This window comes from Parasteatoda tepidariorum, chromosome 8, assembly GCF_982258835.1.
Source record: "Parasteatoda tepidariorum strain Cologne lab strain chromosome 8, Ptep-v5.0, whole genome shotgun sequence".
Taxonomy (NCBI): Eukaryota; Metazoa; Arthropoda; class Arachnida; order Araneae; family Theridiidae; genus Parasteatoda; species Parasteatoda tepidariorum.
This window is the reverse complement of record NC_141762.1, coordinates 78,596,696-78,721,721: the sequence shown is the minus strand read 5'-3', so window position 1 is coordinate 78,721,721 and position 125,026 is coordinate 78,596,696. Positions and strand designations below refer to the sequence as shown.

The following is a 125,026-nucleotide window of genomic DNA, read 5'->3' as shown; positions in this document are numbered from 1 at the left end:
TAAATTCGTGAAAAAAGCGCTTTCGACAAAATACTAAAATAGAGATCTATCGACAAAAACTACTCATTTCTGCCTAGCTTAAGGTTATTTCAGTTCCGTTTTTAAAAGTGCTATATGTTGAGCCATCTCAGCTAGATTTGGCATGTGACATTTTTAGCGGCAATCATTGGTCGATTTTCTAGCGTTGCCATTCGAGGAGTTGTAGTGAGGCTTTTTTTTTGTCGCCGTGTAAGAGAAATATATATATAGATTAGAAGAACAATTTCGTTCCAAAACGACCCATTTAAACTTACCATTTGCATGCCTAATATAAAGACGTTTAATTGATTTCATATTAGAATTTATTAGAAAATTTTCTCTGATTTTTTTCAAAACCTAAAATGTTAGGGAAAATTAAAAAAATTTGTAATAGATGAATAGATTACTTTCATAGCAGTTTAGTCCAAATTCTTTACTGTATAGTGATGTAGCTTCTTTGTAGAATTTAAGTATAATTTTTGGCCGTTTGAGATCTGAATTTTGTTATGAAGGAATATTTATCCCAATAAGATAAACAAATTCATTTGAAAAAAATTTATTTATTATTTAGAGAATATAGGTCCATGAAAGGGATCAAGAGAATCATTCTCTTAACATCAAAAATTTCTGATGTTAAGAGGATGATAAAAATTAAAAGGTTGAGATCGATTTCTTGGAGATCGGATTTCTTCTTTGGCGATCTTGGCGGAACGATTTCTTGGAGCTCGGACTGAGAGGCCAAGGCCAAGCCAAGAAATTGAAATTAAAATTAAAGTTAATTGCTCCCAACGAACAGTTAGAAGCATGGGAAGAGATCCGTGGTTAGCGAATTATCAAAAGATAACATAATCAAAAATAAAGTCAACACACCATAATCAATATTAAATTTGAAAATAATTTGGCGAAAGAGAATCGCCAAAAAGACTGTGAGAATTAGTATAACCATGAAACTGAAACATTTTGTGGTACGAAAATAGAGAATAAATAGTTGTAAGTAGATTTTGTTTCCGATTTAGTCTCGATAGTGAATCAGTGAGTTTAACATTTGTATTACAATAAAAAGTTAGTCGCTACATCGATTGTTAAGAACAGAATAAAATATTTATATTAGCTTTTTATAAAACGTAATAAAAATTAAATAATTGGTTTCATTTAATTAAAATTCGAATAAGAATGATTAAAGAAAATAATTTCAGGAAATTAAAGAAATTTTAAAAGCTAGGAAATATGTAATGCAAATGTGGCACCACAATTACTTTCTGGTATCGTTTGGGAAAACTAAAAATAATATATTTATAAAAAAATTGACTTGTGATCCAACTCATCAGCTGAGTCACTTACCATGGATTTTATTGGAGAGGATAATTCCTCTCCTTGAATAACTTTGGCTCTAATGATCAGATTTTCACTTAGTAAGTGCTTATCTTAATAATTCAAAGGGCTTATCTTAATAATTCATCAACTATGCTAATTATTCAGTTCATACTATTAAGTTATGAAATCAGACGAAAAAGTACTTTCTCAGAATAGACATACTTTTTTAAATTCTTGGATATCAAAAGGGGGGGGAGTAATCGCAATCTCGAAAATTTGGTTTTCCAATAGTTTACTCAAAAGGGAGGTCAAAAGTTTGAGCTTCTTAATGTTAGTTTCACTCTTTGTGTGCTTGTCATATCAGCGAATCAAAAACTTCCTACACACTATTATAATACTCGTATTTTCGAAGACAATATCTTGAAAAGAATTAGTTTTAATAATTATTTATTATTTTATTTCATGATAATTAAAACATATTTGAGCTGTAAATTTTTAAAACATTTAAAATTATGTAATTTTAAATGACTAAGAACAAAATTGGCAGAAATCGGTAAAATAGTTTCTGAGTTATAAAATTTCGAAAATTTCACATTTTTAAATTTTCATTTCCTAAAATTCGACTAATTATGACAAAATTTTATAATTTTCATTTAAAAATCACTAAAGAAAAAAATTTTGGGAAGGCTTTCATGATATTTTAGAAGTTTATTTTATATTAAGAAAGATTTTATTTTAAATCGGCTTTTTCATATATTAAAAAATAAAATACTTATCCATTGGGCAAAATGATGAATGAAGCTGTTCGATTAGCATATACCATTAATTATTCCAACAGAAATATAAGGTTACTTTTAATTTTTTTAAAAAATAATAAAAATTTTAAAAAACATTAAAAAAAAGAACCACAACTTTTTTTTAGTTTTGCGCGAAAAAGTAGGAAATGAAATATTCATTGCAATTTATAAAAATCGAATTGATATAGTCTTATTTAATTTATTCATTTTTTATAAATGTTATCCTAAAATATGTTGCTGATGCAAAAGTGCGCTTCATTTATCTATTTTTTTCCTCTATTTCTCATCTTTTGTAAATTTGGTACTAACAGTAAAATCAGGTGCCAGGTCAGATACATTTGCATTGCAGATAACTAAAGAAAATAGCTTATATAAATCTGTACATCCACTCCGTTATTAAAAGAGAAGATAGAAACTAACGATAAAGGATTTCAGTATTGGAAAAGCAATCGAATCAGGTAAATTAATAATATTAAGTTACATTACAAAAAAGATGATAAGAAGTTATATCGCAACAATTATTACTTTCTTGGAATTTGGTGGAAATTTTAATTGAGTATTACTCAGAATTGGAAGCTTTTGGGAAAGTCCGGAGTTGGAGTCGGATTCGAACATATTAACTAACAACTCCACTCCTATAATTAACACTACGAAATCATGCACTGAAAGACATATGCCAACACTAATTAGTGAAGCTAAAATTTCTCCACTCTTTTTATTTATTGCCCGTACCGATTACATAATTCAATTAAGCAAAACACGTTTTCATACCCATCAAAATAAAAATTAACTGTTATCAGTATCATTTGGCATGATACTTTGCTCGAGGCCATCTCATTGCAGCCAAAATTTATTACAAGCTATTTTCTGCAGTACTTATCTGTTTCGGTGAACTGCGAAAACATAGTATCACAATACAGTAATACATGCATTAAATTCGTATTTTTCATACGAATTAAAAACCACACTGATTACCAAAATTAATTAAGCATTATCGGCATCAATAATGCTAATTTGTGTATGGTTCCCTTTAATGAATCTGTACCTTTTCTTGATCACTTTTAATTCTTAGTACATATTTATTTTTATTTATTTCATTTACCGTTGATTTAAAATTATTTAACTTTATGAAAACACGTTTTGAAAGCATATTTATAAACAAAATAAACAAGTGGTTTAAGATAACTTTAGGAATACCAATTCACTCACATAGCACCGATCCAAGTGATATTTGTGTTGATGACCGAGATTGTAAAAAATAATTAAACATTTAAGAACGTACATTAAAATCTAAAATAGTTTGATTTCCTTTATAACAATGAATAATGTAAAACCAATGTGAAAAAATCATTTTTAAATATCTCTCCTGCACAGACTATTTTAAATTTTTAAACGATTTCTAGAATAGGGGGCTAAAATTTGCTCTTTATAGTCGATGTCCACATTTTAGAAAAATGGTCCTAGAGCTATAGAGGCTGTCTTGAAAAATGGTCCTAGAGCTATAGAGGCTTTAAAATAACATTCCAACATCGCAGACAGGCAAAAATATTGAGTAAACACTAACAAAAATTGGACGGGTAGTAGTTAAAACATTTTGACCAACAACTTTAGTACTAAAAGCTACACTGAACGCTTTGTTCTAAAAGTCATCTTCTAGAGAAGACAAAATTGCAGAAAGAGAGAATCGATCGATAGAAGAAATGTGTCAACTTCAGAAAGTCAACTAATGGGATAAAGTTCTGGTAATCCTAGGGGAGTGTTTGGCACAAGGGGTCGTTTTTATAATTCTTTTTGGTCATGCAATTGCCTCATGTTAACATCAAAATACATATAACTCGGCATTTACATTTTCCCACTACAGAAGTTTTACAGATGAATTATGTCAAAAATATGTGCATTATGAGTACTAATATGGCCTGGATTTTGATGATGCGTTCATTTTTTTTCTCTCATTAAAGGCAATATTTAAAAATTTCAGGATATCTTTAAAGTTTTTGAATATTTTTTAATATAATCTAGAGTTGTTTCTTTAACATTTTAGGATTTTTTTAGGTATTGTGTCATTTTTTATACAAATTTTTTTTTCAATATTTTATGCCTTCTATATTAGAACTTTCAGTAACTCTTGAAATCTTCTTCCTTTAAGAAACCTTTTTCTCCTTTTCGACATTTGCTTTAAACTTCAATAAAAATAAATTCAATAAAGATATGATTTTCAAATTGAAATTTTTATTTAATTATAATGGAATCTTTTTTTTTATTTATTTAAAAAAAAATTTTATGTTATTATGGGCATTTAATACTATATTTAACAGCATTTCGTGGAATTTTTTAGGTCATCTGAAACCATGTGACAACAGATTTTGTTTGCAATGAAAATTTAAACTTAAAAATTGCCATTAGATTCATAAAAAAGCGTTAAATTGTTTGATCAAAACAAGAAAAACAATTCTAAATGTTAGAGGTAGTCTCCCATAAAAAAATATATATATATTTATTTTAAATCTTAATATTTTTCTACATAAATAATTTTTTGTAGACAACCGAAATATTAATAACTTATTTTTAATTGCTTGAATATAAATATCATTATTACTGGTTAAAAAAAAATCCTAACTCTCAGAATCCCGGTGATCCTTCCATGGAACCCTAAGGTTCCACAAAAACAACTTTCGGGAACACATTATATCACTTTAATGGTAACGTCGAATGATTATAACATTAAAAGTTAATATGTTCAAAATAACCGGTCATAAAGAATTTGATAGCATGCCATGCTTATTTTCTATTTTTTTTTTTTCATTGAGAGTGTTTTAAAAATAATTAATGTGAAAGTGTTTTTTTGTTTCACACAAAATATATTATATCGGAAATCACTTTTTCTGGATACTTAGCTTCGGACCCGGAAGTTCAAGCTCTCCACAACATTTATGGTGGTAGTAAAACAACATTAAAATATAAGTGTTTTTTTTTTTTTTTTCAGAGAGTGTGATATTCAAGAAGGGTAAAACATTATTTATGAAATATTATTTTAAGGGCTAATTATTAATAAAATTAATCCACACATTATTGAATATCATGAAACTTACATCGACAAACATTTTACAAATATTTAACGAAGCAATCAATTTTTATGTTAAAAAAGGCAAGGAAAAATGGCATGACCATTCGTCTATTACTATTTGCGGAATAAATATTTTTAAAAATAAAACTAGGCAATGTAATCTAGGCATTCTGCAAAATAATAACACAAAAATAATCCTTCAAAATAAAAGCGCAAAACATTGTTTTTTATTTTCTTAATAAAATATCACAACAAAATTTTACATTACAAGCAGAAAAAATTAAAAATTTCTTTTACATTTTTGTTCTGAAAAATATTTTTTATTAACTACATTTATTCATAATTCATAACTTAATCTGACAAATTAATCTCAAGAATTTTTTACAAAATTTAAATTTATGTGTTTTGTAAATAATAAATATATTTTTAATTTTTTTTTCTTCTTCAATAATTGTGAAAGGGCAAGGATTTAGAAATAAAAATTAACTTAAAAACTAAGAGAGTTGAACTAGTTTTGCCAGTTTAACGCTATTTATTTTAAAGAGATACTATTAATGGCGCATTGGTAATTTTTATTTTTGTAAAAAAATTGCATAAACTGATTCGATTGTTTCAAAATTTTCTCTTATTTTTTAGGCATATACCAGCTTAGCTGGATCCATGTATCCCATGAAAAATATTCAGAAATCGACCAATAAAACTAAAAATTAAAATAATAATTGTAGAAGTGTGCTCTCTCGCTCTCGTGTCAGCTAAAAATATTATGCTTTATTTTGAAATAAGCATACAAAATAATTTTTTTAAACTGGAATCGCTGTTTTAGAAATATTAAAAAATTTACTGAATGTAATAGCATCCTTACCTTATATCTTCTGTTGAATAATAATGCTTAAAGCATGAAGTACTTTATGTAAAACCAGGAGGCCCCATCCCACCAACCCCTGATATTACTTTCGTATTTTCTTTCGGATTGCCTCGCGATTCAAGTTTACTTCACTTGCAGACTGAATATTGATATATTTCTTTATAACTTTGCTCTAGAAACAGCTCTAAATTATTATGTTAGCTGTGTAAACTGTTGTTGTTCTCTTATGCCACTCGACAATATTAACAAGCCTATTTTAAAGAAGAGGTGTGAGCTTCTTCTTGTTTTCCAGTAGCGCCATCTATGGCGAAGAACTCGACTTCTGCTACACACACATACGTCACAGCCCGTTTTACATGGAGGGCACATTCACTCACCATCCATCCGCAGATCGTAAATTTCACCTGAACCAGAGCACGATCAATCTCCGATCCAGTTGCCCCTGAGGAATTGATTTGTTATAGTAACTTGGAGGACTTTGTCACCCCAACATATTTAACGCGCACCACTCACCATTTTGTACATAGGGAATCTTCGGCACAGGGATCGATCTTGCGACCCCTTGGACATGCTCCCAACACCCTACTAACCAAGCCATCCCATTCCAGCTGCGTAAACCAATATGCATACTTGCAACTCGAGAAGAAGCGGAGTGATTATCCCTTCATGTGATTTAAATCAGATTTTTTAATTGGATACTTGTAAGCGATATCACGTTTGTGTGTCAAACCTGATTGGTTTCTGAATCAACAAATGCTACGATTTATTTACGATGGCGTCACTTGCAGGTATCCACCTAAAATAAAAATATAAAACAGTGTGTTTATGTAAATTGCTCGCTTTTAACCTATTACAGCCTTTCGTTGGTGACATAAAAAAAAGCTTTCTGCAATACGCATTAGATATTATAAAATGATTTAAAAGAGCTCGAAATATAGCTTGTGATTTATACAGTCAAATTTAGTAATGAATTATCAAATTAATTCATTAACGGATGAGTATGTTAAATTAATAACCACATGCATTTATTTCTTTTTAAATTTACTTAAAATTATAGATATACGTACCATATTAACGGGATAAAAGATATATATTTCAATAATAGAAAATGTTTTTTCTCTGCAAAAAAAAGTGAATTTTGAAGCTTTGATACTGTACCACAGCCAGAGAGTTGAAAGCCCAATCATTTGGATCGCATGATAAATGAAAATTAATTTTCGAATTCGCAACTGTGCTGGTTGCTTTAATTTATTTAGATTTATTTTAAATGTTGCTGGCAGAAGGTAACATATGCCCTTTATTAAAATCATGCAATTCTCTAAGAAATTAGAACATCATTGACCTCAGTCAAATTTCGGGAGGCTTTCATGATTTCCCTCTTCAAATAACGTAAATAGGTGATATTTTTCCTCTGTAAATCCTTCGCCAAGGAAAGAATGTTCTGATATTTGACTCTGTTTCGCTGTCTTACAAAACATGAACAAAACTACAACGTCAAAAAAGGTTCACATCAGTTAAATAAATCGAATTTTCAGCGAAATCGATAAAATAAAATTCCTTCTATTACAGTAGGCAACTCGTTTCCAAACAAAATCAAAAATGACATTATAAGATGAACCCAATATTTTGCATATTTATTTTCACATTATTTTAACTCAATAATTTGAAAATTAAGATAAGCACGCAAAAATTTTAAGATTTATGTAACTATTATAGAAATTTTTCAGTCCTGAAAAATAAAATATAAAAAGATTGAAGTTCAACAAATGATGTTCTTGATTTATTTTACAGCGTCGGTTACACGAAGGCAATTTGCTAACTTATATAACCTTCAATGTTAGAAGCAAGATAACTCAACCTTCACACGGATCATTTTTAAGGATAAGAGAGGATCAAAAAGTAGCTTTTTATCCAATTTAAAACATTTTTATATTGAATAGAAATAGGCAATTATAAAGTTCGACGACGAAGATTTTTTCTCAATGGTGACCGCACCCATAATTGAAAAATTTCCAACACCAAAGAAATAAAGAAAACTTAATGGTTTTACAATTTGGTAAAGAAAGATTAATGATGCAAATAGAATTTGCGACCATTTTGTCTTCTTTTAATTTAAGGCTACAATCAGTAGGTATTTGAAAAAAGCAAATTAATATTTTTTCTAGAGCATTATTACGTAAATAAAGTATAAGGTAAGAATATAAAAAGTAAAACATGCAAACAGCAACTGTGATTCAATTTCCATGGACTCATAAAAATAACACTAAAATTTAAAAACTTAACAAATTTTATTTAAATAAAAAAAATAACTACCGCTATGATTGAGTTCTAGTGCCTAAAGATACGATAACGAAATGAAAAGTTATTTAGGATGTCATGTTTCTGTGCACTGTACTTACCAAATTTAAGAGGATGGTACTTTTAAATATTTTATTAGCATATAAAACGTCTACAAAATTTACTGCTATAGACATGCGTTGTTCTGATCGATTATTTTTATTACGTTAATAAGGTGTAGATATGATGGGTTTGAGTATAGCTATTTCCATCTTCTTATAGCTATTGCAATTAGTTAAAACAAAAAAATAAATAAATAATTCAATAAGCAAAGAAGTTAGTAGTTGCACCTGTTGCAAAATTAAATTTAGTATAGCTGCAGATAAATTATAAGTATCAGTTTCAAACTATTGGCTATTGTATAAACGCAGTAAAGCAGCACATTCATATAGATACTTTTAATTTTTTTAAAAACTAATTTAGGGTAAATTTTTATAAGTTTCTGGTTACTCTTCTTAAATTAAGGAACATTCAAATTTAACATTTTTATCATAATAGTACATATTTCATTAATATTAGCTAAAAAAGGGGGATACTCACTAATATTATAAAAAATAATACCTTTAACAAAGGAGAAAAAAAATAACTATTTGAATTGGTAATTTTTTATAATTGGGAAAACAAGTACTACTACTTATATTTTTATTCTTTTTACATGCTTATCTTGTAAACAATAAATTAAATGGTCTTCTAAATCATTGGCATGCGGTAACTCAAGTATTTCATGTTCCTTTAATGCTTCAACCTATTCACTCAAATGTGGACTAATTCCTGTGAATAGAACTCCACCATCCTATTGGAACCAAATATTTCCTTACATTTTGAAGTATAGGAATAGCCCCAAAAAATATTCTTTATTCTACTGAACATGTTCAGAAATGGTTCGTCACTACATAAAAAAGTGACCACTTTCATCAAAATATCTTATTTAAAACACAAATTATAGCTTACGTGCATCTTCTTCCTTCAGCAAATCATCAATACTTTTTGCCTAACATCAATCGTTTTTATTGATTCACTTAAAAATTCAGTTTTCATACCTGAACCTACATGATCAGAATAGGTTTATACAGTAAATATTATAATTTTAAATACTTCTTAGCATCAAGCTATATTATTATCCAAGGTTTTATTATAAGTGAATAAACTGTTTTGAATCTTTATGATTTTTATAAGATGTTCCATAAACCAGTTTCGGATTTTTCGAAATAACCATAACTTTAGATATTTCTAATTTAATTTAAGGAGATTCTGTTAACATTATAAAGCAATTTATGGTGATCAAAAATGGAAAAATGAACAACACAATATAATATACACTGTTTATTGTTCCTTAAAACAAAGCAATATACAAGTTAAAACAAAAGATGCAGACTATGTCATAGAGGTTGTACTCATGTACTGTAATACTTAGTAATAATATTTACAAAGAAAAAAAACCGTTTTTTGAATAAAGTTACAAAAGTCCTAGATTATAGTGTGACTTTCAGGAGAACTCCTCCAGACATCAGTATCGCGTTGTGGCGGGCACTAAGGTTACAAGGAATAATCACTTCAAATAGGGGTGTGGGGTAAATAGTTTCGTCTTGATCTTGACATAGGTGAGTAAACCAATTGACACTTTCATTGCACCCCATCAGAAAAGTGCTCACCCTTGTTATTATAGCAGCAGACAGCACCAGACTTTGAGTCTGGAGGAGTTCTCCTCAAAGCCGCAAAATAAATAGCCTGTTTTAGTAAAAAAATTTCTTAGCTATTCATGAAATTGATGTTCTCTTTCATCAATACTCGTCTATGCTAAAAATTGCAAATTATAATGTCGTGTTTTATACAAGAGGAAAGTATTTTAAATCAGATTTTAAAAAATTATCGTAGACATAATTTTGAAGAAACAAAAATATTTTATTTAATGTTTATTTAAAAAAACAAGTCTGACACAAGTAGTCAATCTTTCTTGTGTTGATTATATGTACAGTAAAATAACCAAATTTATATTAGGGAATTATATTTCACATCTAACTAAACATCACTAGAACAAGCATTTTCAGATGCATGACTTAAACTATGAGTCTCTAAATTCCTCCGTTTCCAAAATCCCTTACTACATATTTCACAAGAAAAGGGTTTTTTACCCTGATGAACAAGAGCATGAATTGTTAAAGCACTGTTTTTTAAAAAACTCTTATTACAAATGGTACAAGTATAAGGCTTTATACCAGTATGGATGCGAGCATGCATATTCAAAGAAGATCTCCTTGCAAAAGTTTTATTGCATATGATACAAGAAAAAGGTTTTTCTCCAGTATGAACAAGATAGTGAGATTTCAAATGAGAGTTTGACAAAAAATTCTTATTACATATGCTACAAGTATGAGCTTTTTCAATATGATGCCTAGAGCTGTGATTAGTCAGACTAACTTTCCAATTAAAACTCTTATTACATATATTACAAGTGTAAGGCTTAACATCTTTGTGTATAGAAACATGATAATCCAAAAGAGATTTTTTTGAATAGCTCTTATCACATAAGTTGCATGAAAAAGATTTTTTATCAACGTGAAGACGTTTGTGAGCAGTTAAAAAACCTTTTAATTTAAAAGTTTTATGACATATGTCACAAACGTGAGGGTTTTCACTAGAATGAGTAAGCACATGACGATTTAGACTATTTTTACGGTAAAATTGTTTATCACACAGGTCACACGAAAAAGGCTTTTCACCTGCGTGAACATTAAGATGGGCAGTTAGACCATTCTTCCAATTAAATGTTTTATTACATACATTACAAGAAAAAGGTTTTTGATCATTGTGAGTAATTCTATGAGAATTTAGATTCCCTTTTGTTGAGAAACTTTTTTTACATATGATACAAGGATAAAGTTTTTCTTTTGTTTGATCAATATTGTTATTAGTCATAGGAGGTTCAAGAGAAACAGTTTTATCACACATAGCACACAGAAATCAACAATAGCAATAAGAAATTATCAATATTAAATAACATACAGTTTTTAATACAAATTATAAAAATAATATTTATATGGAACTAGACAATGGTCTTCAGCATTTCTTTTCATTAAAATAAATGCTAGAATAATGGGGCCAGAAAAAATACACTGAACAGCCTTCAAAAATAATATAAAGATGTTATTACTGTGTTTTGAGTTTTAAAGTAATAACTCTAATCATAAATTATATGTGCAATATCATTAGATACAGTATAATATTTAATGCCTGTTAAAATTTACTTGAATGTCAGTCTCTGATAAACTTAGATATTTCTTGTAGTATGTATTGCTAGGTAATTGCAAAAATATAAAGGTACTTCACATAGACCAAAATGTTAATAAATATGGCAACATAGTTTTATCTATATATATGGCAACACAGTTTTAAGTCCATTCTGTTAAAGTGTTTGAAACAAACCTAAAGAATAAAAAAAAACATAAAAATGAGTCAATTACATACTTATAAATAAATAGCATAAAATAAATTATGAGTATGATAATGAAACTAACTCTAATTTTCCCCAATATATAACTCCAATAAAAAAAAAAGAATCTCAATAATCAACCAAGTAATAGTCTATTTGGCCATTCTCTTTATTATTTTTAAATATTATTTTGCACAGCTGCAAACAAAAACATGAAATACCACATTTTTTGCAAAATTTATTATGGAGAAAATTTTTTGACAATTCAAGGTTTTGAGATAAAGTTATGTTTCTCCCAGTTTCTTTTTTCCTGGCGAATTTTGGTTTTTTAGACTTTTACTGATGCGTACTAACCCTAATTAAGCACCACTGGCTTTAATAACAGTTCAGCCATTTTTTAAGCCCCCTAAGCAGATAAGCACCTATTTTTATCCGAAAGAGAAAGGACAGTAGAAAGGGATACATAAAAAAAAAATGCCTTGCAAATTGCAAACATAATTATATTTTTAGGAAAATAAAAAAATTTTATACAAAAAAAAATCTTTTGTTAGAAATATGAGAATTGAAATTTACTTATTTACAAGGGTAAGAAGGACAAAGGGAGAGAGAGTTGCCTGTGGCGGTATTGTGATCCATCGCAGAATAACCGTCAAGTCTTGGCAACTTCTGGACAATGGCTCGCGAGAAACTTTAAAAAAGAAAAAAAAACTTTACAGAAAGAGACCAACTCGAAAGATATAACTGGAACCACCTGCAGGCAAACATCTACATGTTTTTTCTTTTTTTTTAAATTGCAAGTTTAAAATTTATTTGGCACCTTGGCGATTGTAGTTGGCGTGACAGATCGCGATACGGAAATATCCCTGGACAAAGATCAAGATAAATATACTTGAATCATAATTGAATAACCTGTTTTCTGAAGATCTTCTCAACCCCAATTGTTAAAAACATACGTTAAAAACTTGAAATTTTACCTAACTAAATTTAACAAACAACACGGCAAACTCAGAATAAAAATATAAATTGAGTTTTTGAGTTATTTACTTGAACTGTTGCAAGAAAATGCTTGTTTTGAAATTAAGTAAAGGATTTTGAAAAATTCTTATCTATAATTTTCAGTCCAAACAGAATAAAGTGAAACAATTCGGTGAAAAGTGTCTGCTTGAAGCTAAAATCATATCATAATTCTTAATGTTCTAAGGGAAATGAAGGGAATACAAATCATAAAAAACCATAATCAAGACAACAACAAATAGTTAAAATAACATATTTTACTCCCTGAAAGAAATATAAAAACATCATAAGTGTAAACAAAAAAGAGCATTTACCATGGAAATAAGAAGATCATAATAGAAAATGCACTTTTTCTTTAACACAACGGCAAACCAAAGCGAAAATTAATAATTTCAAACAAAAAAAACTCGGATGCATAACTTTAAATTTATGTGATTAATTGTCAATTTCAACGAAACGCTTTTGCATTCTTATTTCTGTTTATGAAGAGTAAAGTTTTTGCTATAAACAATATAAAAATACAAAACTTTACTTCTACTTCAATAACATTAAGCACCTAAATTATATTTAAACAGAACAGAAATAAACAGTTTGAAGCTTTAAAAAACTATCTGGGCACTTATTTTCGTTTTCTGGACCTCCTGTGGATTTTACAAAATCGCGTTTAATAAAAGCGATTTTTTAATTTTGAAAATACTATTTTAATAGAAAAGGAAAATTCAATTAATTTTCTTGTTTTTGTTTAAACAGTCTTGAAGAAGTATGCTGATATCCATATTGGTGATGTGAAAAGTTAGGCAGAGTATTTGAAGTTAGTAAACATCAGGGCAGTATTGAATTTAACTGTGGCAAAAAGGGTTTGTAGTTCGTAAGATAATGACTGGTAATTTTTGGTGCCCTCAGGACAGTGGTTTGTGAAAAACTAAAGAAAGAATTGTGAAAGCGACCAACTCCAAGGGTATAATTTATAACCTCAATATTTCTTTTTTTAATTTTTGCAATTTCAAAATCCCTTTGGCGCCTTGGTGAGCGTGAACAAGTATCGATTCGTAGTGCAATGGGGATATTTCCGTATTGTGATATGTCATGGCAACTATAATCGCCAAGACACCAAATTGATTTTAAACTAGAAGAAATTTATTTAAATAAAAACGTGTGGAGGTTTGCCCATGGATGGCTACAATTTATACCCTTCGAGTTGGTCCCTTTCTGTCATGTTTTTCTTTAGTTTCTCGCATACTCCTACCAGGAAGTTGTCATGACATAGCAATTATTCTGCCACAGATCACAATACCGAAATATCCCCGGCGCACCAGATTACGATGCGGAAATATCCCCTCATGTTCACAAAAAGCAATGTTAAAAGGTGCTCTGTGTCCAATAGTAGAATTACCTACAATGCTAGTTTCCTCAGTTTTTTTGCAGTTTTAACATGTACAATACATCTCTATAGGCCTCAAAAATTTCCTGAGTATTTTCCAATCTTTTTATTTTAAAGCAATCAGCTACAATCACCAAGGTGTTAAATGGATTTTAAAGTTGCAATTTTTTTTAAAAAAAAGGAAGTTTTGAATCACTTGAGGGTAACTACAACTTATTACCTTCCTGTTGGTTTCTTTCTGTGATGTTTTTGTTTAGTTTCGTGTGGGCTGCTACCTGTAAGTTACCAAGACTTGGCAGTTATTCTACTGCAGATCACGATACAGAAATCTTTTGAAATATGATGAGAAACTTGCAACTAACTTAATTGTAGATTTAAGTTAGTTGCTAAATTACGATAAAATAGCTGTTTCTGTGTCTATTTAATTTTTATCATTATGCTATTTTTGACAATAACTATCAAAGAGCCACAATGGCTCAGGGATCGAGAACTCGCCTTCCAATGAGATGAACCAGGTTCAAATCCCATCAACTGGTTGATACGAATTTAAGGTGACCATTTTTTTTTTTTTTTTAAACCTGAAACCAGGACAACATGAATTTTGACCAGCCGCACCCAAATTTTATAAATTTTTATCAAAAATTCACCCAACGGCCAACCTGTATACCTAAGTAAATAAAAAACTTTTAGATATCAAAAAATTTTGCATTTATTTAAACACAAGAAATGTGAAAACTAAAATATAATTTTACAATATAAAAATAAAACATATTAAACATAACATAACATGATAAGCCATACCTAATATAATAACATAATAAAGCATAAGGAGTTATTTAAATTAGTTTTTTTTTTATATATATTTTACTGAGGAATGAATTGCTTTTAACAAATATTTGTTTTCCTGTATATTTTCATAGAATTCCATACAGGTTGCATTTAAATTATTTTTGACAATCAACAAGGATTTCAAAGTTTCCACTTTCAATTGGGTTTTCTCACTAGTCCAGATGTTTAATAAAGAAAAAACCCGTTCGGTCGGTGCATTAGTTCCTGGCATACAGAGGCAATACTCTACCAATTTGCCAATATTATTGGACACATCATTTTCTTTAAAGGCTTTAAAAATTTCAATCCACCTATCTGATACCGAAACGCAATTTTGTTTCAAATGCCCAAGTTTCTCATCTGTCGTGTAGAGCTGAATGAAACAGATTTCATCAAAAAGCTCATCTTCAATTAAATTTATTTCCGGATAATGTTGAATTAAATAGTCACTGCATACTTGAACCATTTGATGCGTAGGTTTCATGTTTAATGTAATCCAATTAAACTTCTCGATTCCGTCAAAATGGCATTCCCATTCTTCCAGATACTGAAAACATGTGCTGTAAAATTCCACCACTTTTTCTTTGAAAATATTTGATTTAACTAAGCCGTCTTTTTCTAGCCCTTTTAAATTTTGTCGAACTTGCAGGGGCAGAAGCACACTTGCTATCCTGTCAGCAATTTTGGTTTTAAGGTCCTTATAAATGATATTTGTTTCCAACATAGAAATATCCTGTCCTTCTATTTTCAAAATTGTGTTATGAAACGTGGATGACACATTATGGAGAAAGGAAAGCCAAGATTCGGTTTCAGGATTCTCAAAATAATTTTTAATAATTGTCGGAGTTTTTTCATTAGACGCAAAATACGATTTTAATGCAGAAAATATTTCCAACACGCGCTCAATAGCTGGTCGTAACACTAACCACCGCATAGCACTGTAACTCAAAAGTTTTTTATATTCTATGTCTACAAAATTCTTTTAATTCACTGACGTGCACAGTATAGATGTAAAAGTAAGAGTAAATCTTGGTAATTAAAGTTTGTATATCAATTGGAAGGCAATCCGCCGGGGTTTGTATAGAATTGTTTAAAATATGCACTGAGCAACCAATTCCCACATGCTCCCGCCCGTCCAAAGTAGCTTTTAGCTTGGTAAAAATATTTTTCCCGGCTCCTCTTCGCATGCCTCCAAAGTTAGTGTTAGTGTTGTCGGCACAAAACCCTAATATTTTGCTTTCTAAATTATGTTTTTTTAAGACTTCTACAATATATTCGGTAACTATGTCAGACGTTTCTCCTGGCAAATCCTTTACTTCAATAATTTTTACCTGTATTCCATTCTTGTATGAAAAATATCTGACAAGTAAAGGAATAAGTTTAATTTCTTTGTGATTTGAGGTGTCTGAATACACTGATATAAAACTTAGTTTCTCAGATCTTCAGCCAATATTTGATTTGCATAAGGGACAAGTACATCAGTGATTATAGCTTCGCATTTGCTCCTAGAGCATGTGAATTTAGCATCGAAGCATGCCTTAATAAGTTTACAGGTACAGTCCATTGATCGAAAAGATTGATTATGCATAACTGTATGATATGCCCACAAACCTTCAACTGCAGCTATTTTCTTCTCGGCAGTTTCAAATTCTTTTTTCTTAAAATATGACGTCATACTCGAACTTTGCTGCTGACACTGCTCGCTTGTGTTTAACTGTTTTTATGTGGTTTTCAATGGCGCTTTTTCCACTATTTGCAATAGAAAACGTACTTCTACATTTTTTACAATATACTTCACTAGGATCTATATTTTTACTTTCTTTAATAAATGTATATTTTAATTTTAAATCATCATTAAATACGCACTTTCGTCGTTTTTCCGCCATGATAATAATAAGGTAAGTACATCACAGTTAGTACATCAGACCACCACTGGCTTGTATGACGTCGTGGGGGTTCTGCTCATGCGACACCTGACGATATCACATGGAATTATCAGGGTTGCCAGTTCTAATTTTATTATTCTTATTTTATTACTTTTTTTGTTTTAATGTTTTCTAATCTAAAACCAGTACTTTCCGTGTACTGGTTTTGTTTAATGACTAACCAGGACTTATGCCCTGAAAACCAGTACTGTACTAGTAAAATCAGTACGAATGGTCACCTTATACGAATTCCACATCCGGCTTTCACCGACCACAGTGCTGACATGAAATATCCTCAGTTTTAAACGGAGTTCCTTTTCGTCAGGCTAACGCTGGGAGGTTCTCATGGTTTTCCTCACCATGTAACTCAAATGTGGGCTAGTCCTATCTAAAAATCCTCCACAGAGGCAAATTTCTCCCAGTACTCGATCCAGGAGTTCCCTTGTCTGCCGGATTGGGCTCAAAATTACAAGGCTACGTAGTTGAACATTAGTAGTCATAAACCCAAAAATTGGGTCAGCTGTTCAACTACGGTTATAAAAAAATAAATAAAATAACTATCAAACATACAACTAGCATAAAATTAAGGTAATTTAGATAAATAAGTGTACCAGTTCAATGGAACACGAACCGACAGTACATAATAAGGGAGTCCATATACATGCAGCACAAGTACAATGCATAGGATCACATATCTAGCCATGGGTTGCTGAAAGATTCTCATTCCATATAATTTATCTATCTACCCTTGAAATTTGAACCAGATCTTTACTTATAAAAATAAAGAAACAGAAAATTTTTTTATATGCATATATCGGGGTCTGTTCAGGCCAAATTTACAACCGTTTAGCGGTAGCTTCACAAATTCATCTTTAAGACAAACGGTAGTTTCACAAAATACTTTTTCTTAAAATTTTATGTTTGTATCCCATAAAAAACGATAAATCCATGTTTTTACCATATTTTTATGTTGATTTTTTAATATTTTTAATTTTTGCAAACTATGTCTAAATTTTTACAAAATAAGTACTTCTCAGAAAAACCTAGACAGACCCTTAATATATAATTACAGATATTAAGCTTTAAAAATTCTGAAATATATTAGAATTCAAGAAACTTCTTCCATGCTTATTTGTTCTTCAATAATTGGGCAATATATGCCCCACTGTCAGTTATTCTTTTTGTTAATTCTTTTTGTGTTCATTTTTAAAATTTTTTGTTTTTTACCTAGAAACTCCTTGACAAAATGTGCATGTTTTTTTTTTTTTTCAAATAGTTAACTATAAAATTCTGAACTAATTTCTGAAATCTAAATTAAGCAAGTCTCTTCCAAATGTTACATTGATTCGTTGTCTACAATAAGTCTTCTAAAGTCGTTTTATTTTCTCTCTCTTTTTTAGATTGTTATCAAAAAGTCTACTGTGAAACTATGAAAGTTGATCAAGAATAATCAAGTTTACATGACTTTACAACTAGTTACATCAACTTATTACTTTTCTCTTAACTATAATTATGAACCTAATCAAACTAATAATTTTAATTTAACTATGAAAAAAAAAATTTTGAATTATAGGAAATTGTTTAGTTAGATATATTAGAAATATATGTTCTGATATAATATAATATTAATATATTACTTTTATTAATATGTGTTACTAAAAAATAACCTAGCTATGCAAGCTAATAAAATTTTATATTCTTGTAGCATGTGCAATAAGAGCTACAAACGAAAATATGATTTGCAAAATCACAGTGTTGTGCACACTAATGACAAGCCTTACGTTTGTAATGTATGCAATCAGAGTTTTGCTCTTAAACAGAATTTAGTTAAGCATTGTCGCATTCATTCAGACAGAAAAACTTTTTTCTGTGAGATATGTAATAGAGGGTATTTAGAAAAACGCAACTTAGCTCTCCATAGTTTAACTCACGCAGAAGAGAAACCCTATCCGTGTAATATGTGTTCAAAAAGTTTTATTCAAAAAAGAGCTTTAATTAAGCACAGCTATGTGCATTCTGGTGTAAAGCCATATTCTTGTAGCATTTGTAATAAAGGTTTTTCACTTAAAAGTTCTTTAACTAATCACAATATTCTTCATACTGGTGAAAAACCTTATACCTGTAACATATGTGGTAAAAGTTTTTCAAGAAAATCTTTGTTGATTGAGCATTCTGTTTTGCATTCTAGTGAAAATCCTAATCGTTGTAGCATTTGTAATAAAAGTTTTTCTTCTAAATACAGATTAAACTCTCACTATATAATTCATACAGGTGAAAAACCTTACTCATGTTACAAATGCAATAAGAGTTTTAATGATAGATCTACTTTGAATCGTCACAGTATTATACATACTGGTGAAAAGCCTTATTCTTGTGACATTTGTAGTAAGAGATTTGCGCAAAAATCTTCTTTGAATATTCACTCTTTTATTCACGTTGGTATTAAACAGTTTTCTTGTCCCCTATGTAGTAAGAGTTTTCTAAGAAAAAATGACCTAACTCTCCATGCTAGAGTTCATACTGGTAAAAAGCGTTTCTGTTGTAATGTATGTAATAAGGGTTTTTCTAAAAGACAATATTTAACCAATCATATTCTTATTCATGCTAGTGAAAATTCCAAATCAGACATGATAAATAATCCTTGAAATTGATATCCATCTCCACAGTTTTTAAATTACAGAAAGGACTTGTATTCAAACTGTATTCATTGTACTAGTATTCAAACTGGTGATAAAAGTTTATTCTCTCAGTGTCCCACCCCCCAACTCCCCACTAAAATGTTATCACTGTCTTGTGCTGATATTATACCCAAGAAAGTTTAATTATTACTACCCAAGACCAGTTAGTCAAGCAAACTTTAATCATTTGATTATAGTTATTGGGATACACCAGTCATGTTTAAAGCATGAAATAGTTGACAAACACAGCTAGAATTATAACATTCATAGAATGATTTTTTACAATCTGGACTTAATTGTATTCTTTAACGCTCTTCCTTTTATTTGCAAAAACTCTTAATTTTCTTTTTTATACAGGTGAAAATCTTACCACAATCTTAGTATAGAAACACGATACTTATTCTGTCAAAAAATGATGTATTATAAATACTATACAACAATGTTCTGCTAAAAGCAGATGTCAGATTATCCCAATTAAAAATATTTGCAGGAGAATAGCTTATGTTGTCCTCATACTGTTCAATATTGTTGCTGCAAATGGTAGCTTATATAAGGCTTTCCTAATAAACAATGTCATCTTTTCACAAACTTTGTCACTATAATTTTTAAGTTATGAAAATAAATTTTCTATTTTCTTCTCCGGAACGCAGCAAGACATGAATTTTTATCTCTCCATTTTTCTTTAATAATTGTTCAAATGGTCAATCATTATTTGGAACATTCTGACTGTGACAATAGAAACTTATTTCGTTATGTTATTTTGCTGATTAGGAGTTTTCCCCTAAATGAACAATCTTATTTGTTGTACAAAAAATTACAAATAATATTCAGGAATTGTATATTATTTAAAGATATTGTTAAATAACAAATGATATTGAGGAAATTGATAATGTTAAATCTTTTTACTTAGTAAGTTTCTTTATGTGTATATTTGTCAGAGCCAGTTTTAAAAATATGTATGTATATTGTATATTCAGTCAAGGAAAAACATATGTATAGATCTGTAGTTGAGACACTTATAATAAAGTGTTATTTATATATATATTTTAAAAAAGTGTGGTTTTATTGTAATTTTTTGTTAATGTAACCGATTTTTCTTCTATTTATCTTGAGTACACTAGTGATTTAATTTTTAAATCAACTAAGTATTATAAAAAGTATTAGTAAGTATAAACTAAGTATTATTTTTCAATGATACACTATCTATGAAAGTGTGTACTTAATCTTTCTGATGAACTTAACAGGAAAGTTAATGCTAAAGCATAGTGAAAACATAAATTCAAATTCTTATCTATATTTTACTTTCAATTATATAAGGGTTGCAATTGATTTAGTGAACAAATACATACTTATTTATTAAGTAACTACAACACAAAAATTTACATAATTTCTAACCTGTATCACATAGAGAGAAAGATCGAATTACACCTCTACTGAAAACAACTGCAATTTTTGAAAACATTTATTCAAAAAAAGAATAGTGATACACGAATACTTGAACACATTATTATCTGAATCGTACTCAAACCCAATGACATAAATAGTCATTTTAAATCAAAACGCAACAGGAAAAAAAAAGTCTAAAATATTTAAATTTAAGAATTTGCAGTGCGATCTTTTTGAAAAATTTTGAGCTAAAACCTGGAGTTTTGGGGTAAAATTATGTACTTTCACATTTGCAGCTAAAATAGTTTTTTAAATCTTAACTATTTTCCAGTTATAAATTTTAAAAAACCACCAGTTTAATTTTTTATGAATAAGGGTTGGCTTTTTCACAAACTGATTCACTTTTTAAATAGTTAGAACATTAGTATAACGAGGTGGAAAGCTTTCAGTTGTAGTGGTGGTAGCTGCATCCAGTAATATGATGCCTTATGTTTGATTTGGTTAAATACATACTAGAGCTGTACTAAAAATTAAATAAAAAATTTTAATGCATCTAATTTCCCCATGTGTATAGATATAACTTTATTTTATTATAGATATTTTTTATTTTGGGGCTATAAAATTTCCAAAACTGCTACTTTTGGAGCTGCTATTCGCTATTTTATAATCTCTAGTTCAGACACACACAATAATGACACTTGGCTTATTTCCAAATTAGTGTGTGGATGGGGATTAGGTTATAAACTAGTTTTTATCTTAATTTTGAAACTAATTAAAATTATTTAAGTTTAGAAGTTGAAGGAAACTCATAAGTGCATTAAACATAGTGTTCCAAGTAAGCATTGTGGAAAATGTATTGTATATTTTTGGCATTTAAAAAGCAAAAAATACTATGGAAAGTGAAACCATCGTAATACACTTACATAAAGCTTCACTATATAGCTATAGGTGTTAGATATTGACATTATTAGTGAATTGAAGAGGAGAGGAGATAAGAGTTTTGACATAGAACGATTGTTCTTTCTAAGTTGCGATGAGGTATTTGAACATTATAATCATGAATTTATATTTCATGTAACAAGAATCGTTCAGTAAATTAAACAAAAAGCGTAATAGTTTTGGTATTACTTTTCAATACCGCCTTAAAAATGGAAAATATCACTTGAAGCAAATACAAGCAATAATTTAAGAAATGAATAATATTATTCTATAGCGGTGTGCAGCGAGAATGTTCTTGGAAAACAAGAATATATTATCATAAGGCTGAAATTTAGAGAATAATCAAAAATATTACTTTTCCTTATACATAAAATTTTTTTAAAAAAATCATGCTTGTACTTTAAATTATTGAATTAGGGCTATTTTATCTTGTATTCGCAAATGTAATAATTTTTTTTCAATTTGATCATATTTATTAATTTGATTACATTTAGGCTTATTCATAAATAAATTAGGACAGTAATTCATGTACTATAAATATTTTAATAGCAATTGACAAAAAATGTTTCTCTTTCATTTTAAATATTGCAAAGCATATTTAATCTGAACAAAATCTAAAAGAAATATATATTAGTAATTTTAAATAATTTGATCAAAATTAGTGCAGTGAAACCTCTTGGGAGCGACCACTCTCAGTTCTACCTTAAAATGGTCATTAATGGAGGTTGGTTTTTCTTAGGGGTTACCTTTATTGACTAATTTTAATCAGTGTCGTTTTCTTGGTGCGGAAATGCCACTTGTGTTGGCATCATGAAAAACGAAGCAATGAATAAAATTTAGCGTCAATAAAAATCACCCCTACTGATATAATTATTTGTAAAAACAAATTTCCCAATTATGAATGAGAAAACTATTTTAAATAAATAAACAATTATGTTTTTTGTTTTAAATCTGCATTTAAACTTATATCATAAAAATTAGTTAACTTTAAAAAATGAGTGGTTTGTTTGTTTGAGATGCTTATTTTTTTTCTAAAATAGCTTTTTTTTTCTGACTGCAACGTGAGGTTGTCAATCTCTTTAAGAGATAGACTAGAAGAGCTCTCTAAATAAGAGCCCCACACAAATATTTTGAACACATTTTAATCTTATTTGTTTTGTTAAAATGTTTTGTGTATCCTTATTTGACCTTTTCTACACTTGGTGCATAAGTTTGTCCGGTCCCTTGGAGAAGCTTGGATGGTCTCTTCGAAAGATTTTCTTCAACACAAAGTCTATGTAAAAATTTCATGCCTCTCAAAAGTGGCCGTAAATAGAAGAGATCTCTACAAAGAGGTATTCTTTCCTTGAGGTTTCTCTGTAGTTTATATTTACACTTATTCTTCGTGAATTAGATAATCTTCCAGAGCAATTTTACATCTCAATTAATTCATTAGTAGCAATATTATCAGTTTCAAAAGAGTCATGTTCTTAGAACCATTCACAAAATTTGAATTTAATATGAGGGCAAGATCCACTTCTGAAGAACCAACTCTTATGCTCTTAATGTGGTAGACAAATGTTATGTGACAAAAAATCCCAATCCTCCAAAAAGCGTGGTAAGTTGCAATTGCTCTGTTAAAAAACATTTCAGATATGATCCATTAGATTCTTACCTGGAAATCTAGCTGGCCACTTCATCCTCTGAATATCATTAGTTTCCAGGTATTTCTCACTTGCCCAGTGTGGGATTCTTGTTTTTGTCCATAAAAATGAAACCAACTGCACCTCTGAACAAGATTTCAGCCCTTTGCCTTATAGAAGTCAAGGTGCCTTCGTGAAAGATGTGCAAATCTGTGGGAGTGACATCTCAACAGACATCATAACACCTTGATCTCTATAGTGGCCCTTTTCCAATATGTATTTGATGGTATCAGGTGTTTGGTTCTCTCCATAAATCAACAGAATCAATACGTACTTGAATCTCACCAGTGAAAAGAACCTGGTCCAGACCAACTGAGTCTTTGTCCAATGTTCATATTACCTGAAACAGTACAGACAAACTCTCTTTTTATCTCGAATGCCATGAAGGCACCCAAGTTTAAAATGTTAAGAGTTCTAAGTAAAATTTTCCAGACATAAAGTCGATTCCCAGTTCATTTTTAATATGCATCCACACAAGACTCGGCTGGTCTGAGAATATATCTCAAGGCCAAAGAATTTCAGAGAATAAACTGGCTTGCCAGATCCCCAGACATGATGCACATTGGAGCTACTCTAGCAGAGTAATTGTATTTCTTACTCCTTTCCCTCATGGCAAAAATAACAGACTTAATGGACGAATTTATTTGTTTCAAACATTTGTCAACTTTCAAAACAGCAGAGTGTAATGAGTATTGTATTGCTGTAAGTTTATTACCTTATAATCCTCCAAAAATATTATTTTGCTGCATTATATTTTGGAAATTAAATTTTGAGGAGTTAGAATTATTACTTTTTGTTAATGTTTTAGGCACACTTCAATAAATTTTCATGTGAATTTCACTGGATTCGAATCACAATTTCTGGTCTGGAGTTAACCCAAAAAAATGTGTTTATTTATCAACTTTTTGACTTGAGTGTATGCAAGAATGAATATAGGATTCTGCAGCAAGTATGTAAGTATGGTTTTTGTAGTTTTTATGATATAAAGTGATTTCTAGCCAAAAAATGCTTAGGAAAGGTCTCAAAAATGTTAATACAGTATACAATAAATCCTATAAAACAATTTCATGCAAATATTTTGTGGAAAAATTTGTTTACTTAGTTTAAATTTTTTCTAATTATCAAATTAAATTTTAAAGATATGGTGCCATTTTTTTAAAACATTCTGGGTTAAATTAGTATTAAACAATATATTTTAAAACTCCAGTGCCATCTTAATGTCCCACTCAGATAAGAGGAATAAAAAATCTCAGAGAGAGATTATGAAACTAATCCTGACTTAGGTGTCTGATTAAATATGCCCATTTGGTGGGAATCATACCAATGAATTTCCATAACAAGATTTGTTGACTTAGAATAAATTTAAATTTGTACAAGGGAAAAGAAGGCCTTAAAAAAGAAAACTTTTAAAACGACTATTGTTGAATTCAATATGCATCTTATTAATTTACTTGATATCTTATTAATTTAATTTATAGAGTCATGATAAAAAAGGAAAATATTTTTTATTGTTTTAATGCTTGGCATTTAAGACTTTTTTCCTTCTTCAAATAAGTTGAATATCACTTCTCACTGGAAAAATATTTGCTACTTGTTATTTTTGAGACATGGTATTTTCATTCAATAACTTAATTTGAGCATTGAAATATGATAGCATTTTTTTTCTATTTGAAAATTGCACTAGAAATGAAACTTTTATTAAAGAATTAAAATTTCCATTAAAGTAGAATTATTAATTTTGTATTAAAAAACTATATCTAAAATTTTATGTTCTCAACAAAATATTTAAAATGTTAAAGAAAAATTGAAGTAAAATGTATTTGATAAAATAATCACACAATATCCATTGAATTTTTGACTAAAATTTGCAATAAAGAACACATTTTACTTGTTTTAGATGTTTCAAAATTGTAAAATGTATGTTACACTAATGTATAATTAGAGATATTAGAAAAAAATAAAATTTTACAGAAATTACCATAAACATTATTTATTGTAAAACAGTGCAGGATATTATTAAAATATAAGTACAAAAATATTAAACAAATTACAAACAAATAAAGACATTTAAAATTAATTTTACAAAAAAAATACATTTTTTTAATGACTTAAAATTTAAATATGACATGCATATTAGTAGTTCTGTTACAATAATCCATAAAATTTGTAGAAGTTTGAATCTAGTTGAATAAGCAAAGAACTCATATAACTGCGACCAATGATACAAATATCAGTAGAAAAAAAGTTAAGAAGATAAATCACAGTCAATTGTATTTTTAATTAAGAAAACTCAGACTGATATGCGATTCCAAGAAATAACACAGTATTGAAACACAATCTGAAAATATTAAGTTTGTGAATGCCACATTTTACAAACAAACAACAAAAAACATTTTACAGGAAAAAAAATTTAACAAGATTTAAAAATTACTAAGTTTTCTGTTAGATACCTGATTAGGTATGTAATCAGATAGAAATTGACTCGAATAGAATTGACAGATAGAATTCAATGTTGATATATTGAAATAATATTTCTTTATATTTCCATTGTTACTTTATATAATTAGCTTGGTCACTATGAGTTGATCAATTTTTTAATAAACTGTTGCTATAAATGATACCTTACCATATTTATACTTTCATATTCAACTGCGCATCTTATTTAATATAAGGAAACTGAACTTTGTGAGCCTATTTAATTGCTATTTAAATTTATTTTAATGAAACAAAGAAAAGATACTAATGGTAAAAATATTATAGGATTTAAACTTGAATATATAATGTTATTTTTTTTTCATTAATCTTAAAGAGATGATAAAGATGACGAAACTATTGGTACTTTTTGTAAATGCAATTAAAAATCAAAAATGCAAAGAGCAATATCTACAATTGGTTTCTTGTTTGAACTTAAGCAAAAGATCAGATTTATAAGAATTTTCGCATTATATAAATTTAAGTAGCTTCTAACACAGGGACTTAAATTTAAAAGAAAAATGCAGAACAGCTCCAAAGTAATAATTTTAAGAAAAACTTCAAATAAGTAGTAGTAGCTTCAAATAAGTAGTAGTTATCCTGTGGGGATTCAAATGCATTCTCCATTGATATTATATAGACCATTTTGATATAATGCTCTTCTCCTTAAGCTTTATTTATCTGAAAGTGCAGTACTGAATTTCTTTGAAGGCAGTCTCAAATAGCTAAAACTTGTGATTGGATTTGCACCAACAAAAACTGCATTGCTTAAATTATATATTCTGAGAGGACAATCAGAAATTGTTAACTGACATATCCTAAATTGCTAAAGTCAAAAGAACAAATTTCCATCTCCATGTTTTTGAACTTTAGTGGATACAGTTATGATCTTTTACTAAGTATGTGTGTTTTAGCTAGTGGTTAGAACATGCATATGAAAATTATGTTGTTTTTTTCTGTTTAATTTGCCTTTGTTCATTTTTTTAACAAATTTAGTTTCCACTTAAGTTTACTTCGTAATTTAAAGATCTTTCTTTTTGGATTAGATTTAGTTAGAATTTTAAGTCTTTGCACATGTGACATGTAAAGCTCTCCCCTTTCTGATGTTCTATTATGATGCAATCCTTTGTACTTGTACAACAGCCTGAATAAGACTAGTACATACTTTTAAGTGACTCAGTACATACTTTTTTTTTGAAAATCCCTTATTGCATAAACTACAATAATGAGGTTTTTCGCCAGTATGAACAAGACTGTGCTTAGTTAAACTATTCTTAACAGTAAAACTTTTATTACATACTTCACAAGAATAAGGTTTTTCTCCAGAATGAATATAAGAATGACGAGTTAAAATACATTTTTTTGAAAAACTCTTATTGCATATGTTACAAGAATACAACTTTTCACCAGTATGAACAACTATGTGACGTGTCAAATTACTTTTATAAGTAAAACTCTTATTACAAATACTACATGAATATGGTTTTTCACCAGTGTGAACAATATAGTGAGAATTTAAACTAGATGTTGATGAAAAACTCTTATTACATATATCACAAGAATAGGGTTTACTATTATTAGAATGAAGAAGACTGTGCTTAACTAGACTGTCCTTTCGTATAAAACTTTTATCACATATATCACAAACAAAAGGTTTCTCACCAGTATGAAGAGCAATATGGTTTGTTAAAGATAGTTTAGTTCTAAAATTTTTATTACAAACACTACAAGCAAAAGGCCTTTTATCAGTATGAAAGAAAGTGTGACGATTTAAATGAGCCTTTTGAGCAAAGCGCTTATTACATATGTTGCAAACATAAGGTTTCTCATCACTATGAATAAATCTGTGTTTATATAGACCACTCTTCTGATAAAAACTTTTATTACACACACTACAAGAATAAGGTTTTATACCAGTATGAATAATACTATGATTAAATAAAGTATTCTTGCGTGAAAAACTTTTGTTACATACATGGCAAGAGAAATACTTTTTGTCACTATGAACAATACTGCAATCAACTAAGGAACATTCGTTTTCTAATTTTTTATCACACATGATTCAAGGAATCATTTATTTATTTCAAAAAAGAATTGAGAATAAATTTAAAATAATGATATTCAAAAATTAGAAGATGCGTGTTTTTGTCAAAACCCTTCTATTACAAAAAGGATAATCTTAATATTAACATTTTTAAACTTTTTTTCTTGTTTCAGTTCACACTAGTTTGCATATGAGTTTTAATTACTTACTAAGTGCAATAGTTTATATAAACAAAAATAGCAAATCAAAGTTAAACTTATATTTCATTGCTTAACATTTTTCAACACAAATAAAAAATTGATTCTTACATTTTTCAGAAATAACAATTTGAACATAAAAGAAAAGTAAGTCTTTTTACTATTCAGTGCTTTCAAATTCAAGTTACTAACTGCAAGTAATTGAGCAACATTATAGGTTAATTTATAGAGTCATAATCAGCTTGGTTTTATCCTCTCAAAGTACTTGAGCAGAGCAGTATTACTCTTGATTTTTATCTAAAAAAGATTAAAAATTAATTAATATAATCAAAGTTATTTAGTTTGCAATATTATAAGAGATGAGAGCATTTGATTAATTAATATAAATAAACACTCCCAGTATGTGTTAAAACACACTGAGCTAAAAATCTTAATGTAATTTTTAAAATTCAGTTTATTTGAAATAGAAAAAGATTACTTTGACTGGACGACTTTTCAAACGTGTAACTAAAAAAAATTTGCAAAATCAATTGCAAGCAAAGGTAAATTCTGATAATATTGTATTTAAAAAAAGTTTTAAAAATTCTGTGATTTTTTTTTTTTTTTTTTTTTTGCAAAAAAAAACATACGTTACCTTATTTATGCAAAAAATAATACACCAAACTTTTACTTTGTTCCTAGTTTGCGTTTTAAACAGTTCATGATAATTATAAAATTTTCAAAATTCCATTTCGAAAGCGCTGTAACGATACCTGCACATGATATCCTATAAATGCAACAATATATTTACAATAAACTGTAAGACTATGAAAATCATTTAAAAATATTAATTAGGAAAAAATAATGATTAAAAATATTTTAATTTGCAATTCTTTTATAAAAAAAATTTTTAATCAAGTGATTTTATTAATAAAAAATCAGAAGTTACATAACAAAAGGAAACCAACTCTTAGTTTTCCCCTGGCAAACCACAATACACTTTCTCAAGTTAAAATCTTTTGATGCCTTCACAAAGGTAATTGGTGCAAACAATAATATATGTGGCCTGAGGAGAAACAGGAAACACCAGTACCAATAAGAAAATATCTTCAATTTATGATGGAATCAATGCACCTAAAAGTGATTAGCTACTCAAATGCATGGTTCCTAGATTGCATGTGCTAATAACATCCTATTTAAAATATCAGGATCTGTTATAATGAATGTCAAACATGTAATTGACGAGAATAAGTAAATTTAAATCTGAATGGAGGGCATCAAGTAAAGATTATTCCATAGTGTGATACGAAAATCTTGTAGTAATATAACATTAAAATCTCAAGACTATAAAAAACATGAGCGCATCTGTAGAACAAATGCCACATAACCATTATTATGGGAGGATTATCACATTTTTAAAAAAAATTTATTTAGAGCGTTGATTCAAAACTTCGACATTTCATACGATCACAGCGATGGCTCGGAGGATAAAGTGTTCGCCTTCCAATCCAGGACTTCCCTTGTCTTCTGGATTGAGTTCCCATCCCATAAAATTGGGTCGGCTGTTCAACGACGGTTATAAAATAAAAACTTCGACATCTATTGGTTTTAGGGAGATATTCGTGCAGTCTAGATTTTAGAGGTCCTACACTACATCAAAAATAATTATTTATGTACAATTATTTATAATTTTGTTGTAAGTACTATAAACTTAACCTTGATAAAAATTATACTAGATATATTTATCACTATTAATTGTATTATTGCTAACTCTATTTACTAGTATGCTAACTGGACTTACTAATAACTCCTCAATCGTAGTAATTTATTTTTAAGAGCTATGTTGCATATCCATAGAGTCTAATAAACCCGTACGACTTCTCTTTCTTTATTTCAATTGATTTCGCTCGTTGATTATAATCTAATAAAGAACAAACGTTTAAAATAAAAATGAAAAATTTATTACTTTTATTATTTATATTTTATAATTTCAGCCCTTGCAGCTGCTCACATCTGCGTACTTGAAGTATAAACTTCTCATGAGTAACCACTTTAACGGTCATTCTCGCTGCGTGAAATCTACGCACTTCAGATAACCGTCAAAGGAGAATGATACGGAAATTCTTCCCGAGCGAATCGCAGAATAATCTTGGCGGCTGGCGAGAAACTAAAAGAAAAAACAATCACAGAAGGAATCCAATTCGAAGGCTTGTGGCTTAACTACCACTATAAATATTCAATTCACTAGTGTATAAGACACGTTAACTTGATTCTATCTCGAGGTACCTTTTGATAGATGAAAGTTGACATGGTCGATGGTGACCCGCCATTAGGGCGTTTCTAAATATAAACCATGTCGAGGTACGTTTTGATAGATGATATCATCTATCAAAACGTACCTCGAGATAGAATCAAGTAAACATGGCTTATATCGGAATAGGTTTTCAATATTCATAGTGGTAGTTAAGCCACAGCTTCCCCCAAGTAAACTTCTAGATTTTTTTTTTCCAAAAAGATGTCCAATGTGCACCCATGTCCGAGAGATATTAAGTTCAATCCCCACAAGCCAAAAAACTCCTAGTGTACAAAGTGGTGACAGGTGCACGCTAAATCTGTCGTGTCATAAGGTTCTCCAAGTTCCCATAACAAATCAATACCTCTGGGAGTACTGATCGGAGATTGAACATGTTCTGGTTCAGATCAAAATTTCGATCTGCGGATGGATGGATGGTGTGTAGTAATGCGTCCTCCCTGTAAAATGGACTGTGACGTATGTATGTTGTTTCCAGATCATACTTAGGGATGCTTCCGAGACCATCGCCAATAGCAAATTGTGCAGTTCTATTGCGACACAAATAAAAGTATCGCACTGCACCATACCGTGAATAAAAATTATGAGGAAAAGTGCCAAAGAAGATACGTCAGAATTTTTGGAAGAAAGCGAGCAGGTTAATAAAACGAAAATATATGGTATTTAAACTCTTTATTTAGTTATTTTTTCTTCCATATATGGTAAACTGTTACCATATGGTAACAGTTTGCCAGAAATTCTAGTTTTCAAAATGTTAGTCTTTATTTCCATGCAGTTAGTAAAAAATTTTAATGTTTTAACGTCTTGAAAGTTATGAAACGCTTTATTTATGCTAACTTCATTGCAAATTTACTGATAATAATTATTATTACTAATTTTATCCTCTTTCGGCAGCGTGGTTTTTTTAACAACACATTTCAGCATAGTTCTTAAAATTTCGATATTTTTAGAACTATATTGTTACGAATCACGAGTAACGAATCGCTCATTAGGATAACCATTTTTGACGTGGTTTATCTGAGCTGATTTTATCGCAAATCAAATTATTTTTCAATCGTTATTTTGACTTTTGTGTCCCGAGATTTTTTTATACGCTATTACGACACTTTAATTACTAATCCCACATTTAATCACATCACTTTTTGACGCTCTTTAATTATGGCGATTTCATTATAAATATAAAGGGATTTTGATAGTAATTACTATACGCTTTTCCCATAACTTAAATAATCCTGATATTTTTAATACTGTAGTTTCACAGCACTAGAGTTTTATATCGCGCATTTAAAATAATCACTTAAGATTTTAACATAATTATAAGAAGTTTTTGGAACGTTTATTTATTTTTTTTGGACCTTTATTGCTGCATTTTTACTTGTGATTTTGAATATCCCGGTATTTCAACACAATATTATAACTAGTGAAATTCGATTCTGTTTTAAATTTTTTTGTGACTTAAGTTATTATGTATCTTAGCAAAATCGACAACTTCCCAGAGAGAATAAAAAAAACGAGATGTGTAAACTTATATAAAACGCGGTTTCCTCTAGTAGAAAAATAAACGTGTGCCTATTTTAGTCCCATGAACGCGTGCAAGTTTAACAACACATACCCAGAGCCGGATTATACCTTTCGTAGGCCCTAGGCATGGCCGTTTTTGGGCCCTCCCCTCCTTCCCCCACTCCTCCCCTCTTTTCAAAATATATGCTGAAATTTTCTTGCATCTTTTTTTTTTTACACTTTTATTAATATGGATTTTAATTTACAAATTTGTTTATCGAACTTTATCTGCAATACCGACAAGTGTAATGCATAAAGTTAGAGAAAAAAGAAAAGTACTCCTAACTTTAAAGAGAAAAAAAAAATAGTAGAAATATAACATTTAAAAGAATAAAAAATTTACAAGTTTAGACAAGAAAAACAAGTTTAAAAAATACAAAATTCTCATATTTATTTTTTAAAAATAATTACAATTCCTAAATTAACTTATATAAACAAAACCAATGATTAAATAACGCAATATATTTCATACCTAATTAAACGGGGGGGGGGACAATAAAATAAAAGGAAAACTTATTAATCTAAATCAAAACACTTGAAAATTATCGAAACGATAGTTAAAAAAGGCACTAGCATAAATATTAAAACCCGGAATAAGGCAAGATCAACGGAATTTTTTTTTTTTTAAAAAAAAACCTAATGATAAAATTTATGAATAAAAAGAATTTATTGAGTGCGAAATTTATCGTGAAAAGAAAAAAAAATCAAACGCAGTGGAATCAGAAAAACAAAACTGTTTTTCTGATTCCACTACGTTTGATTTTTTTTTTAAATTTTTTTCTCCCAAGTTTTTCGTAGGCCCCTGAATTTCGTAGGCCCTAGGCACGTGCCTAGTGTGCCTATAGGTTAATCCGGCCCTGCACATACCCATCCTATTCTTTTTCGTTGTCACATGATTTAAAAATCATATATGGCGATTCATAATCACCCATTTCAAAAATTATACGTTTTGAATCTTCCTGCAATTTAAAAATCACACATCTGGATTCGTATTCGAGCGATTCAAAAACCACGCATCGCGTTTTTTATTCACGCAATTTAAAAATCACGCATAGATATTCGTATTCCAACAATTTAAAAATAACGTATCGCTTTTCGTATTCACACGATTTCATAATCAGGAAAGGAAGAGCACCATCTAGGACAAATTTCCAAACTGATTAAGTTATTTCCCCTAAGTTTTAGGAGTTTCCCCTAAGTTAAGGAGATGTCTGCCCACAAACATCTCCTGTCGAAAATATGAATCCCAGAATGAATGCGGCATGTTCAAAATTCAGGAGCAATCTTTAAACAAAATCATTAAATTTTCATTTAATGGTCGGAAAAAGCTATCAGATGATCAAGTAGATAAAATTATCACAATAACTGAAAATTTTGTAAATTACAGGATAGCCATTAAGAAATTTTTTTAACCATTTTCTGTTGTTGTAGTTCATTTACGTCGCACTAGAGCTGCAAGATGGACTATTGGCGACGGTCTGGGAAACATCCCTGAGAATGATCCGAAGACAAGCCATCACAATTTTGATCCTCTGCAGAGGGGATGGCACCCCCGTTTCGGCCTAACGACCTGCACGCGAATTCGAGCACTTTACGGTAGAACAGTTTAACGAGGATCAATACCGCACACCCTCGGTCCCTACGTAGACTGATCCAAGTTGTCACCCACCCGCACACTGATCGCAGCCAGTGATATTAGACTTCGGTGATCTGCTGGGAACCGTGTCTTAACGATCAGTCCACTGCGGGACAAACCATTTTATATCATTAAATTTTAACTGAAAAAAAGGAATTAAGATAAGTATCGTAAAATAATGAAAATTTAATTAAATGTTAACATGTATGAGAATTAATTGTAAATAGTAAGTGTCATGTTAAAAAAGTATAAGTCATAAGGAGTTTTAAACAAGTATCGCAATAATTTTTTTTTATTATAAAGGAAAATAGTAATATAAAAAAAAAAAATTTTCCTCCCTTTCTCAGCTCCTGCCCCTTTTAATTTATTAAAATAAAAAATTTCAAGTTGAAGTATATTCCCTACCAAATGTTGCAACTTAAATACTTTAAATCAAAGTATTTAAGTTGCATTTATTTTAATAACTATAATATTTATTTATTTTTAAATTTTATTCTACGAGCAATTTCTTTAATGTTAAAAATGAGTTTTCCCATTGTTTTTAATTATCTGAATTTTTTTTTCTGATAAGTTTATTTTGATTCTGTTTCTTTTTCCAGTTTTGCAATTTCTAATTTTGAACGTTTAAAAGTATTTAATTTTATGCTAACATATTACGAAGTTAACTGATAAAAAGAATTTAGTGCCTATAGAACAATTACTACCTAGAATTTCTGTCAACATGTCTGTCTAAATACTTTGGCATGCCGCTCTCCATTGGACATTCGGCTGGCCCTTCACTCAAAAAGATTGTGCACTCCTACCATAGAGTTCAAAACACGGTCAATTTTTCCATATTATGGTAGTTTTAGCCATTTTTTTTCCTCTGCGAGTCACGTTTACTATATCTACTTTATCTTTAGTTCAACAAAAATGTATTTAAAATAAGTTCAGCGAATTTCTTTATTTGTAACTTTTTAATTGTATTTTTTCAAATTTTTAGCCCTTGAAACTTTTTTCTTATAAAAGCATGATTCTCAGAATACCTGTATTATTCCTATTCGATATTAGGCGTGAGTTGCCGATTACTAAGTTATTTTTTATCCGATTTGTGTAATAGTGAAAAAAAATGTCTTCATCTTAGGTAAAAAATAATCTATCTTTTTTATGTATTTATCAAATAGTTCATTGTTTATTTAATTTTTTCACTAGAATAAAAGTGAAAAAGCCCATAGTGTGGCAGGGGTTTTACAGAGGTCGAGGCTCCACAATGTGGCTGATTGTGGAAATGTAGTACCCACAAACTGGTACCCATCGAACTGACTGAAGCTGAGTGGGCTTCAAGCCAACTCTGGAGATCGAACCCCTGATCTTCACAGTGGTTAAGACCCTTACGCTATCACCAGTAGCGGTTCTTTTACTAGAGTAATTTAGTATAAAGTCGTTAAATCAGTTATATGTTAGTGGAACAATTGTAAAAGAACAATTGGTGGATAAACAAATTATAAAAATATTCGAAACAAAATATTTTTGAAGCATTTTTACTTTTGAATGATATATTTGATTCTGTCAAATTCGAAATTTCATTCGGCATAAAGGGAATTCCCCCCCCCCGCTCAAAAATATAAGTCTGTGGAGTCCCTGAACCCGCTATTTTTAACGGTACTCGAACCAACTATCATTTGAAAAATAACTCGAAACCACTCTCGTTTGTTCAATTTCTAAACTCTCTTTCAACCAATTATATAATCCATTTGTACCCACCTTTTTTTAACCCACTCTCCTTTATTCTGTACTCGAATCTACTACCTTTAAATCGGTACTCGTACACGCTATCATTTGAAGTTTTCGAGACCAATGGCTTTTGAACAATACACACTATCTTTTTTATTGGCAATGGAGCTCACTATCATTTGAATTTGACTTGAACCTATAATTTTTGATCGATAATCGTAGTCTCTATTTCTCCTCAGTACTCCAACCTGCTGCAATTTTCTCAGCACTTGAACCCATTATCACTTAATTATTTCACAAACCCACTACATTTTTATCGATATTTGAACCTACTCTATTTTGAACGTTATTTGAATCCACTGTCTTTTTACAGATTCTTGAAATCACTAAAATTTCATCTTGAACCAACTCGCTTTTTTATCTTATCGGTACTCGAACCCACTATCATTTGCTTTGCACTAGATTTCACTGTAATTTGGTCATTACTCGAATCCACTATCTTATATCGATACCATTGAAGAACTGGGAGGCCCTAGGGTCGGTGGGCACAACTTCAAGAAGGTGTCGTGAGGTGTATATTAAAATAAATATATATTAAAAGAAATATTAAATTTATTCAAAGAAATATTAGAGTAAAATAAAATTTTACACAGATTACCATATAACATCATTGTAAAGCAGTGCAAGATAATTGTAATTAAAATATAAATACAAAAATATTGAAAGTAAAGTGTAGAAAAATAATAATAAATTGAATTCACAAAGAAAAAATATTTTTTAATTAAATTAAATAGGACACGCATGTTTGTAGTTATGTAACAGCAATGCATAAAATTTGCAGAAGTTCAATAAGCAAAGATCTCATATAACTAATTTTAATTGTACAATTATCAGTAGCAAACTCTTAGAATATTTTATTAAAACTAAAAAACAAAAGTTTTGAAATAATGAAAAGATAAAATCATAGACAATTGTATCTTAACCTAAGAAAACTTCCAAGACTGCTATGTGATTCCCAGAGGAAATGATACAATATGGAGCAGGGCTAAAGAGAATTAGCGTTTAAGGTTGATGTTTCCTAATGATTAAGTATGAACACATTGCTATTAACGACATATTTTAAAATCAGGGATTTTAAATTTAACTCAACTTATCGTTATAAAAGAATATGTAGATAAAAAAAAGTGTCGATAGATGCCTTCATTTTTCTTAATAATTAAAGTTAAAGCTGAACTTTTTAAAATAAAGTATTTATAGTGTCATTTTCGCCAACCAGTAAAACATTTTTATAAGTTTAAAATGGTATTTTTTTAAATATAATAACCAAGAAAGTTTTTTTGAACTATGTTTATGAACGGAAATAATGTGTAAATTACGTAAAGTTTGAAAGCTAATAACCAGAAAAAGTCTAACTTATTTTTACAAAGAGAAAGATGCAAAGTTATCATATCTTTGCTTGCGATCTCCGAGATCTGTGGACACAGTGACGTCATGAGGAGGGAAATCGTAGCTTCAGAGCAGCTAAGAGCAGAGTGAACTAGCCCTTCTATTCTCTTTAGCCCTGAATATGGAGGGTGTTTTCAATATAAGTGTAAACAACAACAATCTCCAGTTCTTTACCCGCTATACTTCTATTAGTAAGTATACAGCTGCTTATTCTGCAAGGTGATATTTTCAAACAGATAATTTTATTTTTAATGAAAAAAAATTACATAATTTCTGAGCTCGAACCTGCTGTATTTCAGAAGATATTAATGATATTAAGTAATTCTGGTGAGTTTGAAGTAAAAATTTTTTTTAGTTATTTAGAGATGTATTGTTAAAAAAGGTGACATGGCTGCTAGATTTAGAAAGAGCTAGCTTTATTGGCAGTTCTGATATGGCCTCTTTTTACTTGTTTATTACAGTTTGTTCTTGGCGCAAGCCATGCATCATCATACCTTAGTGTTAGCATATTGTACGAGCAGCGAGATTAAGTTCATTTTACATATTATCATTTATGTTTAAATTTCAAAGTTGGTACATTGTTAACAAGGTAAGAAGTGTTTTATAACCATAGATATTTTATAACGATATGACAGGTCTTCAAATGAGGATTTTTATAACGATTCTTCTTTCAAACACAGATAAAAAAATCAGGTAACAAATACACCTATACAAGAAACGCTACTTAAGAGAGTCTCAAAACAAAATGATCATGTTGTGAGCCAGATGGCTTCAAAACACACCAAAAACAGTAACATGGAAATATAGGCAGTCAACAGCTTGCAGCACTCCCTAGTGTAGAAAACACCATTCATACAGTCCAAAAATATTAAAGGAATTCAGCCTTTATGAATTTATCATGCTTTTCTTTTTCAGTTTATTAATGCAGCATTCAGCAACAAAAAAAAAACAAAAAAAAAAAATGCAAACAAGAAATTTTTTTTAAAAAAATGACTAATTCATCACCTGATATGATATGAAATCAGATGGAAATTAACTTCATAAAAATTTGACGTTGATATACTGAAAAATATTTTTCAAATCTCCATTGTAATTTTATATGTTAAACTTCATTGCTCGTAACTTTCTTTAATAAACTGTTTATTTAAATAAGATATATAAATTTAGTATGATTGACACCTACCTTGCCACTATAATTCCAAATTTCCAAAGGAGCAACAACAAATTTTAGCATCAATACATTTTTAACAGCTATGGATGATGATCCAGTAATGAACTTTTACTTGAGTGGCATTAAACATTAGTTAGAATGTATAATTGAAAATTATGCTTTCTGTTTAAAGTGTCTTAGTTTTATTATTTTATTCATAAATTTAGACTACTAAAAAATTTAAAGTTTCTAATTTAAAGTTTCTATTTTGGGGTCGGATTTAGTTAAACTTTTAAGTCTTCCCACACATTACATACAATTCTTTTCCCTTGTAGTCTTCTTATGATGTTTTATGATAAAGACACTCTTTTCACTTTAACAACAGCTTGAATAAGACTAGTGCATACTTTTAAGTGACTTAGCACATACTTTTTCTTTGAAAACCCTTTATTACATAAACTACAATAATGAGATTTTTCTCTAGTATGAATATAAGAATGACGAGTCAAAATACCTTTTTTTCTAAAACTCTTATCACATGTGCTACAAGAATAAGATTTTTCACCAGCATGAATAAGAAAGTGGCGAGTTAAATTACTTTTATAAGTATAACTCTTATTGCATATACAACATGAATATGGTTTTTCACCAGTGTGAACAATATAGTGGGAATTTAAACCAGATGTTGATGAAAACCTCCTATTACATACATCACAAGAATAGGATTTACTATTATTTGAGTGAAGAAGGCTATGCTTAGCTAGCCTCTCTTTTCGTATAAAACTTTTATCACATATATCACAAACAAAAGGCTTCTCACCGGTATGAAGAGCAATATGGTCCGTTAAAGAAAGGTTTGTTCTAAAAGTTTTTTTACATAAATTACAAACAAATTGATTTTTATTAGTATGAAAGAAACTATGACGATTTAAATGAGATTTTTGAGTAAAGCTCTTATTACACACATTACAAGAATAAGGTTTTATACCACTATGAATAATACTATGATTAAATAAAGTAATCTTGCATGAAAAACTTTTGTTACATACATTGCACAAGAAATACTTTTTTTCACTGTGAACAATACTATGATCTATTAAAGAAAGTTTATTTTTAAATTTTTTATCACACATGATTCTAGATTGATGATCAATTTTAATAGAATGATTTTTAAAAGTTAGAAGATGTTTTTGTTAGATTCCTTTGATTAGAAAAGGAATCATCACAACATTGACATATTAAGCTTTTTTTTAAATTTTCTTTCAGCTCACACCAGTCGCAAATGAATTTTAGTTATTTCAATAAGTACAATAGTTTTAAGCCATGAACAAAAATAGCTAATTAATGTTGAACTAATATTTCATTGCTTAACATTTTTCAAAAGTAACAAAATATAAATAGTTATGATTTTCAGAAATACCAATTTTTATGTAAAAGAAAATATAATAATTTCCATTATTCAGAATTTTCACATTCAAGTTACTAATTGCAAGGAATTGAGCAAAGTTAATGTTTAATTTATAGGGTCACAATGAGCTTGATTTTATAGTCTCAACATACTTGAGTAGAACAGTAAACTTCTTGATTATGATCTAAAAAAAGATTAAAGAATAAATTAGTATAAGAGTCAACATTTAAATAAATGTCTTTATAAAATAGTTTTAAAAAAAATCGTTGCAATAATAATTCCCTGCATATGATTTCATTCTACGAATATATATTAATAAACATTCCCACTAAATGCTATACAACTAAGTTTAAAATCTTATTATTTTGAGAACATATTTAAAGGGGAATTTCTTAAAACTAACATTTTTGTCAAATTTTGCTCATTAAAATTTAGTTTATTAGGGAAAAAAAGGCAGAGCTTTTCAGCAACATACAACAGCAATAAAGATAACACTCAACACAATCAAAATCTTTCAGTTAGTTTCACATTGCAGTTTTATCCGTCTTAAAAATACAGCATTATCCTAATAAAAATATTTTTATCCACAATGCAATCATTACTCGAATTTTTATAAATATTTTAAGATTTTTTTTAAATGTAATACAGTTTTTTAATGTAACATGAAAAATAAATTTCCAACTCTAGTTTTGCAGTATATGTCACATCATGTAGACATTATATAGATATAAAATCTCGTGAATTTTCTTCAATAAAAATGAAACGACCTATGCTTAGCTGTCAGCAACCAAAGACAAGTGTAAGAGGTTTATGTTTAGAGAAACAAGACAATACTTTAAAAAAGTATTTTTATTTACTGAGTTTATTCAAATTGATTAAAATTACAAATTATATTGGAAGAATTTATACATCTTTATATTATTAAAAGACAATTTACATATTATTAAAATAATTTTAATGCACAAGATCAGCTACATGGGCTTATATAGTCTGCTTTGATATCATAAACCTTTAAGTTATAAGCATTTTCTCTTCTATGAACATTTTTTGAAAGTTTAGTTAATAGTTCCTTCTAATTTTTTTTTGTTCAATTTTTTTTCAATATTTAAAATAATCTAAGAGAAACAAACTCACTGCAGTACATATTGAAAGCTTAACAAACAATAATATTCAACCTGGAATTTTAGGGACTATTCCTCTTGCACTGAGTGATCCCGGTCTGATTAAATTACACCAATCAAATTCTCAATTTATATGCATACACTCAATGCAAAGTTATAATAAAAAAATATTGTTTTGAAACATCCGTGTGATATTTTTTATATGAGGAGATTATTGTAGCAAAGTGAACATCAAATAAAGAAAATAACACTGTGAAAAAAAAGCATACATAATATTGTAAAAATGGACATACTATAGTTTTTGCTCCATAAACAAGAATCTTCCTTAAAGCCTTGACACTTCTTGTTTTTGAAGCCAAAACTTCAATACATTAATTTTTATGCCATTATTTGCACTTTATTTATAAGTAGCACAAAGTATACTTCATTTTCATTTGGATATTAAGTTTACGGTACAGCAAGGTGCGGCACAGTTTACAATTTCTAGCTCTAAATCACTGATAAATTTTATTATAAAAATTATATATAAAATTTCTGCTTTTTAAATTAACAAAATATGAGCTACAACAAATAAAAGATACCAGGGATCCAGCAAAGGCGTATAGTTGTATTTTTAGGATGCATCAATATTAAGCTTAATCTGATAATAATGTTGATACCTAAAACACATGATCTATTAGGGTCCAAAATATTAAACTACAAAATTAATCACTAAATGGAATAATTTTGCAAAGCATATAATTTCTTCAATTTTTTTCTCTCCATATTTTAATAATTAAATATAATTTCTTCTAGCACTGTTGAAAATTAAGAAAAAAAAAACTTAAAAAGTTCTTCTTTTATTCAAAATATTGATTTACTTAGAGAATTACACTGTTCTTTATTGCAGTTGTAAAATATGTTATTCCAAAATTCTATTTATGCCTCTCAATTGACATTTCAAATTGTTTTCACACATTACTTTATTAAATAAATTTAAGAAAAAAAATTCTGTTTAAATAATAAAATATATTAGATAAAATAATTATTACAAATACACTTCTAATGCAATAACTTGTCTTTGAATAATTAAAAAAATAGTTCAACTGCTAATTTTAAATTAATAGTAGGCTTTATTAATCAAAAGAAGTAAATTTTAAGATTATTCACTTAAGACTGCATTTTTAGATAAACATTATTGGGTAACAATAAATTAACATTCCACAAAAACAACTGTAAACTGCACCTCTACTAAACAAAAACGTTATTAGAAAATATATATACAAGTACGTGTTCCCCTAAGCCTATTTAGAAGAGCGGTAAAAACACAGCGTTTTTATTCGCATTCGATTTTTAAAAATTCATTCACTGTTGAAATAATAATCATATACTGTTAAAATAATCTGTGTTTATAGGTTTAATTCTGATTACTATTTCAAATCTTTACTTTGTCAGTTAGGATTATTCTCAAGATTTGCTTTTTTTTTATATTAATGAATTTTTCAGGTGATTTTAAAATAATTTTCTTAAATTAATATCTTATTTACAAATATTCATCTTTAAATGTTCATTTTCTTATAATTTTCAGTTTAATTTATACAAAAAGATTTCATGTTGTTAATTAATGAAAAAAAAAATTAGTTAGCTTTTTTTTTTGAAAAAGAAATTATGCACAGAGATTGTTTTATAGCATGCCTTTAATTAACTCTTATAAACTACAAATTTTTCTGTTATTTTGATAATGAGAAAGAATTACTTTTTGAAATGTACACATATAATAGTATAAAAGAGTAATTTAAAAATTGTTGAGGATCAAAATCAGTTACTACATAATATGATATATTTTGATAATTTTTTCCAGTTTTAAGTGACTGCCCTTTCAAAACTCAACTCAAAATGCCCTTTTCTGTGATATATGTATATATATATCAGCAGTCTGTTTAGAAGAAGTTTGGGTCCGTTAACTGACCCTTCACAAAATAATTTATCTTTTAATCGGTACCTTAACAAATTTGTTTATCTTCATTATTGGTTTGTTAATTGAATAAACCCTTCCCGAGGGGGGGGGGGGAGGAGAAAGACGGTTTGAGATAAACTAAGTTTCCCTAAGTTTAAATTCCAAATGTAGTATATTCTAAGAAAATATTTCTACTTTTACAAACATCGTGTGTGCATTCGTATTAATATTAAATCAAATATTTTTTTGCTTGAAAATAAATTATTGATCAATTTATATTTATTCATTAAACTAATTAATAGAATATTATGTAAATAAAAATTTATTTCTGGTAATTTTTTAAATAAAATATTATAAATTTAAGAATTGTTTAAGTTTACTTAATGTGTAACACATTAAAAGTGATACATTACTAAGTTGTGTTATTTAAAATACGTCAATTAAAATTATTAAAAACGTGAGCGATTTTGTTTCCATTATTCGTCCGAAATGAATATTCTGTGTTGAGCAGTATAGGCTAAATACCAAATATTTGTATGTTGCATCTCTAATTTAGTAGCAGCAATTGTTGAGCAGAATCTTGCATCTATTTACAATTAAAAAACTTATTTTTTAGCAAAGAAAAGGTTTTTAGCAATTTTTGCAATAACAGGACCCTATATGCACAAATTCACAAAAGCAGGACCCTGGTTGAAAGAATGTGACTTAACGCTTATTTTATATTCACAGATTATGAATAGTTTTTTTCCACAATTTTACAAAAACAGGACCTTTCACAAAATGTCTGGACAGTCCTCTGTATATATATATGTATGCATGTAAAAAACTGGTTCAAAAACTTATGTTTGCTATATGTAAACTACAAAAATATGTCAAAAAACAAAATACTAATATAAACTGCAAATATTGTATCATTGTATAACACACTAGTAAAGATATTTTTTAAAATATCACAGCATTTCAAGCACATGTAAAAACATATCAATGACTTTACTAGTCAAACTAGTTTATTAACCTTTTGCTTACATGATGAAGTCATTCTGGTCCCTTTATTCTACAAGAGGTAAGTAAAGGGTTAATTATAATACTATGCCTAAAAAAATGTCACAATTTAAAAAAAAACTAAAGGATTAAAGTTTTCAAAACATTTTGGATTTAGTAGTTCTATAACAATGTAAAAAATGTTATCTAAAATTATTTTTAAAAAAAATTCACAACCTCATGCATATAATTTTTTCACATTTGCTTAAGTTTTAAATTTTTAATAAATTTTGAAATTTTCTAAGAAATGCAATGCACATGCAACAAGAAATCAATGACTTTTCTTGTGAAAATAGTCTATTAATTATAATGCATGCCTAAAAAAATATCACAGAATTTAAAAAAAAAAAAAAAAAAATCAAGGATTAAGTTTTAAAAACATTTTAGATTTAGTAGCCTTATAAACTAAGAATAAAATGTTCTCCCAAATTACAAAAAAAAAAAAAAAAAAAAAAAAAAAAAAAAAATTCACAACCTGATGCACGCAATTTTTTAACATTTGTTTAAGTTTTAAAATTTAAATAAATTTTGACATTTTCTAAAAAAGCCAGGCTGGTAGAATGCAAGGAATAAATTCTTTATTACCTAAGGAAACTCTGGTTTCAATAGTTGTCTGAGTTAACTTCACAAGCAAGAAGGCTGATTTTATTTCTTTGAGGATAGACCTTCATCAACATTTTGCAAAACGCAATATTCTCGATTGGCACCTAAAAAAGGATTCAGTAAGTTTATTATATGTGATACACAATTTGATTAGCAAAATTATATACATGAATGAAAGAGTACAAACTCAGGGAACTATTAATAAAAAATAATTAGGTCTAATTAGGCATCATTTAGAACATCCTAATCATACAAAATATATACCCTTAGTATATAGCTACAAAGAGAGATAATTTTTATAAAAAAAAACATTTAATCACAAAATTATTTTATTAAATGAAAAACAAAAAATTGCATTTTTATATAAGAACAAAAAAAATTTAATCACAAATTTATCAAAATTTTAACCACAAAATAACCTTTTTAAACATTGTCTTTAATTTACAATGTCACTGCAAGAGTGAATTCTATGCTACAAGACAATAATTTAATATAAAAAATTTTAAAGAAAATCCAATTTTTCACACAAAAAAATCAGAAATATGTTGACATTTTCATAAAATAAAAACCAAAGTTTTAATAAAACATCTTAATTAACAATAGATAACTTCTATATAACATATGTTATAATCAATCATTTAAATATAATCTTTTTATTTTCTTTTGAAGAATTCTACATTCATCAAACCTTGTGGTTTTGAGTAATAATATAGCAGGGGTGATTGTGAGCACAATTCAAAAATCCTGAAAATTCTCTGAGTAAAATCATTAACAATGCATCTCAAAAAATTTATGTTTTTATAAATTTAAATCATTGATATTTTCAAAGCATGAAATTCTAAATAAATCATATGCAGCATAATTTAAAAGAATATAATTATGTAAAAGCTTACTTTTATCTATAAACACATTGACGATAAAATTTCTATAAAAATTCTACCGGAAAAAATATTTACAAATGAAAGAGATGCCAAGTATAAATTCTAGCTCTAATATTTTTAAATAAAATATTCAAGAATTTTTATGCGATAATGGGATGGATGATTTCTTGAAACTTCTAGACCCTGGTTTTAAGGAAACTTCCAGATCATGGTTAGTGAAAAATCCGGATTTTTTTCCAGAGCAATCATCTATGACATAGGGATGTTTTTAAAATAAGAGGCACCAATTACATTATTGAATTATATTTCTAAGAATGAAAGAGGGAAAATAATTATGAATAGAAAGAGCTTCAGATGATATTACTGGAATAAAATGTTTTCATTTGAGTTTATGAGACTAATTATAAAATAAGTGACACTTTATAAAAAAGCAAATCAATAATTAAAAACTTAGAGGAATTAATCAAAAAAATCAGTGGAATAATCGTTAAGTAGAAAGCTTCATTAAAAATTGTTTGCTTTGCATATTTTAAAGCAATTTTTTTTTATTATCATTCTATTTCTATACTAATCTAGCATCCGTTTTTATGCTAATCTAGTGTGAAGTAAAGAAGCTGTCAGTAGTTTTACTCTTTCCTGTATCGCTCTACTACTTTTTTTAAAAAAAGAAAAAATAAGCACATTGCACAACAAACTACGAAAAAAAGTAACAAATAGAGAAGTTTCGTTGCTTGTGACGAGCTAGTTCCTACTGCTCGTCATGCCCTTTATATATTTAAAAAAAAAGAAATAATAAGTAGCACATTACTCAACAAACTAAGAAAAAAAAGTAGCAATTAGAGAAGATTCGTTACTTATAACGCTCCCACTGGTCTCGCCATATTTTATATTGCAAAAATTCTTTTGATAACAAAAACAGTTTTTTCCCAGTACAGACTAGTTTATTCATTTCCAGTTGCTACTTTTACATTTTCCTATTCATTATCACCGAAGAGGCAGGATTCATTTTAGTTTGAAAAGTATAAAAAAAATAAGAGTACATAATAGTTTGGTAAAGTAATTTTACATAAGTACATACTATACTTTATAATCACTAAGTAAGAAGTTAGTATAATTTTTTGCGATTTTTCGATTTTTGTTTACACTTTTTTTTTTCAGAATAAAATTTGACAAGAAATCAACACTTATTTTTGCCCTTTTGATGACTCCGATTGTATTGAGCTGAACGTTTGAAATTGCAAAGGTTTTAAGCATGCCTTAGCCTTCTAAGACAGGCAAAAATAAACAGCTGGAAACGTTTTTTCTTACGATTTATAAATTGTAAATAATAGCTTGTATGTAATATGATAAAAATTGTATGTAATATGACAGCGCTCGTCTGGTGTTATGGTATAACTTTAAAATGTAACTGCAATTCCTGCTAACGAGCAACATTGTAATGAATTAATGATTTATCTGTATAATGATATGTAGAAGAATTTTATTATATTCTTTCAAATTTATTCATTATAAGCCATCGTCCTCAATCTGTTTTATTCCTTTGAAGAATTACAGCAAACATTCTGCCTCTAGGTAAATAAAGAGATTTTCTAAATATTATAAATAATAATTTCTGAAAACTTTTGGGAAGCACAATAAGAATATTTGCCTGAGTGAAATCTTTATTTGACCTTTAATTGTAACTAGTAATTGAAGCACTTTGTAGCAAAATGTTCTGAATAACTTTTAAACGAAATTGAGTAAGCTTTAAAGCTAACATTACGGCTTTTGTGCTATTTTACTAAATCTTTGGGTTTTAAGTATATTTGTGAAGCTATAACAAGTTTTGTGATATCAGCAAATGCACCATGACTGATTACATGACTGTTGCATTTTAATAGGTTTTCCTATTTTTGAACTTTTTTTCATTAATAAATATTAAAAAAATTTTTTTTTGAAAATTACATGCGATGTTTTTCAATATATTAATATTATTCAGACCCAGACCATGCAAAGGAATGTAAATAAAAAAAGGGATGAAAATTTCAAGTGCTTTATTTAGAGTAAAAATATGAAATGTGAATGACATTACAAGCAAAGGACATGGAGTAAAGCATAATTTTTTTATTTTGAAATTCTCCTTCTTAAGCTATTGTGAGATTATTTTTCAAATTTACTTGAAAAAAACTTTAACAGGAAATAGTCACGTACATATGAAATGACGTCGAGAAAGTGGCATAAGGAGAAGAAGCTCATGGGACTGATATTATAGTTTTTATAAAATTGATATTACAAATTATTACTGTATTAAAATGTGAATAAATTTGTTTTACCATTACTAAATAATTAAAAAATACAATTTTTGATTTTATATCTGAAATAGTTAATTAAAAACTGACAAATTTTTTAATGGAGGGTTGCTATTATTTTTTTAATTTTTTGTCAAAGAATTAACAGTATAAGTGTTTCTATTCATATATATATTGTCTGCTCAACTATTTTTGTATGGAAAGTCGGATGAAAAGTATAACTAACAATGCGATGTCCTTCATATTTTAGAGTTTTTTTTTATATATTTTTATTAAAAACAGAGAAAATGATTTAAATTGAGATTTTTTTAATAATAAGTAAATGAGATAGAATAATAGGAAAGTGAAGGATTTTATTTACAGAAAAAGCTCCTAGGTCCTGTTCCCAATCTAATAAGTACCTTATTCTACACTCTAATCAATATTTTGATGTCTTTTGTAGTTAGAGGGACTTTGAGTTTATCTCTCAATCTTGATATCATTTGATATAAAGAGTTCTATTTTTTTTGTTTGTTTTGTTCTTATCAGGGTTGGCAAGTTTTTGACACATGACGGTATTTACCGGTTATTACCATGGTTTTTAAAGTCATGTCAAAAACTCCTCTGTCAAAAACCCATAGTTTGGGTAAAACTGTATTTTTATTTCAGTTTAACTGCTTATAATTTAAAATTAATTCATTTTTTGAGCAATAAAATTTAAAAAAAAGTTGTTAAAAGATATTTAAGAACAGATTCCTGCATTTTCCCAACATGATTATATCAAAACATACTATTTGAAGTAAAATATTAGGATACTAATACAAAATTTTCAACATTTCCAAGCATCATTTTGTTTGGCATATTACATTACTAAAGAATGTCAAGATTGATCACTTTCATTCATAAAATCTTGCTTTGAGGAACACAACATTGCAACATTCCTTGCAACATTGCAATAACCTTTTGTTATCATTATCCACAATGATCTCGAATCCTCATTATTCTCGAATTTTGGACTCATCCATACCAAACTCAGAAATCGACTGGGCAATGAAAAATACGCAAAATTAGTCACTTGCTATCGTATGCTTCGGCACAGTGACCCCGACTACTGAACATGTAATTTTGTTTGTAATTAAGTTTCATTTAATGTGCTTTTTCAACTGAATAAAAGCTTTTAACTTGACAAAATAGCAGTAATTCTTGACTTAGAGTTAGTTAGTAGTTACAAGTTTTGAAAGTTTTGTTTAGCTTATTTCTAATATTTAAGAAATGCCAAATTCTAAATTTTTCATTTTAGTTCCTGAATTTATTAATAGTTCCAAGCTTTTTTGTTTGTTTATTTTTAACAATTAAGAAGTGCAAAATTTTGAATCCTTTGCAAATCAAGCTATAATGATAAAAGTAAGTATCACTATTTTCAATAAGTATATTACAATATTTCTGTATGAATGTATATCCTTCTATAAGAATACGTGTATATAGTTGCAAAACCGATAGCAATCATTTACAACATTAATTTATAAAGGCAATTATGTGAAAATAATATATTGTCCGCTTATGCCATAAATTAAAGAAAACAGTAGGTTTTTGACTGATTTTACCGGTAAAAACACGCATTTTACCACTGTCATGTCAAAAACACAACCCTGGTTCTTATCATAGGTGGAATATGTCTTCTTTTGAACAATCCATCTTAATGATCGTCTATTTATCAAATCTTTCTATGTCTCTAATCTTAAGACTATTAGAGGCTACTAGCAATTTTTGCTACTGCATTTTCTTTAACAAGCATTGAATTTTATTTTAACTAGCGATCCCCGTGACGGAATTTTTCAGGCTTTCTGTGACTCTTCAGCTCTAATATTTTTCTGCAAGATATTTTCAATAATAACAAAGATGTATGTTACTAATTTAAGGTAACAAAAATGCTGTGTTTACAAAAACAATATAATTTTTTTAATTGAATATATAATATTTTTTTGGTTCTGATATTATGGGTGATATTCTCGCATTTTGTTGGAGGGAGATTTTGCACTGATAATTTCCTTTATCGCATATTGCAAATCATCATCACATTAAAAAATAAATAAATATCATTAAATCTGTAGTAGTAATTACCGAAAAACAGATTAACAATGTAGTCATGCGAATCAGACTATTCAGAAAAGGTTTACTCAATTGCATGTTTCGTTTCAAGATGTGATTGTTGCAATAAATAATATCAGGTTTTTAAAACTATGTGGAAGCCAAAAGCAATAACTGATAAAAAAATCGATAGAATCATTGCTTTTAAAAAGTAAAAAATTTAATGCGCAATTCGAATTTCCCATATCCCCTGAAATATATTGGTATGTCTAAAAGCCTCATGAAAATCAATATTAATAGCTGCTGAAAATACTATCAAAATGGATTTATGATGTTGGCATAAATTGAGCACTTCAAAAAGTGATTATTTAAATACGCAATTCAAATTTTAAGTGTAAATTTCTGCAGAGAAACAAACCAAAAATTTTTATTTCCCGCAAGATAAGTATCTTCAAGAACTCTGAAAGTTCTGCTACAATGTCGCCCATGTTGTCGCAATTCTGCCACGGGGCTAGCGATTGTCTACTTGCTAACCGACAAAATTGTGCCCTAATACCTACATTAATTTTCCAAATATGCATTTTAATTTTCGCTTAAATTTTTTTCTTACATTTTTTTTAACAAAAATATTCAAATTTTCCTGATTAAAAAAAATAGTAGGACTTTTAATTTTGACTCAGACTTTTAATACATTGTATTTATGTCTTGTTTGCTAATTTGAAAAATATATTGTAACTCCTAAATTTTTTCTGCAATAGATTTTGTTTGAACAGAATTTGAGTATTTATATGTCCGTGCATTGTGTAACTGTAACCTCTGCTTTGTAAAGAATTACTGAAATCGATATTTTTCTTAACGCTATGAGTTTAAATAGCTGGAAAGAAGGGAGTAATTGTTAGAGATAACAACTACGATGCAATTGAATTTTATGTATTGATTTGAAATATGCATATTTATTGATTTCAATTTATTTTAGAAATCTTTATGATGTCCTTGGTTTGAAAAATACCAGCTCTACTAAAGATGTGAAAAAAGCTTACATTGAACTATGCAAAGAAGTAAGGCTTATTATACATTTTTCTATCACAATTTTTATTCAATACTTGCACATCAAGTTGATTAACAAAGGGCTGCATCGTATTTAGTCATGTTGGTGGCAAATATGATATTTTTTTCTTATAAACGTTACTGTTCAAAGCACAAAATTTTTTATTAAAAATTTTTTTTATAATATATTTGCCAGGAAATTAAATACTTTTCAAATATTTTTTTATTAAATTCAAATTCAGGCAAAAATGATGAACTAATACTTCTTTGCAGAAAAAGGAAAAATGATCATTCTAATTTGAGTACTGATTTGTTATGCTTGATGTGCATAGTTTTTTAACTTCTATTTTTATAAGGATTCCAAACATTTAAACACACAGATTTAATTAAAGCACCTAATATTATTAATTAATTTCTAGAAAACCTAATGCAGCATTATATTTTAAATTATGTAAATATTCTTAATATATCTTTCATATTTATTTACAGCTTCACCCTGATATGAAACCTGGGGATGCTGCACAGCATAGAAAGTTTGTTGAATTGAATAATGCTTATTCTATACTCGTAAATGAGGACAGTCGGCGGAAATATGACTACTCACTCAATGAAACAAAAGTCAATAATTTTCATTTTAAGAGATCTTCAACAAAGTCATCCAATCCGTTGTAAGAATTCTTTTAGATGGATAATTTTTTTAATTATATTTTTATGTCATTTTGCTAATATCCTGATGATTTTATTTTTTATGAATGAGTAAAACTATGCATCTTCTGTAATAAAATAACTATTAAAACTCAATTAAAGTTAATGGTTTCATCATCATTAATAATTTAAGCAAAGTAGTGATTACCTTTTAGTGCCACATGAATTATTTTCTTCAAACACATAACTTGAAATAGTATTTACGCAAAACATTAAAATATGTGTTGTGTTTCAAAAAGTTAATTTTTGTGGCATTGGATCTCTATTTTTACTAGATTTTATTAAAACCTTGTTAGTTTATTTGAGATTTCAAATTGGTAAATTATCAAATTTCAAAATGGAAGCCCGTCTGTATATAAGCTGCAGTATGTTTTTTTTTTCCCTTCCTTTTTTTAAAATTTGCATAATGTATGTTTTATGAATAAGTTGTCTTACAGAATTTGAAATTTAATATATTGATTTACATGCTATTTTGTATTTTAAATTGTCAAAACTCATAAAATAATGTGTAGTTTCATAAGTCTTCATTATCTCTGGGTGGTTGGTTTTATTCAGATAAACACAGTTTCCTAGTGTTATTTTTTTTGTTGTTGTTTTTTTTTTGTGCTATTTTAGTTTATAACATGATTTGATGCACTCTTCTAGATTATGCATATTTACACTTGGTGTAGCGATTGCTAGCAGTTAGGGTACTGAGCTTTTTGAAATATTTAAATTAAAGTATGCAAGAAATCTAACTATAAAAGTGGGGTATTAATTAAAACTGAGGGGACATGAGTAAACAAAATGAGCAAAAGTAAGCAGTATAAGCAGTTCCAGAGGCATTGTGTTTAGAGATTGGACTCTCCTAGTTCAGGAAAAATTTGTTGAGCATTACGGATTAATTTCAACATTGAAACTTAACCAACCCTAAAATTAAATGTCAATTTAATGTTTAAATTTGGCAGAAATAAAAGGTTAAAGACAAATAACATATAAAAACAAAAAATTTTACATTTTTTTTCTAATTACATTAAGTTACATTTGTTCAATAATTACATAGAGTTATATAATTGATCCAGTTTGCTACTCTGACATACATTAAACCCAGACTAGGTCTAAAATTGAGTCAATCTCTCTTTAATATAATTCACAGGTAATGACATTTCTTTTCAATGACATACTTTTTAATAGTGTTGATGGAGAATGTTAAGTCAAGTGGTGTTAAATAGCAATATTTATTGTGTAAATAAAATAAAAATTTAAATGAATTTTATGAAAGGGCTCTTTATTTTAAAACAGTTATTTCCTAAAATCTGGAAAAATAGGAAAAACCTGAAATCATTGGAGAATTAATTAATTCTAGAAATTTCAGCAAATTTCTAAAAAAATTTTAGTAAAACAACGAAAAGATGCTTCCATTTGTGAGCAGCGCTTCACTAAGAATGGCACAAAAAAGTTTTCTTCCAGACTGTTCAGTTGTTTTTTCAGCAGTAATTTCTCATTTTTTTCTGTCTTTTCCCTATGAGTTTCCCAATTATGACAGATAAGTTGATATATTTAATACTTTATGGTGGCATGTGAATTTCAAATTTGAGCCATCACTTTTCTGAAGCGTTCGATTTGTGATGATGATTCCATCATAATTTCTCATCTTTTGGTAATAGTTTTTTGGAGATTATATAATTTTCTATTTTTTCTAATTTTCTATTTTATATTATAAGTGTATATGTATTTAATTTTCAGTCCCTTTTACATAGTTTCTCAAATTCCGATATTTTTATGCAATACTATTAAGATGTGCGAAATTTGGAGTTTGGAGCGAATTGGATTCAAGCAATTTCATCGTAATTTTGCGTCATTCTATGATAGATTTCCAACAATTGTGATATTTCAAGAACTATGTCATTACGACCTGCAAATTTCGAATTTGAGTTCTCACATTTTGGTGAATTTAGTTGGCATGTTTAATTAGTGACAATACCATCATCATTTCACGTCATTTGATGATTGTTCTTTCACAAGCTATTTACCAATTTTTTGGTTTTTCAAATTTAGATGTTTTTAATGCAATGTTATTACAACCTAAGAATTTTGAATTTGAGTTACCACTTTTTGATATGTTCGATTCCTGACAAATCCATAATAACTTTACATTGATGTTATTTATAATTTTTCTGCACCGGCCAGGTGGCCTGACTGCGAAGCCATAGGCTGCGGGTTCGAATCCCGCTCTGGGCATGGATGTTTCTCTCTCTCTTTGTGCTGTCCTCTGCTGTGTGTGTGTATGATGCGTGAATGAGGCCCACCCTATAAACGGATTTGTGACTGTGTGGCGTAGGCAATGTTGCTCGCCTCCGTGACTTTGGTTCACAGGTGCCCACTGGGTAACGCGAAATGAGCAACAATTCTGGCATAGTATAGGCAGAGATTCAAATTCAGTGCCTGCCATTGGAAAAAATAAATAAATAATTTTTCTGCCTTTCCGCAGTTTTTTTTTTAATAAGTCTGTTGTTCATTATAGAATGTTATCAAGTTATCTAGAGTGATATTAAGAGTGCCTTTTGAGCTTAAGGAGTCACTTTTTGACTCGCTCAGTTCGCAACTATTTTATCGTAAATCTATGTCATTTAAAGATCGTTTTTACATTTGTCTCTTCTTTTTTTCAGCTGTTTCAGTGTGCTTTTTTTCCCTTCCTATTCTGATATTTTTATACAATATAATGGTTAGTGAATTTTTTATTTTAGTAATCACTCTCTTACATGTTTTATTTGAGAAGATTCAATCTCAAATCCACATAAAATATCAATGCCTTTTTTGGCAGTTGCTACAGTTACTTATTGTTTTTTCTGCCATTTTGACATCATTTTTAAAATATAATATTTTTAATATGTTATTACGACAGCAACACTTTCAAAATATGAGAATTACTTTAATTTTAAAACCAATTTATTAAATGCCTTAATTTATCCTCAGAATTATTTTTGATTTAAACTATCCCTTCGAAAATAAGATTTTTTAATGCTATGATTATAGACTTAGTATATTTTGGGTTTCTTAAAAGCGATGCAAATATCTGTGAAATGGAATGCTCCCTTTTATAACGAATGTTCTTCTTTCAGAGAATATAATGCCCTTTTTAAGATTTCGAATGAAACCTATCTTAATTTCGAATACATGGTGTTTATTTTATAATATTAAAATGTCCAACAATGTTATTTTTTAAAATTTTACTCTGATTGATTATATATTTTAAATGGTGAAGTATTTTTTTTAATACAATTTAATATTAAATATCATCTGCGTGATACAGGAAAAATCTTGGATCTACTGGGTATAGATAGAGAATTTGAAAATGTCTTCTCACTGGACACCCTGAAAACATATATAGAAAATAGAACTCAAAGTTACAAATATATCTCAATGTTTTATTGTGCTCTATTTTTTTAAACTTTTGATCCATTTTATGTTCTGTAATTCCAGAAGAACTGTTTACTGCGCGAATATAATTTTTGAAATTTTCTACATTTTTTACAAAAATAAATAAAATCTGAAGGAATGATTAGATGAATACATACTTAACATACTTCCACTTTAAGAATTTTACCAAAGTTACATTGAATTGTGTGTGTTTAAGCTTTTTTTCTTTTTAAACTAAAAAACTAAATTTAATATTTCATTTAAAAAATTTCTTCGAAGATAAATTTTAAGTACTAGTGTTTTGCTTTGTTTGCTATAGAAATTATTCATCCTGGAATTTTCAATATAATATGTGTATTATTTTTGTTCAGGTTAAATTTTTTGACATTTTCCTCTTCTAGCAGTGAAAATGTTAACTTTATTATAATATAGCAATACCAATGTCAGATAAAAAATAATGAATTGACTATACAGATATAAAAATTACTCTTTTCTTTAAAAAAAAATAAATAATAATAATTAGTTTTGACCATGGTAGTTAGTTATTTTCAAACCTATTTTCAACCTTATATTCTTACCAAAAAAATGTATACTGTATATTTTTTAAAAGGAAAAATGTGTATAGAGAAGAAATCCTATTTTTTTTAAAAAATGTGTCTTAATTTTTTTTCTCAAGTTGCTACCTCTCTGTTAAATTTGAGCACCAAACTATAAGGTACTCAAATGATTTTTCCTTATTTTCTCTCTTTTATTTTATTTTATTTATTATTTCTTTTTTATCAGACCTAAATGAACTTCTTCGATAAGCTTACCTAATATTATATTATCGCATTTATTACATTACTGTATGTAATATATTCATTATATATATATCTATATATATATATATATATATATATATATATATATATATATATATATATATATATATATATATATATATATATATATATATATATATATATATATATATATATATATATATATATAAAATATATGTATATATAAAATATATATATATTTATATATATATATATATATATATACATACATATATATATATATATATATATATATATATATATATATATATATATATATATATATATATATATATATATATATATATATATATGTATGTATGTAATATATTCATTTATTTGTGTGACTATTGATTCTGTTACTGATTTTAACTGTTTATTCCTTTTATTAATAAACATTTCATATTTATTGGTATTATTAAAAAGAATAATAATTTATTTCCCTTTTTCAATTATTAGAACTAAAATTATCAAAATAGTTTTAGTTCAAAGGTTGATTTCAACAAAGGAAGTAAAGAAATATTAACTTTTAAGGAAAACAGGAAAAATTTTGCAACAAACTATTTTAGATTTGAGGTTTACAATGATATTTTACTGTGATTCAAAATAAATTATTCTAAGATTAATTATTATTTAATTATTTCAAAAGTAATACTTGAATTATAAATTATTTCTTTCATAAACGTCATTATATTTTGTCCAAAATTATTATTATTAATGAAATAATGATATAGAAACATACCAAAAAAACTTATTAAATGTTTTTTCTTTATACTGTTTTCTGGAGGAACACATTGATTAAAAAATGGTCCCTTCTCATAAAAAATTAGTTTAACAAAAAAACTGTTGGTCTTTTGTTGAAACTTCCTATGAAAACCTGGAAGAATCAAAGAACTTTTTTATAGTAATGTGAATTTTGTGTTTCAGAAGTATATTGTAAAATATTTATCAGTTTAATAATTATTTACTTTTGTATTTTCTATAACAATAATTTTATTGTTTTGTTTAGTGATACATCTACAGAAAATGATTCTTGGTATGAAAGAGATATTTATAAGCAAGAAAGAGAAAATTTCACGCGGCAAAGAGAAAATGCACATATTACTTTTCGTGCCAATCAAAGCTGGATATTAATTGGTTGCTTTGTGCTTGTTGTAGTTGGATACTTGCTGTATTATGCTGCTTATAGGTATTTTTAATATTCATTTAATATTTAGATTCCTTATTTTCAGTTAATAATAATTAGTGTGACGGAGCAATAATTTTATAATTTAGCAAGGAGCATATAATGACTAAATTATTAGGTGTGTGAAGTTGGAATTGGTATAATTGACTAATTAAAAATTGTGATGAAAATAGGATGATAAAAATAACAGTTGAAGAAGAAAAACTAGATAATAATTATAATAAAACTTTTATTTAGTATTATTTGCAGAGCTCAAGATACAAATTCTAATTTTATTGATAAGACTTTCTAAGTTAAATAAATTTTGCATAATAATATTAAAAAGGACAGGCCATGAGAGATAAATTCCCCTTGACCTGCCTAATCAGAAGCCAAGTTAAAAAGTGATTGAATTGTTCACAACGGACAGTTATGAGCATGGAACAGATCCAAGGTGATTTATCGAAAGATAGCATCGCCAAAAAAAAAACAAAGCCAATCAGTATTAGGTTTGAAAATACTTAGGCCATCGCGAATCGCCAACAAGACTGTGATAATTAGTATAACCATGTAACTGAAACATTGTTGTGGTTAGAAATGAAGAGTTATAAATAGATTTTTGTTTTCGATTAGGCACAACAGTGAATTACTGAGTCTACATTAGTATTGAAATAAAAAGTTAGCTGTTGCATTGATTGAAAAGAAAAGAATAAAATCTTTTATATTCGCTTTTTATAAATTGTAATAAAAATAAAATAATTGGTTCTATTTATTTAAAATTCGGTTAAGAATGATTTAAAAAAATAAGTTTTAAGAAATTAAAGAAATTTTAAAAGCTAGGAAATATGTAATGCCTATTGTGGCATCACAGAGAAAGTTCCAAAATATGTAATCATCTGAACTAAGCATAGTGAATTAGATTTACAGAAGAGTCTCGATTGTTCGAGTTTTCCATAAATCCGAGCTAGTACAAAAAAAAAAAAAAAACAGTCTTGCTCCTAAACAATGACCAATGCACCCACAACACGGGGAATGATTACTACGATTGGTTTTATGACAATCACGACGACTGAATGTAAAAAAGAAATTAGTGTTTTAAACCCTGAAGTATGTGAACAGTGTGTTTAAATAAAAAAACATTAGACAATTATTTTAAAGTACAATTAACCTGATGCAGTAATATAATGAATATTGTTACTGGATGTAATGTAGTACATGTACTCTGATTTTCTAATGGGATTAATTTTTCTTTAAGTATAATATTAATTAAATGTTGAAATTTAAAAGTTGCTTTATTTCCATTTATTTAAGTATTTATTAAATTGTAAATTTTCGATAATTTATGTTTTCGAAAGTTCAAGATAGGCTTGGTCCCATCCACCTCCAATTATCGACACTCTACTGTATGTGGTTTTTTAATGCTTATTGTATTTAGATATTGTATTATGCATACTGTTCAAATTGACTTGTTCAATAGAAATCAAAAATATTTCAATTAACTGTCTACTTCTCAAACAAATACAAGGTATCAAATTGTTGGTAGCCTTAATCTCTCATTTTTATATTAGATGAAAATTAAAGATAACAGTGAAAGAAATAGCATCCATTACATTAAAATTAGTTTTTTAAGACAAAGCTTGTAACTTTTAAGTGAACATGTATAAAGCATGTTTTTTTAATATACCCTCACTTAAAGCTTGTAACTTTTAAGTGAGCGTGTATTAAAAAAAAGAATTTTTTCGATATAGTAATATTTTGAAAAAATGAAATCAAAATTTGCTATTTTGTTCTTAGTTTTAATATCCAACTTAACAGTTAGACATGAAGTAAATGGAAATCAAGAAACTCATCTGCGCTATTTGTGCATTGCAAAGCTTTTATGAAATAAGTGTCTTATTTTCATTTTATTTCTTTAAAATTTCTATTGCTTGATCTATTATAATTTAATTTCATTATTGAATATTAAATTTGAGTTTTATCTTCGTAATAGCTATGCTAAATCCACTTTGAAGCAAGTAGATGCAAGAAGCAAAAAAATAAGGGAAAATTATGATGCAACTGTACAAAAATCAGTGTAAGTGTGAAATATGCTTTATTACGTTCCTTTGTTACTAATCAGTTTTTAACTGAAGTATTTGATTATCAATTTTATATTTCCAAAGTATTAATTAATTTCCAATTTCTTATGTCATGGCATAAGCAGTTAAACTGTAAAAGAGTGGTTTCCTTTTTATTTTATAATTTTTATTATTTGTTTTTAGTTTTTTTGTTTTGTTATTGTATTATTGTCTTTTATTGTATTCCTTTTATTTTGTTTTGATTTTTGCAAAATTGTTTAGTTTTATTCTAACTTTCTTGAAGCTGTATGAATAAACTAGTCTTTAGATTTGACTGGCAAAAAGGGTAGACTGTACCAAAATTGCTAAAAATAATTACTTTTTTATTTTTTTCCAGCTTTGATAGAGACCAAACTATAAAAGTGCTTAAAGGTGCTTATTTGCTATTTTCGTTTCTTAAAAGCCCTTAAAGGTGCTTTTTTCATTGGGTGTTTTTAAAAAGTGCTTAATTTTCCCTTTTTCAAAATGAGATTTTTTCTTTACTCTGTTGATTTTAGCTTCGAATTAAGCAAAAAGACACAGTTGACATTGTTCTATTCAACGTTTTAACGATTCATTTAACCCCAATCGATTTCGGAGTATTGTCAGTCCGCAGCCTATGAAAACGCCATTCATTTTACATGATTCAAAATTTCATGATTTTTGGCAATTAACAAAAACAATGCCGAAATTTTTTTTTTTTAACATGACAGTTAAAACAAGATAAATCCGTCAATTGTCAAAAACTTTCCAAACTTTTCTAATTATGATATTTTTTTAAAGTGCTTAAAAATATTTTTTTAATGGTTGAAAAGTGCTTAAAAGGTGCTTATTTTTTGTTGAATAATTTGGCTACGCACCCTGATAAAACAATAAGCAATTTTTGTAAAATATTTTTTGTTTATTTATAATTTATTGAATAGCTTTTTTTGTAAATTTTTCTAGATTCTAAATTTTCATTTGATTTTGTAAAAAAAAAAATTATAATAATATATATAAAAAAAATAAAATTAATGATTTTGTAAGATAAAATTGGTTCATAATTACAGCTCTCTTCCTTTCCTTTTTAATAATAATATTTTAATGCAGTGCTTTCCTTTTTAATAATAATATTTTTATGCAGTGCTTTTTTGTCTTTCGACTTTAATTAATTCTAACGGGTTGATAATTACTCCGAAGATTGGCTATCACTATTAGTGAATTTATCTCGTTTTCTTGAAATACAGGAAAACTACTCAAGTAACTAGTAAAGGGGGTAAGTAGCAAAAAAGGATATATTATTACAACATGATCTATATAGGACAATGGTTGCTACTACAACTACATTAAAAAGTGTAGATGTCTTTTTACAAGAACCTTTTGTCAGTTACGGTTACAATTGACAATTATCGATGCCATCGATCTGTGGTTTCTGATATTTCCACAGCTTCCTTTTTAGTAATAATTTTTAGTTATTTATTAACAAATATAAGACAATGTACTAAAAACTGTGAACTTGATCTCTCCCAAACGTTATAATTGAACTTTTCAAACTATTTTTTGGATCAGGAGCTAAAATTGCTACTTTTACTCACTGTCCAAATTTCAAGATGCTAGCATAAACTGTTCTGAGTTATAGGAGAGACACAAAGACTAACTCATCATTTTATTGTTATAGATTGTGTAGTTATCAATGGGCTTTTTTCTGCCAAAGTCCATCCTTTCGTATTTCTTATAGAATACTTCAGAGTACTTTCTTTTCAAAAATAGACAACTTTTCCTCATTTTTCTGAGTTTTCTGTGTCATGTTTCTGAAGCATAAGTTAGTATAAGTCAAATGAAGCATTTATATAGCTTGAACTTAGTTTTCCTACCCATCTGATGTGATTTTAAATATTTTCTCAAGCCATAAAAAACATTTATCAGATTTAATACTTCTTTTTTGCACCCATGATATATCATTATTGATGTTAATTTGCAATTCCAAGTAGGTAAGACTATAAAAAAATTTTAAAGCTTACAAACTTCCATCTCTAAAGCAGTACCCTCTCTTTGTAAATGTCAGATATTTTATCTTTGCAGTTGTAAATTAGTTTTTCTTGATTGCTCTTCAAGAGCCAAAAAATTCTTTCAGATCATCTTTCTTTCTTGTAATTATGTCTATATTATCAGTATAGGGCACAATCTGTACAGGTTCATTCAGAATGTTTTGCCTTATCTGGCATCTCTTAACAACTTTTCAAGTGCTATGTTGAAGAGGAATCTGACCAAAGCATCACCTCGCCTAATGCCATTGAACATATCAAAAGGCTGAAAAGTTACTTTGAAATTGTGCTCTCATATTTGTGTCCTGCTGCGTTAATAAGACTAATCTTATAAGTTTGGTTAAGATATAAAATTCTTTCATTGATAAAATAAGTTGTTATCGATCTATTTTGTCATAAGCTGTTTTTTTAAATCTATTAAAAAACAGTTATTTTCAATTCCAAATTCCACTGTTTTCTCACGGATTTGTCATTGGTTAAATATCTATTCTATTGTAGATCTACCTTTCTACAAGTATGTTTTTTGCTTGCAAAATTCTGTGAGTTTACATTGTTTTGTATTTAAGGTCATTAATTTTTCCATATTAAGAGTAAGCTAAAAATATAGCTGGAGGCATTTTTTTTTTTTTTTGGCATTTGAAAACTCTTTTTAATGATTTTGAATGATTTTAGTTTTTCTGTCCTACGTGCTTTTGTCTTATATCATTCCTTAAATTCTCAAAATCGCTGTCATTTCTCAACACAAGTTGGTCCATAGCAATCAATGTGCTGTCCATCACACTATTAAAATTCTTTTCATCTGCTGAATATGAAGCAGTTGAACAGTCTTTTGCTCACTTTTAAGACAGTGAAAAAAGTTGCATCATCTATTGTTCTTCTATTCCCTTCTAAAATCAAACTAACAAAATTAAAACTTTCAATTGAAACTTTTTTTTTTAAAAATGACAAAAATCAAAAATTTTAAGTGTTAAAATCCGTTATAGAGGGACAACCACTTCATTACATGAAGAATGTTTTATGTGTTATTTGACACTTTGATTAAAATGTTTGTTGTAAGGAAAATATTTGCTGCTGGGACTTCATTATATTGTAACTCAGGGTTCCCACGGTCCTTAAAAATCCTTAAAAACTGCTTAACTTTTATTTTGAAAAATAAGGGCCCTTAAAAGTACTTAGTTTTGGTACAAGGTTCTTAAAACTGCTTAATTTTTCAGCATCACTATAGTTGATAGAAACAATTTTTCAGTTCAATGTTTTAGGACAAAAAGTCGTTCTCTTATCACCTAGAATTAGATCATGCGCGGAGAATAAAGCATTTTAGAGAGACAAATCAGGATGTGTGTGAGATGGCTACAGGCAAGGAGAAGATAGCATGTCTTAATTATATTTTGGTTCTTTCATTAATATATTGCCTTTTGCCTCGAATGATACTCTATAAGAAGAGTGACATTCTGAAAGAAAAGAGTTGAGTGTGGACAAGGGAAATACTGCAGATGGAAGAGATAGTGCTTTCTTTTTTTTGGGGGGGGGGCAGTTCTAAGGTACTTAAGTAAAAGTAGGAGACCCACACTGATCTTCAAAATTGACAGAATTCTAGAAATTCAGTTCTACTGGTAATGCATCTGCTAATAGGAATAAAGTAAAACCCTAAGAAGAGAAGCATGAGAAAAAGGTTTTGAACTGGAATCCGTAACAAAAATTATTTTCAAAAATCTTGGAAGAATTCAATAAATTTGTATAATATATCAGTGTGTAATAAGTAACTGCAAATTTATTAAAAGCAGCAACATTTTTCAAAATTCATGATTGTACTAAAAATTAGACAAATATGTAATAAAAAGGGTTTGAAAAATCCCATCCCGCCTAGGTTTTATATCAAAAACCTGAGATTTATTGAGTTTTTGATGGAAAACTCAATAAATCTCAAGTTTTGTCAAAAATATTTTAAATTTTTATTTCTGAGTACTAAATAATGCATGATTTGCTCCTAACAAGGAAGTTAAATGTTAGGTAACTATTTATAACTTCTTTTGCTTCAATGTAATTTATTTTTTTAAAGTTTTAGATTGTTACACAGTTAGATTGTTTTTGTTTTTTAAGGATAAGCAGATTGTTATATAAAAATTTAAATCTACATAATTAAAAGATCCCAAGCTTTTTATTATTAATGTCTATTAGAATAAAATTCAAACTTTGATTTTAATAATCATTTTTCTCAGTTAACATTGCCACTTAATATACTGTTTCTTTTTTATATATTTTTTTTAAAGTTTCTATTCAACTTTTGGTTGCTTTAAAATTAGTAAATGTTCTTCGTCTGATTGTTTGGTAACATTAAAGTCAATTCCTAATATCAGTTTTGGTTGGAAATAATTGTAAAGCTCATCTTAAAAGTAAATATAACACATTTGCTGTTGAGGAATAATTTCTAAATGGTTAAGTTACATATTACTTTCAATATGTTTTTCAATAGTTTTTTTCAAAACTATTAATTTACCATAGAAATAAAATATCAAATCATAATAATATTAGAGAGTAATATTAAGAATTATACAGGATGATAAAGAAATATAAGTAAATGTCTATCAATAATGAAAAAATAAATAATTTATAAATATTTGTTTGTTCAGTAACCTTACCAATTTTCTAGCCATAGGAATGCGTTGATACCTTTGAAAAATCATTTTGGACCCTATTATTAATATGTTTCACCGAGAACTATTAAAAAACATATTTAGAACATTATTGTTTGAACATTATAGTTTGAAAATTATAAATCTTAAACATAATTGTATTTTTATTCTCTAAAAATTTTATAAAAATATTTATTGCAGCGAATTTAAGAAAAATATATATATAGTTAAGCCTGAAGAAAAAAAAGTGGAATGATTTAAGGTGCTTAAATATTAGTATAACCCGTTTTTACTTAAAATAGGACTTCATTTGACATGACATACTTAAGAAAACTACTCTCATGCATAACTCTAATTTAACTTCTTATTATTAATTTTTTTATTATTATATACCCGTATAAATGAAACATTTTGTTAATAGAGAAAAAGAATTTTTTTGGCATAATTGAATATTTACCAGCCCACAGCTGAATACGTGATACATGTCTAGTAGCGAAATATAAAAACTTGTAATAATATTTTCAATATTTTTCCAAAATTTCTTTATTTACTCTTTTTTTATTATATTTCTGCACCTAATTTTGCAATTCAATTTCAATAAAATGATTAAAAAGGGAATACAGATAATTTTCATAGATGTCGTTAATTCTTAACAATCTGAAAATGTTTTTAAAAAACCCGAGCCGGGTTTGCAAAAAATGTCTGGTTCCTACTTTGGTGAGCCCTGAAACAATTATTAAAACAATTTTATCAGTACTTACATTATAATGAAATTGTTTTTTTGTTATTTTTTTTATTGATTTTTTTTAAGAAAGTTAAATAATTAGCACTGTCACTGGTTGTATGTATTTATTTGATGATAAACAATCATACTATTTTGAAGGTCCTTAATTTTTTTAAAAAAAGTCCTTAATTTTTTCAAAAAAAGTCCTTAAAAGTGCTTAAATTTTGCTTTGTTAAAAGAGTGGGAACCCTGTAACTATACTGTAGTTCCAATTATGAATGCCTTGCTATATTAAGCGATGTAATATACATTCTTGAAATATGTTTAATTATAAAATAATCATTATTTTTAATTGGTTTATCAATATTAAAATTACAAAACATATGTACCATGAAATAGACTAATATGTTAAAATAGTAGATGAATTTCTGTGTGACTGTTAAAAACCATTATTATTAAGCTAAACAAATGTTTTCTATTTTTATCTTATCGACTATCGCATAAGCATATTTTAGAAGTTGAACAGCTGTTATAAAGTTTTTTTTTTAATATATCTATATCTATATATCTTAATTTTTATTAAGAAATAGATCTAAAATATTTTTATTCATGAAGAATGCATTACATAACAATGTAAGAATGTTTCTATTACATTACATTACCATGCAATTTAAAGAGAAATGTATATAATATTATTTTGTGAATTTTTTTTAAAATAAAATATGTTTAAAATTTAAAGCCATGAGTAAAATGAATTTAAGCTTTCAATTGTTATCTAACTATAAATACAAAAGAATTACATTAAATGATGATAATAAAAAACAGCATCAAATTCACACTTTTGCTGGTTGAACTTATGCTACAATATTTTTTATTTCAAATGAATGAAACAAAAAGTCACTTTTGGAGTTATAATAAATATCAAGTATTTAATTTGAACAGTAAAATTTGAAAGGAAAGGAAGCCGTTTTGCCAGCATGTTTTTGGGAAATACATATTTATACTTTGACTTGAAACTAGGGAGGGAAAAAATTTTGAAATTTCTGTGAATAAATTGATTTAAATATTTAGAATAGAAAATTTTCTCTCCTTAAGATTGAAGACAGCACTTATAACAGGATCCAGAAGTGATTTATGCTTAGTTTTTTCATATTTTTTTTTTTTCATTTTATTTACTTCCAATCACAGTTATTTATTTATTTACCCATTAACAAAATGAATTTTAAATTATGAAGTTGAAAGCTTTATTATAAAACAACATAACTGTAAGTGAAAAAAAAAGTTACAAGGAAATATAGAAAAAATTTTATTCTTGAACATTTAATGTTTCCCATTTACAACAAAAAAGGAAACAAACATCTAAACGAGCAGAAAGATTAAAAAACTCAGTTTAACTAGACACAAAATCTTATTTTATAATATGTTAATTTTTAGATATCTTCAATGTAAATTGTTCTTGAAGGAATGATCTTAATTTGTAATTTTATAGTTGTTATTAAATATTCACTGTAGAAATTGCAAAATGCTGCACGCTCTTATTATTATTTGCCATTATTATTATATCATCATTATCCATGTTGTTATTGTTTACCAATTATTCATAGTTTGTTTTTATTTGTGTTCAATTTTCTAGTCTTTTGTTTTTCATGGCTGCTTTTCTAAATTCACGGCTATTTTTATCCTTACGTTGTTTAGGTGCTATATGAAGTTATTTATTATTTTTTCCTTTATTTCAGTGAAAGTGGAAGAGAAAAATTATTTGAAAGATGGAAAAATCGACTTAATAAACCAGATGAGTAGATAGAAATATTGTGTGTAGTGATGGAATGAAAATATTTTCTTGAATGTTGAACTATTTGTTTTTAATAAAATTCTATTTATTTTTATTTTATATTCTTCCTGTTTCCGCACCATTCCATCATGAATTATGAATTTATTGTTCTTTCCTTTTGATTTGTTAGTAAGTAAATTATAAAAATGTTGGGAGACACAATATTTTCGAGTTACATATAAATGGTTATTTTGTGGATTTCCAAAGTAACAAGATACAATATTACAAACAGAGTATGTTCAGTCTTATAATCTAGTGTGAAACGCTTAGTAGATTTTTATATTCATTAACTAGAATAAAAGTGTTTTGAACAGTATATGTCCAGTCATAGTCTATAAAGAATATTGGCCTGATCATAAACATTAGTATCTTCTTTGGAAGAGGGACCGCTTTGATTTCATTTTAAAAAAAAAAAGGGATGCAATGCTATGTACAATTTGGTTAATTTACTTTCTCTATTTGTAAAATTCACTCAAGCTTTTGTACAACAATAAGCAGAGGTAATTTCTTTACTTAATCTCAATGCTTGTTATACCAGAATCAGCCAAAATTATTAAAAATAAGTCATAATACACTAAAATTAACTAGAAAATGTTTAAAAATGGGTTACTTGTTTTTGATTTTTTTTTTATACTGAGGAAAAAATGTGCACGCTTTCCTTATGATTTATTTTCGTTCCTTTGTTTGGCACCTGTGTAATGCATAATTCTCATTTAGTTTAATGTGTTATTGTTAAAAGCAGCACTGCATTAAATGTAAAACAGTTTTATTAAAGCCTCTTCCAAGTCTTCTTTTCACACTTTTGCAAACACTGCATAAGTGTTTCACAAACACACAAAAGTCCAATGTTTGCATGGGCTTACATAAAAAGAGAAAAACAGGATGCAACTAAATACCACCAGATGTGTCGTACATCTTTAAAGCAGTAGGTGCCCGGGATTAGGAATTCTGTGGAGGAAATTAAATGTGTCTGATACTGTTTTGGATTTATATTTATTTTTGTTCTTTAAATTCAACCTAATATTTTTTTTTTTGTTGCTGTGATGGTCTGATGAATAATTATCAAAATTTATCAAAGAATTATTTATCATTAGTATTAAAAACAGCATGACAGCTTCGCACATTTGTAATCATGTTTTTTTTATCATTAAAATCTTTTTGAAGTTTTTTTTAAATTTTTCAATGGGGTTGAAATTGTTGTGGAAAATAAATCATACTTTTTTCACAGGTCAATATTTTCATGTCATCTAACTGTAGTAAAATTTTGATCTTTTTTCTGCATTAAAAACTATTTGTTAATAAAAATTAAGAGTATGTTTCGCAAACATTTGTTGAGGAATATACTAGCAGGCACATAAGCAATAAGTGCCTAAATCTATTCAATAGCGTGCGTATACCAACTTTTTTTGTTAGTTATTTCAAAGGACACCCACAATTTGTTATTCCTTGGTTGCTGCCCTATAGCTCTGTAATTCGTGCCAAAACTGAAAGAAATATCACATTCTTTCTCTTCATTGCTTCTATACATAAGTTGTAGGTTAATTGAAAAATCCAGCTCTTGAAATGTCACATTCATTTTGAAAAGAGCCAAATTAATTGGAAAAATCTCCAGTAATTTTTTTCCCACCTGGTATGTTTAGAATAATTACAAATGGCTTAATATGGTCTTAGGCTTATTAGAAAACGTGTGAAAAATTAATCAGCCTGAACTTGCTTAATCTTATTGCAATGAGCTTTGGCTCATTGCAAACAATTTGAAATAAATCTGGCTAATTTAGATATAAATTATAGATTTTCTAATCAACTTGAAGGTAAATGGGTGACTTTTCAAGTAGCCCATGACTTATAATTTTTGAACTTTAGTTTTTTTTTTTTAAGCACTTTAGAAGGAAAAGAAAAGAAATTTTCACAAACAATATGACTGAATTATGATAAAATGACTTCTCAGAATTTGAGGAAAAGTTCTTCATTAAATTTTAAATTTGAGTTATGGGTGCATTATCAGAGTTTTAATTTTTTTTTTTTTGCTAAAAATTTCGTTGTTAAACAAGGGCTACAATAAACGAGTTAGATTGCAATAAATTTATAAGGACACTGAATAAGTACTTTCAAAAATTTTAATTAACAGCAGTACAATAATGTTTTTCAAATTTGTAATATGTCTTATTACTATATTAAAACAAGCAAATTTATTTGTTAATTATTACCATTACCTAAAATCTTCAAAACAATTTTTTAGTCTTATATTAAAACTTATCTTAACCGTAAAAATTTTTCTTCTAAAGTAAAAAAATATCCAACCAAACTATTTTTTTATGAAATTCCTCTATAGAAAGAAATGATTTCTTTAAAATTTCTGGTATATCCTGAAGTAAGTATAAGATGCTACGAAACAATGAAATCAAAATATATACAAACAATCAAAAATATATTTGATCTTTTTAATTCCATTCCTAAGTAAATATTTTATATACATATGAAGATGATGCTCATAATTTTGTAACTTTTCACTACACAGAAAATAAAATAAAGTTATTTTACTTAGATGTACTGAAAGTCATAGGATAGCTGCATGGAAATATTCAAGTGGTGGTATCATCTCATAATAAAAGTCTGAGTTAAAAATGTATTTTCACTACTTTCATTTGTAGTCTTTTAATTTATGTGAAAAATTTGAGTAATTCAGTGCGCAAGCTGGGTCTTAACCTGCTTTTAATGCAAAAAATATGTGGCATAACATCTTGAATATTGTTACAGAATTCAACAAACCACAGTGTCAATTGCGTGTTGCGAATACTTCTTTCAGACATAACTTTTCATCATGCGCGACGTACTAATATCGAGTGTGCATATAGTTGTGACTACACTGTCAAGAAACTCTGTGTTAAATTAGCAGCAACTTTGGGTATACAACTGATACCCAAAGTTGTATACAACTGACGTGGCCTTGTGGATGCTGTGTAAAAATTTGGTTTTGTTGGAGTATGCTTTTAGAAAACAGCAGAACTTTTCCTGCCTTCTTTAACTTGTCTGTGGAACCATAGTTAACTAAAAATGAATTGATTGACCAGAGGAGTCATAGTCCAATCTGGGGTCGCTGAGGTTAATTCAGCCTAAGGCCTGAATTTCAATTTAGTAGTCCCTTCAAAAAATATACTGTTTTTTGTTTTCAAAATTAAAAAATCTAAAAAAATTCTCTGTGGAAAGAAATTTTCCAAAATCTGAGTAGATATAAAAAGTTATGCTTTCTAATGAAGAGTTTCCTGATTATGAATCTAGTATAGAATACTAGCGGTATTTTTTGACAGTATATAAGAAAGCTTCATAATTACATTATTCATAAAAATATGGTGTAAGCATAGAAACTGAATGATTTCGGTTAATTATAATCTAATTAATAATTGATTAAAAAATTGATTCATTGAAAAATTAATAATTGTTAAAAAATTGTTCTTTAATCTAACTAATAATGTTTCTCAAAAATTGTAGAATGCATCTCAAATATAGATTTATAGGTAGAGAAATACTCTTGATATGGGTTAAGGTAAAAATGTTTTATAACAAACATTTTTAGTGCCCCTTCAGATACAGGTCCCAGGCCCTGATTCCAAGTGTTAGGTGGTAATCATACGCTTTGAAGTATGGTCGAGTTGTTGGATTTCTCTGGGCTTTAAGGTGTCCACCACATTATCTGGAATCCCATGACTTTGCCACTTCATTGAATAATTAGTTTTTTTAATGAAACCTGGAGGTGGCTCTAATAATCGCCTACTAACTGCTCTTTGTTTCCGTCTGAAATCAATTTTTTTAATAGTTTTGTCTCCTCCTAATGTGCATACATTAGGACTTAATTTTTGACTTGGATTTTAAAAATATATTGTATTTTTTTTATATTTATAATCGAGTTTTAAACTTTTAGCTTATAGAAATTATGACAAATATATTTTTGGAACAATTTTGGGCAAAATTATATACGTTTAAACCGGTTGTGTATTAAGCGAAACACAGTCAACCCTGACCCTAGGTCACTTTAGAATACTGTACATTTTCTCTCGTGGATGATATCGGCAGAATGGAGGACTGGGTGTATCTTCTTCGGGCCACTGTTACAACTCCCACCATGGACACACAGAGAGCCATCATAAGAATGGCCAGTCCAGCAAGTCCCCATGCCGTGTAGCTGGGATCTTCTTGGAAAGGTTCCCTTTTGGGTTTCTCTGTGCTTAAATTGTGATAGTATATTAAATCTGGAATTAGGAGATTCCAGAATTCCATGGCTTCACATCTGTAATTCAGTTTATGGAAAGAACTTTCTGTAATCTCTACATAATTCGTCTGATGTTTGCTCCGGAATGTCTTCCAAACTGATGAGTCTCCTGGCAATCTGAAAAATATGTATTTGTTGCAAGTTATTCTGGGAAAAATGGTTATTTTAAGACATGATATTGATGAATGTGTTCTGAAAATTATGTTGTGTAATTGGTTATAATTAAAGTTCCTATGTCTAAAGAGTTTTATGAAAAGTTTTTTCAGATTTGTCTAGATTAGGAATAGGAAAGAGAATAATAACGGAATCTGTTGATCATCTAGTGAAGTCACCCCCAAATCTTACTCTCTTATTCCGTGTAAGCTATGCTTTGCTTTTTCACTAGCCGAGGACACGCACTCCGCCATAGTTGAGTAAATTATGTTGTTTCTAATGTTACTTGGACAAGCCAAGTTCACCAATGGCCTTTTGCAAATTAAATCAGGAAGGTAAGCCTTTTGTTTGACAAACACAAAAGAGCACCGCAACGGTGAAATTAAGTCTTGGCTTAGAACCCCACGGATAGATAGCTGCACCACTTTTTCGTGAGGCCACTTCCCCAATTTAGACATAAATCAGAAGAAGAAATTTTTTCCAGATTCCTATACTACCGACCACAGGAGTTTCGATTCCACAGATTCTACGAGCATATATATCTCAGGCACTAGGTGGGTCTTAGCGAAGTCGAGGATCGAAACCGGAGTTCGATTCTCTAACCACTGGGCTACCACGGACCACGTAAATTATTGATAAACTGATTTAGCTGTTTAAATATAAAACTGTAAGTTTATTTTTAATTCCAAAATTTGCTACTAGTAAAAACTTCTTAACAATAGGACAGAAATGTTTTATGAAAAAGTTAACTATTTTTTTAGGGGGGGGGGAGGCATGTATTAGTATGCATTACTTGATAGAAGTATCAAAATAATGGTATTTAAAACTAATTTTATTTAACAAAATATATTATTACTTGACATTAATTTTGCTTGCAATAGACACTTTATGGAATTAGAATAAATAAAATTGACTTTAAAAGCAAAAAATAATGCTTATTTATAATTCTAAGATTTCACCAGGTTAAGATCCATGATCGATGCACTTTATGTTTGCTCTATGGGAAAAGTTTTGTTTCGTTTATTTTCAGTTGGCTACAGATACCTCATCGATGTGCTGCTTTTTTATTGAAGATATTGAACTGTCAAAAGATACTATATCATCAAAAGTTTGTTAAGAATAAAACATTTCGATAAATTTTTGTTAGGAGACAGCTGAGAGCTTGGAAAACTGTACAAATTATGCTTATGAAAAGTGTATTATTTGCTGGATATGACTAGAGTTAAAACACTCACTTTGATTTAATGAAGTTTCCCCACACATCACACAGTAATGTTCTGACGTTAGCAGTCTCATTATTTATCTCTGGTGCTGATTTTTCGAGTGTTTTGTTAAAAATATAGAAAGCGTCCTCCATGTGAGTCACTCCTGAAAAGTAAGATTTAGTAAATACCGAATGTGTTCTTATTGTACCTTTTTTACTTGTATTTAATGTTCATATTTATTCTTTTATCTTCATTGTATTCTGTCCTTTTTTATATTCACAACTGCTTAAACTTATATCTACATTTCCATTCTTCGCAATTTTATTTGGAAAGTGTGGATGCATCAAAAATGTCTGGAATATTTTAAAACATTGTGCCATCAAAACATTGCTAAAATTGCAGAAAAATGTTATAAAATCTCCATTTTAATATTGGAAAGCATTTTTTTTTCAAAGCGGGGGGAAAATGGTGACGCTTTTAACTTTAACGTATGGACAGTGTCCCTGTGATAGTAAACCTAATCACTAATTAGACGATTATTTTATCATTTCATTATTATTATTTAAAATTGGTTTTATACATTTTCCTTTTTTTATGTAGAGATGATGTCAAGTACTAATAAAGATAAAGAAAATATTTCCATAACCTAAAGTAATTAAAATATGATAAAAATATATAATTTCTCTTCAATTTTCTATTTCTGTAATTAATGTAATATACATTCATATGCTTGAATTCATATGCCAATATTATTTTTAAAATAATGGAACAAAAAAATCAAACAAATGTTATAACCTATTACTGCATAATGAATGTTTTAGATAAATTAATATCATAGATGTTTCTTTTATCAAGTATGGTTAATATAGAATGAAAAATAAATAAATAGGAGTAAATAAAAAAAATATGACAAAATGAAAATAGGCACTAAATTGTAGAGTACTTTTTAAATCTACAGCATCAACTTAATTGAGTGCCCTATTAAATCATCAAATCTACAATATTATTTTTGATAGAGTACACTATTAAATTTAATAGGGTACTTTACTTTGGCTAACTCACCCAGCTTCAGATCGATGGGTACCAACTTGCCTGGGAAGTAAATTTGACTTATGCGTAAATGGACTACATTGTCACAATCATGCCATTGGAAGTCGTGGTGGCTCAGGCTAACCTCGTCATCAGGCTAACTGTGGGAAAGTTTCGTTTTTCTTCCTCTCCATGTAAAGCAAATTCTGGTCAGTTTCATCAAAAATTCTTCCACGATGGTAAATTTCTCCCAATACATGATCCAGGAGTTCCCTTGACTTCTGGATAGGGCTCAAAATTACAAAGCTACGGATTTGAACATTTAGTAGTCATAAACCCAAAGAGGGTCTGCTGTTCATTGACGGTTAAAAAATAAAATACAATCATATCGTTGAACTCTAAATTGTGAAGCTTTAACCTCCATTGCCTCTCTGGCCCACAAAGGGCTGTTGCGGGAATGCATTTTACTCTGATTTAGAAAAAGAAATTTAGAAAAACACGCAGCCGTGAGACTACAGTGAAAATCAATCAGCTTCTGAAGGTGTCATTAAACCTGGAGATACTATTTTAAATAATTATAATAAAGCCTGCAGTAAAAAAGCTTGCTGATATTTTTATAACCATTACATTAAATTTGTTTAAAAAACTTTTTCTATAACTTTACCTAACAATATAATTTTTTAATTACATTTGCTAAAATTCGAAAAACTATTTGTACTTTCTAACTATTGCAACAAGTAAATTTTACGGAAAATTTATAATTATATTTATTGCAAAAATGATACAGTAGCGTAATAATACATTGTTTGAATCTAAGTGGAATTTTGAACCTGTTGCAAATGTATAAAATAGATAAACTAGAATAACTAATAAAGGTACATGTTGCTTTAATTAATGTTCTTTCTAAAACATTTGAGCTTCAGTTTGATGCTTTGGGTGAAATTTAATTTTCCTGAACTGTAACGTAACGTTTAATGTTATTCGTTTGGTAGTTATATTTTTACTATCAGAATTTTGATTCATTGATTCAGGGTGTTTTGTTCTAAAAATCTTTAAGTTGTATTTTTAAAGTCCTCATCGCAAATGACGTGAGCACTCTTAAATAAAACTCTCTCTTTTGACTATTCAGCAATCCTTGAGCTGTATCTTGTTGATTTTGATAATCATTTCGTCATGAGATCACGTAATTTGTGACGAACTCTCGAATATATTAGGAAAATGTTTCCTCAACTCGGAATCTCATCGCAATGGATTGTAGGAGATTTTGGCGAAACTAGAACGACGAAATATTTATTTACTTTTGACGAAATTAATTTCCTCAAACAAGTGACAATAGTCATTTTGACGAAATGATAGCTCAGAGCACATATCATCAGGAAGCGGTTTCGTCAAAAATGAAGAAGGTTACGTGAAATTTGAGTATACATTTTTTACAGTAAGAAAGGTATGACTGTCGAGTGTTTGAAATTAATATAAAGGAGATTAAAAAGAAAAAACGTTATTAAAATTTTACAAGTCACTATTACGAAAGATTGGACTAAAACATCAAAACCAGCTTGGTTACCGAAAGAAACTTGAAAGTGTTTCGATTAACTGCCTTTGATTTCCTCACAGCTTTCTTCATCGCTAAGGTAGTTTTTGAAGTATTACGTAACACTCCGTGTGTACATTACTTTATGCAATGCATTAATACAAGTATGTTACAACTCAATGCCAAAAATTATTAATTGTAGCATTGTAGTTTGTTGAATTATGTGAACTGTATCAAAGTGAATAATTTTTAAATTACTCTCTAACAAGATGAATTTATTTTCTTCTAACTAAACCTTCATTTAAGCAAACAAATAAATAAAAAGACTAATAAGTTGAGGCAATGTAATATACCTAGAGGAGATTTTCCATTGTCAAAAGCAAAGACGTACATATAGGTGAATTGCGTTCTCACACTGTGCAGACTTAGTGTAGTATGCAGAGGACTGTTGTAGAGGAAATCGTTCAACATCTATACAATGATAGTTAAATAAAATTTTATTCTCAAATAATTAATTTTTTTTTTACAATAATTCATAATTATTTAAATACATATTAAGACTATCAAACAGCGAAATATAGTGAAAGAAGAAGAGAGATCTAGAGAAGAACTATAACTAATTCAGTCGAAAATGTGAAAAAAATCGTTTATTTCAATTAAGTTGATGCTTGGTAGTCAGTTGTGTACTTTGGTTTTGGAATTTATTTTTTAGTAAGTTTTTGAACATTATATTCTAATGTATTTATTTAGATTTTATACTCTTTGTATTTGGTTTTTGTACTTTGTATTGTATTTTCTCTACCTGGACTCTTTGCCAAAACCTTTGGGGTACAGAGAGAGCAACTTAGACATTTGTCGTGCTCTCTCGATAGAAAAGGTTTTGCATTTATGACATCCGGAGCTGGTACCCCCTGACGACGTCAGCTTCGGTTGTCATATTTTTCTTTTTTTCATTTTCATTGTTTTTCTTTAATTATTCTTTTGGTTTCAATTCCATTTTGGAATTTCTGTTGCATTGCGCGTTTTTCCACTGGAAGTGTAGTTTCTAATCGCTTTAATCATTTTGATTTCTTTTCTTATTAAGTTTAATTCAATTATTAGTTTAATTTCATTGGCTCAAATTTAAGTTTTAGGTTGCTTCACTCGCAAACTGATACAAAATGAATAAATTAAAAATATTATTGCTTGTTTGAAATTCGATATAACGCGTGAAGTACATTTGTTTGATATTCTTTTTTATTATTACAATTATAGCAACAAATTAATTTTTTTAAAGGAATGAGTGTTGTAAAATTTATTAAGCTTTCCTTACCATTTCCATTTGTGGTTTGACTGATTCAAAAGTAGGGATCTGAGCTCTTCTGAGATAATGATACTTTGCTGCTTTGGCTATCAAGGACAACTCAGGTGATCCTCTCAAATGAGGCTCCAACAAGTGCTTGGCGATGGAATCCAAATGCTTGTGTTTTAGTGCCTCGTGAAAATGCCCTTTCAAATAAGAACAACACTTATAATTTAATATATCTAAGTACAGGCATCTATAGATTCCAATATATTTATATACATCGAAGCCTCTATGATTTCTAATTCTTATGAAATTCATTGCACGGATATTTAAACCTGTTAAACTAAGTTCTAAAAAGTTTCAAAATGCGAAATGAAAAAGAGTAAGGTGTAACGTATTAAGACAGGTCTCGTCATTCGACTGTATATTTTTCACTAATGGAAAATTATCTTAATAATAAAATGATCGTGCATTTTTTACTTAATTCTTCCGTTACATAACATTTTAGTTAAGAACGTAACAAAAAACATTTAATTTAAAATTCAAGCTTTAGAAATTTTTGTTTTGGCTAAATTCCAGTTTTTCCAAGATAAACGCTATACAAGGATCACTCTGAAGTTTTTGAGATATGTGTAGACGAGAAGCAGCAAAATAAATAAATAACGGTTTAATTTGAAAATATGAACGATTTTAGCAAAGCAGATTACTTTTTAGTGACTTAGTTTCGAATTGTTTAGCGTGGAATAAATTTTCGACTGAAGAGAAAACGCAGCTGATACGAGAACATTATAGTGCTATGATTTTCTATGATTTTAAAGTGGGATTAAATCAAGAAGAATGCTTTCAATGGCTACAATAAGCCTTTGAAAATAAAAGTCCATCTTGTGTTACTGCAATCAGATGGTTCATAGATTTTCACCGAGGTCGTAATTCTCTTCAGGATGAAGAAAACACAGGAAGGCCGTCATCAGTAGTAATTCCACATAATCTGTTTGTCTTTCGAAAATTGTGAATGGATGATAATCGCTTTACCTACTAATTCATACACAAGAAACTAAACACCAGATCCGCAACGATACATAAAATTACTCATGAAGAATAACATATGAAAAAAAATAGTTTGCTGTTGGGTTCCCCATAATCTAACTGAGCACCAAAACGAGGCGCCCGTCTTGGTCTTTGAAGAACCCGAATAGAGTGAAAAGACAACGTGCAATGAAAAAAGTAACGTATGCCGTTTTCCTCAGATTGAATTTTAATTTTCTTCGAAGAGAAGACGCGATGCATTTATTATTTTAAAGTAATATATAATTACATATAAACCATAATGTACACTTACGATTTATCTCGAGTGATGATTCGTTCCTTGTGACTCCAGCCAAGTACGAAACATTTTTCTGGTAACCCATCTGATAGAGTTTCTGTGGTGTATCTTGAATAAAAGAATGCTTCAGGTGACCATCCACAGTTGGAAGAAATTGATCCTGGAACAAAAACTAGTTTTATTGTATGGAAATGGAATGGATTGCTGAATAGCTGATAATATAAGTTAATTAAAGTTTTTATAGGTTTATGAACCTATGGTAATAGAACTTTAGCTTTTAATATCCAAAATTCTGTGCCGACAAGTTTACAGGTGGTATTCTAAATAATGTGAATACTTCTTTCTTATTTAAAGAATCAGGCACTTACTCTGAATGTAGTAACCCAGGAAAATTTTACAGTTCATATTTCAAAACAGTTGACATATTTCGAAATGTTGTACTCAAAATTTTACCAACAGCCCTATTTTCATCCGCACAAAACTGGCATTTGCTTAATTGAAAGCAGCAGGGCCGTATTAAGGGGGCTACTGGGGCTGTAGTCCCAGGTCCCAAATTTTCTAAAGCCTCCGTAATTTTTTAAAGATTTCTAAAGCTTCTAATGGAACAATTGGTTTGTGTAATTTTCTAGAAATTTATTTGATATTTTCAAGCGTAATGTTTTGCAATATTCTTGAAACATCGTCCTTGATTTTATGTATTATCTTCTTTTGCTTCATTAGCTTGATTTTTCTAACTAATTTTCTGTAACCACTTACTAAACACTTACAATTTCCTAGCGGTCTTTGGTTGGCAAAATTATAACAAGTCTATAAAAAATGGAAATTTCTTTACTTCGGTACTTAGAGTTTGTACTTTGGATACTTCTTACAACCACTTAATATTTATAATTTATTGCATGATATTTTTACTGACATGGACACTTAATTGTACTCTAATGCTTAAAGCAATTACCAACAGCCCTATTTTCATATCTTAATCTAACCTCATACCTTAATCTAACCTCATACCTTTATCTAACCTCATACCCCATCATACCTTAATCTAACCTTGTTAAACAGAACATCTTTTTGATTAAGAGCAATTGATTATATTAGTTTTACTCGAAATTTAATTATTTCATTACCAATATTACTGATAAATATACAAATAAAGTTACTAAAGTGTGAGGTGTGTATGTTACTATAATGGTACTAAAGCTAGTGAAAGAAAGAACTTCAGCTTTCAACTTCTTCTAATAAGCGTAAACGCATTAATACATATAATTTCATTTATACTGAATTGATTATTGATAACAAAAGTTTTCATAATAATTTCTAAAATAGACTTTCATCTAATTTTTTCAAAAAAAAGACACATTATTTTATTTAAAAAGTATAATATGATAGTATTTGGTCTTTGTTGCAACCTCTTTCATGAATGATTCTTTATATAACGAGTGAAGGAAGGAAAAGAGGAAAGGAAATTATTCGAAAGGAATCAAGGAATAAACGTGTTAACAAGTCAGCAAGTCATTTTAAAAAAATTCATAATTTAAAATTCTTTGATTTTTTGTCCCTAAATTGTAAGTCAATCAGATTAAAATTGCAGTCTGTTGGCGTGGAAAAGTGAACAAAAATTTTGTTTGAGAGAACTCCTTTTAAAGTTTAGGAAAGCTTATCTAACACATTCCCGCGTCGATGAAAAGCCAAAAAACTATATATTTTCCATTTATATAAGTTCAAAAACTTATAACAGTTTGATACAATGTTTTGGAAAACGCTCACCACTCGCCACTTACAGTAAAGATGGCGAAAAATACAATAAGCTCATATTTAGCTGATGCATATCATGAAAATTTCATTGAAAAATCAAAATTAAGACAACTTTTACGAACCTTTTTCAATGTTATTTGAGTCCTTAAAAGTTTGTTCAGGTCGCTCATTTTGAGGCAAGTCATGACGTCACTAAAATTTTGGTGACATCCAATTTTCTGCTCAACGGCAGAGAAGGCAGCTGTTCTAGGTCGACCGAAAACCCATGGATCCAGGACAGTTCCACTTCCGGAAATAGCACCACTGAAAAAACCTTAATCGAATTATAGATTTCAATTACATAAATGTTACTTGGTGGAATTTTGTCAGTTCCACCAAGAATGATTAGAACAACATATTTACGATACATATTACGACTTGATTTGTTAAGCTAGAGAGGGTGAGGCAGAATAAGATAAATTAAAAGTCACCCAAATCCGTGATTTATTGTATCAGGTAAGAGTCAATTTTCAAAGAAGATATAAGTTCAAAATTTGATAAGATTCATTAGGTTAGATTGGATATTTTCTGATAAAGACATTTAATACCTATAAATTGTTTATACTTAACTTCTACACTTTTTTTATACTTAATAATAATTAAATTACACATATTGTTATTTATCTGTTTAATTTGTAGCTAGATAGAAGCCTTAGCCCTGCATCCTATATCTACGTATCCCACCAATCATTAAGATTAACTAATTATTGATAGAAAATCAGATTATCGGAACAAAATTTATTCAGTGTAGTAATATTTTTACCAGTTCACTATATAGAAAGTCAATAAAAGTGTGACTTGAGCATAAATATGTTAGGACAGCAGCAAACCAGGAAAACAATGTAAGATTTTTGTTGTTGTTGACATATTGTATACATTTGCATAAGAATATGCATCCGACTACTCTGAGAATTGATTTTATTTTATAACAGTCGTTGAACAACCAACCCAATTTTGGGTTTACGACTACTAATGTTCAACTCCGTAGTCACGTAATTTTGAACCTATTCCAGAAGACAAGGGAATTCCTGGATTAAGTATTAGGAAAAATTTGCCTTCGAGGAGGACTTTTTGATGGAACTATCAGCATTTGCGTTACATGGAGAGGAAAACCATTTGAGATTTGATTGAAAATGTTTTGATTAAATGCGAATAATTTATGGAAACTCACGATGTGACTTTGGTGATAAAATGTGGAAACCAACTGAAGCTCCGCCGGCATCGTGTCCAGAGATAATGACTCTGTTCCTGTCTCCACCGAAACTTTCTATGTTCTTATGTACCCACTCCATGCACTTTCTCTGATCCCACAGGCCCAGGTTAGCTGGATGCTCTGAGCTTACACCACTCAAAAAGCCTATAAGATAAAATTAAGAAAAAAGCACTCTTAGTAACTTTTTATCTAACAATCGTTCATCAACGATTAAAAAATAATAATAATAGAAACATTAGAATAAAACTACCCTTCCGTCACGCTGAGAGAAGAGGTACTTTATATATATATATATATATATATATATATTGAAATGCAAATGGTGGGTATACATATATAATAAAGTCAAAGAGGATAAAAAGAAAAAAACGAAAAAAATTACGAAAAAGAATAAGTTATATTTACTGCGCATAAGCTGCAAGTATACAGAACTCATACTCGTACGTTTGTTTATACAGGAAAGCCGTTTCTCTTGTTAAATATATTAGTTTCACACTATCATAGAAGGTGGAAATACATTTTGCTCTGATTTACCTTTTCCGGCTATTGAGGTTTTTCTAGTTTTTTTTTTTATTTTTATTTTCTATTACACTCTTGGGGTACTGCGGTTTTTCCAGTTTTATTTTCACTTTTATTTATGTTTTCTCGTTACAACTTCACATTTCTTTTTTTAATCACTTTTTTTTCTTCATTCATGTCATGCGAGTTTTAAGAATGGTTGTTTATTTTCTTTATATTTTTTGAAGCCTATGAAGTCTTTGCATCAAGTATAATGGATCGTTCTTAGTCATTATTTTGAGCAGAATCTAAGCAAACATCTATCAATTATTATTTCAACAGGGTTCATGCGGCCCTTAAAACATTTCAAAAATCGGGGCACCTATATAGAAATAAAGAAATTATTTTCAACTTTAAAATTACAATTTCAAAACTTAAGATTTTGTCACCCGATACTTGAAGTCTTATATTGAAATTGATTATTTAATATTGTGGTGAATATAGCTATAATAAAAGGCATTTATCTTCTTAGTTTTTCTGCTACTATTACAGTTTCCTAAAGATCTTACGAATTCTGTCTAAAAGGAGGCTATCATATCAGATATATTTGCAAGGATGGTAAGAATCGTAAAATAAGTTTGTAATAAAAGGAATAAAGCAAAGAAATTATAGTAGCAATATTTGGTGATCGTAACTATTGAACATGTTGAATGACATTTTATGGTGAATTTACGAAAGTCTGTTTTAGAATGTATAAAAACATCAGGATGCTATTTGCAAATTATCTTTATCTAAAGAAAGCCACGTTACTCACATATTTGGTAGAATGAAACAAATTTTTAAAGAAATGAATCATACAATATTCTTAATTATGCATTTTTCAATCTTTTTAAAATGTCACGCAGCATTCACTAATTTCTTCAATTATAAAAAAAGAGAAATCTCCAAAAAAGAAATAAGAGAAATTATAAAACCTTGTGAATGTGTATTATAATTTCTTTCGGATATTTTTATAATTTTTGCGAGATCTTTTTCCTGATTTGCCCTACTAACCTGTATATAATTAAAACAATGCAAATTTGGTTTTAGTATAAAATCCTTATATTGAAAGAAGTTAAATACAACTTAAGATACAAATAATGCTAGGTAAAAAGTTCACGTGTTCAAATACTAAAATCTTGGAAAGTTATAAGTAATTTATAAATCGATTTAAATTTTATTTTTAAAAGAGATGAAAAAGATAGCAAATTTCGAACTTAATTAATAGTCAAACTTAATTAATAACAAAAACTTAATTAATAGTTAGCATTAAATAATTAGCATATTTGAAGTCACACCCAAAAACCATTAAGAAAGACACTTAGCACGTGAAAATCAGATCATTAGAACAAAAGTTATTCAGGGTAATATTTTTTTTTACTTAATGTACATTATTAGAACAATTGTTAACTTTTTCCACACTCTTCGAAGAAAAAAAATCTTGTAGCTTCCTTCATATTCTTTAAGAAATAGATGCAAATTCCTTATTATTACTTTTTGATTTTAATATTAGAACTGCTAAAGAGACTAACGATTCAATAATTATAAACAGAACAGTTTTAACAATCTCTCTAAAAACATTTTTTTCTTTTTCGCACTGAAACTTTACTTCCTTTTCGTTATTGCTCATGAACTCCCATTTTATATCATTTCACTCCCACTTTTTTACTCTAATCTTCTTTAATACCCCATCTTCATTGCTTCAATTACTTTTACACTTATTTTAAATATGCTAGAGGCTTCTTCTTGTGATTGCTATTGCTTGCCAACTTTTCTTTTCAAATCGCTTTGCCATCTGAGCTTTCCTCGTCCTCTCGTTTCCCATATTCAATCCAAATGGAACGAATGACCAATAAATTGGCAAAAATTACGATGTTGAATAGAATGATATTCATTCATGAAAAAGAACAATTTAACTTTACAATTTAATTAACCCAAAACTAATTAGAAATACATATTTTGCATATTAAGAGTATGTAGCTATAGAAAATCATAGTTCTATTGCCACTAGTTAGAATAACTTAGACGCAAAATATCTCAGAAATTGAAAACGCAATGTCTGCTTTAATCACATTTTCATATCAGAATGCTTCTTAAACATTTCATTAAAAATTTAAAAATTTCGTATTATTTATATTGTTTGTGTAAAGATAATGCGATAATCTTCTTAAACTGCGGTGACGGCAGCAACTTTGCAACAAGTCAGAAACATAATTGTACAGAAATTACCAGCATATTATGAGATATTTCTCATATTGTTTATCTTTCCATCAAAATTTAAAGTTCCAGTAGAAACAAAAAACAGAACTATAAACTTACAAATGAAAAATAAAATTTTATATCAGCAAATACTAGTTATTTTTATACATTGTTTTACATGTAATTGTTATTTCAATACTTGCCTAATATCCCTAATCTATAGTTGGGAATGACGACTATTATATCATGTAAACTCAATAAGAACTCCGGGTGATACTCGTTCTTACTGCCGTAGGAAAACATACCAGCATGAAAATATATCAGGACTGGTCGCAAATCTGCTGTTTCCGAATTCTGAAAGAAAAGAAAAAAAAACAAGCTATGCATATAGAAAGTTCACTGAAGACTATTTCTGCCATCAAATGTATTCATACCAAAATTAATTTCATTTGCAATTTTTTAAAACATTGGTAGAAAACGATTACGTACTTGAAGAATTTGTTTCAAAATAAAACATGGCGTGAGATAGATAATTCACGAGAAAACTTTTTCCAGTGGCTGGGACCATGAACAAGAATTATAATAAGAATTTGAACTAAGAAATAAAGAATAACAATAAGACCGAAAATTTCCTGAGATACCCAAAGGGTATCACCTTATAAGATCTCTGGCTTCCCAATATCTTGATGATTCCATATCTCCATTGACTGGTGCGCAGGTGATTTATTTATGCTAGTTTCTATTTTGTCACACAGGGGGTAGGCAGCCTCGGTATGAATGCCAATGCGGCAGAGATGGGACTGACTGATATAAGGGGTGGGTATTCGAGACACGAATCTACGAGACACGAATCTAAATATTATGAAATCTACGTTTATCAGATGCAGCAAAAAATTTAAGCACGTAAGAGTTTTTTTCCCTTTAACTTCATGAAAGTAAAGCTTATTCCATAAAGAGAAAAATAAAAAAGTACTTAAAAATTTTGATTTGTTAGCATAATATAGACTTTAAATAATTATCGATGATAGATCTTGCCAATCTGTCCGTACGTCCGAAAGCGAGGAAGCCATTTTACTAATCTAAAACATGGTGGCATAAAGCTATAATAGAATTTACAATTCTAGTATCTTTTCTTCTTAAATATCAAATTAATTAAGAAGGGGAAATGGTATTGTCTGAAGTTAGTGGATAAATCCTTTTGCAAAAAAATAACTAAGAATTTAGTTAAATGACTGGATAGAAGTTAAGTATTTGATTCTATATTTATTTCAAACCTTCGTCTTAAAAAATTCTTATTTTATTCCACTTAGAATAAGTTGTGCTTTCAAACAAAAACAAACCATTTTAAACTTTTTTTGAGGTTTTAAATTATTTCAAAACTATAAAAAATAGGTAATGTCACATTTCAGACTAAATTAAGTAAAATTTAAAAGTGTTAGAAACTTTTATGTCGTGAATTTAGAGTCCTTGTTCAAATTATTTGAATTCGTTTTATTCATTTTAAATCAAAAAATATGATTGAAAATAATTAATTTTTTCAATTCTACTTAGTTTTCTTTTATGAATATTTAAGCGAATTCTCTTTTTCCATTGATTCTAGATAATTTTTTTTCATTAAGAAGTCATTTTTTTTTTTTTTTTCCCTGTAAGAATAGAACGTGCATCGTGCATTTATTTATTTATTGATTTTTTTTAATATTATTACTAAACATCATAGTTTAATCCATCTTAGCTATGCCTATTTTGTTTATAATTACCATGTTCATCTTCGCGTTAAAATGTATGGATAAATAAAAATGGAATGTTATGCATTACATTTCTAACATAAACGTCCAAATGCAAGCAATCTTCTTGTCCCATAAAACTATCTCTCTTCTTCATCTTCCCGTGTCTATTCGTAGAAGGTTGTGGACAAAGAATGTCATCCTCTTGCCTTAAATCCTCATGATCCAACCATGAGTCTACATCCTCTGGAAGCTGTAAAAATATATGTATATTGCTTACACATAACTTTTACAAAATTTAATTATGCTTTAAAATTTTTGATATTTCTTTAAAGGGAAGAAATGTACATTGTACAGGGTAACAAAAAAGTATAGGGATCACTTTTGTGGTTATCTACCACTAAAGTTTTAAAACCTTTTCACATATATAGCATACTGATCTAAAGCTCTGCTATTAGACTTTCAGTTGCAATATTATTTCATAAAATCACAAAAATGCCTTTGAAGAAATTTGACAAAAAACTAATTGGTCAAGTACAAGCATTTTTAGAACTTCGATGGAGCCACAGGATTATACAAACTCATTTTGAAAAGAAAGGTATTGCGATTTCACTCAGCCATATCAGTCGCATCAAGAATTCAAAACTCGGATTGATGTAAAATAATGCAAAACCAAGAAGAAGTGGACGGCCAAGCAAATTGAAGAAATCAGATTTGCAGAAGCTTGATAAGATGACATCAAAACCAGATCCACCAGCACAGGCAAGCATGACTGGAGCTCCTAACGTGAGTCAGAAAGTTGTAAGCTATCAACTGAAACAAAAGTTGAAGAAAAAATGCCATAAAAAACCTAATTGTCATCATTTAAGTGAGAGATCGGTGCAGATTAGGAGGCAACGTTCACGGCCCCTCTACAAGCTTCTCCGTAAGGACAGATGACGAAAGTTCATTACAACTAATGAAGCTTGGATCTATCTATCTGATACCAATGCTAAATCTAAAGTTCAATATCTTAGCTGCGGGCAGAACAGGCGAGACTTGACACCATCAACCACGGTGCCTCATCCCAAAGGCGTAATAGTTTGGATGGGCATATCCGCCTATGGTGTGACCAAACCTCGGTTTGTGAAACCTGGGGCCAAAATAAATTCTGAGTATTACATATAGATATTAGAGCCCTTTCTTAAGGATGATTACTGCAGATTGTGCCCTAATGGTGATGCTGTATTTCATCAGGAATCTGCCCCATCGCATGCATCTAAGGTCACCCAGAAATTCATAACAGATCAGCAAGTGCAATTCCTGAGACCAGAACAATGGATTCCAAACAGTCCTGATGCTGCATCGTGTGACTATTTCCTATGGGGACATCTGAAAAACAAACTGAATAAGCGAAGAATTTCTACATTGAGAGGCCTTTAAAGAGCTATTAGAGAAGAGGCGAAGAAAATCCCCCAGGAAATCATCTTGCGGGCTTTAAGCAATTTTGGAAATAAAAACATTCAAAAATGATCCCTATATTTTTTTGTTACCCTGTAATGGGGATTTTATGTCCGCCCCACCTAGTTCAATGTTCGTCGCACTTAATTTTATGTTCGTCCCATTCGAAAAGCTGTCTTCAAAGCTTCCTGAAATTGTATTCCCCACTTTCATTTCCATCCAAAATTTTGCACAAGATATAATGTTCTGAAACAGTGGCTTTTTCCTTTAAGTTTCAGAAAATTTAAACATTCCTCTCTAATCGATAAAAGGCATCTTTGTAAGTTGGCAAAAATATCTTAACATGGCTGCTATTAAAAAAGGTACCAAATATTTAACTTTCACCACAAATGAAAGTTTGTCGGAATTTTGCTTTAAAATAAATAATCCAATTTTCGGAAAGCTCTGATGATGATTTTTCAATATATTTCAGCCATTTTGAAGCATAAAATTTCTTTGTGAAATCGGGGTTTACTTCCTCTCTATAGGTATACAATTCAGGTGCATACTAATATCTGTGATTGCATAAACTGGAGAGCAAATTTTGCACAAATACTCGATTTTATACATTTACGCAAATACTCGATCTTTCTTAATTTGGATGTGAGGATTTCAAATCTGAAATTAGCTTTGCTCTTAAATCTATATGTGTTTTTAAAAGGACATTTTAGTCTGCCTTTTCTCGAAATAAATTAAAAAACTTTATATATAACATGGGGTCGCATAAATGTTGCGACAAACTTCTAGGAGAGTTTGGATCATCAGGATTAAAACTGCATAGGAACCAGAGTTGGCCAAAAATGTAATCGATTACATTTTTTTATTACAGTAATCAATTACTTGTAATCATGATTACAATTTTCAAAAATTTTGATTACAGCTGTAATCATGATTACAATATTGATTACAGTAATCAATTACTTGTAATCGTGATTGCAAAGTTTGATTACAGCTGTAATCATGATTACATAGTCGATTACAGTAATCAATTACTTATAATCATGATTACAACTTTCAAAAAATTTTGATTACAGCTGTAATCATGATTACAATTTTGATTGCAGTAATCAATTACTTGTAATCATGATTCCAAGTAATTGCGATTATAAGTAATCACAACAAAAACGATTACGAGTAATTATGATTACAAGTAATCGAAATATATGATTACATGTAATCATGATTACATGTAATTTGATTACATGTAATTTGATTACATGTAATTTGATTACATGTAATTTGATTACATGTAATTATGATTACATGTAATCTAAATACACGATTACAAGACTATTGTATTCTTATAAATGATTATATTTTACAGTAGATAGTAGAATGTATTTTATAATGATACATTTTGCACGTATTAACGTGTACTGCATTTTGTACGTATTTGTATGCGTACAAATGAATGTAACTAAAATGTATGTACATATGATTTTATCTAGTGCATATGTTCAGACGTTTTAGTTTCACACACATGTACATACACTTATATTGTAGGTATAAAATATATGTACGCATGTATGTAGATAATAATTACGTATGTATGTGCAAACAATGTAGACATGTACATTTATACACAATGAATATATGCATTTTATGCAAATATTTGTGTATGCAAAATGCCTATCTATGTTCATGTACGGATGTATATACAAGTACTTGTGTTTGTACGAACATACATACATTGTCTGTACAATGTATGTCCCATGCATGCATGTGCAATTTATTTATGAACAATATAATATATGTATGCATGTACAATATAGGTATATCTGTAGGATGTACAATATAGGTATATCTGTAGGATGTACAATATATGTATGTATACATGCACATGATATGCATGTCCAATGTATTTATGTACATATACATAATATGTTCATGCTCAATGTATGTATCCAAATATGCATAACACATTTGTGTACGATTGTACGTACATTGGGCGTATTTATATTTTACATATATTCATACATACATTCGACATGCATAACGTACGTACATACACACATTTGAGATGCATATATTGTACAGATGTATATACATATAGCGTACAGATGTATATTCATATAATGTACATATGATGAAATTAACATATAATGTTTATATAATGTACATATGTGTGTACATATACAGTACATATGTGCATAAATATATTGTGCATAATTCTTTCGTACAAATTTTACATGTGTACATGCATGCTATCCCTATCTATGCATATGGTGCAATGTATATATGCCCAATGAATGTATCCGCACATGTACAATACACGTATGTTCCATGTATGCATATCCATATGTACTATATATGCACGTACAATACATGAATGTATGTACATACATTGTACATGCGTACATACATTACACGTATACATATGTACATTACATTTATGTCTAAATATGTGTACAATGCAATAAATAAAATGCATGTAAGTTAACTTTTAATGACTCAAGCAAGCTAAATGACAAATTCAAACGATATTTAAATTTAGTTTTCAGCTTTAATTGTTCTATATGATTTTGAAATTCTCTGAATAAAAAATAATTTTCAGGTATTTTCATGAAATGTTTGACAATACAGATTTATTTTTTTATGACATAATGCCTGATTCATAGAAATTTTTAAAATGGTAAGAAAAACGGTAAATTTTATGTGTGGAATTAATATTTAGAAATTCAAAATAAAATTATCGTTTGCTTTCTAAAAAATATGAGGTCAAGTTTCATCTGCCTTAGAATAAATTTTAAAAAAAGTTTTAATAACTTTACTCATATAAATTTTTTTAATGTATGCACAATGTATGTGTATATTGTAATTACATATATTTAAATGTACGCATGTATTTGTACATTACTTGTAATTATGTACATGTATACGTTGTATGTACATGCGTACATTGTGCATATAACTATTTTTTTGTACATCCATGCATTACATGAGCATAAGTATTAACAAAGTATGTAGTTATACAAGTACATACGTAAGTTGTACATAAGTACATACTTTGCGTGCACATATATCGATGTACATATAAATATGCATGTATGCATGTACGCATTTTATTTACGCAACTATGTGCATTTATTGCACCTTTAAATAACATTCTTACATATTGTACGTAAATGCGTACAATTTTATATACATGCGTACATTGTATATACGTGCTATTATCGTAAATTTATACAATATATGTATTTAAGTACATAAATAAATGCAAACGCATAAACATTATTTTCATATACGTTCATACATACATTGTCTATGTATACAAAGATACAAAACATTGCCTTTTTGTACAAACTGACATACATGCGTACATGTATCATAAATGCATAATTATATGCACTAAGCATATGCGCATTGCATTAAGTATATTACAATATAATTATGAATATTGTACGTACAATAAACGTTTGTGCATACATTGTATGTATAGGAATCGCAAATTGTACGTTCATGCGTGCGTACATTCTATGTACATAAAAATATGTAAACACATGAATACTTACATAAAAAATTTGACTATAGTATACAATCGTAATAACTTGTAATTCTATAGTTTGATTACAAGTAATCACAATTACATGCAATCAAATTACATGCAATCATGATTACATGTAATCATATATTTTGATTACTTGTAATCATAATTACTCTTAATCGTTTTTGTTGTGATTACTTGTAATCGCAATTACTTGGAATCATGATTACAAGTAATTGATTACTGTAATCACTATTGTAATCAGGATTACAGCTGTAATCAAAATTTTTTGAAAATTGTAATCACGATTACAAGTAATTGATTTCTTGTAATCGTGATTACAAGTAATTGATTACTGTAATCAAAATTGTAATCATGATTACAGCTGTAATCAAAATTTTTTGAAAGTTGTAATCACGATTACAAGTAATTGATTACTTGTAATCGTGATTACAAGTAATTGATTACATAGCTGTAATTATCTGTAATCAATTACAGTTGTAATCGATTACTGTAATCAACGGCCAACTCTGATAGGAACTCATGTCCGAAAATGTCGTTTGGTTCCGCTAAGGGCCCTTTCCTATTATATTGCGCTTTCAAACAGGTCATGATAGGGAAGCGGCATACAATGACCTTTCCGGGAATGGGTTCCTATGCAATTTTAATTCTGATAATGTGTCCTAACTTCCCTAGAAGTCTGTCGCAACATTTATGCGGAATCGTGTTACATATAAGGTTTTTAAACTTGTACATTTTGACAAAGAATAGACTAAAATGTCATCTTAAAGAGATCTGCAGGTTAAAGAAAGAGAGCGATTGTAAATTTGAAATCAGCAATACGAAATTATCTGATCTTTATTTAAAAAAATTTCCTTCAACAGAAAAAAATTCCCCCCCCCCCCAGTGTTAACAACCTAAAAGAGATTTCACTAAAATCAGATCACAAAAACATTTGGTCTCGTTTCTTTAGTACTATAAATAAAAATATTCGATAATTTTTTATAATAATGGTAAAAATTGTTAAGTTAGGTTTAGTACAACACATGGCATAGTATTTTTGAAATTTAGGTATTTAACAAAATGGTAACACAAAGCAGTTTACATATCGTTTTTAAATAACACAAAACATAACGTTTCAAAAAGTGTTTTTGAAATATTTTTTTTAAGTCCTTAATTTAGAAGAGAAAAATAATATAAAGGAGAAAAAATCCTAAAAATTGCATAAACTTCTTAATAATTAGCGATCTAAAGCTTCTATTTTAGATGTAAAAAATCTAAATTTACTTTCTATAAAATATTTTCTCAAAAAGTTGAGGATATGCTTGATAATAATATTTACTTAAAGACATTTCAGATATATGTCCTCTAGGCTATTATATAAATATCAATAAAAACATATTTTAAGACTGCAATCAAAATAAATTGCGATAAAAAAATTAATATATCTGAAAATCTATTGGTCTTTTCAGTTCTTGCACATTCAATATAAAAGCTTAATGTCAACTATAAAGAAATGGATAAAATAAAAACACAAACTGTATAATTATTATTCTTTTGCCCTGATTGAACAGTTAAGAAAATAAAAGTAAAAATAACAGTTTGCTTTATGTTAGTCCCAATAGACTCTAGCAGATCTTGAAAGAAGTGATTTCTAAATGTCTTTGAGTAAAACATTTGTACATTGTGAAAATTATTTAACGTAAAAAGTACATCACCAGTCAAACGACCGTATTACGAAGAAATTTATGATCTTAACTTTTATGAATGTTTTTTCCTCGCGCAATACAACACCTCAAAAAGTTAGTTTAGTGTTCTTTGACAAATATTATTTGTCTTTTAGAGAATTATTGATAATCACCATTAGTTTTAGTGTATGTGTTTTAATGAAGTGTATTGTGTAATGAGGTGTATTGAGGTCATAAATGCTTTATATTCACTTGAAATAAAATAGCAATATACTTCGTAAAAATAAACACTGATACAAATATTATTTTTCAGTCCCATTATCTCGTTAATTTCCAAAAATGCTTCACTACTCTTTCTTTTATGCTTCACTACTCTTTCTCTACAAAAAACAATAAGATATTAGAACTATAAATTAGACTATTTAATGTTTGAGAAAGTTTTTTCATATTTTGAAAAAGTCTGCACTTTCTTACATAAAAATGCGTAAAACACATTTATTCAGGATGTTCCGTTGAGACCACCCTTAATATGCATTTTTAGAATTCCCTTTAAAAGTGAAAACTAAAAAGTATTACGTTAATATCTAAACTAGGAAAAAGCAAAACGCTACCGAAATCTAACAAATCACAGTACAGGAAAGGAAATGTAATAAAAAACAAAACATATTTGCTAGCGGAAGGAAAGAGAGAGGTGTTAAAAGGCGATTCTAAAAATATCTTCAAATTTCAACCTGTAGTTCCTGCTTTGATGTTTATAAAATCAGTCTTCCTCTAGTGTAATTTGTCATTTTTCGATTGTGTTTTTTTCCCCCCGCTTAAATATTAGTTTTTGCTATTGCCGAAAGTACCTCCCTTATCATAGTACCACCCTCTTACGAGTAGTCTTAATAGAATGTTCTTAATTTAACAGAACTGACTTTCATTAAGATTAAGATTTGATTATACAATTTTAAGCAATGCACAACAAGGAAAAAAAACCTACGAAATTGAAAGTCCAATAATTCAAAAACAAATTAAAGTGTAGCAGAAAAGAAACTGGACACTTAGTACACAAGGGTTGCGACAAGTTTAGTAATTAATAGAGCTTAAATTAATGACTGAATTAAAAATAAGTATCTTAATGTATCGCTCCTTGTAATCCGTAAGTTCTTCTATAAATTTTTAAAATTTAAAGTTTTAAACAAGTAGTTAGAAGTTTTGAGTGAGTAGCGAAAAAAAAAACACACACACACACAATACAGTACCCATGAAATTGAAGTAGCGCTACATTGTATTAAGTATGGAAAATGTAAGATTTTAATATTCTTTACCTCAAATCTTAAATTTCCTGTTGGAGGTTTTGCGTACGGAATGTTTTTAAAAATATTAATAGAAACGGACTCCACATTTGATTCATATCCTTTCACTGGTCCATGATTGGTCTGAATCAGTATGGCATCACATAAAATCCACAATACTGTAGAGAATTCAACACTCAAATATAGTTTGTAAGAGGAAACTTGGTAATATACACTGGAAACTGTATCCATTCTTGAATAAATAAGTATTAAATGCACTCACAGTAAGAAAAAATCATTCTTTAGCATCAGTTTTTGAAACTGATAATAACTAAAGAGGAAAGAGAAAAAAACGCAAATAAACACGAAGTTCACTTTAAAAGTCCTATCAGCGGTCACAGATAAACATACACTCAGCATCTCCGCAAATATTTATTTTTCATAGAGAGACATGTGTAATTTATCTCAGTAAATATTTCTTTATCGGACAAGTTTTCGAGGTTATCAGGAGAATTTAATATATAGTAGCACACATTTAAGTAAGTTTTTTTCCTTCTGGAACTGTTCAGGTACAAAAGTTCTTGTCTGCATTTGTGTTATTTATCACTAATATTTCATGAATAGTCAGATAATTCTTTTGGGTTATTCAAGTTCAAAAAGTTCCGTGAAAAGGATTTCTTCTTTTATAATTTTTTATCTGACTACTTAGAACAAAAGCCCCTCTTTTCATGGATTTTTTCATTAAAATTGAAATTTTTATTTTTTTAAAATTTATTTCATTTATTTATTTGTTCTTTTCAAGAGATATCTTTAAACAGAACAATACATTTTTAAAAAATGCAGGAAATTACAAGATAGATTTGCACAATTTATTGAAAGCAGTTGTGTTATTATTTATCAGCAACAATTTATGAATAATCAGATAATTCTTTTGGGTGATTCAAGTTCAAAAAAGTTTTGGTCAAGAGATTTTTTTAAAGTTTCTATTTTTTACAAGACTACTCTGTACCTAGAACCCTTTTCCCTCACAATTTTAGATTTTTGGTTCCATTTAAAGGTTTCATTTTCTTTATTTTTTGTTCTTTTGAAGGTGTATTTTTCAATAGCTCAATATCTCTAAGCAATTTCAGAAAATTTTCAGGATTTACTCTTCATTAGAGTGGGAGAAAGTGTACATTATAGCCTTTAGAAGTTGTTGTGGATTATTTTTTCCAAAATATTCAAAGCAATTTGAAGATACTTTAATTTTTTTTCTGCATTTTTAAAAAAAAATATTTCCTTTTTACTTCAATTGATGAAAAGCGATTTCGAAGAAGATGTACGTTTCATTTTACGTAATTCTGGGAGGAAAAAATGAAAAAAACATTTTTTAAATAATTTTAAATCAGATTAACGATTAACAAACGATTCTAAATTATCTATATAAAAATGTTAATTTCAGAACTGTATTGATAAAATTGCATTATTGCATTGTCAATGTTATTTTTGGACCCAAAGTTATTGAAGTAAATGATGATACTTAAAAGTATTGCCTTGTTATAACTTTTTTTTTTTCAAATTTTATAACCGGCGTTGGAAAATCGATGCAATTTTGAATTTATGACTATCAACTCAGTTGCCTCGTAATTTTGAAAGCAACCCAGAAGAAAGAGAACTCCTTGATCAAGCATTAGGACAAACTATTTTTCGCGAAAGACTTTTTGGTGGAACTAACATGCATTTACATTACCTGGAGGGGAAATCTCCCACAGTTAGCCCGACGGAAAGGGTATTCTAACCCATGATCCCACGGAGGATATTTTACGTCAGCTCTGTGATTGGTGCGAGCTGGAAGCAGAATTCGTATCAATCAGCCATAGCTCGGATTCGAACCTGGGCCACCTCATAGGGAAGCATACGCTCGATCCCCTGAGCCACTGCGGCTCACATTGTTATTACTTGTCGATAAAAATTATAGCTCAGTTTTCACATGAGACAAGTATAATGACGCGTTAAGACCACGAAAATCATCCGTGTCTGATATTTAAAAAGAAAAGTGGTAAAGCGAATACTTTGTTACTTTCATCACGTTTTTTTAAAACGTAAAAGTCCACTCGTTAATGCATTAATAATTCGGTAATTTCATTTCTGAATAAATCAAGCATGTTTTTGAACTTAAGTTGCAATTAATATATAATAAGGCTTTAAAAACTTTCAAAACTGCCCAATTAGGGGGAAGTTAAATTTTTACTCATCCTTGTCTTAAGTAGATATTCTTCCGCCTAAAAAATATAATTTTACGTGTAAACTAAAGCGAAAATGTGATAAGAGAGTGAGTTTAAAATGAAGAGAAATGAAAAAAATAAATGTAAAATTTAAAAACAATATTGCACAATAGTAATATTTTAAATGTTTTTACGGTTTTCTTTAGTTTACGAAAATCGAATTAAAAATAAACTTTATAAAAAAGAAAGAAAATGAGTGGTACTTTTCAACTACGTTTTTATTAACTCGTTTTTTCTAGTCCGTAATGTTGAAATCTCGGAATCAAAATTTCCACCCCTTTCTGACTAACTAGGGTGCTCAAATCTCTACCGTAATTCAGTTCTGAATGGCAAAGCAGGCTTCAATCGGTTTCTGAGAGATACAGGAAGAATTTTACGCATTATTATAGCCAAAAGTAAGAAATTATAGTAAATTGAAATGCCAATCATTTTCTAACTAACTAGACACTCCGTGCTGAATGACATGTGCTAGTTTCAATGGTTTTCCGACTTTTTAAAATTTGTATTTATTGTCATAAGAATTTTATCGCCAATCAAATTCCGATCACTTTCCGTCCAGCTAGAATATTCAATTTTTAACTGGAGCTATGTGCTGAATTACGATGATCGATTTAATTGTTTGCTGACCACAACAAAAAAACATTATTGTCATTTTATCGCCAAATAAATATCGTCAATAAAAACTTAGGAATTTTTTCAACTAAATAGCAATAGTATCCAACTTTAACTGAATTTCCGCACTAAATTACAATGGCCAACTCAATTGTTTCTTGACCACAAGAAAAATTTATTGTCGTTTTATCGGCAAGTAGAATTCCTTCGACTAACTGGCGATAGCATCAAATTTTAACAGTAACTTTCTGCTAGAAGACAAAGCAAGTTGAAACCGATTCCTAACTGCTTTTAAGTAGAATTTTTTTAATGATGTTACTGTTAAATGAAATTTCGACACTTGCCCACAGAAACTAACAGACCTACAACTGTAAGGAAAAAAATAATACAATAAAAGTTTATAAAACTAATTTTTCGAAATAGGTCTCTAAGTTTTCCAAATGGACAAAAAGGGCGCATACCATTCTATCTTGCCTAAAACAAAAAATGTTGGGCACATCATTTTCGTAATAAAGCTATTCTACACTAAAACTCTTTTCTTGAAACCAGGGAAAATTTTCCCACTTGTCATTCGAAAGTGATGTGCCCTACGTTTTTAGTGTCAGGTGCGACCTTTTTTAAATCTTAGTAGACACCGTTTTTAAAATTTTTTAAATTATTCTTTAAATACTAAAGAAAATAAGATTTTTGCGTCACTGTACTTAAATAAGTAAATTGTTGGCTACATTAGGCAATATTTTATTAAGTAAAAACTTACCACATTTGCATAATATAGAAAGAAGAACTAAATAGAAAAGTATATTGCTTTAAGGCGTAGATGATTTTGAATATTTAAATGTTACGCTAATTGATCTGGAACCTATTTTTAAAAGATTTCACAACAATTTTCTAGGAAAGAGAAATTTCTTCTTCAGGTCAATTATATGCAAGTGTTTTCGATTTATCATAGTTCAAGGTTTTATTTTAAAAGTCTCATTTAAGAGATTTAACCTCACAATCCTTATAAATTGAATTGACTTTAGGGAATCATGTTTGATAATAAATTATAGAAATTTTAAATATTGCTATTTATTATTTAGCGGGGGTATTATATTATAATATACAAAACCAATGGTATAGATTTTTCTTAATTTTGGATGGACACGTGGTATTTAACGACCAAAGCTGTCCAAAACTGCCTTAAAGTGTATTAACTTTTTGAAAATCGAACTTTAAATAGTGGCAGAAAATAAAATTTTAGCTTAGATATATGCGGCTTAGAAGAAATTCAACTTATTATTATTTTTTAAATTCAGTTAATTAAACTTAACAAATTCTTTGAAGTTACTTTTAATTATTTCATAAAAAATGATTAATTATAAGTTTTCGCATTTTTTGCACATTGATATTTTTATAACGCATTTCGTCTCATTTTGGTCTGCACAAAATCCACTTGACTTTAATAATAAATAACCATAATCAATATAATAAGTATTCTCATATTGTAAATCTACCATAGAACTGTCTAAAGGCTAATTGAATCAAATTTCTTACTTGTCTTATATTTTTTCAATGTAATTGTAATTTCGGAAGAACGATGGTAAATCCAATTATAACTCCTTATAAAGGCATAAAAAACCGAAAAATAATCACGAAATATTATTTTGTATGTGATAAAATTGTACCAAATGTTGTCAAATATATTGAACAGGGCTTTAAAGTGGCCAAATTCTTTAATTTTAAAAATAGTTAAAATACTAAACACAAAAACCAAATGTAATCATCACCTATTTCATGTGAAACGAACATCAGATTGTATTTTTACTGATATTTAATTATAAGAGCAGAATTGGAAAATAATTCTGTTGGAAAAAATACATCATTCCATTTGAAATTATTAATCTAATTTGATCTATTTAATTCCATTTAATCTAAAACATAATCGAAGTGTTGAATATGATAGTTGAAAAAGATTGCCACCAAATTGTTACTTTCCATTTTAACAAAAATAGTTAAAAGAACTAACTAAATGAAATATGAGTAGCATAATAATTAAAATTAGTGTAAAATATCTTCTAAAATCGCACATTAAATATCTCCTAATTTGTCGACCAGGTGGCCGAGTGGTTAGCGTGCCTGTCCGCGGAGCCGATGGTTGCGGGTTCGAATCCTTCTCAGGGCATGGATGTTTCTTTCTCTCTGTGTTCTATGTCCTTTCTTCTGTGTGATTGTGTGAATGCAACCCGCCCTATAAACGTCTTTGTGGTTGTATGACGTGGGCGACGCTGCTCCACCGCCGTGGCTTAGCCATAGGTGCTCACTGGGTAACGACAAGAGAGTAGTAATTCTGTCATTTCTGAGGCCAATGGGAAATAGACCCAAGTGCCCGCCATTAACCAAAAAAAAAAATTTCTCCTAATTCCAGAATTTAAAAGTTAAATTAAAATTATAGTAAAATTATGATGTTAATTTGAGGTGAAATAGGAATTTAAAACAATGAATTAGAAAAATTGTGTTTCAAAGGTTTTGCAAATGGAATTTAATGTTCATTAATAATAAAAGTTTTTCTTTTATTTTAAAAATGAGCTACTCTTGCAACCAAAGTTTGTCAATCGCTTACAAACAATGTTGTCCTAAATTTCTGCATATTCTTAATTAACCAAAACATTTGTTAATGAATAAAAACTATTTCAGAAATCAAAGTTTTCATCAAGATAGCTTTATCCCATCATATTGTAAAAAGTATTAAAATAAAGATATTAAGAAATTATGATTTACTTAACAAAAAAAAATCTTTTATAATTTTCATGTAATTATAACTACCAAAAAATAAAAAATGATCTTGAGATTAAATTTTCATATTTACCCTTATTTATCATTTTGAATATAACTGAATTGTTATACTTTTCGAAAGGGTAACGCGCTATTCAATAAAATGAATTTTATTATTAAGAAATATCACAGCAATTAGCGTGAATATCCCATCGTAAACCAGTCCAAGAAATTATTACTTCCATTTATAATTTAATTAACATTATTTCAAAACGTTTCACAAAAAGGAGATATATTTAATGTGGGTTTTTCTCCCCTTACGGCGTGCTTTCCTCGTTTTATAAGATTCATCGGAACTGGCAGTTTCCGCCGGGCGTATCCCAACTTCCGAAATGATTTCCTCATTTTCCTCGAAGGCCTGAAATCGGACTTTTACTTCCTCCAAAAAGCAACAGGTTGAGGCTCCATAGTTATAAGCTAATATGTATGCGGAGCTTTTACTCTCTTTGTATCTTTCCTCTCCTTTATCATGATCTTGGATTAACATTAGGAGGAAGTTAAAAGAACGTGTACAATTCACGTTTTGCAATACACGTGAGGGAAGGAATACGTGAGGTGCATATATCAAACGATTGCTGGGCATTGCAACATGCGATCGTGAGTTATTTCATCGCAGGGAAGAACTTGCTGCCCCATCCATTAAACAGCAGATTCCTGATGAAGAAAAAAAAAAAAAAAACATTTCAGTTTAACAAATTTTTTTGAAAATGCTGGTATGGTTGAAGTTGGAAACATTAAGATGCCTCTTCTTTCGCCATCTTGGATTTTAGGTTAAAGTTTTAAGTTTTGTTTTCTCGATATTTGTTAGTTGTTCTTGAGTAACTTTTGATGACAGACTATCATTTGAAAGCACTGGTTTATTAAGTTAGGAAAAATAACACTGGACACATTTTTTAACTTCTGTAGATTTTTTTCTCAAAAATATGAAACAATAAAATTAGGCAGTAGTTGCAATCTTGGATAGGTAATTTTATATCGTACTTTTGTCAGGTTTTTAGATTTTTATGGAATGTACTTTTAATTTTGTTCGAACTGATGTGGATGATGAAAAACTCTCTCAATAGTTAATCTTAATAGAAAAAAAAATCCTTCTTACAAAAGAACAAAGATATTTATCGAAAATTTAAAAACGGACAAATGTATAATACCAAACTATTTGTAGAAAAATGCTGATTGGTTTATGATTTTGGTTTTGATATTGGTTTAGCTTTGTCAGAAAAATTAATAGAAAATCTAAAATATCGTACCTTATATTTCTCAAAATCTGATTGTGACGACCTTGTATATAACTTTTTCGAAGATATTGCCAAGTAGAATAAATTTCCAGCATCAGTTGGTGCCAATGATATATCAGTTGATCATATTTAGAATATCCCAACCCAAGTCGCTATCCCTTTGAAAGTTCAATTCGTTTGAGTAGAAGAAGGGTTTTAAGACGTAGCGTAAATTTTAAAGTTTAAAATAAACATGCATGTTTTTTTTTATTGAATAAACACGTCAAGAATATTTTTCTTAAGTTTTAAGTCAATCGGCGTAAAACTACAGCTTTTACATTAGGCAGCTTTTTGAAGTCTCGGAAATTTATTCTTAAAAGCGATGCACTAATTTAATCGAAATTGACATACTTCATCGAAACAGAATGGATTAGTCATTGAACAAATGATTTATCTCCGTTTTATTTTACAAGGCAACAAATGTTCTGCATTTTGTTAAAATCCGTTCCCTTTTTGTAAACATCTCAGCCAGAAATCTCAATTTTAAGTTTTTTTTAGTTGCACTTCGCTTAATTATAAGCTATATTTCCATAACACATCACTCAACCATGACCAAGCATACTTTCTTTATGGCATACTCAATAACGCCGTTTTTCAGGACTTTAAGTGGTCCTAGTAAGAATGCCTCATAATCTTGATCCCTGTCAGATGACGTGGAAAACACCTAAGCTGGTACCTCTTTCTCAAAACTTTCACACAACAACCCACCAGAAGACTTTCAGCCTAACAGATTTAGCGAACATTTTTTTTGCGTATACTAAGGTTGTTTAGTCGGCTTCCAGGATCCAAGCGGTTTGATTTCTAGCATGATGATATGGAATAAGAATCACAATTTGCATTTCATCATGAGCTTTTAAAACCAAACCAAAGAAAAAGATATGAAGATGAAAAAAGCAAAATAGAAAAACATGTTGAAATAGGGATAGTAATCCAGGGTTAAAATAAAAGTTCAGGTTAAAGTGATTGCAAAGTGATTCAACATAAGTAGAATGTCAACTTCAGTTGATTCTGTTTTACTTTTTAATTAAAACAGCTCCAGTTCGTTTCCCAGTGAAAATTATTAGAATCATGAATAAAACTGAAATGTAACTCTAAATTATTATGCGGTCTGCTTAGATTAGTAAGCAGAATAAGAACATTAGAATTTAATTTGTCTGTTGATATGAACGAGAACAGTTTGCATTTAACTTTTCATTTCTGCCTAGTTTATAGCTTAGTTTTTTTTCTTCTCAGTACATTAGTTTTTTATATAATGCAATATATCTGAATGATTTGATTATGGTCTTATATAAGCCTTTACAATATCGTAATGTAAAACTTTTCCTTGAGAAACTGTTAAAACTGTTCTCAATTCAAGTATATTTATATACCATAACTTTTCTGACTCACTATGAATGGAAAGCATTTACCTTCGTTGTCAATCTTTCATTTTACATAACACAAAAAGCTTTAAAAAGCATGATTGCAATTTAGGATGCATAGACAAAAAGTAATCTGAAGTACAAAAAAGTAGGTGAATATTTTATTTTAGTCATATCAAACATTTAGAGAACACATCAACTTGATGATGGTAATATGATTTATATTCATCATTTCATTTATAAGACCGATTGTTAGCAGTCAATGCACTTTTTAATAACAGGATGCATTGTGACCTACGAAAAGAGAATGCATGTCCAATAAAAAATAAAGGTAGTAAAAGTGTTCAACGATGCTCCCACACCTAACGGTACGTTGACCGTTCCATAAACACCACACCCAAATGAAAATGTGTTTTTACCTGCTGGTTTGGGAAAAAAAGGAAAACGCATAAAATATTCTATTTTGTCAATAACGTATAAAATTTTCATTTATTCTATGTGGCTGAGAAATTTTTATTATATTAGAAATTTTATTTTATATTGTCCGTCATGAAATATTCTGCAAGTTGTTAATGCTAGAAAATAAGCTAAATGTCAAGTCTCTCAAAAATATGTTAATTGGTTTTCTTAAGGTTTTGCGGTTTATATTGTTTTTCTAGTCAGAAAAAAAATTGTCTACTATTATATTAAATATTTAAACCCTTTGCGGTTGAATTAAGTTCATACACATTTGAATTAATTTTTGTTGAATAAACGAAATAGACGGGTAATTAAATTATTTTACTTATAGCAGGAAAAACGATATTACATTTAAAAAGCAATCTTTAAAATAATTTTTTTGCTTAATTTTGTGTATTTTCAGAGATTATCGACTAAAGTGAACCGTTATTGTCTAATGCTGTAAGATCAGTATGGTTCTTGCTATGGTGACTGAAAATCGACATATCGCAGGAATGGTATAAAAGTTTTGGCAGTTGAGAATAAACCTGCGACAATGAAGAAAAAAAAAACGTTAGTGGATGAGAGCAGACATTACGACATGAATGGTAAAAAAATATTGGAAAATATTGGTAGCTGAGAGTCGACATTCGACTGGATTGATAAAAAAAGGTTTGATGACTGAGAGTAGACACACGGCGAAAATTCTAAAAAATCTTTGGTCTCTGAGAGTCGACACATGTCTTTAATTGTAAGAAAGTTTCAGTAGCAGAGAGTAGACATACGATTGAAATTATAAAAATGTCTTTGGTAGCTAGGAGTATACATACGACTAAAATGGTAAATAAAGAATAAAGCTTTGGTAGCTGGCTGAACATAGATATACAACTGGAATGGTATCAAAAGCTTTGGTAGTTGAGAGTAAAAACACCACTATAGTAAAAAAAGCTTTAATGGATGAGAGAAGACCAGCGACTGAAATTGCAAAATAGATTTGACAAATGAGAGTAGACATACGACTCGACAGGAATGATAAAAAACTTTGGTGACTGAGATACATAAAGCATACGACTGGAATAATTTAAAAAAAGGTTGGATATCTGAGGGTTTAAGAAATATATAACTGGAATGGTAAAAAAGTTTTGATAGCTGTTTGCCAGAGTAAACAAGACTAAAATTTTGAGTGTATCAAATTCGAAGTAAAGTTTTAATTTTCAACACTATACCTATACAATAGCTAGCTGCAAATAATCGACTTCGCTTTAAAACGGACAAATACTTCATTTTTTTTATAAAGATGGATGAAAATCGAAACTATACTGAAAATAAAGCTCATTGAATGCTTAATGAATTGATTAATGAATATTTATGAAATTTGTATATTTTTAAGAGATCAATAGGTTATACAATCTTGGTGTATTCTTCAAGTATTAAAAAAAAAAAGAGATCGCAAACTCTTTTTATTTTTCGGTAACTGCAACTTTTGTACATATTGACATTTTGGGTCATTTTCATAATAATCGCACTGAGGGCTGTCTAGAATTTCTGGAATTTTCGCAGGGTCAGATTTCTTAATGCAGTCAAGGTTACAAGTAAAAATCATTGGTAACATTTGTTGCACTCATTGGAAGATTAATAATTGAGTTAGATTAACAGACTCAGAGAAGATCACGTTTTGATATTACGCGATCTAAGTAGGCCAGTTCAAGTTATTTTAATTTTTAGCTTTAAGCATAGAATCTTCGAGAAAAATGGTAATCTCAAATTTGTTGATAACGATGATCACTAACGGATTTGTCTCTGACTCAATTCCTATATGTAGTGAGTCATTCAGTTATAGAATATGTCATTCAGTTGTAGAATATTATTTATCTATTATCATGTATTATAATTTTAATCTGTATTTATTACATTTCGAAGCATTTTTATAACAAGAACGAAAATTTATATTTTTTGTATATTCATTACTAAGGTCTGTTGCTATTCAACGAAAGAATAATGATCAAGAGAAACCGAGCAAAATATTATTTATTTTTTTAATTAAATGAACCTCGACATTTAAATGTTTTAATTCTTTAGTGTTTCTGTTAAGTTAAAGTGGTTAGCGCATCAAAGTAAAAGCATCCATAAAAAGGTGTTAGGATTCTCAAAATCAGCTCATAATTTTCAAAACAACTAAAATTATATGTGTTTATTCATTGTAACATTACATTGAACAAACACATATAATGTTTAGTTGCTTTGAAATTATTAGTCACATCCAAATACATTTTGAACAACTCCCATTACAAGTTTTGCATCATAAATTACTACATTAACAAGGCAACGCTTAAGAAATTTGTTTAGGAATGAAACATGATATATTAAATGTATACCTTAATGTTGTTTATCCTTTATAATAATTCTCACCTGCTAGCCAAATCTGAAGTTTGAAAATAAGAACAATTTACATATCCTAGGTAAGTTTTCTAGCTTTCATATTGCTAATGCGCAGTGCATGAATATGCAATTCATATAATTTTCTATAGCATTTATTTCCTCTAACTTCGGCAGTTATTGTCAGTTTTAACGTCTAAAAAAAACAAATGTTTACCTCTATAATATATTTTGTTCTACTCAAATAACTTAATAAGAAATAAAAGTTTGTCTTCCGTCTAAAGTAGAGTTGTCCTAAGGTGCAACGTCTAGGTGTACCTTGGGACACAAAGTGCTGCCTCTTGAGGCTTATCTCATGCTTCAAACAAGTCATACATTTGAAAAAATTTCACGTCAACATGCATTTTTTAAAAACAAAATAAAGAAGAAAAGAAAACAGTTATCAGCCTAAACAGCGAGTGTAGAATAGCGATGAATGGAACAAACATGAGCAAGTGTAGCATCTAATTTCTTTTTATTGCAATGATGGATATTAATACCACGTTTTACAGAAATCATGGAAGTCACGTTCCCAATTTGATAATTTGAGTATTTTTAGTTTTTAGAAATAGAGAAAAGAGAATAAAGATGGAAAATATTAATAAAATATCAAATATTAATAAAAGTTATTTAACCCATTCGGTCATATATATTAAATGACAATATTTTTTAAAAATTTGTTTAGAATTTTTTAGAGTTATTGCGTTTAATTAAGAACATGTTAAGTTAAATAAAAGATTTTGTATGAAAACGTCGTTCATTAGTTTTATTTGCATTGCTTGGCTTATAATAAATTTTTGAATTAGTTTTTGACAGGTATTAAAGGCACGCGTTTAAGCGTAGATATCAGGACAGGCGAACAGGGAGACTGTTATCAACTGCTTAAAATAAATTTTTGAACGAGTTTTTGACGGGTATTAAAGATTACTTACTTCTAAAGATTACTTACCTTTAAAGATACGTAATTACACCCAATTAAAAGGAACATTATTTTTAAGGATTGTGTTCAAAAATGTGAATGGAAAAAAGTCGCAATTCTCTCATTATGCCTATTTTTATTTAAAAATGTGAATACTTCATAACTATTTTTCATTCTCTTGAAAATTAATACAAGATTATCATAATTAATATTTAAGGATACATTAATAGAATTTATACATTGATGAAATTAGTCTTAGGAAGCAAGAAAAATAAAGAATAGTTGTTCCCATAGCGGGAACTTTAGCTCCTAATTTTTTTTCTAAACTAACTATTTTAGAAAAAAACTTATAGTTCATACAGCATCAAAAGTCATACATGAAATACTGTATGATATCTTTCATCAAACAAATTCTTAAAAAATTTAATAAAATAAAAATCCTTCACTAAATTATTTTAGAAAACTAAACTAACTATTTCAGAAAAAAAGGTAAAAAATTACTTTTCTTACTGAAATTCAATCCTTTAAATTCATGTCAGAAAAATGTTCACGGCTCCCAAATTAATAATTAAAGTTAAATGAAAATTAATTCTATTGTAATAATGCATTAAACTAATACATAATTATGATAATATATTAAACTAATGCATAATTATAATAATACATTAACTAATAAAATATAAAATTTCTAGTATTTAAAAGAAATATTAGATTAAAACACATCTCTTTAGTGAACTTCAGTCTGTTACCCCTGGAATAGATCTATCATTTTAATCTTGTACTCATTATGTATGCAATCTATGAGTGTTAGTTTTATACACGTTCCAATAAGTGTTGCAATATTTAGGTCACACTCTGTATTCATGATTTGTTTTAACTACTATTTATTAAATAATTTAACAATTTGAGACTTTTTCCTCTTACTACATTTGAAAGGTATAACAGCAAATTAGCTTCAACACATTTACCCAAGAATAGAAAAAAAGCTAAATAGTTTTAGGATATCAGTGCCTTTTGGAATATTTGAAAAGATTTTTTTAAAATACTTAAAATGTAGGCTAAATTAGGAGTCATGACTGCTTACCCCTGCGCTGCAAATAATTTTCGCATATAATTTTTTAGTTATGCTAAATTTTCAATATTTTTATTTTTTTTCTCTAAATTTTTAAAAAGTAGGGTACGGAGAATACTCTATTACTAATGATAATAACATGGTAACATAAAGCATTTGTGAATAAATAAATAAGGTATAAAGAGGTTTCAAAAATCTAATCTGTTCATAAAGCAAAACTTCTCTTTAATTTAATTTTCCATGAAAATGTTTTTAGCGAAATTTTATTTTATATGTGCATGAAAAATTACTGTTTTTTTAAGAATGTTTTGCAAATGATATTGATTGCGTAAAATAGAATCGAAAACAACATTGATAGAGAAACGTATCAAAGAATATACAAAGTCAAAGAAAGTCAAAAGAGAATAGAATACAATCTAAAAAGAGTGATGCATCAAAGAGAAAGTTGTCTGAGAAATGTCAAAAGAGAATAGAATACAATAACAAAGATATAACATAATATACATAATAATATACATAATATAAATGTCATGACAAACTTGGAATTCATATCTTCTACAAATATTAGAAGCATGTTAAAATTTACTCTCAGTTCTGCTCAAATTATAAACTAAAGGAACGATTCTGCTTAATTTTTGTAAAATATTAAATTAGTGCTTTTGCCATTTTTTAGAGTTTCTGGGTAATGCTTCATTACATGTGATTTTTATTTACTGGGTTTATAAAAATATTACTTATTAAACTTAAAATTATTTTTTATTTTTTTCATTTTAAACTTGAACTGAGGTCTCTCGTCTTTCCAACACTTCGAATTTCATTTAAAAACAAATATTTAATTTAGAATAAAAGCCATTTTCTTTCATGCAAACGATTATTAAAGCTTTTCCTTTCTGAACCATTTCAGAAATGAAACTCTCAAAAAACATTTTAAATGAAACAAACACTATTATTTTTCATTCTTAAATTATAAGAAAAGAAAAATTACATAATGAAATTTTTTTGTGGGATAAATAACAGTGCAGCAATAGTTTCAGTTCTATTTAGCATAATGTAAAAATCTCTTGTGCTTCTCCCAACGATTTAATAAATCAAATGACGCGGAAATGCGACAATTCTCAGTATCAGGAACAATAACAGAGGATCAGAATCACATCCACAGCGATCAGTATAAATAATTATATTCTACAGTTCCGTTTTACAGTTAATTGCAAATACTTCCAGCGGCTAACAATACTACATTGTTCGAAAAGAAAAGAAAAACGAAAACAAAAGTGGGGGAAGACTTGAGGTGGAGAAAAGTGAAAGTAGGATTTGAGCAACACTCTAAGATGAGGCGAAAGTAGTTAAGTCAATAGGTTCAACACCTTGACTGGGTCAGCAGGAAAATTCGATATAAAAGAGATGCGATTTCCGCTTTTAAAGGTGTAATAAACCACGCAATCCGCTTTCAACACTTGTCCAGGTAGGTTTCTTCTCTGAATTTTTCTTCTTTTAAAATGAGATTAACTAAAACTAGAAACTAATTTACTTTTCTTTTTGGTAATTTTTACTAGGTTTTCCTTATTTCTACGAAAAGAGAGTATAATAGCTAGAATTAAAATGAGATGGTTATTTTAAAAATAGCTTACTGCGACGCGTTAAAATCAGAGCGTAGGATCGGCGAAACTAAAACAACCATTGTTTATATTTTCAGGATCTCATCAAAGCTATCACATTCATATATGGCAACGTTACTTTTAATAAGTAGCGAGTAAAAGTACAAGTATTTTTAAAAAAAGTAACGAATAAAAAGTTCTTATTTTAAAAAGTAATGAGTAAAAAGTACAAGTAAAAGTACAAGTACTAAACAAAAAAATTTACGACTTAAAAGTACATTTCTAGGAAATCGAAAATTCAAAGTAACCTAAAATTTTATTGAATAATATTCTTATGTTCTTTAATGTTTTTGCAAAATTGTTGTTATTTATTTAATTATTTTTAATTTTGAAAGTTATGGATATTAATTTATTTTTAAATTCGCATAATATTATAATATAATTTTAAAATATAATCGTATAATATAATTTTAAAATCAAATATAATTTCAGTATCAAACTTTTTATGGATTTGCACGAAAAAGAAATTTTATCTATTGATTTTAATTTTAATTTATTATTTTTATTTATTATTTTTATTTATTTAAATTACCATTGATTTAAAATTATTTTACTCTTTAGAAACGCGTTTTAAAAGCACAAACATAAGCAAAGCAAACACGGGGTTTCAGATAGCTTTGTGATCTTTGAGCTAGTAAAAAATAATTGAATGTGCAGTATAAGTTGAAACAGAAAGTATTTAAACACGAAGTTAGCTGTGAATGCACATTAATTTTAACATAATATTGCACATTAATTTTATAAATTAAAAAAACATAAGCATTTATTTGTAAATTTAATTTCCTTCTTTTTTAGAAAGCTTACCGAGTTTTAGAAAAAAGTAACGATTTCATTCGATGTTTCCGTTACAAATACTTGTACCTTTTCCCTAAAAAAGTAACGAAAGTACAAGTAAAAGTACGTACTTTTTACTTGTACCGGCGGTACAAGTAACGAAAGTAAAAGTACTGCCATATATGATCACATTATATCGCGATGTAGACCAGCTATTCAGAGTTAATAATATTGCAAATAATAATGAAAAAATAATAGAAGAATGTGAACTACTGAGGATACTTTTTATAACTTCGGCAAAAAAGCTTACCAAACATCATTTAGTTCTTCTCTAGTACTTTTTTTATAAATTTTTTTTAATTAATGTTTATCTTCATTTTTGATGATAACATTGTTAACAAGTTAATTTGAATGCATACTTTCTTAGTCCACTCTAAACTACCTCATGATATGAGGATAGTATAGATAAGTCATAAAAATAATTTATTTAACTTATTGTTTTTCAAAAGCAAACAAAATTAATTGAAACTGATTATAACCACGAAATGCAGTGTTGAATAAATGATCTAGCCGCAATCTGATATGAATGAAACAATGTAGGTTTTAATTAATTGTTAAAGCATAATAAATTATTATTTTTATTTAATAACCAAAATTTATTTCATCTTAAAAGAAAAAAAAACTATTTTGAAAACCATTTTCTTCATTGGATGTCTATTTTTTTTACATTTATTTAGCATAAAAACTATCACTTGATGAATTTAGTCAAGTCAGGTTTAAAAAGTAGTTTGGCAAATGAATATTAAGTTCCTGTTGAGATATGTTTTACGACTGCTATTAAAAATAACAAAATTCCACAGATAATAAACATTTTGAATAAACATTTACATTACAACAACACAGATAATAAACATTTTGAATAATGTGTTAATTCCGTTTTCTTTTCTTTTTTTTTTTTTTTTTTTTTAATTTTTCCTCTGCGCAAAAATGAATAGATTTTAATAAATAAGACCCTAAAATGAGGAAATAATTTATCAATAAATTATATATCCTACTAAATTCTATTTAATTTAGCAAATAAATACATTGATAGGTGATGTGTTAGTAATAAGTCTCATAATTAACATAGAAAGCTTAATATTGACATGTCCCCAATTGTCCCCGATTAAGTGTTTGCCCTAGCTCCGCAGACTCGTTTGTCTTTTTAAACTTAATTATTGCTCTGTTAATTGCGGCAAAATATAAGTATGACGTAAGCATATTCATTTATAGCCATTACTTAAACTTTGAATTTACTTTTTTGAAATTTTGATTAGAATGAATTTTGAAATTTCGAAATTTTGAATAGTAAATAACATAGGTATTCCAGATGTCCGCATTAGTCTCTTGTCCACGCGAAATTCCATTTTCCCAATAAAAATGCTGGAATTTGTATTTTTTGAAAAACATTTTACTTACTGGTAGAGAAATTACAATTACATTGATAATTAAGAACAGAAACTTTTTATGAGCTTCATTCACACTTGAAAGTCATGTCGTATGATTTCCAAATTTTCGGTATAGATCCTTTTAATTGTTTATTTAAGAAATAGTTGTCTAAATAATTCAAAATCAAATTTATTAATTTTAGAATGAAATACCGAAGATTGCATTTTGCTTCCATTTTAAATATAAAAATAAAATTCTCCTCGAAAACTGGATATATGTATATTTTTAATTATTGAATTATGAAGAATAAATAAACATTCTTCTACGTTGTTTAATTTATTGGAAAGTGAAATTTGTTTGGTTTTATTAAAAAGTTAGGAACAAAACATTAATTACTCGATAAAAAGTATATGTTCATATGGAATTTTTTTTTTATATAAATAAATACAGATGCTTTATTTTAATGTGATTATGGATTTTCTTTGCTAAAAATTTATTTTTGAAGCTGAGCATAAGTTTAGAGTATTTATGCTAATAGATGTATGCCGTATTATGCTAATAAATCTATGGCAGTATTCTAATTATCTGACATTTTTGAAATCTGGGAGATTTTAGAAAATCGAAGTAAAAAAAAGTTATTGTCATATTTTTCTAATATAAATAAAGTGCAACAAAATTCACCCTACAACAAAACTATTAATCGGAACGTATTTGACTAAATACTTCAAAGTTACATTTGTAAATACTGGTAAGTAAGAGATAAATAAATAATTTACTGGTAAATATCGTAATAATTTTCATTAATTTTAAGTTGATGATAAAAGATAGATAGATCTTCTTTGCAAATTAAAAATCATATTATGTGATTTTTCCGTCCAAACAAAACGGAATGTTCGAAAAGATGAGACAACAATCAACTTTTTACAATATATATGATGGCACTGTTACAAGAAGTTTCGTCACGTTTTTCATAGTTACATTTATACCATAGTTAAGCACACTGATAAAAATTACGGATCAAACTACGGTAAAAAGTACCGGTACTCAGGGTGCCGGTACTTTTGAATGTGAAATCCATTTTTTTCCGGGACATGTTGCGGAACAATAATCTAATTTTTTGGTAAAAATAGATTTTACGATAAATGGGTTTTACGGATGATGAACCTAAAGTGTCGGTACTTTATACCGAAATTTGATCCGGAATTTTTTACATGTACAAGACAGATGTCTCTCATTATTCATTACTTTTTCTGCATCTCAATTTATTGAAAATTTAATTATTAAGATCCATTTGTTTAATTATTATTTATAGTTTTTTTTCTCTGTAAAAGATTGTATGTTATTGTCTTTATAATTTAGCCGATTAATTTTTAAAAAAAGCTGATTAAATTAATTCAAAATTGCATAAAAATAAATGTATTTATTTAAGAAGCGTTTTTATATAAATTATCTAACAGTTTAATAAGAAAATGAAGAAACAAAATATTTCTTCTCTGTTTCTCTCATTGAAAAATAAAAGTTTCAGATAAGTATTTATTAAAAATAATACGTCAAACGAGGTTAAACCTCTAGCCGCAAATGAAATATAAATGCATAGTTCATTAGAAATAATTTTTTTAATTGTCTAAGTAACAGTTATTTGTACTGAGTGAACGGAGTAAAGTGAATATATATTGAAAATCAATGAAAATCCTTAATTTATTTTCAATTTATGCATTTTAATAGCTATTTACATTGAAAGTGAATGAATGATTACAATACACAATAATACCAGATGTTGTAGAGAGGAAATTAGAAGTACCACATCTGTTTTGAAAGCGAAACAAATAGTTACTCTTACTTATTTTGAAATCAGCACGCAAGTGCTGCGTAGCGCGCATACTGAGCAAACAGTAATCAGAAAAAAGATCATCGGAAAAAAACACCGAATAGAATCTAAAAAACACTTCTGGAAAAATCACCGAAAAGAATGCAAAATAAATAAATAAATAAATAAAAAATAAGCCTTTGGAAAAAGAAAGCATTAAAAATACAGAACTTTAACAATTATATGTATTTACATCCAATTTGATTTGGACCGTTAAGCGAAAAAAGTACGGATTTAGAGTAATTAAGTGCTAATTCTAACAAATTTAGATATTTTGTAGTAAAATTAACTAAAGTACAAGAATTAATTTAAAGTTCATGGACGGAAATTTACCTAATTTTGAATTTAATAAATTTAATAAAATTTTTAAGACTTTTAAGCAGCTCCATAATTTTACTGAATTTCCATAATTATACTAATTGTGCTGTGATAATAATTAATCAACAAGAGATTTTTTTTTAAAAAAAAATATGGTACAGAAATGGAGCATTTCAAAATTTTTGCCAATATTTTCAACTTATCACAAAGTTAACCTCCTGACAAGCTATTATTAATTGATACATTTTTTTGGAATAATAATACATATATTAAGAGTATTATATAATTGCATTGTGTACAACTAGGAAAAATTAGCATATGCATTGAAAGTTCGTTTCCGCAAGCTTTAAACTAAACTTTTGCATATTAATCAGTCTTTAAAAAAGTATTTATATTCGAATAAACATTTAATTATATTGAATTTATGTGTAGCATCCTGAATCATATCAATCATTAAATTCTTGTAATCGTAGAAATAGTGCTTTTTTCCGATGCCTTTTTCCAATGCTCTTTTTCTTTACCTTTTCTTTAAGAACTTTTTTTCTGAAAAACATTTTTTCTATATTTCTAGTATTAAGTGTCACTTATAGCAAAAGAAACTCGCTTTTCCTAATGTCTGTGGCTAAAATGTGTAGTTATTGTATCCAATACAAGCAAATTTCATTAAAATTATTTAAACTTAAGCAATATTTCATTAAAATTAATTAAATTTAATCAGTTTTTAACTAAAAATACTTAATTTCAAATAGTCAAATTGCCAATTAAAATGTAAACAATATTCTATAAAAATTAAACGGTGTTCCATGAAAATTAATTTTTGTCAATATCTTAAAAACTTGACGTAATAGAGCAAAACGTTTTTCAGATTTAAAATCAGCATTAAAAATTACATTAGAAAAGATTTTTTTTAAAAATACTAAACATGTCAGGATATCTAGAGCTTCTTTTGTCAGTTGTAAAACTTAACAATAATATCTATTTCTTTTTTCTTTTTGTTTTCAGTTCATCGAAAGAATATTAAAATATGAGGCTCTATTTATTGGCCTGCTTCGTTTTTGGCCTTCTAATAGCCATCGCTCAGAGATCCAACGCTCAGAGTAGAGTTGCTCTGCAGCTTCGGTGCTTGACATGTCCTGGTAATGATCAAGATCACAAAGAATGTTGCAGAGGTGTCAACAGATGCTGCCAAGGAAGAGTCAAATTAATCGGTGATTTCCCCCAACCATCCACCACCGCATACGGCTAACCAGCAGCTGAAGCTTTGCCATGGTCTTTTGTTACTAGCAAGCATAAAAATGTGATTATCTTTTGTTATTGTGTTGTAAATGTGAGCTACAAGCTGGTTATTCTTACCATTGCATAGAGTTCCGAATCGATCGTCATTATCAACTTTCGTGTTATTTTTATTTATGTAAATAGAACTTCATTTGTAAATAAATGTTTTCAGTGATTGTATTTTGTGTTTTTTGTTTGTGCTAGTTAAGTCAAGCATTAAGAAATTTAGTGCTTTTTTTTTTTTAAATTTTCTACACAATTATTGACATATAAAATTGTCTTTTAAAATTTTAGAGTCTTAGCTGTTTTCAAGATATGTGTTAATATGTTCGTTCTAATGTTTTATTTTCTAATTTAAGAAGAAAGCTGCGCGGAAATTTAAAAATATTCAAAATTTTATCTTAACATAATGCTGCAGTTTGCTGCAGATTTGAGAACTAAGTCCGGAAAGTACCAAATGAGATAAATTCAATTGATAACTTACGATAGTTTAAATTCTTATAATTTATTAATTAAATAATAAATGGTGACCTTCTTTTTAGGATAGTTCCTGTGTTACAAATGAATAATAATTAGTGGAAAGCTGGAAATTATCCTAAAAATTGTAGTTCAAGCCCAATATGAATGTCAGAAATTCGCCCTTCCTCCAAGATCAGCTTAAGCCACCATCTTTAATTTATTGAAGGGGAGTGGGTGCAAAAAGGCAGAAAACTTAAACTTCACTAAATAGACTAGTTAGGCACTATTTCATGCTTATTTTTTATGCTTAATCGAATGACACCAATATCAAGTTAATAGACTTATAATTTAAGAACTAATCAGGGATTTAGTAATTAGGAAACATTATAAAGTACAATTTTTTATTATACCTATTTAAGCGTTTCAAATTAGTATCTAGACAGACAGTATATTATTTCGTAAGAATTATTAATGCTTATAAATTTAAAAGTTCTAAGGGTCTTATATCTAAACAATTATAAATGAAAAATAATTTTTTTAATACTTGATACTCTCATAACTTCTGAACTAATAGTTCTATCTACTTGGTTTTGGTTACATTCGTAAGACAATACATAGGATTCAATACTTCCTTCAATTATATAGTAATGTCAAATATGTAAGTCTACAAAACTGTACTTTTATGGATAAAAACTTTTGGAACATTTAAACTGTTAAACCTACCTACTCTATTTTGGTCTAATTTAATTCAGAGTACAAATTTTTATGGGAAATCTTATTTCATTTATTTAGATATTTACTGTATTTCAGATGTGAAAATAGGTATAACTAAAAAATTATACTTTTTGTACCTCATACTTACTAAATCCTTTATAACTTTAGAGCAACTTGATTTTGGTGTTAATATTGAATTCATTTTGGAATTCATTCATTAATTCAGCACAAAAAATACACGGGAAACAGCATCTCATATATCTACAAATAAAAGCACTCACCTTTCGAATTTTTTCCACTTCCATAAATTCAATATGGCGGCTAAAGCTCAACTTAGTCCTAACCTCTTTCCTAACTTCAAACTTCTTCCTAATTATTTTCATTTTAGACGAATCCCCGTTATCTTCCTTATCGTAATGATTGACATAATGACATAAAAATATAATAACTATAAATTTTATAGAAGAAAATTATCGTTTCTTTACTTGGGAAAAATATCGACTTATAGGAAAAAGAAACGATGATTAATGAAAACAATAACGGGGGCTATTAAAGCGGAGACTCCTATTATAGTAAAAAATTGTAAGACTCGGTGTTGTTTTGTTTGTTCAACTTTATATTACATTTCGTTTTGCTGCAAAAATCTATAAGACATCGAAACTTTAGATAACGTAGGTGCGTAAGAAATGCACAAGTAGTAATATGGCATAAAAGAAATTAACATTCGATTGATATTTCGAGAATTATTATTTGTTAAACGTGTAATAAAAATTACACGTAGACTGTTTACAATCTGCAGAAATGCAACTAAGGAGTTGAAATTGGACGTGATGAAAGGATTGTTTTGTTTGAGGATTTTAACACGATCTTTCGCCAAAATTCCAATTTGTTTGAAAGTTTTTGCAATTTTAAGCTCTTTTCTTACAAATTTTAAGCTAAATGTAATAAAACCAAACACTAGTCAATGGAACTAATGTTTCAGAAACTGCAAGGTTTCTTTTTTTTTTCTTTTTTCAAATAAAATGCACTTTTTAATTTTTTACTTTTGTAACTATGTTAGAGTACGTTAAAACAATAATATTATTAATAAAAAACAAGTTTTTTTTAATATTGCATATGAAAAATTGGACATAGGGGATGAAATATGCCACAAATGATCAAAACAAAATTAACAATCTGATAGATAAAAAACCGCGACAGTTGGTAAACCTGTTCAACAGATATTAACGGAAATTTGATTCGCAATAATGAATTTCAACAATGAATTTTCTTATTTTTGATACTGTTAGTGAATTACTCGACGTCAGAAAGTTCAAGTGGTGAAATCAATGGAATAGAATGGAGGATAACAAAAATTTGCAAGCTGTAGGGGGAAAAAAGAAAAACACGATCCAAAACTGTGTTTTTGCTCTCACGTTATTTGAGTACATCTTTACATACAGACTTACGTCTTTATAAATACAGGGTCATTCATAATTCCCTTCGCCTGTAAACACCTTTTTTCTTTACTACAACTGACTTCAGTGGTACATGTTACTGCCATCTACCGGCAACTGCTTAAATTAAAACTTGAATACTTTCGGAATAATTTCATATGTTCTTTTTTGCCATATTCGTCTTCGTTTTTTTACTATAACGCTTCGAAACCCCGGAGGGAATTATGAATAACCCTGTATAGATACTTGCAACGGCCGGCGGCAAGCTAGTCAGCCTTTTTATATTAACTTTACTTCATCTAAGAATCTGGAGATTTAAAGTCATATAGCCAAAAATCAGAAAAATATAAAAGTATTAACTCACCAAATAACTCACATTAACTCACTGAAACACCAGTCACAGTGGTTAAGTATTTATTTCTTACGTGATCGTATTTTCAATTCCTTGATGTTTTAGAGGTATTTTTCAATTAAATTTGGCAACAATGGTTATCATTGCGAATTTGTTAATAAAAAGAGCTTTGTTTTTCAGTGCGTATTTTAACATTTAAAAAAATGTATGTTGATTTTCTTAATAGTACTTTTGAAAGACATCAAAACCGAAAAAATCAATGCATGATTGGAGGGTAAGGAGGCGTTGCGCTGAAGTCAGGTGATTTACTACCACCAACCATTCTTTCCTTTAAATTGTGGTAGAACAATGAGCGAATGTGGCAGTATTGTCTTCTGATCATCGTTAAAAATGAATTACAGACCGTTACTAACAGTCCATTAGTGTAACTCTTATGCGACTTATTAACCAAACAAAAACAAATAAGTAATTTTGTTAAACTCAAAGAGTGTGTGAGGGAGAAAATATCCTTTAAACGAAAATATAAAGACTAATAAAAAATGTATTTATGATTGTGAAAAGCTGAGAGCTAACGACGCTAAGATATCTATACATCTATACATCTATACATCTATACATAATAATAAAAGCGGCTGTGTGTGTGTGTCTGTAATCACAATATATCGCCCCAGAAGCCTCGCCCAGGCACGAAACTCGGCACATAATTGTGTTTTGACATAATGAAGAAGTATTTTTTTTCTTTTTTAAAAATTTGGATTAGTTATTTAGTTATCAGTCATTTTGTAAGTCTATGCTTTTCGTCTGCTTTTTCGTCTTCAAAGAGCCATATTCAAAAAACTATTAAAAAATGCATATATTTTTCCCCACTCTTATAAATGTATGCTAATGCGAACCTTACAATTGAAATATTAATTTTCGACAACTTAAACCAATGATATACGAAGGAATTAATAATTTAATTGTAAAGTTCGCATTAGTTTACATTTATTAAAGTGGAGAAAAGTTTAACTTTTGTATTAAAAATGTGGCAACATATTCGATACGTAAATAGAACGCTTCGCTTTGATATATTTGTCGCTGTTCATAATTGTTATAATAAGTTTTTCTTCTTCTTTCCACGCTCTATTTTTTTTTTCTTAAGCGAAGACGATAATTTTTGTAGCGATATTGTAGTACTTTGTACAACTAAAAATTCTTTTCACAACACTTTAAAAATATTTACTTTATTTTCTTTATATATACAGAGAACAGTCGGCAAAGAATTCGATTAGGTTGAAAAACATTTTGCTAAAAAGGAACGAATTCCAAAAGAAAAAATAAGCAACTTAAAGAATAAAAATGCTGATGCCAGCCAATTTTTTGAAAGTTAACTTAGAAATAACAAACCAAACGATGTTAAATAACAAACCAAACGATGTTAACAAAATGACGTAGAAAGCGCAACTAGATCAAAATTATACAAGCACAACTAGATCAAATTATAATACCTGAGTGCTTGACGTAACAGATATAGAAATAGAATTTGATACCATAAAAAATTATATAGAAATAGAAATTGATACCATAAAACATTTATTCGTTTTCGTGTTCTTTTCATGTATTTAGCATTTTAGTTTTTTTTTTCTTAAGCGTTGTAGCTATATAATTTCAAACATCCTCAAGAGCTATAACACATCTGCAGCAGAACTGGATATGAAGACAAAATTGCAGGACAGGAACACTTTAATTGTCCACTAATCTTCAGATTTCCTGCTACGTTTTAAAAAACTTTATTTGTGAAAACCTTCAGCGTGGCGGACAGCTGGCCGCCTTAGGCGGCTAGTATTAAATATATGTAATGTTCGAGTAACTTTTAAGGGTACCTTTATGCTTTGGCAGCCTTTTAGAGCCCTCTGTAAGATTATTTAAAAGTGTCGTTGGTTCAAAGTTCTTTTTAAATGTATGGCTACCCGCATCAACACAGAATTGAGTTGGATGTGAAATACATTGAAACCGAAGATGGATAGGACGACCAGGCATACAAACCTGACTATGGGATGTGTTTGGCAGAGCATTTGCAACTCGTCATCCCTCTTCAGAAACCTCATGGAGCAAAAAAATTGCCTTAATAGTGCAGTATTTTAGAGTTCCCTATTGAGAAAGGCGGGATAAAAAAGCATCAAAAGCATTTCGAATTTATTTTTGACAATCGTTTTTCAACTTCTCTATTTCTATTGTCGATTAAAATTTCAACCACTTTCCGATTAACTAAAAATCTCAAAAAATCCCATCTGGTATTTTATACCTGATGAGAAAGCAAACGTTTTGTAATCATTAAAAATTTTTTTTACAAAAAACGACTATTACTCTATTATTTTTATCATCAGTTAACTTTGCGTCTGCTTTAAATATTTAAAACTGATTTTAATTGAACTAACTGAAAGCTCTTTGTTGGATTACTTGCTAGGAGTTGTACTTGAAGTAGCCATTTCGTAAAAGTTCGTTGTGTCACTGCAGTGCCAAATGCAGCTCGAATTTCTAATGCAGATGCAGTACGGTGCGCCACAGCCATACGCCGTACACGGCGGTCTCCCCTCTAAGTAAGTGCTGCTTGAAAAGAGCCGCGTGACTCTCTAAGTGCCGCGTGACCACCCAGAATTCAGCCTTTTTGAAGGAGTATCTTCCCTTGACCATTGCTGCTAGCAATCACTCGCAGGAACCGTGACGACTGAAGATAAATAATAACAATAAAAAATCTTTAACTCTTTTCTAAAATTTTAAATCTGTTTCGGAGTAGTTGCATTTTAAAATTTCTTGCGTATTTCATGCAATCCCGAAAGGTTAACAAACAATGTGTGTATATTGCTATTGTTATTATTATTATTGTTATTATAATTATTCTTTATTGCATCGTTGAGGCACAATGAATGTGAAATAATTCCTTTCATTTAAAAAATAAATAATAAAAGAAGAAAAATTGGAGTTATTTTAATGAAGGGGCTCGATTAACATATTCTATTTTTATTCCGAATTCGGAAAGAATTGCCGATCACCAGATTATTTGTTATTCGGTTTGAGGCATAATAAAAAAAATATGTCTTCATCTTCACTACTAATAAATTTTTTTCTTTATATATATATTTTTGTTATCAAATGGTTCCTTAATTACTTAATTTGTTCATTGGGATAATTGAGTATAAAATCGTTAAATCAGTAATATACTAGTAGAAAATAGACAGGAATTCGGCCACCACTCTCATCAGACTGAGAACAAAACATCAGAAAAACATGAAAATCTCCGAAGATGGGACTAGAAAATATCAAAACTGTGACAACTGTCTTAATGTGGAACTCACACCATATCATGTTTTAAACTGCCCTTTATTCATTTAATGCCATGGAGATAGCAAAGACTATTCAAGCGCACCATGAGATATGATTCAATTGAGGACACGACACCAATCAACCAACCAACTAGTAGAAAAGAATTAACCAATTTTATGTTGTGAATATAATCAGCAAAAATTAATTTAATTTCGTTTTTTTATTGAAGCTCATGAATTATATCCTTACGTATAATTTATTCTATTACGTATCCTTACGTATATTTTATTTAAAAGATTAAGCCGTTTTACTTTCCTTTCTGATTTTCATAAATAAACGTATTTTAATAGATTACAATAATTTTATTTTCAATATTCGACTCCATTTGCTGAAAAAAATATCACATTGTTCCTTTTTTTAATAAAAAATCGATGAAATTCTTAAAAGTTCTATTAAATTTTACACACCTAATTATTTCACTTTGACTACAGCAAATCTATTTCTTTAGCTGTTAGTTAACTTGATTTTGTTAGATTAGTTATATACCCGTTTGTTAATATTATAAAACATCACACTTATTTCTTAGCTGCTAACTCTTGCATTTTTTGTCAAGTTTTTTCTGGCAATAGTGAAGTAAAAATTGCAAAGAACTGTAAACAGAAATTTTTTAACTCTTATCAGCACCTAAAGCCACATCAATGATTGTCAGATAGTTCATACGCGATTAAATTAATTAGGTGCAATGATTATCAAGAACAATTTAAATAAAATTTATGAAATAAAAAATAAAGTATCAATGAATAAATTTTGATACAACTTTAAGTATGAATAGTTCAAGGCGGAATATTTTATAATCGTCGTTGAACTGCCAACCCAATCTTTGAGATTACGACTACTAATGTTCAACTCCATAGCCTTGTTATTTAAATCCAATACAGAAGACAAAAGAAGTCCTAGATCAAGTATTGGGAGAAATTTGTAGTCCTTCGTGTATACCTTTTTGAGGCAACTAACCCGGAAACTATGAAAACTTCCCACGGCTAGCCCAATGGCTAGGAGACTCTAACCCAGGAGTTGCCAAACTTTTTTGATCATCGACCCCTACATAATTTTTCGAAATCTCCATCGACCCCCATGAAGGTAATTTTCTGTTAATTAAAACAAAACTCTATTAGATACTGTGTTTGTGCATTTATTTTATGATTTTGAACATTTATTAAAGTAATAGTACATAGTGTAACAATAGTTTTATGAAAAATATATTAATGTTAAAATATAAATACCTTAATATTTATGAAATAATAAGTAATTATAAGTAAGTAGAAATAATAAGTAACTACGGATTTATTGCTTCTTAATCAATGAAATGGGTGTGCCTAGTGTTTTTTTTTTTTTTTTTTTTTTTTTTTTTTTTTTTTTTTTTTTTTTTGCAAGGTTTGTTATATTGGGTTCAAATTTGGTCAATTTTAATCTTAAATCCCCTCGAAACTCCACATTTAATTTATATCTGTTCTTTGTTAAGATTGAATTTACGTGACTGAAACCGGCTTCAACTATATAGGAACTTGGAAATGCTATCATAAATGGCTGAGCTATTTCGTAAAGTCTTACATATTTTTGCATTATATTTATATTTGTCCAAAATTTGCTTATTGTTAAATTTTTAAAAAACGTCTTTGCTTCAAATCCCCATAATAATTCAGTAAGCTCATCTTGCAGGTTACCACGTTTTCAATTTGAGCAGAAAATGGCACAATAATCCAATCAGGGATGTCAGTGTTTTCCAAATCAACAAAACGCAGTTTAAAATCGTCGCTCAATTTTTGAAGATAACCTGTATATATTTCCAAGACTTCTTCTTTTATTTCTAATTGTCACATATCTGAAAAATACTGATAATCCTTCGACCAATCGATCCTTCTGGTTCGGATCGACCCCCAGGCTCAGATCAACCCCCGCTTATGTTAAATAGACCCCTTTGGCGACCTCTGCTCTAACCCATGATCCATCTACCATTGAGAATATTTTAAGTCAGCACTGTGATCGGTTGTGCCGGGTGCGGAATTCGTATCTATTGGCCATCACTGGGATTCGAACACTCACCTCATTGGGAGAGCTCTTTTCCCTGAGCCATACGGCTCTTCTGAGTGAAATAAGAAAAGTTGGCAGCTTTGTTATTTATAAATTGTACTTCTTTGGAGCCACTCTTGATGATGCTTTACTGTATATAAAAATAAGTGCACTCGTGTATTTATGATTTGGTTTGAATTAGGAAACAAAATGGTAATTTTCCCCTCCCAAAAATATGAATCTGTAGGGCCGAAATATTTTTGGATTTCTTTTTATTGCAGATTGAAACTTTAATGATTTTCCATAGTTTCGTGCACGTTAATATACAAAAATAAAAAGAAGAAAGTAATAAAATTAAAACCTTATGCTACCAGTAGATTGAAATGGAGAAAATAATTTTATTTTTGTCAGGCCTGAACATCATTTTCGTTATAAACTTCGTCCCCACCGAAAAGGACACTACACCCCTTCGAATTGATTTGTCCTAAGTGTTTCGTTTTAGGTTTTAAAAATAACTAAACTATTTTCTTCTTTTTATTCTACTGTTTAAATCTTATTTTTTTTGTTCTTTTTTTCTTCATTAATTTCTTAATTATTTGGATGAAGGCATAAATGCTATGGAAGTTACGCTAATGGAAGTAGTTGTACCAAACAGAAATAAATCTCATATGGAATATCATGAAATTTTATTATTTTACTTCAATATGAGTTTTGTTTTATCCATTTGTAAAGAAGAACGGGTGGTAATAGTTCATTGAAAAAAATTAGCTTTATCTCTTTTATATTGCAAGAATAAGAAGTGTTTAAGCAGAGAAAAAAAACTTACATTGTATTATAAAACTTACATTGTATATCAAGCTCATTTGGTATGAAAAAAAATTAATGTCTGTAAAAAATCACACCATAATAAAAATACCAAAAGCTACTTTGATTTATGTGTGCATCTATCTTAATTTCAAAGATAAAAGCATGAAGACATAAAAACTGAAAAAGAATTTTCCAGACTTCTCCTTAATTGTTTCCCAACACCTAATGACGCAATAAGGTTCATTCCTGAACCTGAGGTAATATAACAACTCAAAGACATAATATGTCAGCTTTTTACGATGCCATGATCATCATAATTTACTGGCGCTCTAATTATCATTCAAAGACAATTTCGAAGATCGTTGTCAAACGAACGTGATCGCAATAATTAGCACCATTTTTTTTGTAATAGAAAAAGAACGATTACATATTTCTTGGAATGCGACAAATTGGCGGAAGTAAAACGATTTCGTTCACCTTTGGCGATGTTATGAATGATACGAAGACAATGTTTTTTTTCTTCTTTTCATGAAATGTGTTTGTAGAAGTCGATCTGTATCTGTTGTCAGCACGAGCTTGTGAAAAGATGAATTGCAGCATAAGAGAAATTTTATTCATGTATTCCTAATGATTTTCACAAATCATTGATATGCTGCTTACAAAAATATAATTTTCAAGTTCAACGATTAAGGTTGATTAGAGAAATAAATTAAACAACGCCACATGAATAGATTAAACTTCTTGTTGCAAACTTGTACTTTTTTAGAAAAGTAGTTTAAAAGTGCATGGTAGAAAGTACATGGTAGTGCATGGCACGCTGTGAGGCCTAAAAAGAAGTGGAAGTTAGCACATATGTAACGCATGTATTTATATTAAAAATCTGAAATAAAAATTATAAAAAATTGTGGTAAACTGTGCGGCAAAACGCTGACTACCTAGTAAATATTTGTAACGAATTTATTTCTTACACACAAAAAATTATTAGATTTTTCTTTCATTGATTTGCTCTTTCTCCACCCCTGCTACATTACACCTTTTTTTCACTTAGTACATTAGAAATCACACCTTTTTTTTGTCCAAAGAGGGGGGGGGGAGAGCATCCTACAAAAAAAGAATAAAATTGAAAAATTCCAATGAAACTAAAACTTTAAATTTGTTACCATTATTGTTATTAATTATGATTTCATTAAGAAAATACGAAAGATTAAAAAAATTTAAATATTCTGTACTTTTACGATAAAAAAGAGTATTTTGTTTTAAATAATAATTACTTTAGCTGAAATTTCCTCTTATATTTACATGAAATACATAAATTTTAATAAAGATATATTTCCTGTTGTTTTTAGTTGGAGTTCTTTGCTCCCTTCAGTGATAACATTCTTTTTTAGGAGCATCTTATTGAGGAGTCAATTTGCCAAAAAGCACATCTTATCAATTGCCAAGAACGCCATATTTTTGAACGCCACTGAAATCATGGCAATTCTATGTAATATTTATATGTTTAATAGTACTAACATATACAGTAAGTGTTTTAGAAATCAATCTTCGTTGATTTGAAAGTAGAATCTCAAACTATTTTTTAAAATATATACAACATGCTTAAAAACATAAGGGAAATAAATAACGAATAATCTGGTAACTTCTTTTCTTAATGAAGGAAGCTCATATAATCTAGCTATAATCTTTCTAAAGCAAGAAAATTGGATCGATTATTGTATCAGAACTAATACCTACTTGTTTCATCTAACTAGGGATAATATTCGTATATTAGTAAATTAATAATCCGTAATTAGTAACGTTCTACATCGAAAAATCGTAAGTTTTAATCGTTTTGAGTGTAACTTAACAAACAACTTTAAATTGCGCAAGAACTGCAATACTCAGAAACTTGAAATTACAAAGGTGTATAGAAATATGTACACAAAGTACGATGGAATGGAGAAAAAAATCAACATTTGATAATTATTTAGAGAATTATTTACTATTAAACTTGTAATATACTACGTCGGCTGCCCTGTAAGCCGCAGAAATGCAAGCACAGAGTTGAAAGTTGGTATGTTTAAGGAGTCATATTTTCTTTATACGAGTTTTTTTAAACAAATTCTTATTCGTTCGAAAGTTATCGCAATTGTAATATGATTTTTCTTTGGAATTGTTTATAATTTTTTGCTTCACGTTGCATTTTGTTTCATTTCTGTAAAAATCATAAGGCTTAGAAATTTGAAATTAGGAAGTTGTGCAAAAAATGTGCAAGGAGTACGAGGGAATAGAATAATTTCAGATTTTTTCTAGAATTATAAACTGATAAAATTGTTGTAAAAAATAGCATGCGCGCTGATCTACACTCCTCTGAAATGCAATAACAGTGTTGAAGTTTAAGAAGCAGATAGGGCGATTTCCGTTCCGAAACCTCATTCAAGTTTTTTTTTTCTTTCGAAATTCCAATCTGTTTGAAAGTTATTGCAGTTTTAAAGGTTTTTAATTATAACTATTTATCGGGCCGGGATTACCTGGTCGGTAGGGCATCGGACTCATGAGAATAGAGGTTCGAATCTAGCCGACCGAAGAATCCCTGTGTATTAAATGGTGACTGGTGCAAGTTAAACCGGTCGAAGTCACAAAGTCCTCCAAGTTCCCATAACAAATAAATACATCTGGGGGTACTGATCCAGGAGTTTCCTTGTCTTCTGGATTGGATTCAAAATTGAAGGGCTACGGAGTTGAACATTGGTAGCCTTAAATTCAAAATTTGTGTCGGTTGTTCAATGACGGTTATAAAAATAAAATAATTATTTATCCACTGTCATGGCAAGATAAATTTAACTCTCTTAAAATCTTTATAGTGTAAGTTTTAGCTAGACTTGATGTCAAAAGTAACAAACCAACGAATAAATAAAATAAAAATAAGAAAAAGAGATTAGATGTTGTCAAACATAAATTTTTAATTTTACATCAAAATTAAGGCTTAAGAGAGATAAAAACTGTTTCAAATTTGAACATTATTAGATTAACATTTTAAATTGTTAACAAATAAAATTACTTCTTCTTTCTTACTTCTTACTATCACGCATTCTGTATTCCTCCGTATTTCCAGGTACATTTATTTTCATATTCAATTAATCGTTCGTTTTTTTTGCCTGGGAAATATTAACAAAATGTTCTATCACAAAATTGTAATAAATATATATTATACATACAATTTTCTTTCTTTAGAAATAGTAAATCGGTTTTTAAGGGGGAAAAAGATGAAAAATTTCGTC

The 125,026-nt window shown here is 28.6% G+C and overlaps 5 protein-coding genes, 1 long non-coding RNA gene and 1 other non-coding gene across 16 annotated transcripts; 3 read left to right on the top strand and 4 right to left on the bottom strand.

The window, feature by feature from the left end:
* Window positions 1-9,705: 9,705 nt before the first annotated feature.
* Window positions 9,706-13,411, bottom strand: LOC147806463 (uncharacterized). Of its 2 annotated transcripts, none has more exons than XM_087169209.1 (2): window positions 13,154-13,411; window positions 9,706-11,818 (listed from the first exon to the last, which is right to left on the bottom strand). In XM_087169209.1, exon 2 carries the CDS (start codon window positions 11,342-11,344, stop codon window positions 10,415-10,417), a length of 930 nt encoding a protein of 309 aa, XP_087025335.1. In that variant the 5' UTR covers window positions 11,345-11,818; window positions 13,154-13,411; the 3' UTR covers window positions 9,706-10,414. The 2 variants fall into 2 exon arrangements, with proteins under 2 accessions (XP_087025335.1, XP_087025336.1); XM_087169210.1 differs by lacking the exon at window positions 13,154-13,411 and adding an exon at window positions 12,870-12,888.
* A 101-nt stretch (window positions 13,412-13,512) lies between these two features.
* On the top strand, window positions 13,513-22,954 carry LOC107451309 (uncharacterized). 4 transcript variants are annotated; one of them, XM_016067366.4, is made up of 2 exons: window positions 13,513-13,650; window positions 18,374-22,954. In XM_016067366.4, the coding sequence occupies exon 2, from the start codon at window positions 18,647-18,649 to the stop codon at window positions 19,616-19,618; it is 972 nt and encodes a 323-aa protein (XP_015922852.3). In that variant the 5' UTR covers window positions 13,513-13,650; window positions 18,374-18,646; the 3' UTR covers window positions 19,619-22,954. The 4 variants fall into 4 exon arrangements, with proteins under 4 accessions (XP_015922852.3, XP_015922851.3, XP_015922850.3 ...); XM_016067365.4 differs by having other exon boundaries at window positions 13,560-13,696; XM_016067364.4 differs by lacking the exon at window positions 13,513-13,650 and adding an exon at window positions 13,657-13,797.
* A 2,678-nt stretch (window positions 22,955-25,632) lies between these two features.
* Window positions 25,633-30,456, bottom strand: LOC107451310 (uncharacterized). 5 transcript variants are annotated; one of them, XM_087169206.1, is made up of 4 exons: window positions 30,152-30,310; window positions 29,006-29,137; window positions 28,850-28,878; window positions 25,633-28,668 (listed from the first exon to the last, which is right to left on the bottom strand). In XM_087169206.1, the coding sequence occupies exon 4, from the start codon at window positions 28,187-28,189 to the stop codon at window positions 27,242-27,244; it is 948 nt and encodes a 315-aa protein (XP_087025332.1). In that variant the 5' UTR covers window positions 28,190-28,668; window positions 28,850-28,878; window positions 29,006-29,137; window positions 30,152-30,310; the 3' UTR covers window positions 25,633-27,241. The 5 variants fall into 5 exon arrangements, with proteins under 5 accessions (XP_087025332.1, XP_087025334.1, XP_087025331.1 ...); XM_087169208.1 differs by lacking the exons at window positions 28,850-28,878; window positions 30,152-30,310 and adding an exon at window positions 30,317-30,446; XM_087169205.1 differs by lacking the exon at window positions 28,850-28,878 and having other exon boundaries at window positions 30,152-30,346.
* A 5,708-nt stretch (window positions 30,457-36,164) lies between these two features.
* LOC107451293 (uncharacterized) lies at window positions 36,165-46,364 on the bottom strand. 2 transcript variants are annotated; one of them, XR_011636835.2, is made up of 3 exons: window positions 46,235-46,364; window positions 44,258-44,379; window positions 36,165-39,758 (listed from the first exon to the last, which is right to left on the bottom strand). It is a non-coding gene; the product is annotated as an uncharacterized LOC107451293 (transcript). The 2 variants fall into 2 exon arrangements; XR_015435905.1 differs by having other exon boundaries at window positions 46,011-46,329.
* Window positions 46,365-46,454: 90 nt separating this feature from the next.
* Window positions 46,455-66,011, top strand: LOC107451316 (dnaJ homolog subfamily C member 4). Its single transcript, XM_071181187.2, has 6 exons — window positions 46,455-46,728; window positions 50,488-50,569; window positions 51,048-51,226; window positions 56,493-56,672; window positions 58,639-58,722; window positions 65,862-66,011. Exons 1-6 carry the CDS (start codon window positions 46,619-46,621, stop codon window positions 65,923-65,925), a joined length of 699 nt encoding a protein of 232 aa, XP_071037288.2. The 5' UTR covers window positions 46,455-46,618; the 3' UTR covers window positions 65,926-66,011.
* A 2,364-nt stretch (window positions 66,012-68,375) lies between these two features.
* LOC107451311 (cholinesterase) lies at window positions 68,376-92,570 on the bottom strand. The gene is made up of 10 exons (XM_087169196.1): window positions 92,176-92,570; window positions 84,306-84,467; window positions 82,694-82,844; window positions 79,713-79,898; window positions 78,625-78,815; window positions 76,766-76,910; window positions 75,454-75,629; window positions 74,495-74,612; window positions 71,612-71,744; window positions 68,376-70,340 (listed from the first exon to the last, which is right to left on the bottom strand). Exons 1-10 carry the CDS (start codon window positions 92,392-92,394, stop codon window positions 69,977-69,979), a joined length of 1,845 nt encoding a protein of 614 aa, XP_087025322.1. The 5' UTR covers window positions 92,395-92,570; the 3' UTR covers window positions 68,376-69,976.
* Window positions 92,571-106,616: 14,046 nt separating this feature from the next.
* Window positions 106,617-112,805, top strand: LOC107451290 (uncharacterized). The gene is made up of 2 exons (XR_001585051.4): window positions 106,617-106,770; window positions 112,353-112,805. It is a non-coding gene; the product is annotated as an uncharacterized LOC107451290 (long non-coding RNA).
* The last annotated feature ends 12,221 nt before the right edge of the window (window positions 112,806-125,026 follow it).

Bases quoted from the DNA above. Each gene is read 5' to 3' on its own strand.
- LOC147806463 (XM_087169209.1), bottom strand. From the start codon at position 11,344: ATGTGTGATAAAACTGTTTCTCTTGAACCTCCTATGACTAATAACAAT.
- LOC107451309 (XM_016067366.4), top strand. From the start codon at position 18,647: ATGCAAGCTAATAAAATTTTATATTCTTGTAGCATGTGCAATAAGAGC.
- LOC107451310 (XM_087169207.1), bottom strand. From the start codon at position 28,189: ATGTGTGATAAAAAATTAGAAAACGAATGTTCCTTAGTTGATTGCAGT.
- LOC107451316 (XM_071181187.2), top strand. From the start codon at position 46,619: ATGATATGTAGAAGAATTTTATTATATTCTTTCAAATTTATTCATTAT. The intron at 50,570-51,047 runs GTAAGGCTTATT...ATTTATTTACAG, and splicing joins ACATTGAACTATGCAAAGAA to CTTCACCCTGATATGAAACC. The intron at 51,227-56,492 runs GTAAGAATTCTT...TGTTTTGTTTAG, and splicing joins ACAAAGTCATCCAATCCGTT to TGATACATCTACAGAAAATG.
- LOC107451311 (XM_087169196.1), bottom strand. From the start codon at position 92,394: ATGGATACAGTTTCCAGTGTATATTACCAAGTTTCCTCTTACAAACTA. The intron at 79,899-82,693 runs GCAAGTATTGAA...TTTATCTTATAG, and splicing joins CTATAGATTAGGGATATTAG to GCTTTTTGAGTGGTGTAAGC. The intron at 76,911-78,624 runs GTTCGTAAAAGT...TTTTTGTTCCAG, and splicing joins CTCAAATAACATTGAAAAAG to GATCAATTTCTTCCAACTGT.